Here is a 133,068-nt window from a genome sequence, read left to right as displayed (position 1 = left end):
AGACACAAGTGAAACAGACCCTACCCTCAAGGAGCTTACATTCCATTGGGAAAGATAATATGTACAAATATAAAAATGTAAAAAAGGCAATGTTGGAAAGGAAGCCATTGTGGATGGTGGAGGGAGAGATAGACGGAGAATCAGGAAAGGCCTCATGTATAAATTGTCATATGGGCTGAACACGGACATTAGGGATTCAAAGAGAGTGATATGAGGAGGGATTGCTGTCCAGGCATGGGGGGAAGCCACTGCAATGGGGAGGAAATGAGAGGTGGAGTATCATATGTGAGGAATAGCCAAGAAAGCCAGTTTGGCTAGATTGTAAATTGCATAAAGAGGAACAATATTAGTTTAAATTAAATTAGCTTAAAAAGGTAGGTTAGAAGGAGGTTATGAAAGGTTTTAATGTCAGAGGAGTTTGTATTTGATCCCAGAGGTAATTGGGAACCATTGGGGTAATATTAGAAAGAAGAGACAACCTTCTCTAAGTTATAAACTAAATCTTTGGAAAAGCCAAAAATATACCTCAGGATCCTCAAATTTTTTTTTAGTTTTATTTATTTTATTTTGAATTTACAAAATAAAACAAGCATTTTTATAACACAGTAGAATAATAAAAGATGATTGCATATGAAACTCTAAATCTATTATGTACAAATTGCTATTCCTTTTAAATATATAATGTAAATTTTTTTCTTTTTTCTTTCTTCCATTCCCCCTTCCTCTTACCACCTTAGAAATGGCTACCATTCAGCATTTCTATATAGTACAAACAAAACAATGTAAGAAGAGATAATACCATTTAAAATAACTCTAGGCAGTATAAAATACCTGGGAGTACATCTGCTGAAACAAACCCGGGAACTATATAAATAAAATTATAAAAAGAAAAACTTTTTATACAAACAACATCAGATTTAAACAATTGAAAGAATAGTAATTGTTCATGGGTAGGCAGGGTTAATAAAATAAAAATGACAATTCCGCTTAGACTAATTTATATATTCAATGCAATCCCAATTAAATTGCCAGAAAAATATTTTACTGAATTGTAAAAAATAATAATAAAATTCATTTGGGAGAATCAAGAATATCAAAGGAAATAATGAAAAAGATGTAAAAAAAGAAGGTTTAAGGGCAGCTAGGTGGCACAGGCTCTGAAGTCAGGAGGACTTGAGTTCAAATCTGTCCTCAGACACTTGACACTTAACTAGCTGTGTGACCTTGGGCAAGTCACTTAATCCCAATTGCTTTGCCTTCCCCCCCCTCCAAAAACAAGCAAAAAGACAAAAAATGAAAAGAGGTTTAGCAATTCTATATCTTACAAGGCAGTAATTATTAAAACTATCTGGTACTGGCTAAGAAATAGAAAGGTAGAGGGGTGGCATAGTGGATAGAGCACTGACCCTGGATTCAGGAGGACCTGAGTTCAAATTCGACCTCAGACACTTAGCACAAAAAACTAGCTATGTGACCTTGGGTAAATCACCTAATGCCAATTGCCCTATCTTCCCTCCTCCAAAAAGCAAAAAAAAAAAAAGTTAGATCAATGGAACAGAGCAATTTATACATACAATTTATAGCAGCAAGTAAATATAGTAACCTTGTATTTGACAAATGTAATAAAGATTTAAGCTTTTGGAATAAGAATTCATTATTCAGCAAAAATTATTGAGGAAACTGGAAAGCAATATGGCAGAAATCGGGCAGAGACTGATATGTTACACCATTTGCCAAGATAAGGTCAAAATGGATACATGACCAAGATATAAAGAGAGAGATTACAAGAAAATTTGGAGAACATGGAACATATAATTTGACTTATGGATATGGACCAATTTATGAATAATCAAGAAATAGAGAGCAAAGTTAGGCATAAGAAGAATTCCCTGTTTTCTCCTCTATCAGAAATGGAATGTACAAGAGTAAGGAAATAATAAAATCTCCAGCAACCTAAAATAGCAAAATGTAATAAATTTTTTGACATGACAAATATTCATTATAATTACTGTGTACTAGGTACCATGTGTCAGGCACAACAGGATATACAAAGATTATAAGATCATAGTTTAGAGGTTTAAGGACCCTAAGAAATTAATTAATCCAACTCCCACCTTTTTTTTTGTAACAGATGAGCCAACTAGAGAGGTAAAGAGACTTGCCCAATGTCACACAGGTACTAAGTGACAGGATTTGTACCCTATTCCTTGTACTCTAAATTCAGAGCTCTTTTCATGGTATCACACAATCATATAATAAACACAAAATAAAACATAGTTCCTGCTCTCAAGAATCTTATAATCTAGTAAATTTTAAAATAGTTATCTCTAACTAGCTAAAAAAAGTTATCTCTATCTTTTACTACAATTGCATGTAGATATGTTCCTGCTACTAGGTCCATTGTTATTCATATCAAAGCCTTTGCAATTTATGATTTACATAAATTTATGCTTTATTCCAACCGATGATTTATCTATTATACTTGCATATTTAAATTGTTTTAATGTAACCCTAGGAAGAAAAGCTACTAGGGGAAGAAAAACATAGCATTTTAGCATTAGAAGGAACCTTAGGGATCAGGTAGTCCTGAACAGGAATCATCTTGGACAACTGATCATCCAGTCTCTCCCTGAAGATTCCCCAGTGAAAAGGAACCCATTACCTTACAAGACAGCTTATTTCACCTTTAGATAACTATAGTTGTTAAGGAGGTTCTCCTTATATCAAGCTGAAATCTGAATCTCTGCTATTCTCATTGCTTCTAGTCCTAGCATCTGAGGCTAATCAGGACAAGTTTTTTGGAGGGGAGAAGGGAGGGCAATTGGGGTTAAGTGACTTGCTCAAGGTCACATAGCTAGTAAGTGTTAAGTGTGCGAGGCCGGATTTGAACTTAGGTCCTCCTGACTCCAGGGCTGGTGCTCTATTCACTGTGCCACCTAGCTGCCCCAAAGCAGGACAAGTTTGATCTGTCTTTCAAATACTTGAAGACATCTATTCTCTAAGTCATCTCTTTTCAGTTCCTTTGACTAGTGTTCAGCCCTAGCTGGCTGGTTGAATAATTAACTGATTCCTTGACATTTGAATAAATTAAGGGGTTTGATGTACCTGCTAAACATCTTTTCTATGATTTAACATTTGCCAAAGTTTGATAGGGTGACTAATGCTCAAATCCCCCTAGGTCTAAGAATATTTCCAATTCCTTTGAATGATAAACTGCATGCTTTTGATTTCCACCCACACAAACATATATTTTTCCTACAAGAAGCTCAAAGAGTTTCCCCAAGTGGTACTTCTTAGTTAGCTGTCAGAGATATAGTTTCAATAAATCTTGGAAGATTTAGGTAGAATTTTCAATTACTCCAAGAGTAGAATTTAAAAAGGCCATGTGGAGAGTGTTGAAGGAAGGAAAAGAAAAAGAAAGGAAAGGGGATTAGTTTAAATATATATATATATATATTACATATACATATACAGTATATAGATAGATATATTGATATATACATATATTCAAAATAGGTTCTTGGTTTAACTTTCTTTGATATTTTATCTAATTTTCCATTATCTTTGCGGGTGATGGTTCAGTCCTTTAAATTTTATTTCCATTTTATGTGTGAGAATAGCAGTATTGTTTTTTTTTTTCATCCTCATTTATGAATGACTAAAAATTCTCTCCTTGGAAGAACTAAAGGGTTTGGGCATTAGCCACAGTGCATACCACCTTAGCAAACTTTGGCAAACAATAAATCACAGCAAAGGTGTTTGGCAGGCACACCAAACCCTTAATTTATTCAAATGTACAAGGAATAAGTTAATTACTCAACCAATCAGTAAGGACTGAGCACTGGGTGCTTTAGTGCTGTGGTCGACTCTGTGGGGATATGAAAGATAGGTGATCAAACAACTCAACCTATGAACATTTACTGAGCACCTGCCACATACAGGGGACTGGGTCAGGTGTAGAAAACACCAAAAAGTCTGTCTCTACTCCCAAGGATCTAGTTGGAGAGAAAAGACCAACATACATGAAATAATTAGCAAAAATATAACAAAACATAATCAAGTGCTAACATTTTTATAAGAATTATAGAAATTTTGCAAAACGCAAAGGAGGTAATGATTAATGTGGGCTAGAGTAGTCAGAAAAGTTTCTTGGCAGTGGAATAACTTGTGCTAGACCTTAACTGTTAAAGAGAATTGGAGAGAATAAAGGACACATTCCAAGTGACAGGTATTTTAAACCTGGGTTCGATATATTTTCAAAAATGTTTTGATAACTATATTTCAATATAATTGGTTTCCTTTGAAATTCTTATGTATTTTATGTTGTGAATTTAAGAACAGTATTCTGAGAGTAGGTTCATAGACTTCACCAGATTGCCAGTGGGGTCCATGACGCCAAAAAAAGTTTATAACCGCTGAAGTAGAAGGAATTGAGGGGTTTGGTAAAATGAATTGTCTGATTAACTGAAGATTAACCAGAAAACCTCAGAGGCAGCATGCTATAGTGGGTAGAGAACCAGTTTGAAGGTAGAAAGATGAATTGAAGTCAAACCTCTCAGCACTATGTCAGGTTCAAGGAAGCATCTGACAGATGGCAGGGTGATTCTGGAAAGTCACTAACCTCTCAGGGGCAGCAGAGAAAGTACCAGTCTGCATTAATTAAGGGAGGTCCCTATATCAATTAAGTCATAGGTTCCTAACTGGAAAACGATTTTTCTTTTGATTGTTCCCCTTCCCCCATGGGTAAAAATCTTAAAATTCATCAATGCATTCTCTTGCCTTAATAGAGTAGAATAACCCTAGTTGAATATGTCTCTGTTGACTAAGGATCTGGTAATTATGGAGGGCAGTGATTTTTCTCTATAGAATTATATACGCTGTTGCAGAAAGCATAGAAAATGGGTTTTACAAAAACAAAGAAACCCAAATAACTCCAGTAAATCGAGCACTTCAGTTCATCTAGTTTTTACTGCATTAGTGAAACCCCCAAGATAGAGTGGCAGCCTGAGGCAGCCACTCCTCCAACTACCACCCTCCCCCCAAATTAAAATAAAAATCTTCTCCTTTGCTGCATTTTCAGGAATAGCCTCCTCCTGGTTTGAATTACTAAACAGGGAATGGATGACGTGGAAACGATCAGGTTTCTGGAATTCAGATGGGTGACAGTGTTAAGAGATAGAGAGATCAGAAAGCAAGGAAATTTGTCCTGAATTCAAGTGGCTGGCTGTTAGAACTGGGGCTGTTATTGTGGAGAACTGCTATAAATACCAATCTTCCCAATACAAAAGGTTTCTGTAAACTTGTCCTTTATTCCAACCAGTGCTATATCCAACAATTTGCGTCCTCCTCTGCTTCACTTGGTTGCCTGACTGGTCAGATGGTAAAGCAAGGGAAAAAATGGAGATCTAGAACTAGTGTTTTCCAATGGAAAGAGAGGTGAACACTGATTTAGGAGACCTGGGAGGGAATGCTCTGATACTTTACTCATGGGACTATGGACAAGCCACTTATTCCCTCAAAGTTTTATGTTCCTCATCTTTAGAAATGGGGTAATAATTCTTGCCCTATCCCCCCCAAGGTTGTCATCAGAAAAGCACTTTGGAAACCTTGTGAAAGATAATAATTCATATCTATATAGTGCTTTAGGACAGCTAGGTAATGCCATAGTGTACAGAGTGCTGGACTTGGCGTCAGGAAGACTCCTCTTCCTGAGTTCAAATATGTTCTCAGACACTTACTAGCTGTGTGACCTTAGACAAGTCATTTAACCCTGTTTGCCTCAGTTTCCTCATCTGTAAAATGAGCTGCAGAAGGAAATGACAAACCACTCTAATGTCTTTGCCAAGAAAACCCCAAATGGGGTCATGAAGAGTCAGACAGGACTGAAAAATGACTGAACAAAAACATAAGCAAAGCACTTTGCAGGTACTGTTTCATTTGATCCTGAAAACAACCCTTTGGAGGAGGTGCTCATATTATCTCCATTTTACATCTGAGGAAACTAAGGCAGAGAAAGACTACTTGACCTGTGCCCAGAATGAGACAACTAGTCAGATTTGAATCAGGGTCTTCCTGATTCAAGTCCAGTCCTCTACCCTCTACACCAACAGTGGGAAACCTGTGGTTTCCTATCCCTGCTCCACACCATGCTGCCTCTAACAATGATATCCATATGGGTGTATGTATATATCATAGATAGGGCATCTAGGTGGCACAGTGGATAGAGTGCCATGTTTGGACTCAGGAAGACTTGAGTTCAAATCCAACCTCAGACCCTTACTACCTGTGTGACCCTGGGCAAGTCACTTCACTCTGCTTGCCTCAGTTTCCTCATCTGGAAATAAGTAAAATAAGCTGGAGAAGGAAATGGCAAGCCACTCCAGTATCTTTGCCAAGAAAACACCAAACAGGGTCACAAAGGGTAGAACACAACTGAAATGACTGAACAACAAAATATACAGATACACAGACTCAACTTCATAGGAATGAAAATTTACCTGTGTCTTAGAGGGTTGCCTGAGCACTCTAAGAGGTTAAAGGGCTTGTCCATAGTCACAGAGAAATTTTGCATCAGAGAAAGAAAGCACTAAGACCTAGGTTGTACTGACTCCAAGGCCAGGTCTTTAATCTTTATATTATACCGTGTCTCAAAGTGCCAAATGAGGCTACTTATTAAAGTGTTTTAGGGGAGATGAAACCCAAAAAATATGAGTTAAAGGAACAAATGGAAAAAAAGTGCTGATGAACTAAGATTTAAGACAGAACCTAAAATTAGTGGATTAAATAAATTGCTGCCAGAAGAATTTAAAAGCTAGTGGATTCTTGTAGAAAATAGAACCAAAGGCACTCTTTCCTTCCCCCCCCCCCAAGTACATTTCATTAAAGGTTTTGTCTTTTGATTTTCTTTTCCTTTTCCTCCTCCCCACCCTCTGCTCTTAGGGCAGTTGAAAATACTATTTGGGTTCCTAACCAAAAAAAATTTTTTGGAGCATTGTACCCGTAACTTTTCTCTCTAGTTCTTCCAAGGAAATTTTATAAATATAGCCAGTCACAATAGGAGTGATTCTGAGTCAGTGTTGAACAAAGGTGCAGCTCCCATCCAAGCAACCTATCCCAATGGGAGCTCCATGGCAAAAAAAAGAGACTCTAAAAGATTAATCAGGAAGTCACAATATTCAGGCCGCTGTATGGTAGCCCCTTGTGACTTCAGATTCTGATAATCTAATAAGATACATTTAGAAAGAGTAGCCAGAGAATTCCAGGAAGGCTTATGTAGGGTACCCACTTGAGTGAAGCCAACCTTCTGGTCATTTCATCTGTAAGAGGAAGAGGTTGGACCGGATGATTTCTGGGCTCTCTTCCAACTCAGAATTCTATGAATAATGATAGTTAACATTTGTTGTTGTTGTTGTTGTGTCATGTCTGACATTTTGTGACCCCATTTAGGATTTTCTTCTATTTTTTCATTCTTTTGATTTTGTTCAACTGACTCCTGATGTCTCATAATCATTAGCTTCCACTTGCCCAATTCTAATTTTTAACTATTGTTTTCTTCAGTTAGCTTTTGTATCTCCTTTTCCATTTGGCCAATTCCACTTTTTAAGGAGTTGTTTTCTTCAATATACTTTTTTCTCCATTTTTTCAATTGTATTTTTAAAAGAATTGTTCAATTTTCTTCCACCTCTCTTATTTGACTTTTAAAATCCTTCTTGAGCTCTTCCAAGAAGGTTTTTTGGTCATAAGACCAGTTCATGCTCCCCTTTGAGGTTTTGGATGTGGGTATATTGACCATGTTGTTCTTTCCTGAATTTGTGTTTTGTTCTTCCCTGTCACCAAGATATTTCTCTATGGTCATTGTGTTTCTTTGATTCTTCTTGCTCATGTTGTTTGCCTTTTTTCTGACTTTTAAATTTGATCTGTGCTTCTGGGGCCCAAGGGGCACTGTGCCAGACTTCTTGTGCTGGTGTTTAGGGGCCTGGTTACTGGTTTTCTGTGCCGGGGTCTCAGGTGCTGGCAGTTAGATGTTGTAGTGGTCTGGTAGAGTGTCTGGCGCTGGTAGTGGTGGCTGGTGTGTTTCTGGTGTTAGCACTTTCCTGCTCCTTCACCGTGAGGCTCAGGATCTTCCATTGGTCGGCTGAAGTAGGGCTTGCTGCTGGCTTGCTGGGATGCCTCACATACTGTACTGGTCTCCTTCAGCCACAGTGAGAGAGACCTTTCCCATTAATCTTCCTAGCCTTTGGAACTAAAAGGCTGCTGTACCCCCATCTTTCTGCTGCCTCCACTATTCCAGGATTTTTCCTGGGGCAATATTCTCTGGGGTTTTCCAAGTCTATAAGGGAGGGTAAGAGCTGCTTACTGCTTACTACGCCATCTTGGTTCCTGGAAATTTAAATAGGTGACTTTCAAACATTCAGTTTGTGGGCTGATAGCCCCAGGTACAGCCACTACTGCTGCCACAGGCCCTGTGCAGGACCATGCTTCTCTCTCACCCAATTCCAACAGACCTTCCCTTCTGCACTGAGAGGTCTGGGAATCACCACTTCTGTCAGTGATTCAGTTCCCTGGCATCTGCTCCAGTTTTCCTATGGTTGGGTCTGCGCTGGTGCAACCTGCGCATTAGACTGTGCTGGCGCTATTGTCCCAGCTGGTGCAATAGAACCTTCCTTTCAACCTCCCAGGTTGTCTTGGGCTGCAAATCTGCCACACTCTGTCTCTTTGTGAATGTTGCTGCTCTAGAATTTGTTCAGATTCACTTTTTAGAGGTATTTGAAGGGGTTTGAGGAAGATCTCAGGTGAGTTCCTGCTTTCACTTGTAAGGGTTATGGGATTTAAAGATCTTCCATGCCCCGTTGGACTTGCTGACGTAGCAGGGAGGGGCGGAGCAAGAGGAAGCGGAAGCCAAGCTAGCGTTCCTTCGGTGGCTGGCGGTGGTGGTGACGGCGGCAGCAGCAGAGGCAGTGGCAGCGCGAAGCCCTTTTTTGAGTTAGAACTGCTAAGGACTAACTGCTAAGGACTCCTGCTGAGGACTGCCAGGGGCCGGAGCTGCTGGGAGTGCGCTTCCAGGACGCTGGGTGGTTGCTGTGCGTGGGGAGAGGAGGACCTTTGCCTGAGGTAGCCTGTTCTGTTTTAAAGGCTTGAAAATGTGGGTGCTTTCTACTTTATCTACCTGTGCCAATGTCATAACTACTCTGATGGCTTTCACTTTCTGGTTTTGGGACTCAGTCTTTTGGTATCTTAATAAATTTTCTAGTTTATTTCCTCATATGGCAAACATGACGTATTTTCTAATGGATAATTATATCAGCATATTTGTAATCTCTATAGGCATTGTGAATATGGCATTGCTGATACATTTGGCGACAAGGATGGGATTCTTATGCATATCCCAGTGGAGATTTTTCTTATTTCTTTTCTGTCCAACCAAAAGTCCTCTAAACAATGTAAATCATACCCCATTGAACCAGGTGGTCCTGGGTACGGTGCTGGGACATCTGGCCTCAAGGTCCAATACTCAATAATTGGGATCTTGTGTGTTTGTTGTTTTCTAATTTGCAGATTGGGGGTCATCATTCTGGCTAGAGGTGTACTTCCTCCCAATGGTCTATTATTCAAATTACGCAAAGCCATGAACAAATTATCCTTCCAATGTTGATATGAATTATTGGAACTTAACTTCCTCAATTGTCCTTTCAGTAATCCATTCATTCTTTCAATCAACCCAGATGCTTCTGGATAATATGGAATATGATATATCCATTCTATATTGTTTAGTATACAATACTTCTTCATTTCATTGCCTTTGAAATGTGACCCGTTGTCACTTTGAATCTGCATTGGGGTTCCATAATATAGGCTTATGAGATCTAGAGTTTTACAAGTGTTTTTCTGGGTTGCATTCTTATAAGGACAAGCTACTAGTACACCTGAATAGGTATCAACACAAGTACATATTCCTTCCCTTCTCCACCATTCCCTTCAGCTTTCCTTCAGCTCCTGATCTGGAATCTATTCTACTGACCAAATTAGACCTACAAAAAAATCTATGCTTCAGTAAGATTTGGGATTGGGAGAGGTGAGTGGGGAGAAAAAGGTCTGGACAACACAAATATAGTCTTTTGGGAAATGTGGGGTGGTCTGGATGGCCACTGAGGTCCTTTCCGATTTTCAAATTTTGAGGTGTATACAACTGAGCTCTACAATACTCAAATCATTTATAAACTCTATTTTTTTTAAAAAATTACTTTTTTGGTGGTGGTTGATTTTTTAAAAAAAATCTCCTATATTTCCCAATGTTCCCTTCTTATTTCCCCTTTCTTATCACAGAGCCATTCCTCTTAACAAGGAACAAAATGGGAGAAGGAAAGAAGCAATTCAGCAAAATTCTGACATGTACAATAAAAGTACCACCCTCCCCAACCCCTATAAAGAAATGGAAAGGAAGAGAGAACTGTCTTCTCAGCTCTCTTTTAGGGTCCACCTGAGTCATTATAATTTCAAAACATTCAGTTTTGATTTTTCTTACCATTTACATTATTGAATTCATTGGATAGATCAAGGGTATACTGGTAAATATTTAACAATTGGCTCTCTGGGATATGTGTGTGTGTCTTTGAGTGTACACACACACATAATATATATACACATTTATACATATGAAGATATATACATATAAGGGCGGCTAGGTGGTGCAGTGAGTGAAGCGCCCACCCCAGAGTGAGGAGGACCCAAGTTCGGTTCCGGCCTCAGACACTTAACACTCCCACAAAAAAACTAGCCATGTAACCTTGGGCAAGTTACTTAACCCCAATTGCTCTCCAAAGAAAAAAAAAGATATATACATATATATTATTAATATAAATGTAATATATGTGGCATATTTTATAATGTTGCATTATGTTATTATATAATACATATTTGTATATAAAGATGTATACATATATACTTCTCTATAATACTTTAAAGTTTAATCTGCAATATTAATATTTTTCCCATAACTCTCAAGTTTAAATAACTAATAAAACAATAAATCAGCTCCTGATTTGTAGCATCTGCAGATGTCCAAAGTGAAAATTTCATAACTGGCTCTCACAGAGCCTCTTTGAGCTGGTTTCAGCACATCACTAGAGTGTATTTTCTTAGTTCTGCTTATATCATTACAAATCAATTCATATAAGTATTGTTATGATTCTCTATATTCATTATTTTTTATTTCTTTTTCCAACTTATTTTCTTTCTTTCTTTCTTTCTCTTTCTGTCTGTCTTTCTTTCTTTCTGTCTTTCTCTCTCTCCCTTCCTTCCTTCCTTGTTTCCAACATTCATTTCCACAAGATTTTGAGTTACAAATTTTTCTCCCCATCTCTCCCCTATCCCCACCCCAAAACAGCAAGCCTACTGAATACCCTTTCCCCCAGTCTGTTCTCTCTTATATCCTCCCCCATCACCCTCTAACTTTCTAGTAGGGCAAGATGGATTTCTATATGGCAGGGCCTGTATGTCTTATTTCCCAGTTGCTTGTAACATGCCTTAACATTTGTTTTTTTAAACTTTGAGTTCCAGAGTCTTTCCCTTATTCTCTCCTCACCAACCCCCACTGGGAAGACAAGCAATTCAACATAGGTTGTACATGTGTAATTATGCAAAATATTTCCATAGTAGCTATATTGTGAAAGACTAACTATATTTCCCTCCATCCTATCCTGTCCCCCATTTATTCTATTTTCTACTTTGACCTTGTCCCTTTTCAAAAGTGTTCGCTTCTAACTACCCTCTCCCCTAATCTGCCTCCATCCTATCACCCCCCCTTATTATCTATCTATCTATCCATATCTATCATCCCCCCTCTTTTCCCCTTCCCCCTGATTTCCTATAGGGTAAGATACCCAATTGAATGTGTATGTTATTCCCTCCTTAAGCCAAATTCAATGAGAGTATGGTTAACCCATTCCCTTTTACCTTCCTGCTCTTCCCTTCCATTTTAACAGTATTCTCTTGCCTCTCTTATATGAGATAATTTACCCTAATCTATCTCTCTCCCTTTCTCTTTCTCCCAATATATTCCTCTCTCACCTCTTAATTTTAAGATATAATTTAAGATATCATCCCTTCATATTCAACCCATCCTGTGCCCTTTGTCTATGTATACATGTACACACATATGCACACAGTCACATATATATTTATATGCCCTCCTATACATGCATATATGCATGTATACATATATACATATATATTCCCTTCAACTATCCTCATATTGAGAAAAGTCTCATGAGTTACAATTATCATTTTTCCAAGTAGGAATGTAAATAATTCAACTTTAATAAGTTCCTTATGATTTCTTTTTCCTATTTACCTTCTCATGCTTCTCTTGCTTCTTGTAATTGAAAGTCAAATTTTCTGTTCAGCTTTGGTTTTTTCATCAAGAATGCCTGAAATTCCTCTATTTCACTGAATGCCCATATTTTCCCCTGAAGCATTATATTCAGTTTTGCTGGGTAGGTGATTCTTGGTTTTAATCCTAGCTAAATTTTTCCTTCCTGGCTGCTTCTAATATTTTCTCCTTGACCTGGGAACTCTGGAATTTGGCTATGATATTCCTAGGAGTTTTCTTTTTGGGATCTTTTTCAAGAGATGATCAATGAATTCTTTCAATTTCTATTTTGCCCTCTGGTTCTAGAATATCAGGGCAATTTTGCTTGATAATTCTTGAAAGATGGTGTCTAGACTCTTTTTCTTTTATTATGGCTTTCAGGTAGTCCAATTATTTTTAAATTACCTCTCCGGGATCTATTTTCCAGGTCAGTGGTTTTTCCAAGGAAATATTTCTCTATTCTATCATTTGTTTGGATCTATTTTATAGTATTTTGATTTTTCAAAAAGTCATTAGGTTCCATTTGCTCTCATCTAATTTTGAAGGAATTATTCTCTTCAGTGAGTTTTTGAAATTCCTTTTCCATCTGGCAAATTTGGCTTTTTAAGGCATTCTTCTCCTCATTGGCTTTTTGGACCTCTTTTTCCATTTGAGTTAGTCTACTTTTTAAGGTGTTATTTTCATCAGAATTTTTCTGGGTCTCCTTTAGCAAGCTGTTGATTGTCTTTTCATTATTTTCTTGTATCATTCTCATTTCTCTTCCCAATTTTTCCTTCACTTCTCCTACTTGAGTTTCAAAATCCTTCTTGAGCTCCTCCATGCCCTGTGATTTGATGCAGGAGTTTTGCCTGTTGACTTCTTCTGGTTCCATGTTTTGATCCTTTCTGTCCCCAAAAAAGAATTGTATGGTTTGATTGCACTTCCTCATCTTGCCAATTACTTGACTTCTGAGCTCTTTGCCATGGTAGAACTCTGCTTACAGAATGGAGAGAGCTTTGTCCCAAATTGCTGGGGTTTTCGCAAATGCCTTAGCTATTAGTTGGGCACCCTCTCTACAGACCCCACAAGTTCTGGCTCACTGGCCACACACCCCAGGAACCACCACCCAAGACTGTGATCCAGATCCAGGCAGGGCAAAGCAAGAGCAACTACCCTCTGAATGGTCACTTGGTCCCCCTATGATCTGCAGGCCAGGAGCTCTGAAAGCAGCCACATGGTACCACCATGCCTCCTGCCACTTCTTGCCCCAGAGGCAGGGGCTGGACCACACTGTTCCTTCACCCTTACAACAGAGTTCCTGACTGATCTTTTATTTTCTCTTTGGTGTTTATGGGTAGAGGGGTCTGGAAACTGCCACAATTGCTGATGATTCACTCTCCTGAAATCTGCTTTGGCTGTTCTGGATGCTGGTTGGGGCCATTCTAGGGCTGGAACTGTGGCTCACTGGGGACTGCACTTGGCTCCCAGTGCTCTGCAATAGACCTTTCTTGTTGGCCTTCCAGGCTGCCTTCAGCAAGAGATTTGTTACTCTCTGTCTCTTTGTGGATTCTGTAGCTTTAAAATTTGTTTAGAGTAATTTTTTACAGGTATTGAAGATGGTTGAAGCCAGAGCCCATGCCAAGTTTGTGCTTTTACTCCATCATCTTGGCTACACCCCCCATATTCATTATTTCTTATAATATTGTAATATTCAGTTACCTTCATATGCCACAATTTATTTAGCCATGCCCTCTTTTCCCTAATTAAAAGGTATTTAATTTGTTTCCAATTCTTTATTATTACAAAAAATACTTCCATAAATATTTTGGGATAGTTGGAGTCTTTCCTTTGGCATAACAACTTAGAATTTATAAGCCATTTTTTGTTAGAGAGTTGTTAAACTCAAAGGTGGTCCTATACCTTGATGGCAGCTTAATTTTCCTTAAGGTTTCTGCTTAAGATATCTAAATGCTTGAGTGGTCTTTGTTCACTTACATTGGCAGAGGTTTTGCCAAACTAGAAGTGTCAGTCTGAAAGACAGTGATACTCTTGGAACATCTCAAACTGGCAGGAGATGAAAGTGGAGTTGTCTTGTAGCAGGACATACAAAATGCCTTGCTATTATTAAGGACTTGCAGAAATTCCTGGGGCTTAAACTATATCCAAAATTCTCCATAATAACCTGTCCACAGTCCTTGATGGAAGGGCCAAAATGCTCAGAGGAAAAGTTTTATTGGACACTAGAGGCTGAGGTTATCTGTGCATTTGTGCCAATCTGCAGCCTCAACAAAAATCTATTAGAACGCCAGAAACACTGCTTCATCTGAATTTTCTCACTTTTTTGGGGGGGGAGTTGCTATTTTTGCTATTTTGGTGTATGTTGTATATTGTATATTGTAAAGTGTATGTAATTTTTATTCATATTCTCTATATCCTGGTCATACCCATTACTAGACTTTGGTTTGTGTGTTTGTTTTGTTTTTAGAGCTGTTGCTCCTTGCACTACTTTTGAATTTTACTTCAATATTATTGGGTTCATATGATTGAATGATTTAATTTTGTATAGAACTTTTTAGCATAATGTTATTTGTCTCCTTAAATGCTATGTTAGGTATTATTAGAATAAAGCCTACCCTTTGTGAGTTGGCAGGAGTATGGCAAATTTTAACTTTTCACTTTGAATAGGCTCAAATCTTTATTAAATGTGTTTTAAGTAAATAAATTGGATTATTTTTAAACTTTCAAATTCAATCTGTGAATATTTCATTTAATTGGAGAGTTTAACCCATTTAAGATTAGCATTAAACTTTTTAAAGTTTGTCTTTAGTCCTACGACTAGGAAATATGCAGCCTAGTGCAGTGGAAAGAGAAAAAAAAAGTTGGGGGTCAGAAGACCTGGGTTCAGATTCTAGCTCTGCTACTTAATACGGATATGGCTTTGGGCAAGTTTTTTAACTTCTTTGGACCTCAGTTAAGAGGTTGGACTGGACTAGGAGTTCTTAACCTAGGGTTCACAGACCTGTGAATAGTTCTGAGAAAAGTTTCATAGGCTTTACGTGACTGCCAAAGGACTCCATGAGACAAATGTTGAAAGTCCCAGGACTAATCAAATCAGCAAGCATTTAAGTGTTCCAGACATGCTGGGGGTACAAAGAAAGGCAAAAAACAGTCCCTGTCATCATGGAACTCACAATCTGACTGGGGATACAACATGTAAAGAGCTATGTACAAACAAGATATATTCAGAATAAATTAGAGATAATCGCAGAGCAAAGTTGCTAACACTAGGGAGAAATGGAAAAGGTTTCTTGTTGAAGATAGAATTTTAACGGAGACTTGAAGGAAGACTTCAAGTGTGGCAAAGAGGAAGAGCATTCCAGGCACCGGCAGTGGGGCAGCTAGTGAAACAGCATGGAGTTGGGAGATGGAGTGTCTTGTGAAGGGAATAGCAAGGAGGCCACAGGATGGTAGACTATGGAGGGGAATTGGGTTTAAGAACAATGGAAAGACAGGAAGAAGCCAGGTGGTGAAGGAAACTAGCTGACCTCATAAGTTCCTTCCAATTTTTAACTCTCTAATCCTCTTTGTTAACACAAATTTCATCACTCAATAAGCATTGGGTAAGTACCTACTTCATGCCAGGCACTGTGCTAGGGGTTGGTGATCCAAAGGATAAAAAATGGAATAGGCCCTGTCCTCTAGGAGTTTACATTCTATTGACTGAGGTGTGTGTGTGTGTGTGTGTGTGTGTGTGTGTGTGTGTGTATGTGTTTGATAATGGGGGGTGGGAGTGCCCAGAGAACAAAATAATTCCATACAAAATTCTTGTCCTCTTTGACTCTTAGGTTGACTAGGCTAGGTAGACTCTAACTTGTGAACTATAAAACCTGTCCTTTAGCTTTTGCTGGAATTTGGAGGTAGATTTCATGCTTTTTTTATGAAGACATGCCTTCATGAAGGTGAGGCGTTGAACTCACACCTTCCCTTCCTCTTAACTCTGTGCTCATTCTGACAGTCATTGGAGGAGTTCTTTTTTTTCTTTTTTTGAGAGACAGATAAGTTTTGAATCTCGGAAGTTTTATCTTATTAGCAACATAAAGCTGTCACCTCACTCAAGTCACATGACCCATTGCTATTTCTTTTTCAAAGAGGCTCATGTTGAGGCCCCTGCCCTCTTAATCATAACCCTATTTAAAATAGATTGAAGGTAGTGATGTTTCAATTGATAATCAGTTATAAAATTGTCAAGGATGGTTAAGCTATTCAACAGGGGGAAGGAACAACTAAAACTAAGACTTCTGGGAAAAGGCCACATACTAATGTCTGAAAGGCTTACTTATTTTTGATTCAACAAAAATTTCTGGATGGTACTATGTTACTCCCAAACAATTGGCATCAAGGACTCTTGGCAATGCTTTGGTCTATTTAGAATTCTCTTTGATCTGAAGACTGGTGAATATTTGCCTTTTCCTAGCATATTTCCAATATTGTACTTCAAATCAATTTAATCACCAGTTTGTTTCAACCGAAATAATGGTTTGACAGGCACACAGGAATTCAACCTCTCTTCCTTTCCTCTGCTCCCTCCTACAACCTCTCCTACCCCCACCGACCCTGTTCAGAAAATCCCTGACATCTGACGTAGAGGGATTTATAGGTTTAGTGGAAATTGCTTTCTCCCGCTATCCAGATTACATACTCTGGGAGGATTTTTTTTTTTTTTGGCATGAGTAAACACCCTTCTAATAATGAACAGACCAATAACGTCTTGAGAGAAAAAGAATCTACTTTTTCTTTTGCCTATTTTTTCCGGAGAAAAGCTCTGGTAGGCTCCGGAACCCCCGAACACTATCCTCAAAATGAAATCTGGCCTCTTCCTTTTGTGGTGGGGATGGGTGTTGGCCACTGAAGGCAGAGTCCACTGGCAAGGAAGAGAAATACAGGAAGTGGCCAAGAAGGGCAGGTGAGTACACATTTTGAGAGACAGAATTCAAGAAAATATAGCACTTATTTCTTGGCACCCTTTACCATTACAAGGTGTATAGTATCGAAAGCTTTGTAGGAGGATAGGTGGAAGGATTCCCTTTCCTTGCTCTTTTGTGCTTTGGTTCATCTCTTTATATGATGGTTAAAGTTAGGTTTGATTTTCAGTTCTTTGTGACAGTGCTGTGACAGTTCATTCTTAAATGTCTTAGCAATACACCTTGGGTGAAGGGGACTGGCATGTTGCTTTTTTCTTCTTCTTTAAACCAAGGATATTTCTTTTGTTGTTTGTAAACCCGAGCCGGAACAGATTTGCTAATCCCAAAATGACTAGTTGAACTCCTTAGTAACTAGGAGAGGATTCTCCTATCTAATAGAATCACAGAGTGTTAGAGCCAGAAGGGACCTTGGAGATGGACTTCTAGTCCTCATAGGACCTGGGAGGAAAGATGACTTATTTGGAATAGGGACATAGGAGGCACTTATATGTTTATTGAGTTGAGGTCATTTAGGGAGCTGGTGGCAGAGTCAGGACTGGATTTATACTTTTTGTCCTGGGTCTCATTTGGGGGACTTTGGAAATGGAAGCAAAAGCATCTCTCTGAAGTTAGATGGAGAGCCAGGGGGATCAATGACATCAGCCCTAGTGCTTGCTAATGGGAAAGGAAAAATAATTGAATTGGCTGCAGATGAGCTCTGAAGGCGATTGCCAGAAAGAGTACGTGCTAGCTTGTACGTCCCACCCTACCAGACCCTGCAGGCTGGCTAGGTCTGGCTGAAAAAGGGGGCCAGATTCATTCTTTCCTGACGACACAACCTCTTCCATCTCACCTTGGATACTTACTAGGGACGTGATATATCTGCAAAGAGAATGATGTCACCTGATATATCTGCAAGGAGAATGATGTCACCTTAATTTTTTTTTATTAAAATGCTTTTACCTGAGTTCTTTTCCCAATCAGCAAAATGTAACCAGGGCAAAAAACAAGGAACAGATTGGGGACACGGGAGCTGGGAAGAACCTTAGAAATAGAATATTAGAACTATACAGGATCTTAGGGAATCATCCTGTCCATCCTTCCCTGTCCCCAACTAATTTAAAACCTGGGGATACTGAGACCAGGAGAAATGACATGACTTATTTAGGGTCACACAACTAGTTTGTGGCAGAGCTGGGTCCAGCAGACACTGAGTTGTTGATTTAGAACTGCAAGGGAGCTTGGAAGTCATCTTAAGGAGGTCACCCCCATGATTTTACTGTGGGGAAGGGAAACCAAAACCTAGGGAGACTTAAATGACTTGTTCAAAGTTAAGCATACCTAGCAAGTAACACAAGATTTGAACCCAGATCCCTTTGACTCCAGCTCTAGTTCTCTGTCCTCTACATTTGACTCTCTATCAATCAACAAGAATTTATTAAGCACCTACTATATGCCAAAAACTGTGCTAAGCATTGGGGACATAAAGAAAGTAAAAACAAATAAACCAAAGTATCTAAGGGAGATCAATTCCATAACTGATGGGGAGGTAAGAGAGGTGGGGTCTTGGAGGAGAATGGAAAAAATATCTTGAAGAAAGTGAAATTTAAGCTGAGTCTTGAAGGAAACTTGGAGGCAAAAGTGAGGAGGAAGAACATTATGGGCATGGGAGATATCCGGTGAATAGGCAAGGATCAGGAGATGGAGGAACAGAGCCATTATTGCTGCATTGCAGAATAAAAAGAAAGGACTAAAGCATAAGAGGACCAGAAAGGCACAAAAGGGCCAGGTTGTGAAGGTGCTTTAAAGTCAAAAAGAGGGTTTTATATTTCATCCCAGAGGTAATAGGAACTATTGAAGTTTATAGCATAGGGCAGTGACATGATCAGACCTGAGCTTTAAGGAAGATCATTTTGTCCTCTGAGTGGGGAACAATGACACAGAGACACCATCCAAAAAGCCTATAGCAGTAGAACAGGCATGAGGTAATGAAAGCCTGCAGTAGGGTGATGACTGTGTGAGTGGAGCAAAGGGAATGTATAACAGAGATAATGGGAAGGTAGAATTTTTAAGACTTGGTGACAGACTAGATTTGTAAAGTGAAGGCAACAGGGGAGTTGAAGATGACACCTAGATCGTAAACTTCTGTGACTGAGAAGTTCATTGAGTGCTCTGGACAGTAATTGGAAAGTTAGGACGAAGGGAGATAGTAAGAAAGCTAATAGGGTTTAGTTTTGAATATGCTGAACTTGAGGTGTGTATAGGACATTCAGTTTGAGATGTCTAGTATGTGACTGGTTATTTGGAGCTCAGTGTGAATTGATCCAACTATTCTGGAAAGCAATTTGGAACTATGCCCGAAGGGCTAGAAAATTGTACATATCTTTGATCCAGCAATACCAATACTAGGGGGGCGGCCAGGTAGCACAGCAAGTAAGAGCACCGGCTCCAGTGTTGAGAAGACCACCTGGAGATCGAACCCCGGGCTCAGACACTTAGCACCCACCCAGAAACACCCAGCCGTGTAACCTTGAGCAAGTTACTTAACCCCGATTGCTTAAAATAAAAAAAAAAAAACAATACTAGGTCTATATCCCAGAGATCCAAAAAAAGGAGGGAAGGGGAAGGACCTATTTATACAAAAATATTTACAGCAGTTCTTTTTATAATGGCAAAGAATTAGAAATTGAGAGGGTGCCCATAAATTGGGGAATGGCTTAACAAGCTGTGGTATATGATTGTAATGGATTATTATTGTGTTATAAGAAATGATGAGCAGGCTGATTTCAGAAAAACCCAGAAAGACTTACATGAGCTGATGTAAAGTGAAGTGTACAGAAACGGGAGAACATTGTACATGGTAACAGCAATACTGCATGCTGATAAACTGTGAAAGAAAGCAATAGAGTGATCCAATACAATTGCAAAGGACTCACAATGAAAAATGCTATCTGCATCCAGAGAAAAAAATTGATGGATTCTGAATGCATATGGAAGCATACTATTTTACACCCTTTTCATGTTTTTTTTTTCCTTTAGGTTTATGTCTTCTTTCATAACATGACTAATATGGAAATATGTTTTGCATGATTGCACATGTATAACCTATATAAAATTGCTTACCATCTCAGGGATGGGTGGGTAAGAGACAGAGGGTGAAAACTTGGAAATGAAAATTTTTTTTAAATGAATGCTAAAAATTGTCTTTACATATAATTGGGGAAAATAAAATATTTTAAAAAATAAACTGGAATTTAGGAATGAGATTAGGGATGAATATATAAATCTAGTGATCATCTGTATAGAAATGATCATTGGGAACTTATAAGATTACCAAGTGAGATAGTATAGAGAGATAAGAGGGCCCAGAAGTCTTTGGCTAGTGAGAGTGACCTGGATAAAATATTAGCAAAAAAGATTGAGTAGGAGTGGTCTGACAGGTAGGAGGAAAAGCAGGAGAGAATAGTGTCATGAAAACAGAGAGAGGAAAGAGCATCCAGGAAAAATAGGTAATGGACAGTGCCAGGGACTGCAGAGAAGTCAAGGATTAGGATTGAGACAAGGCTGTGAGATTTGGTAATTAGGAGATCATTGATGACTTTGGAGAGAAGCCTCCATTGAATTATTGGCACCAATTTCTCAAGGAGTTGAACCAAGAAGGGGAAGTGAAGTTTAGTCATAGCTTCCCCTCCCCCCCCCCATTGTTAGATGGGGTCTGTCTAGATATCCTTGAGATCATAGGCTCCCAGAGTTAATTGGATGAAACCTTACAATCCATCCTGGTCTAATACCTTCATTTTAAAGATGGGGAAATTGAGACCCATAGGGGTTAAGTGATTTGCCCAAAGTTACACAATCAGTGGAAAAGCCAGGTTTCAAGCTCAGATTCTCTACTTCCCAATTCAGCACTCTTTCTACTATACTAGACTACTAGATTATCTAACACATTTTTGTTGTTGTTAAGTCATTTCAGTCATGTCTGACTCTTTGTGATCTAATTTGGGTTTTTCGTGGTAAAGATGCTGGAGTGGTTTGCCATTTCCTTCTCCAGATCATTTTGCAGAAGAGGACCTGAGGCAAACAGGGCTAAGTAACTTTCCCAGGGCCACACAGCTAGTAAGTGTCTGAGGCGGGATTTGAACTTAGGAAGAACATGCCCTTTCCTTAAGGCTAAAATGATCTCCATAGGCTCCCTTCATTTTTTTCTCAACCTTTCTCATACACTAATGTATACTCCAGTATTAGAATGAGACTATACTTTACACCTGCAAGTATCATAATCTAAAGAAATACAAGAGATGTGAGTCATGCTTCCTGTTTTCTTTGGAAACCCCAACATATCTTTTCTAAAGATTTAAATCCTTTAAAGTCCAGCCTAATTTTTTCCAAGTTCTGGCTCTTTAATACCTATGGTCATAGGATGAGTAGGAGTGTTCAGACAGGGAGGAGAAGCAGGGAAGAATAGTGTCATGAAAACAAGAGAGAAGAAAGAGTATCCAGGGGAAGTATGTAATGAGAAGTAGGGGGAAGGGGACAAGAGGGGGGGATCATCGAAGGAAGGGAAGATTGGGGGAGAGGGTAGTCAGAAGCAAAGGAGAAAATAGAATAAATGGGGGGTGGGATAGGATGGAGGGAAATATAGTTAGTCTTTCATGCTATGACTACTGTAGAAATGTTTTGCATAACTACACATGTGTAACCTATATTGAATTGCTTGTCTTCCCAGTTGGGGGTGGGTGAGGTGGGAAGAAGGGAGAGAATCTGGAACTCAAAGTTTTTAAAACAAATGCTAAAAACTTGTTTTTACATGTAACTGGGAAATAAGACATAAAGGCAATGGGCTGTAGAAATTCATCTTGCTCTACAATAAAGTGAGGGGGAGAAAGGGCAAGGGGGAAAAGTGGGACATGAGAGAGGGCAGACTGGGGGAAGGGGTATTCAGTATGCTTGTCATCTTGGGGGGTAGGGGAGAGATGGGGAGAAAATTTGTAACTTAAAATCTTGTGGAAATGAATGTTGAAAACTAAAAATAAATAAATAAATTCTGGAAAAGGAAGTAGGTAATGAACAGCGTCGGGGCAACAGAGAGGTCAAGAATAAGATTTGAGAAAAAACCATGAGATTCAGTCACAGGCAATTAGTGGCAGAGGTGGAAATGGATGCTGGACTATAGTCATCTGTTACAACTTACTAGGAAAGCAGATAGTAATTGGTACACATCATACCATCTCTCTTGCTAAACATCAGAGACTGTCAAAATACTCACTTAAGGTAATTCGAGGTAAGTCCAACTACCATAAATCCCAGGCCAACTGGTGGGATATAAATTAGTTCTGTTTTATATCTCTATGAATAAAAATCTAGTAGAATATGCCTTAAAGCTAACTCTACAGGGTTTAATATGCAAATCCCTAGACATATACACAAAAAGGGTGCAAAGATGTGAGTCATTCAGCTCCCGCTATCCACCCAATTCTTCATTCTCTATTATGACCTGAATGTTTATGATTAGTTCTTTTAATAACGAATTATTTTACTGGGTTGCTATAGCCAAAGGATTCATCACTTAGTGGCTAGCCTATGGGCAATATCAGTCTCTCTATACTTAGCAAGACTGATCTTCAGAAAGCAGACAAAGACTGCTATTCCAGCACTGCAAAAACTACCAGAGCTTTTCCTTCACTTTACTAAGGGCAACTTTTATATTACACAAAGAATTAAAAAAAATACAATTGAGTAGAAAAGGGCATAATGTGTTATTTGCCTCCTGTAACCATGCCTAAAAGCTAACTTAGAATCATAAAACATTAACACTAGAGAAGTCAAGTAAGATATTCACATAGTGAGATAGCATTAGTCAAGACTAGAACCTAGGTTCCCTATTGTTGTTATTGAGTTATTTTGGTTGTATCTTACTCTTGGTGACCTCTTTTGGGGTTTTCTTGGCAAAGATACTGGAGTGGTTTGCTATTTTCTTCCCTAACTCATTTTACAGAGGAGGAAACATCAGCAAACAGGATTAAGTGACTTGCCCAGGGTCACACAGCTAATAAGTGCCTGAGGCTAAATTTGAACTCAGGAAAAGGAGTTTTCCTGACTCCAGGCCTGGAACTGTCCACTGTGCCACCTAGATGCCCCTTCCTGACTTACAAATACTTTTTTCATTACTGATCACCTGTATGGCCTTGGCAAACTTATTTCATACCTCTAGGTTTCAGTTTCCTCATCTATAAAATGGGGATTGAACTAGGTGATTAATTTAAAGTCTAAGGTCAACTCTAACTAATTATGATCCCATAAGTCTTCCAATTGGACCATGATGCTACTATAGCCAAGCTACCCCTGTCTGCTTTTTGGCAGATTACCTAAATTTCTTATGAATCAATTAATTCCATTTGTTAAAAATAGGATTGATAATGCTTTAGGCACCATCCTTCCTTAACTAGAAGATCACTTGAAAACCTTCTTTTATCTTCAACAGTAATACCCTCAAAGAAGCTCTTACTTCAACTGATCCATGTTCTTTCATCAGTGTGGTGCAAATCATGTATGTTGAAGTACTAAATGCAGAGACTTAAATTAGCTACTCAAAAATGGCAGCGTATATTGCCTGAGACTGGATCTCAAATTCTTAGGTATCTCTACTTCTACTGTAGGAGAGGAGGAGGAATACAATAAGGGAAATTTTTCCCCCAATCTCTTGCTAGTCCAAGGGAGAGCCCCCAAATCCTAAGACCCTCAAAAAAGGAAGAAAATGAATGAGAGTTGGGGTGGGGACAATATCCTACCCCAAGCCTCGGTGCTAGTTACATTAATTTTCCCTTAAAAGATACTGATCATCATCCTGAGCAAACCTGATTGGCTCAAGGGACTAAAAGCTCAGGCTGTTGACATCATTTCCTGGTTGCCTAAATACAAAAAAGCCACAAGAAGTTTCAGGATCTCTCAAATACTTGACTGGTGAACCATAATGGGCAGCTAAAGTAAGGGAACTTTGCTCAGTTGAATCAACTCAAGGAGTTCTCATTATCTATCCTTATTGTTTTCATTCTCCTGCCATGGCTAAGTAAATCTCCGTTTGTTAATTATTTAATGACCTATAGGTCTAACTGGGTTCAACTTAGCTTAGAATAAGAACAGAAATTATTTCTCTTTTTAAATCTCCTCAATAGAATTCTCCTGACTCAATAATCAGTCTTCTTTGGAACAGCCCCTGCTTTTACTGGAACCAAGAGACCAGCCAGTAGCTCCTAATCTTTTGTAGCATTTAATTAGAGGCCTGAAAGCATGTTTAGCCCAATTAGACTTTGTCTTTACCACCAACTAAGAATCTCTGATCCTGCCTGCCCCTTTGGAAAGAAGCCAGAGCAGAGCATGTGTCTCCATAACCAAAGTTCCACCATTACTATGAAACCAGAGCACAGGTTCCATAGACTTGCCCCTCTTTCATTCCGTAGTCCTCAAAAGTTACTGGAACAGAAAACAAACAATTTACCATCTGGGGTCCCCCTTTCATCAGATGAGCTTAAAGTCACAACTCACACATACAGCATTTTTCAAAAGCGTTCTTTCTTATTATTATGAACTTGGCAAGCAATTATTTCCTTGTAGGACTGTAGCTGGGCTTCTACCTAAGCTCTGGGGCATTTTGAGCATTGCTGGTTTACAGGAGGAGATGTGACTTTGGATTGACAGAGAAAAAGCTGAGTAAAGCTATGTGTGCTGCAGTAAGGGACTTACTGACCTGATGGCAGAATAGAAGACACTCCAGAGAGATAGCAGACATGAATGAGAAGCTGGTCCCATCATATCTCTGAACTTGCTCAACATTTTAGACTCTAGATTGCTAGAAAGGATCTCTTCTGGGAAAAAGTGTTCTTTGTCTTTGGGGTTAAGCTGAGATTCATCTTACTCTCAGCCAAAGAATGAATTCAATTTTGTGTGTTCTAGTTTGTGTAGAATATACAAGATTCTTTCATATTTTAATTTGTATAACTTCTCTGATTCTTGTTTACTTTCTATTTGTTATCTGCAGACTCCTGGTTTATCATTGGGTTGATCAGAGTTCTAAAGTCTTTCAAAGTTGTTTTTCTCCATAGCATTATTATGTAAATTATTCAAGTTCTCACTTCTACACTTGTCCACCTACAATCCCTAACAACAGTCATTTTTCTTTTTTCTCATCTTTGTTAACCTGATAGACATGAGATGAGACCTCAGAGTTGTTTTATTTGCATTTTTTTTTAATTGCTAGTGACTTGGAACATTTTTTTCATTTGGTTGTCAATGGCTTGGATTTCTTTCCTTGAGAGCCATATCTTTTCACCATTTATCTGTTGGAGAATGGCTCTTGTCTTATATATTTGTATCTATTCCCTGTATCTCTTGGACTTTTACTAGAGAAATTTGTTTCAAATATTTTTTCTCCATTAACTATATCCCTTCTGATTCTAATTGCATTATTTCTATGCAAAACCTTTTCAAGTAAAGAAAGTCGTTCATTTTTTCACCCATGATCCTTTCTATCTTTTTTTGGTCAGAAACTCTTTTGCTATATATAGCACATAATTTTGTTTTCTCTCTGCCTTTGCTTATTTCCTTGAATTCTTTCTCTTGTCTTATTGCTAAGGCTAACATTTTTAGAGCTCTATGGAATTAGAGTGGTAACAATGAACATCCTTGCTTTACATCTGATCTTATTGGAAAGACCTACAGCATTTCTCCATTATAGATAATGCACACTCGGCTTTAAGTCAACAAGCTTTTATCAAGCACCTACCAGGCATTATGCTAAGAGGGAGTTGGGAATACAAAGAAAGTTTAATAAATCCTTGCTCTCAAGGAGTTCACAGTTTAATGGGGAGAATTTATAGTATTTACCAAAAGGATCACAGTCTAATAATGATGACATATACTCTTTATTATCCCTCTGCTTTTAAACTTTCTGAACAGAAATGGATATTATATTGTGTTGAAAACATATTGATATATCATATGATTTTTATTTTTCGTTATTAATATGGTCTATTAAGTTTGTAGTTTTCCACACATCAAAACGTATGCACTTGAATATTCATAAAGCTCTTAGGTTACAATAGGCCTATGAGATAGAGTCAGTATTATATTTCATATATGAGACACTGAAGTTCAAAATGACTAGCTCAGTGTCATACAGATAGGAAGTATCTGAGGTGGAATGTGAACACAGGTCTCACAATTTTCTCTCCACTATAATACACTGCCCATGATAGTCCTAGATAAAAGACATACAGATTATCACTAGGCCCATACCTAAGTTTTTCCAAATTTTTGGGCCTTATCAGAGCAAGCTTTCCACTGTCATAACCTTTGAGACTTCAGGGTTACCTCTATGCCACAATGAGACAGCAGAGTAGCATGTGGGTGGAGAAAATATTTAATATGTTATGAATTTATAAAAAAAATTATGTAGACCCGATCTGAGCATGACTGGTAGTACTATGGTTAAAAGACCCACGTAAGGAACTGCAATTCTTGATGCCCATTCTCTCCCTTCACTCTTCAATCTAGTCAATTCATTGACTTCAGGCTTGCTGCGTTAAAGAGATCCTTCCCATCTGATCTGAAGTTCATAAAAGTTGAGGCAAAGGGTTGAGTTGGCTTTCAAATTTTGTAACTCTCACTTTGCATCTGTTTTGATGGCCCTGCCCTCCCTCACTTCTAATGTGAGGATGATCTGGATGTTCCACCACCAACCTTGCTCTGCCATTTAGTATTTGGATTCCTGGCAACTAACTATGTGTCTGACTTATTTCTGACCTGAAACTTGTGCTGACAGATACTATTCATCACACTCTGAGTCCAGCCTGCCTGCCTGGTTCTGATTCATTGCCTACTCTGACTTCCCAAATCTTCTTGGCCCTCTCAGCTTCCCTGGGCCCAGCCCTCACTCTGTACCCACAAATCACTGGTGCCCATGATCACGGCACTTACTACCTAAAACCTTGACTCCCTTGCTAGCCTTGTTTCTAAGGAATCTCCTTAACCACTAAGCGCTCAGCTTTCACATCATAAGACAGTTACAACTCATATTTAGGGATTTCTCTCAGGCCTACAGGCCTACAGAGCGCTTTCCTCTCAACGACTCTAGGAGACAGGTAGAACAGGTATCATTTTTCTCATTTTACAGATACTGAAGTTGATGCGCACAGAGGTTGTGCCTTGCTCAGGGTAACACAGGTCAATATTTTCTTTCTACTATGTTATTGCTAAAAATGAAGATGGAGTTAGACTTAAAATATTTTCAACCTGAAAATAAAATAAAGCATTACTTTAGTACTTTTCTTCTTTAAAAGATTCAAGCCCTTTGCCAATAGCACAAGGAACCTTAAGTCTTATCAACTACACAACTAAAATCCCACTTTTTATAAGGAAGCCTTATCCAACCCCTCTTAATTGCAGGGTCTTCTCTCTATTAATTATTTCCTATTTATTCTCTATATATCTTTGTATATATTTGCTTGCATGCTCTCTCCCATTAGATGTTCCTTGAAAGCAAGGACTATCTTTGTCTTTTATTTGTGTCCTCAGAGCTTAGCACAGTGCCTGGCAGATACCCACTTAATAAATGTCTATTGATCAATAAGGTAAACTAGAACCACTAAGGATGTAGGGTTTTTTGTTTTGTTTTTTTCAAATCACCCATCTAGCTAGTCATTTGCAGGATTGTGAATCCAGTATAGCAGGACTCCTAAAAAACTGTCCAGTTTAAACCTGTGTGGTCTCTCTAAGCTCAAAGAGGTTCTAACAAGTTAGATAACATCATATCATTCTAAAAAGTTACTTCTATTTGTTTCAAAGGGATTCTTAACTTCTGGGAACTGAGAATTGAAACTTATTAGTGGAAGTGAAATGCTATATCTAGGCATATGATATTAAAAGGCATGAAAAACATTAATTAAAAAAATAGCACAGCAGGTTATCAGTTGTAGATTTATCAGAATGCTGGCACAGCAGCCATCCTATCCCTAACTACATCTGAAACTGAGTACAAAGCTAGGCGCTTGCAGCCATAATGGAGGCAAAGCACTTTAGAGATGGGAGACCTTTAAGAGCTTGTCTAGTTGAATCTATTTACAGATGATACTGAGGCTGAGAATGAATGAGTGGGAAAGGTCATCCAGAAAAGTTAGGGTCAGAGCCAGGATTAGAAGTGAACCTTGCTCATTTGCTCATTTACGTGGTCATGAACATGGAGTGACTGCATTTTGGCTTGCCCATTTCTTTAACTTAGCACTAAATAGGGTGACACACATTCAGGGACATTAAGAAAGAAGTCTTCAATGTAAAGCTTGCAAAAACAGTTTTTGGACCTAGTGATGCTCTAAAAACCTCTCACCATTCTTTTTGGGGGCAGGGGCTTTCTAATGCCTCTTGTACAAGAATCAATTAAAACTGGAAGAGATCATTAAATTTTCAGTATGAGTATTGACCTCTCAGTGTTGATTATCTAGACTCAATTTAATATAATACATAATTTAACATTTAGCAATGTAGATTATTAGAGTATTATTCTATATTATAATATTAATTATATGTGTTATTTAAAAGTATGCATGTATATTTGTTGGTGGTTGGTAAACATTTAACAGCATATCCCTGCTCTTGTGGTAGACTGTCCCCTGCCCCCATCTCAGTTAACACTATTTCCTTTTCTGGAATCTTCCATGACCAGAAACTTTATATATTCCATGCTTACACAGTGGCAACTTCACTCGATAATCCTTGGTGTCTTTCTGACTAAGACACCAGAGATTGGAAACCAATCAGATACACCTGGGAACCTCCTCTCCCCCCTTATAATAAAACTGATGATTCCTGCATCATCAAGCTGCCCATGTCTGGAAATGACAAAGACAAAAAACTAATTTAATCTTAGGCTATAGTAACGAACCAATGAAAAAGCATCTTTTTAAGATTTTACTGTGTGCTATGCAATGAAGATAGAAATTAAAAAATAAGAGTCACTATGCTCAAGAAATTCACATTCTAATTTTGTTGTTTAGTTAGTTCAGTGATGTCTATTTTGTGACCCCATTGGGGTTTTTCTTGGCAAAGATACTGGAGTGCTTTGCCATTTCCTTTTCCAGTTCATTTTACAGAGGAGGAAACTGAGGCAAACAGGGTTAAGTGACTTGCCCAGGGTCATATAGCTAATAAGTGTCTGAAGCCAGATTTGAAGCCATGAAGATAAGTCTTTCTGATTCTAAGCCTAGGGTTCTTTCTGTTGTAACACTTAGCATTTAGGAGGTTTCAGTCACAAATCAGAAGGAAAAGGCCCAGTGGTCTTTAAAAAAACAGACAGTAATGCATCGTCTTTAATATCATTTCTAATGATAAATCAATATCTATCCATTAATGATGTTGAACCATTTGACGATGCCAAGGTCTTTGATAGCAAGAACTTTCTTTTTCTATTTATTAGTAGCAGTGGCTAAAGGGGCCACAGCACCAAAATCATCAGGTTTCATTTCCACAAGGGTTATTCCCCTGAATGGTGGTTCCAGGAGGCCAGGCTAGAAGGCAAGCAGGTGGATAACATTGCTATTCTTGGGCCTCTTTGGGTTATCTGGCTATTACTGGCATTTGGTCAGAGGTAGGTGGTGGTGGTGGCCAAGATGATGGGTCCCTTCTCTGCTAAAAGAACTGTAGTCTAGGGGCAGCTAGGTGGTGCAGTGAGTAGAGCACCGACCCTGGAGTCAGGAGGACCTGAGTTCAAATCCGGCCTCAGACACTTGACATAATTACTAGCTGTGTGACTTTGGGCAAGTCACTTAACCCCAATTGCCCTCCAAAAAGAAAAAAAAAAGATGTTTGCATGGGCGGCCAGGTAGCACAGTGAGTAAGAGCACCGGCTCCAGTGTCGGGATGACCTGGGGATCGAATTCTGGGCTCAGACACTTAGCACCCACCCAGAAACACCTGGCCGTGTAACCTTGAGCAAATTATTTAACCCCAATTGCTTAGGGGTGGCCAGGTGGCTCAGCGAGTAAGATCACCAGCCCTAGTGTCGGGATGACCTGGGGATCAAATTTGGGCTCAGATACTCAGCACCACACCCAGAAATAACTGGCCGTGTAACCTTGAGCAAGTTACTTAACCCCGATTGCTTACAAAAATAATTAAATAAATAAATGAAAGAACTGTAGTCTCCAGAATGAGGGAGTTACGGTTTAATGCTTTGTCCTCATCATGGCACTAGAGCATCATATCTCTTCGGTGTTGAAAGCTTCTTTTAAGCCCCAGCTAAAATTCCATCTTGTACAGGAAGCCTTCCCCAAGGATTCCCCTTAATTATAGTGCCTTCTCTATGTGCATTATTTTCAATTTATCCTATCTCTAGCTTGTTTCTACATAGTTGTGTCATCTCCCTCATTAGACTCTTTGTCTTTTGCCTTTCACTAGACCTTAGCACAGTGTCTGGCATACAGTAGGCACTTAATAAATATCTATTGGCTGATTGAATGATTGTTAGAAGGACTGAAGAACAAATTTTAGCAGTGATATTAAGAAACAAGCATGTCTAGAAGACAGTAATTAGGGTGATGGAAGACTTGACCATCGTGCTGGAAGACTGATTGAAAGAACTGTGGTACTTCTTGAAGAGGACCAGTGACATCATGAGGGTAGCATCTTGACTTGTATGTGAATTGGATTTAAGTGAGGCAGAACTGTGCAAAGTCATCAGACTCACCTTCTCCTCTAGAGTCCCTCAAGTTCAGGGGCAAGACAAAAGTCAAGATGACTGGCATGGATGAAGTGGGGAAAAGAAAATGGGGAAGAGTTGGAACATGATAGGGTATCTTTGAGCACACAAAGGGGTGAAAATGCTATTGTACCTTATTCTTCTTGGTTCCAGAGGGAAGAATTAAGTATAGTAGATGGGCATAGCAGCATGAAATTGTGGAGAGTCCTGGATTTGGAATCAGAGGACTTGGGCTCAAAGCCTGGTTTGGATGGTTACTACCTGTGTGACCTTGTACAGAATACTTAACTTCTCTGGGCCTTGAGTTCATTGAAAATAAGAGGGTTGGATTACATGAGCCCCCAAATCCTCTGCAGCTTTAAATCTTATGAACCCCAAATGATGTCTCTTCGATTTGAATTCTTAGTCTTTTGTACTTGTCTTACAGGCTTAGATTTTATTTTTAATACACTAATTTGTATGTGGTTCCAGCCCAGTGGAAATATACAATATGAAACTGAATAATGCAGCTACTTCAGTGAGTTCATTATTCACACTAACTGGATCTAGCTGTATATGTCTTATCTCCTCTGTTAGACTGCAAGCTCCTTGAGGACAGGGGCTTTTCCCTATTGATCTTTGTATTTTCTTCAGTGCCTAGCATAGTACCAAGCATATAATAAGTGGTTAATATATATATTTATTGAATAATGAATGAGGGAACAAATGAATGAATGTAAGGAAAATATACCTAGATTTGATAATTTCTCTTAAAAAAATCAACGTTTTATTTTCCTTCTATTGACAAATACAGGTGCCCATATATTTTAACAAGAACATAGGAAAAGAAAATATCAAGTAACTATGAGGAAACAAAATGCCCCCAAGAGATACAAATGATTATATATTTGATTGAAAATTTCTAGTTGCCAATTATTCCCCATCCCCAAAGATGGTCATATTGTCATGTCACTTTGTCCTTGTTTTCTTGATTCTTTTTTACTTTCTTTATTGAATATAAACTCATGGTGGTGAATACAATGTTTTACCATGTATGTATGTAACACTTATGTGAACAGTTGTGTTGCTATCTGCAATTATATAATTATATTCAAAAATGATATAGCTAAGTGCCACAGTGAAGAGAGTGCCAGCCTGGAGTCGGGAAGACCTGAGTTCAAATCTGGCCTTAGACACTCACTAGCTGTGTGACCCTGGGAAAGTCATATAATCCTGTTTGCCTCAGTTTCCTCTTCTGTAAAATGTTCTGGAGAAGGAAATAGTAAACCACTCTAGTATCTCTACCAAGAAAATCCCAAAAAGGGGTCATAAAGAAATTGGACAGGACTGAAATGACTAAACAACTAAAAATAGTACAAAGCTTTTTCAAACCCAAAATGTTTGCTTCATCAATCCATCCTGATGAATGGATTTTTGATGCAAATAATAGAGCAGTGTAGAGGATGGAACAAATAGAGAATTACTTTGGTTGCCATGTGTCTTTTCTAATAGCAAGGTCCTCTGGATATTAAAGCAACAAGCTACACATACATTCTGGATTTGGGGGTAATGATATTATAATCATCTTTGTCCTCATATTCCACTTTTCATATGAAATGTTAAAAGGGTCTTGCAAAATAGGATTGGATTGTTGTATGAGGTTGCTGTAATGTCAGCCAGCATAATTATCAACCACTATAAAATGCAAAAACAGAAAGATAAAGAAATTAAGTGATTGGGTCAGTCCTACCAGGATTCAACATTATGGCAAGCCAAGCATTAACAACAAGTATAAAGGTTGGTTGAGAAGCACAAGTGGGGACCAGAGATGATCAGAGATTTCACTCTCATACAGTTTAGAAAAAAGAATAGGTATTTGGGCCAGTTTTGCAATTTTTTCCGTGCTGGTATACCTTGGTCAAAAAAGACCATCTTTTGACAATGTGAAAGAATCGAGAAATGACCAGTCACATAAGGCTCTGGGAAATGTAGATAAGTTTGAGTGCGGTGATCCGAATTTTTCCCTCCCCTCTATTTCGGATTTGTGCGTAGCCCTAGCTATTGTGCCTCTGAAGAAGATATATGGATAGAGACAGAGATAGTCATGAGCTCAATTAGTGCATTTGCCTTCCATAAAGTGTTTTGTGTGGTCTGCCACTGGTTTCTGCTGCTCTGGAGCCAGTAAATAGATTGTATGTTTTCAAGTAATGTAAAGAATGTTGGGTTTGCAGTCAAGGGTCTTGAGCTTAAATTCTGCCTTTGGTGCTTAGAGCTGTCACTGTGGCTCAGTGAACCCCAGTTTCATCATGTGCAAAATGAAGATAATGGTATTTTCATTATATACCTTGAAGAGTTGTTGTAGTGAAAATGCTGCATAAACCTTAAAGCACTATTTGAAAAAATAGGCCTAAGAGGTGATCTGATGAGTGATAATGTGTCTTGGAGCTATAGATCTGACTCTTCACAACTTAATACAATCTTCCATCACTAGCGAAGACTTTCTCCAATTCTCAACAAAAACCATATCTTAGGACCTAAAGCTGGAAACTATTTTTCCTCTCATTTCTCAGGTGAGGTTAATTGACCTTCCCAAAATTATCTCCCCAAGACTAAGTGACAGAACTGGGATTTGAACCTTCCTCCTTTGATTCTAAATCCATCATATTTCCCTCTACAATATCCAGTGGTGGGCATCATTGTCACTTTAGGCTTCCCCAATCATAGGATTGTAGATTAAAATATCATAGATTTAGAGCTGGAAGGGACCTTAGAAGTCATTTTACAGATAAGGACACTGAGGCCCAGGGAGGTTAAGTAACTTGCCTAGAGTCATACAATTAGTAAACGCCTAAGGGTGGAATTTGAACCCAAATCCCCTCGATTCCAAGTCAGTCACCTAAGATTTATGAGCACCTACTATGTGCCAGGCATGGTGCTATGTGCTGGACACAAAGAAAGGCAAAAGACAGCCTCTGCCCTCAAGGAGCTTACCGTCTAAAGGAGTCCAGTGCTATCTTGCTACCCCATGCTGCTTCTCCCTCATTAAGCCACATCTAACACACGTTGCTATTGTTGGCCTGGAAGGCTTCTTGGAAATTGTTTTTCTAATATTTCTGGGCTTCGTAACTGCTTCAGTCTTTCATTTTCTCTGAACAGATTTACCTGTTGTTAAGCCATTTCAGTCATGTCCAAATCTTCATGACCCCATTTAAGGTTTTCTTGGCAAAGTCACTGGAGTGGCTTGCCATTTCCTTCTCCAGCTCATTTTATAGATGAGGAAACTGAGGCAAACAGGGTTAAATGACTTGCCCAGAGTCATACAACTAGTAAGTGTCTGAGGCCAGATTTGAACTCACGAAGATGAGTCTTCCTTATTCCAAGCTCAAGATTGCAGCCACTGCTTCTCCTAGCTGCAGATTTGCCTGTAACTCAGCATTATTTCATATATGACATAGCATCCTATCCAGGCCATTGGACATCTTAGTCACCAGAAAGCTAAATTAGTCAACACAAAGTGGCTCCTTTGGAAGAAGGCCTTATGGCATAATAATATTTTTCGTGACAATGATAACCAAATGTTAGCCACATAAGATGCAGAAGTAAATGTCATCAGGCAACTATGGAAAGCAGTTGCTATCCAGGAGCTTTCTGAGATGTGGAGTACTGAATTAGGGCCACTCACTTCAGCAATTGAAATGAGGGCTCCCTGATTCCAGAGTTAAAAATAAGGAGAGTTGATTACTCTTACCCATTGAATTTCTTCACTTCTTGACAAGTGCTGAACCAAGCAAGCTATTATTTGGCAACTCCCAAACCAAGTATTGAGATGTCTTGAAAGTATATGGAGAAACTAAGAAAAGATATTCATTTAAAATTCAAATTTGAATTTCAAAATTTGAAGTTCAGAACAATCTGTTCCACTTTTTTTTTCTCCTTCTCTACCCACTAGCCTGAAGGAGAAGGCTGAAAGTATTTACAATGAGAAAGGGCTTCCTTTTCTGTATTTTCAACCTAATGACAGAGAAAACACCAGGACTTGCAAAACCAGAGGTACCTTAAATTACTCTCAAAAAATAAGTCAAGGGGATATATGACTGTTATCATGAGTACTGATGGAAACCATCAATTTTTGCCACTTTCCTTCATTGTTTTTAGTGACTTCTTCAGGCTCATCATGGCTTCAAGAAAATTTTCATAGCCAGGTGCTAGCTAGCTACAAGGGGAGATGATGGGAATTGAAAATACACAAAGCACTGTCCAGGTTAGTTTTTTTGTATGTGGTGAGAACTGAAGTCAGTCCCATTGAAGGGGAAGGAAAGGAATAAGCATTTATATATAACACCTACTATGTGCCAGGCATTGTACAACTATTATCTCAGTTGATCCTCACAAAACCCTGGAAGACAGGTGCTAACTACTACCACTACTTTCCATTAGAGGGAACTGAGGAAGGCAGATGTTAAGTGACTTGCCCAGGGTCACACAGCTAATAAATGTCTCAGGCAGGATTTGAATTCAGATCTTCCTGATTGCACACCGATGTACCATGCATCTGCCTTGATCCTTTGATCCCCTAGTACTAAAAGTAGCATATAGTTATCCCTTCCACATCATGACTTTTCTCATCAAGGTTTCAATATATCACGGGTCAGCATAAGAAATTAAATGGGAATTTTGGGGGAGTTTTGTGACAGCTGCAGATGATACTCGAAGGCCAGCAGACAAACATAGAGCCTATGACCAAATACTTAACCCAAATATTACAATAAAGTACTGTAAATACTCCATAAAAGAAAAAGAAAAAAATTCAGACTTCTCTCGTATGAAGGGAGGGCCAAAAACTTTATGTGGATTTTCCAAATTACAGTGGCCTGTAGCACCCCTAACCCCTGCAATGTGGAAGGGATAACTATATTTGTTTTCATTTCAACTGCTCAGGGTTAGTAGTGATGATAATGGAAGCTATTCAGATATTAAAACAGGCATGTGCATGTGTGTTCGCATGCATTACCCAGCTTCTGAAAGACTCAACAGAAGGGATTCACCTAGCCTGCATCCTGACTCAAAATGATTTTATTCTCCTTGACTCATAGAGGAATAAGGGCTTGGGCCCTTGTGTTGAGAGAGATGAAGAAAAAAAAAAAACTCCTGTTTCTTGAGCAATCCTTTTGTGGGTCAGCTAAGGACTGTCAACCTGAAAGTTTGGTTAAAGGAGGCAAAAAAGCTAGGTGAATATGTAAATTAATATTGTTTATTCCCTTAAAGCTAGCTGAATACATACAAGTATGGAGCCAGATAAAATCTGACTGCCTGAACAAAAGAATGATAAGGCTTAAATACATTTTAGAACCATCCCAATTCAGGGTGGCTGTGTCACTCAAATTTGTGATCTCCATATATCATGGTATGAGAAAGGAATTTTTTAAATTGAATAAGTGGTAAATACAATTAAATAAGAGAGTTGACAAAATGTCAATTAAAATTATGACCCAGGATATCTGTGTTTTCTTTATCATTAACATGCCTTAACATAGTATATGTTAAAAAAAAAGATAATATATGTCCAAAGATATAAGATATAGTATATGTCCAAAAATAAATCTTAAGAAAAAGTCCCATTACTCAAGATAGTGCCTTGGGTTCAGGGTCTCATCCTTAATGGCCATAAAGTCAGTCCCATCTGGCTTTGTTGACATAGGAAGAGGTATTCTCTGAGTTTATTCAAAGAGCAAAGAAGCTGTTAGGCCCAGGCTCTTCTTCTGGCTGATTAGTTCAGGCTCTGGCCCTTATTGAGGTTATTAAATTGATATTAAATTATCATATAGAAATATATAAATATTTTTATATAAATAATTGATATTAAATATTAAATTGATAAATGATTATCAGGAGACAGACAAGGTGTATTAAATACAGAACTGAAAATGGGTTGACTAGCCCCGAGTCATGGAGCCAGGATGGTCCCACTCTCTGGCAGCAATGACACTTCCTGGAAGCTGAAGCAAAAAGAGAAGAATTTTATCAGATGACCGATAAGAGGTCAGAGAGCAGCAGCACAAGGAACTGGTGGTCAGTGGCTCCAGAAGCAGAGGGTAGGGGCACAGGTAGACATTCAGTGAATGACAACTATGGAAGCAGAATGGTGATGGCCCAGAAATTTCTGGATAGTGTCACACACATAAGGATAGGGATGGAACTCAAGCAGAAATTTTCCATTGATGACAGAAAAAAAGATGCCACTGAGACCCTCCCTCAACTTAGATCCAAAAGCTTTCCATGTCTTTGTTCCCTTGGTTCACCAGTGTGTGATTCTTTTTTTCCTCAGATGACTGAGTTTCGCTATTTCACCCAGGCTGGGAGTGTAGAGGCTGCTCAGAGCCCAGCCCCACTTTGATCAAATAAGTACAGGAGCTGTAACCAGTTTGGTTTCCAACTTGGGTTGGTTCGCTGTTCCTTAGGCAACCTGGTAGATTCCAGGCATGGGTGGATTACAAAAGTGAGCCACAATGCCCAGCTAGCTGTTTGTCTGTGGGAATTTGTACTCATCTGTGTATGGGGACTGAGAATTATTCTACTGTGTGATTCCTCCCTCCCCATTATGCATTGTGCTATTTTGTCTCACTTAAATGCTTTGCTATTTGATTTATGGTTTCTGCCTGATCCATGACTAGTATAGGCACTGAAGGAAAGCTGGAGACAGATTTCTCCCAGACAATGAACTGAAGTAATGCTTGATTCAATAGTGGAGGGGTATTTGTTGTTGTTCAGTCAGTTTTTTGTTGTTGTTGTTGTTGTTGTTTTTTGATCATGCCTGACTCTTCATGACCCCATTTGGGGTTTTCTTGGCAAAGATACTTGAGTGGTTTGGCATTTCCTTGTCCAACTCATTTTACAGATGAAGAAACTGAGGCAGACAGGGCTAAGTGAATTGCCCTGGCTCACACAGCTAGTAAGTGTCTAAGGCCAGATTTGAACTCAGGAAGATGAGACTTCCTGACTCCAGGCCCCATCTAACTGCTCAGAGGAGGGGGATACCTATTACATACTGAAAGGTTCTACTGGCATCTCATTACTTTAATCCAAAAGGTTTGTATAGCTGGGGGAAAGTGGCTGTCTTCTTTCAAAGCTCACATTGCTTTAACATTTTCATTTCCCTGCTTTCAGGCTTTCCTTAGATCAGGTGAAACCTAATAGCCTCTTAGAGCTGGCATTTTCTTAAGTGCTATAGACAAAGTCTAGAGTGGAAGCATTTAATTGGCAAAAAAGGGAAGGGAGACATAGTAGCTTTTAACAAAACAGTAGACTGGGCTCAATTTGACAGCACATATACTAAAACTGTAATGATACAGAGTTTAGCACAGTCCCCACATAAGGGTGATATCCAAATTCTTGGAGCATTCCATATTTTTGGTAAAATTATAACAAAATGTTTAAAAAACAACAGTAGACCTATGTAAATCTTATCTTGACTATTATAGAGTTTCTTCTTTGCCCCAGTAAGAGTAAGTTTCTCTTGGGAGTTAATTTTCAAAGAATTAGGTGAATGTCTTATTGTATCTAAGAGTTACTATTTAAAAACAAGAATTATATTTCAATGTAGGTCTGGTCTGAAAGCTTATATCACAGTCTTAAGTACTGTGGAAGCTTTTATTCAAGTCTGAGTGGAACATCACATTCCTTGTTTACATCTGCTCTGGGCCAGAACTAGGCTTTCAAATCCTTTTTCAACTTCAGAACCTTTCATCCTACCTTGCCCTCAATCTAGAGAACCTACTTTCCTGATATTTTCCTTTAGTTAACTTGTAACTTGAGCTTACTTATATAAGACGGTAGCTGCCCTCCCTAGAAATGAAACAAGATAGATTAGGAGAGGATGTTGGGGAGTTCATTAAAGCAGTATTTTGCGCTAGTAGGTCTGGTTACTTGCTAATTCAGCAAATGAACTAATTCAGAAAATCCATTTTGGGGGAAGGTTATTGAATAATTTCTGAAAACCAAGCAAACAAACTCTGATTCCCCTTGATTGGAAAGTTCTACAGTTTAAACCTCTTTCCAGCAGAGTTTATCAACCTTACCTGAATGAAAAGAGAAAAGAGAAGAACCTACAATTAGTGTTCATGTGATGATGAATCATCAAAGGAAACTGAGATTGAGAAGTCATACAGGGGGGAGGAGAGTGAGGAAGGAGCTGCATCCCAAAAACACAGAGGGGAGCGATTATCCTGAGGGAGAAGGAATTTAAGATGTCAAATATAATAGGTCAGACAGGATGAGGATTGAGAAGCCATTAGATTTGGTTCTAAGGAGAGAGTTGGTAACTTTGGGGAGAGCAGTTTCAGTTGAGTGAGGATATTAAAAACCAGATTTCAGGGGCTTAAGAAGATCATATGAAGAGAGGAAGGGGAGCCACTGAAATCCACATGGGTGGGTTTTTAAGGAGTTTGGCTGAAAAAAATGAAAAAATATATATATTACCATAGTTAGCAGAGATGGTAGAATCTTGTAAGAATTTTTGGAGGATGGAAGGAACTTACTTGGGGTGTGTTTGTAGGTAGCAGGGAGAGATTAAATATTAGAGAAAAAGAGTGGATGATAATGGGGACAGTCAACTATAGATAGAAGGGATGGAATCAGGGGTACACATAGGAGTTGGTCTTGGTGAGGAGAGATACTGCCTCTTCAGAGACTGAAGTAAGAGAGGAAAAGGTGGTGGACAATGTCAGGGGATGGAGACATGAGGAGAGGAGAAAAGAGTGTTGTCCATTGGACAACCTCAAGTTTTTGGATAAAGTATGAAGGTAAAGATGAAAGTTCGGGGAAGGGTGTCATTGGAGGCTTGAGCAAAAAAGAAAAACTTTCAAATAGCCACCATGAATAGTGGAATGGAAGGGCGAATGGACAGACAGAAGGAAGGAAGGAGGGAGCGAGGTTAGAAAAGGTTAGGGGGGCAGGAAGGGAGGAATAAGCACGTATTAAGTGCCCACTATGTGCCAGTCATTGATCTAAGCACTTTAAAAATTTATCTCATTTGATCTTCACAACAAACCTGGGAGGCAGGTGTTATACACACACACACACACACACACACACACGTTTATTGTTTCTCTGATAGAATATCAGATTCCTGAAGGCAAAGACTGTTTCTTTTTTTTCTTTGTATCCCATTACCTAGTATATCACCTGGCACATAGTAGGCATTTAATAAATGCCTTCACCTTGGGTAATGGTGGGAAATAAGCACAATTTTGATTCATCACTTCCTAACAAGATGCAATATGTTGTTCCAGATGATGACAGCAATCAATCAGCAAACATTAAGTACTAATTGATTGAATGTTTCATCTCATTTGATGAGTCAAATTGTGCTCATTTCCCACCTTCACATGAATGTCTGAAACTAGACTCTAGAGATCACTCCTCTGTCTTGACCTTATAACTACAAATTGTGTTTATTTCGCATAATGGTGTCTATAATGAGGAAGAATTACAAACTATCACATTTTCTGAGATAATATTCTTAGAGACAGAGTGAATGGAGAGATGGCCTTGGAATTGCAAAGATTTGGGTTAAAGTTTCACCTGTGACACATGATTAATCTATCTGGAACAAGACACTCAGAGCCTCAAGCAACTCTCTAAGACTTAAAGTGAGAATTAATTGCTTTAGCAGAGGAAATTTCTTCATTAGAAATCCCCTACACCCATGTAATCACTGGTATGACAAAAATATACTTCTCTTCTGGAAAAGAAGGAATTGAAGAAGGAATGAGATCATTGGGTTAAAAAAAGAGTTTCCATGGACATTGCTGTAAGGTTTCTGTCTTTTCCATCAGTAAGTCCTAACTGCTTTCCCAAAGGTCACCTTCTATATTCACTATTTTCACCATTTTATTCCTTTTAAAAGTTTTAAGGTTATAATTGCTGCTCTCCTGGAATAAGCTACATATTTTCCAACAGAGTCTAGGTTTCAACATATGAACAACAGGGCTCCCCAGCTCCATACAAGCATTCAAGGTAACAAATACCTATCAGGTAGAAGACAGCCTTTATTTTATCCCGTAGATAATGAAGTCGATACAGAGAACTCACAGGTGGGCAGAAAATTTACAGAAGCACATACTGTTGTGAAACAGAACAAGTTTGCCCTCAGTGTTCCCTCAGCCCTCCTCCCAATATTTCCAACCCTCTTCTGAGCCTCCCTACGTCTGTCAAAGGTCCTTGGAGTCACCTTAGACTTTTCAGTCTTATTCACTCCACATAGCAGATAACTTGTCTATCTATATAATATCTCTTCCAATTGTCCCCTTCTCTCTACTCACATAGCCTCACTCCTAGTTCAGGGCCTCTTCAACTCTTCTCTGAACTACTGCAGGTAGCCTACTAATTAATATTTCTAACTAAGGTCTCTCTTCGCTCCAACTCATTCCTTACCCTACTGCCAAGGTGGTTTTTCCCTAAAATGTAGGTCTGGCAATGTCAACTTTTTATTTTTATTTTATTTAATAAAATGCAGTGACTCCCTATTACCTCTAGGATTAAATGTAAACTCTGTTATTTAAAGCCCTTCACAACCTTAACCTACCTTTCCAGTTTTTTACATATCACTTCCTCTCACAAAAGCCACACTGGTCTTCTTACTGTTGCTCACACTTGGCAGCACCACATCTCCCATCTCCATACCTTTGCCTTGGTTGTCCCTTATACCTAATGCGCACAACCTCCTCACCTCCAACTCTTAGGATCTCAAGTTTACTCCAAGACTCACCTCAAGTGCCACCTTCTACATGATCCCCTCAAATGCTAGTGCTTCCCTTCCAAGTCCTTGTATCTTTTTGTATGTATTTATTTATATATCTACCTATATTTGTATGAATATCTATATGTATATCTGTCTATATCTATATAATATTCTATCTATCTGTCTGTCTGTCTGTCTATCTATCTATCTATCTATCTATCTATCTATCTATCTGTTTATGTCTGTCCGGGATAGATTGTAAGCTCCTTGAGGGCAAGGATTGGATCACTTTTGTATTTGTATTCCCAATGCCTTGCAAAGTACTTTACACATAGTGGCTGCTTAATGAATTCTGACTGATTGGTTGAGTCATATTTCTTCCTTTTAAAACTTTATTTTTGTTTTTACAGCAGACCTCAAAGGCAGAGGCGAGAAGTGCACGAGGAGACACACAAACAAGGAAGGTATGAGTATTCATCCAATACTGATTAATCAGTCAAGCATTTATTGAGTGCCTACCATGTGCCAGGAATTGTGCTAGGTGCTGGGACCCAAGTACAAAGGATGAAATTATCTCAACTTGCATTCTAATGGGGGAGACAAGTACATATAATATAAATACTATTGATAAATAAATATATGTGTATATATGCATACATATATACACACATATATCTTGTTGACAGGATTATTAAACTAGTGGATGAAGGGGGTGCTGTGGATATAGTTTACTTCTATTTTAGAAAAACTTGACAAAAAGTCTTATACTATTCTTGTGGAGGAGATAGATTGTTGTGTTTGTCCTTTGTTTTTGAAGAGGACTGTAGCATCGGGGAAATGATGACAGGACTTGCAGTTGACTTTGATTTGAGTGAAGAAGGGCTGTACAAGGTCACCAGCCTCACTTTCTCCTCCAGAACCATCTGGGTCCAGTGACAGATATTCATCAGGATAAATGGAGATGACCCAGGATGCAATGGGAGACCCTGGCCCTTTTAGGCTAAGGCCTTTTCAGGTTCTCACTTAGAATGAGGTAACGCCCATTCAGTGAATAGGCCTCTTTAAGAAATGAGTCAAGGGGGGCAGCTAGGTGCTGCAGTGAATAGAACACCACCCTGGAGTCAGGAGGACCTGAGTTCAAATTTGACCTCAGACACTTATCTAGCTGTGTGACCTTGGGCAAGTCACTTAACCCCAACTTCATTGCCTTCCCCCCTCAAAAAAAAAAAGAGTCAAGATATGGACTGAATTAGATAATGACACAGTCAGATTTAGAGATGGTTACTGGATTCAAAGAATAGTTTTGAATTGTTCAGTGTCAACATGGCAGGAGGTTTCCAGTGGAATTTCCCAGGGATCTGCTGTAAAAACACTTTTTGTTATCCATGACTTGGGTATAGACATGGATAGTATACTCATCAAATTTGTAGATGACACAAGGCTAGCGGTGATTGCTAATATAGTAAAGGACAGAGTCAGGATCCAAAAGTATCTTAATAAGCTAGAGATTGGGATGAATCTAATATGATGAAATTCAATAGGAATAAATGTAAATTCCTTCGACTGAGTACAAAAACATCAACTTCACAAGTATAATAAGGTGGAAGTATGAGTAGACAACAGTTCTGAAAGGGATCTGGGGGTTTTGTTGTTGAGCCGTGTCTAACTCTTCACTAGAGATTGGGCTGCATCTTGATGAAATTCAGTAAGAATAAATGTTAAAGTCTTTCACTTAGGTACAAGTGGAGAAACAGAGGAATCTTGGTCCTATCGCAATATGTTATAGTTGGGATTCTTTGAGTATGATATTCTTTGAGATGATTTGGAGTAGGTAGACAATAACATCCCTTAGGACTTTGAAATATTGTGATTGTGACCTGAAGTTGGTAGCTCTGATTATTCATGAGGGCATAGTTCACATGAAGAATAAACAGTTAGATAAAGGAGATACATTGGAGCAGAACTGAAATTAGAAAGCAATAGAAGCCTGAAGTGAAGATGGGTCAGGTGACTAATAATTTCTGAGAACATTATTATGTGAACTGAATTTTAGGGGGAAAAACAATGAAATGAAGTTATCTCCTATGGTGCATATCAGTTAGGATTTTGACTCTTGTAAATAGGGTCAGACAACTTCCATGAAGCTGACCAGACAAACTCCCCTAATGTTGATATCTCTAGAAGCAGTAAATGACTTTTGTGTCTTTACTCTCTAACCCTTTCCAAAGTGCAAGAAGAAGCAGGTTATACCACAGTCTAAAGAATTGGGGAAGGTGGATTTTAATGTTATAAAAATTATGATTTGATTCAAGGGGGATCTCCCAGACTCTCTGAATCAGAGCTATCTTGTGGAGGAAGTATTTTCCTTATGTTGACATGAGGAAAGGAGGAGGGAAAGGAAGGCAGAAAGGAAGGAAAGACAATGGGGAGGAGAGAAAGGGGAAAAGAGAGAGAGCAGAAGAGAAGTAGGGAGAAAGAAATGTAGAGGGAAGGAAGGCAAGTTATCGGGGAAAGGAAAAGAAGGGAAAGCATATGAGGAGGCAAAGGAAAGAAGAAAGGGAAGTTAGGAAACAGCAAGAGAAAAGAGGGCAGATGGAAAGGACAAAGGTAGTGGAAGAAGGAAGCAGAGAAGGAAGGAAGGACTGGTCTTTAAAAAAAAAAAAGTGTAGCCTCAGCTCACCTCCCTAGCTCCAGCCCTTCCTCCCCCTCTCCACCCAGGATTTGGAGTAGCTGAAATGGAATCGGCTGGATGGGAAGGAAATGTTCATTTTGTTTTTGATCCACTAACAAAAGAGGGACTATTGCTTGAAGAAACAGAGTTACCTTCCTCTTGTACTAGAGAAATCTCAGGAAAAGTGAGACAATTTTGGAGGTAGGCAGGTGAGCCAGGAAGGGGGTGGTGGTTTGAGCTTGGATGCTATGTCCCAAAGGTGGGTGATACTGCTGTCATTTCAGCAGTCACTGGAGTAAGCCTGCCTCTACCTTCTCCTGCCTCATCCACCTTAGAAGAGAGTGCCCAAGGTCAATGATTAGAGGGGCATCTGCACATACAGGCCATTGTTGAACTTTCCATTTGGGAGAACTGATACCATATGGTGATTTTGCTTGTCTCTCATCCTCCCGACCCTGTCCAAGAGAGCTTATGTTAAATCCAAAGCTCACTAATTCTTAGCAGTTCATTTAAATTTCTGTTCAATTAGTCTTGAAAGCAGGCATAATATAAGTGTGATCAAACATAGGACTTTCTGTATGTCATTACTGAAAAAGGAATTCAAAGGAAGAAGCAATGGCTAGCAGGTTTTATACACACAGAATAAGACGGAGAAAGTAGACTCTTGTCAGAAATTATCAGGATCTTCCCATCTGGGGGCTCTGGAACTAAATGAAAGAGAATCTTGTTGGTTTATATTCTATAACTTCCTCAAATCAGGAGAGAGAGTAAATTAATCCAGACGCCCTAGACAAAAGACTGAGCCATAAGTAAATAGTTTTAAGGGGTGGGAGGTTTGGTGAATAATAGAAGCAAGAGGAACCCCCCTCAGGTATATTTCTCCTCTCTTGTTCTCTGTACATGAGACACTTTGCTCCGTGGACAAGAGAGAAAGCTGAAGGAGAGAGCATGGCTAGAAAAGTGTGACTCTACCCACCTGAAGGTAGGAGCCAGAGAGAGAGAGAGTGAATGGTTTTCCTCTTCAATCAAACACCTCTATAACCCATACATCACTATAAAAAATAACCCAAACCTTCATTAAGCATCACTACTGAAAACAAACATGTCTTATTTGTTCAGAATAAGGGTCTGAATGACTTTATGTTTTCTGTACAGCTCAATATTGAAACGAAGTCCTGACATCACCAAGTCTCCACTGACAAAATCTGAGCAACTTCTAAGAATAGATGACCATGACTTCAGCATGAGGCCTGGTTTTGGAGGTATGAAGCATGTACCTTTGTTGCTTCTCTTTTATCTACCATTGGTGAAAAGCTAAGTAAATCTATGTCTTGGGGCAGTAATTAGGGGGTGGTAGGGCACTGGTCCTGAGCCAAGAGGACATGAGTTCAAATCTGGCCTCAGACACTAGCTGTATGACCCTAGGCTTAACACCTACTTAACCCCAATTGCTTCCAAAAAACAAACAAAAACTATGTCATGAAGTTTTGTCTTCTCAAATTATGGTTTTCTGCTGTTGGACTTGGTGGACTAGCCAACTAAGCAAGAATCCAGTGAGCATCTGCTGAGTGCCATCCCTGTGTAAAACATCCTGATTTTAGTTACATAAGCCATGTGCTATCAGGTGGGGATATCATGGGGTTCAGTGCTCACTCCACCACTCTTTGGATTAGCAATTTTCTTTTTTAAAAATTAGCCTTATTTATTTTGTTAAATATTTGCAAATGATATGTAAAATTTTTTTAATCTTTTTTTAAATTTTGAGTTCCAAATTTTCCCTCCCTCCTCCTTGAGAAGGCAAGCAATTTGATTTTGATTTACATGTGAGGTCATGCAAAGCATATTTCTACATTAGCCATGTTGCAAAAGAAAACACAAAATAAAACAATAAAGATAAATGAAATTTTTAAAAAGAATATGCTTCAATCTGTATTCAGAGTTCATAAGTTCTCTCTCTGGAGGTGAATTGCCATCCTGAGTTCTTTGGAGTTGTCTTAGCTCATTGTACTGATCAGAACAGCTGAGTCTTTCACAGTTGATCATCCTTTCAATATTGCTGTGACCTTGTACCATGTTCTCCTGGTTCCACTCACTTCACTTTGCATGAGTTCACATAAATCTCCCCAAATTTTTCTGAAACCACCTTGCTTGCTCATCATTTCTTATATGCATAGTAGTATTCCTTCACAATTGTGTATCATAATTTGTTCAGTAATTCCCCACTTGATGGGCAATCTCTCAATTTCCAATTGTTTTGGATTATTGTCTTGATCAGAGTAGCTAAGTCTTTCACAATTGATCATCCTTATAACATTGCTGTTATTGTGTACGATGTTCTTCTGGTTCTGCTCACTTCACTTTGCATCAGTTCATGTTTTTCTATGTTCTTCTGAAACTTCCCCTCTCATCTTATAGTACAATAATATTCCATCATAATCATAGACCACAACTTGTTCAGTCATTCCCCAGGTGATGGGCATTCAGTCAATTTCCAATATTCTGCCACCACAAAAAGGGCTACTCTAAACATTTTTGTATGAATAGGTCCTTTTCCATTTTCTTGGATCTCTTTGGGATACAGACCTAGCAGTGGCATTACTGGATCAAAGAGTACAAACAGTTTTATGGCCCTTTAGGCATAGTTGATTTGCAGAGTTTTCCATCCATCCTAACTCTTGATAATGACTTCTAAATATGGTAAAGCATCACAGTCCACTATGTGATCAGGAAAGAATGACGGGACAACTGTAATCCAAAATATCCCAATGGAAGTGAGAAGAAAAAGACCTTCCCATAATGCCTCCGGACCACTGGGCAGGTAGTATAGTACCGTGGAAAGAGCACTAACTGGACTCAGAAAACCTGGGTTCAAATCTCTCCCCCCTCTCCCCTTCTCACTACCTGTGTAACTTTCCACAAATCACCTAACTTCCCTGGGCGGCAATTTCCTTATCTATAAAATAAAGAGGTTGAATTAGATGACCTCTGAGCTCCTTTCCAGCTCTAAATCTGAGATCCTATAATTAAATCCTTCTTCATCTGGGAGCCTGAAGCAAGATCTGTGTGTGCATGATTAAGGACAGAGTTTGATCTGCTTGGTTTAATTAAATGGGGGGGAGGGGCGGGGAAGAGGAGGTGGTAAAATCCTACAGCAAATAATTGGCTAGAGCCCAGTGTTGGTGAAGCTCTCTCAGGTCAGGCTGTAGTCAGCTGTGTTGCAGCTCACATACACCTTTTCCGTGTCACCAGATGATTTCACCCAACAAACAATTGTCTTACTTTGTCTGCCACTCTTGTTCAGATCAGGAACAACTAGGTGGTGAAGTAGATAGTGTGCTGGGCCTGGAGTCAGGAAGACCTGAGTTCAATTCCAAAGTCAGATACTTATTAGCTGGGTGACCCTGGGTTTAAGCCTGTCCGCCTCAGTTTCCTCATCTGTAAAAATGAGCTGGAGAAGGAAATAACAAACCACTTCAGGATCTTTGTAAAGAAAATCCCAAATGGGGTCACAAAGAGTCACACACAACTGACTGACTAAACAACAACTGGTTCAGGTCTCTCTGCTTCTTCAAAGGAGGAGAATTTAAAGTCCTATCCTTGTCCTTTGAGAGTTCTAATTATCAGCTTTCTCAGAGCTTTTATATTTTGTTGCTACCCTTTAAGGGTTGAGTAAGTTTCCTCCTTCAATTCATTCTTACTGGCTATATAGGTTAGAAATTCTAGGTGGCACAGTGAATAGAGCACCGGCCCTGGAGTCAGGAGGACCTGAGTTCAAATCCGGCCTCAGACACTTAACACAAAAACTAGCCATGTGACCTTAGGCAAGTCACTTAACCCCAATTGCCCTCCCCCAAAAAAAGCAAAAAAAAAGAAAGAAAGAAATTCTATAGTCCAAGAAGCAAAGAAAAATGAAATGGCTCCAAACTTCACCAGCTGGCTGCTGAGCGGATTACCTCTTGCTTCAATTCCATCCTATATTCCTTGGTAATAAAGGAAAACACATTAAATTTTTTATTTTATTTTTAATTTTTTTTTGCTTTTTGGAGGGCAATTGGGGTTAAGTGACTTGCCTAAGGTCACATGGCTAGTATTTGTGTTAAGTGTCTGAGGCCGGATTTGGTTCTCCTGACTCCAGGGCCGGTGCTCTATTCACTGTGCCACCTAGAGGCCCCCCAAAACACCCTAAATTTAAGAGAAGGATTTGCCTATTAAATGGTCCAAACGTTCATAAGGCCCTACCCACACAGTCTCCAATGGGCTTGCCCAATGGATTCTTGGTCATTTACTATAAAGCTCTATCCTCTCATGGCTAGGCTGGACCACTGGTTCCTGATATGTAAGAATTGGCTTTGAGATCATAAATTTAGAGAGGAAAGTCAAATTTAGAGATGGAAGATAGAGATCATCTAGCTAAACTCCCTCAGTTTAAAGATGAAGAAATTGAGACCCAAAGCAGTAATTATAATAATAATAATAATAAATAGGATAATAGATTTAGAACTTGAAGTGACATCTAGTCCAGGGGTTCTTAACTTGTTATCTGTGATAATTATATTTGATAATTATATTCCAGTTTTCTTTTGGAGTCCTATGTATATTATTTGATGAATTTAAAAACATTATTCTAGGGGAGGCTAGGTGGCATGGTGAATAGCATTCTGGCCCTGGAGTCAGGAGGACCTGAGTTCAAATCCAACCTCAGATACTTAACACTTACCAGCTGTGTGACCTTAGGCAAGTCACTTAACCCCAGCTGCCCTGCCCTCCCCCCTCCAAAAAAGCAAAAAAAAAAAAACAAAAACAAAACATTATTCTGAAAAGGCTTATTGGTTTCACCAGAATATCAAAGGGGTCTGAGACACAAGAAAGATTAAGAATCCCTGATGAAGTCCAACCCCCACCATCTTTTACAGATGAGGAAACTGAGAATCAAGTAAGTTAAATGAATTACCACAAAGGGAGAGTATGTGTAAGAGGTAGAATTTGAACACAAGTTTTCTAACTCTAGACTCATAGAGAACATAACACTATGTCCGTTATACCAAGAAGAGGCCCAGAGATGTTCAGTGCTTGACTAAGTTCACACAGATATAAAGTGGCAAAGCCAAGATTAGAAAACAGGTCTTCTGACTCCAAATGGCATCCATTTTCTATTGCAATAAGTGGCCTCAAAGAAGTAAATTGAATAAAAGAACAAAATGAATTCTCAAACAAGGGGGAAATAGCACATGGTAACATACCCTGGAAAGCAGCTCACTTCAATAATTTCTCAGCCAAGACTTTGGAATGATGAGGCTCTTCTTGAAGCAATTTGGGTCACCTTGAGGTTGCTTTCTCTAATTACAAACTTGGCACTCTATCGCTGTGATCAGTCTTACATGGTTTTATGCAAGCTGGAAATTCAGGATCATGTGAATAAATAAAATAATTTGGGCAAAAGAAATAACCTTCACTTGAATTTGCTAGATTCTCACCTTAACTGTTCTTACCTGTCAAACACTAATTTCATTTTGACCCATCAAGGCAATGCAGTAGGAATAAAGATATAACACCCTGGTTCTAAGGAAATTGCTCACATTCCTTTTTTTTTTTTGGGAGGGGGAGGAGGATGAGTGGATATTTGCTAACAAAAGAATATCTGATATCAACAGCATCATCATCATCACCATCATCATCTACATTTCAGGTCCCGCCATTCCTGTTGGTGTAGATGTTCAAGTTGAAAGTCTGGATAGCATCTCAGAAGTTGATATGGTAAGTATCACTCTGACAACAAAGAGAAAAAGGGGTTCGAGCTAAGAATCAAGTCACAAGGTTATAAACTGGCAATTCCTTATTCAGGTATTAATGTGATATCAGAAAACTTTATAAGTTAGTTGGCTTCTCATAGGTTCTGTGATTGGCCCTGGAAATGCTCTAATTTTACAGGGCTTTTTGTCCTGGGTCCTGTTCTCTTCTCCTTCTAAACCATTTCATTTGGAGATCTCCTCAGCTCCCATGGATTCAGTTATCATTTTTGTGCTGAAGATTCTCATATCTGATTATCAGGCCCTAACCACTCTGCTGACCTTCAGTCTCACATTTCCAACTGCTTATTGGACATCTTGAACTGGATGACCCATAGACATCTTAAGCTCAATATGTACAAAAATGAACTCATTATCTTTCCCCCCAACCTCTCCCCTCTTCCTAACTTCCTTATTACTTTTGAGAGTACCGCCATTTTCCCGGCCATCCATATTCAGCCTAGGTGCCAGCCAATGACAGTGGCCTTTTTGCTGTTCCTTGAATACAATATTCCATTTCCAACTCTGGACATTTTCACTGGATGTCCCCTATGACTAGATTTCTCTGCCTCCCATCTTCCCTGGCTTCTTTCAAGTCACTAAAATACCACTTTCTACAAGAAACCTTTCTCTATCCCCCTTAATGCTAGTGCCTTCCCTCCACTGATCATTTCAAATTTATCCTGTATATTGCTTGTTTCTATATTGTTATTTGCGTAGTTTTCCACCATTAGAGTGTGAATTCCTTGAGAATAGGAACTATCTTTTGCCTTTGTTTATATCCCCAATGCACAGTGCCTGGATAGTAGGTGCTTAGTAAATGTTTACTGACTGGATGATAAAATACAACAGTTGCCCCATCCACCTGGCTATGCTCAGGAGCAGAATATGCTGAGTTGGAACTACTTTCCACAGTTAGGTTAACCCTATGGGGTACAGAGGAAGGGCTAAGTCCCTGTAGATAGTACTAGAGGAGGAGAGGCAAAGAACTTGTCAGCAGAGTCATAACTAGGGTATGGCAATAAGTGCTTTGCCCCAAAGAAGCAAAATTTAGAGGGCATTGACTTGTCCCTCAGTAAGTACTCTTAAAACCTCCTGACTGCTGAATTTTCCTATTCTTTAAAGCGTGTCTGCCATTATTCCAGTATCCTCAGTCTGTAACCTTGGTATTATCCCCAACTCCTTACTCTCCCTTACCTCATACATCCATTCAGTTTCCTAATCTTGCTTTCTCTTCCTCAACATCTCTTGCATCCAACCCCATCTCCTTATTCACAGCCATCATATTAGTTCAGACCCTCATCACCTGTTTCCTAAATAGTCTCCTAATTTGTCTTCCTGCCTCCAGTTTCTCCCTATTCCAATCACCCTCCATATTGTTTCCAAAATGATTCTCTGTAAGTGCATATTGACCGTGTCTTTTTCCTATTTTGTAAACTCTAGGATCAAATATAAAGTCCTTTGTTTGGCTTTGAAAGCCCTTCACAACTTGGCCCCAATCTATTTTTCCAGTCTCATTATGCATCATTCAAACTTCCACATTCTACTCTATAGCCAAATGGGCCGTCTCTGAATTCCTCACACATAGCATTCTACATCCTGTCTCAGTGACTGTTCACTGGTGTTCCCCCACACCTGGAATTCACTCTCTCCTCACTTCTGGCCAGGACTCCCTTCAGGAGCCAGCTGGAAACAGCTGCATGAGCTGATTAAGTTTCCAGTGTGAATATTAGCATCACACCTCAGAAATAAACTACATACCCAGTCCTGATTTATTGTTTTGTCTATCGTGTAGTACAAGTTTGTTTGTTTTCTGGAGAACTGGCTGTTAAAACATTGATGAGTACAATCCTACCTCTTCCCCAATTGCCACCTTCTACACAAAGCCTTTCCTGATACCGCCCCCCCAGTTTCTTTCCCTCCCTAAATACCGTTTTTATTTTATGTATATTCACACGAGACATGTCTCCCCTAATAGAATGTCATCCCTCAAGAGTAAGATTATTTCAGTCTGTCTCTGTATTCTCAGTACCTAACTAGAATGTCTGTTGATTTATTGATTGAGGGTGGAACACCTGGAGTTAGGACCTAGTTCCAAAAACGATTAGTTAAAATGGATGGTGCCCAATGCTGTGCCAGAGGGTGCATCCCAGGGGAATTTTTCTCTAGCATATCACTTCCTTACCCTCCCTTACCCTTAAAAATTTCCCAACAGCATTGGAAAGTACATTTTAGTCCTGTTTGCCTGAGGTAAAAAAATTATTTATGCCTTTGCTTGTCGATACATAGAGAAGCAGGGCAAAGTCATCATAGTTGGGTAAACAGACTGAGATATAGGCAACAGGAGATATGAGATTTCCTTCCAGACAGCAAACAAAAGGCAGAGAAGGGCTAAACTTGGATTGAGGTGTGAAATGCCAGTTCGATGAACACAGAGACAAAAAAGAACACAGGAACAAAGGGCAGGAATGGCTGAATTCTGTAACCTCAGGATACTGTGATTTACTCTTTCGTGTGTCTGTTGGTAGTATAATTTTTTAATTATTAAAATTATAAAAGGGTGATAATAATAACAGTACATACAAGTACATTCCTTTTGCTATATAGCCCCAAAGAGCTATATAAAGGCTAGGTATTGCTATTAGAGGTGATCTAGTCATAGAATCAGGCAAATAGTTGGCACAGTAGATAGAGTACCACATCTGAAGTCAGGAAGATTCAAATCTGGCCTCAGAAACTTACTAGCTGTGTGACCTTGGGCAGGTCACTTCACTCTGTCTCAATTTCCTCATCTGTGAAATGAGCTAGAGAAGGAAATGGCAAACCACTCTAGTATCATTGTTAGGAAAACCCTAAATGTGGTCATGAAGAGTCAGACATGACTGAAATGACTAAACAACAGCAGTAGCAGAAACAGCAGCAACAGCAACCATAGCAGCAGCAACAGTAACAACAACAATGACCGCCCCCCCATCCTCCACATGGAGTTTGACCACAGAGTCCCTGATAAGGTAGCTTCCAGCTTCTTCAAAGAATTGAAGTATGCCTACTCTTAACCTAGTGGCTTTCTTATGTGCTGCATAGCATAAGTATCTGCTTCAAGGGACATTTTAACAAACATTATGCCATAGTTATTACCCCAGAACTCTCAAGGGACTGTGTGTAGGGTTAAAAAATTATTTGAAATTTTCATTGATTTCTTTAGTTTTTACATCACCTTCATTTCCAGATATATTCTTTTCCTTTCCACCACCCTGAAAACCATCCTTTGTAACAACAAAAAAAGGGGAAAAGGCAGTTCGGGTAAATTTAAATGATGAATCAAATCAAGTGTTGCACAGTTTCACAAACATTGCCCTCCATCCCTACAAAGAAGGTAGGAAGATGCATTTTCTTATCTCTTCTGGAAATTTGGTCACTATAGTTACTTTTGTTGTTGTTCAGTCCTTTTAGTCATGTCTGACTCTTAGTACCCCTTCTGGGTTTTCTTGGCAAAGATATTGGGGTGGGTTGCCATTTCCTTCCCCGGCTCATTTTACAGATGAAGAAACTGAGGCAAATAGGGTTAAGAGACTTGCCCAGGTACACACAGCTAGTAATTGTCTAAGGCCAGGTCTTCCTGACTCCAGGTCCAGTAGTCTATCTACTGTACCACCTAACTGCCCTCGTTATAATGTTCCATTTCCAAACTGTAGATGCTTGTAGAGAGAGAAAGGGATTTGTTCAAAGTTTCATGATGAATTAATTGCAGAAACACAAGTTGATTACTTTTATTTTTTTTTCAAACTTTCTTTTCTAAAAACTATGAACTCAACAAATATCAACATTTCCATATATGAAACAAATTGGGCTTTGACTCTGACCTATGTAAGACTATTTTATCATAGGCCCAGACCTTCCTTCAGAGCTGTTTTACAGGGAATATAGACAGTATCAAAAACAGAATAGTCTTTCATTCATTCAACAAGTATTTATTAGTGCCTACTATGTGCAAGGTGTAGTAAACTAGGCATCAAAGATATAAAGACAAGAATAAAATGGTCCCTTGCTTCAAGAAATTTACATTCAACCAGAGTGAAAATATGTAGCCTTGAATCTCAGTTTCCATATGTGCAAAATGAGAGAGTTGAATTAGGTTGTCTTTTGAAGTTCCTTCAGGCTCTAAGCCTATGAAGCTATGACCCCATAAAACAAATCAATACAAATCCTATGGGATAAATCAATACAGATAAATCAATGCAAAACTATACCAAGTAAATAAAAACTCCTTGTGGGGTGCTATGGATTTCTGGACTTAGGTCTTATTTTCAGAGTTTGAAAAGGTGATAAATCTCTCCTACCTGTTCCCCATCATTCAGTAGTAAATGTTCTCTAAATAGGAGGTGCTGAGGTTACATTATCTGTGAGCTCACCAGAGAAATGATTAATAATCTATGCAAAACACTATTGTATCCTAGGAAAGTTTGTTGAAGCATGTTGGTTAGAGCATCTGGCTCTTGAATCAGTAAATGAAGACAGAAAGACAATTTTCTTCCAAGTGCTTCTAGGGCGGGGGTTCTTAAACTGTTTTTGTTTTGTGGATCCTTTTGGAAGTCTGTTGAAGTCTAGGAGTCCCTTTGCAGGATAATGTTTTTAAATACGTAAAATACATAGGATTAGAAGGCAACCTATTATTTTGAAATATAACTATCCAAATACATAAGTTGACACCGATCTCAGGTTTAGAACCTGTTTTGGAGAAGAGAAGTGTCTTTGGTCAAGTCTATTAGAGTTGAATTAAAAAATGTTTCTAAAGTGCCAGGAATTGCTTTGCTCACAGTCTGGTTGGTACAATCACAGACAGTAATAAGGTGGATAATATAAGTAACAAGATATTAATGAGTTAAACAAAAGTGTAAAGGCATGTCTTTACCCTGTTATCCCTTCACAAAGTATGAAGAAATTTCCCAGATGGAATTAGAAGAACATTTTGCTATTCGGTGACTGAAAACAGACCACATCTCTGGTGGTCTTTCCAAAGCTAAATTTGCCAGCCCTGGAGACTGGAGCAGCGGAAGAAAGGAGCAGTTTTGTAGAGTGATGTCTTTGCCTTATCAGAGGGCAGCAGGGAGGAGAGGGAATATTTACTCTCCTTCCCTACCACTGGATATGGCATCTCACCCAGCAAAGAGAGCTAGAGGAGGTACCTCTATAGAGCATAACCCTTGAGCGGCAGAAAGCAACCCACGGATTCAAGGGAGAATTATAACTGTCGTCCAGGAGCTAATCTACAGAGTGAGAAGGCCCAGGGAGCCTAGCCACACAAATGTCCCAGGAAGCAGTAGCATGGGTACACAATGAGAAGAGAAAGGAGACTGGGGCCCTACAATAGCAGGCGTTTAATTGTTTGGCCATATGTGTTCCCTACACATGTGCCTCCCTACCAAGGGTCTCTGCTTATCCCCCTCTTCCCCCTGACACCATGTGCATCTGTGGGAGCATTGCCCCAAGTTTGTGTGTGTGTGGGGGATGTTTTGTAACTATTGCTCTTGTTCTACCTTTGCTTTGAGCTAATTGTGTCTAATGGATGATTATTACAGGTGGGATTCAGTGATGGGGATTCATGTTATAGTTTTAAGACTACAGACCCAAAAAGTAGTAAGTGCTTTTTGGGTGGCCTAACTTACTAATGCAAGTTCTTTTGGTCAGGGCAGCAGGGGAGGTGGAAGGGAGGGGAATGCCTGGAGGGAGCGCTACACTTCTACAGAGGGGAGAGCACTGATGTTTGGGCAGGGTCTGGAGAAGCCACAAAGAGTAGGCTTGAATTGTGCCTTGAAGGAAGCTAAGAATTCCATGAAGCATAGGTGATGAAGGAGTGAATTCCAAGCGTGGGGAACAGCATGGGCACTAGCACGAATGCCAGAAATGGACTACCTTATACAGAGAAAACCAAAACACCAGTTTGTCTTAAACACAGAGTGTGTGAAGAGGAGTAATCTTTGACAAGTCTGGAAAGGCAGGTTGGAGCCAGATGTGAAGGACTTTAAATGACAGAGGAGTTTATATTTTTTCCTAGAGGCAATAGAGAACATCAGAGTTGATTTGAATCTTGAAGGAGACCAGGGAAACTGAGAAGTGGAGGTGAGAAGGAGAACATTCTACACATGGAAGACAGCCTGTACAAAGGCCCAGAGATGGAAGATGGAGTGTTGTGTTTTAGGAACAGCAAATAGGTCTGTATGCTTGGATATAAGGAAGGCTGTAAAGACTTGAAAGGTAGGAAAAGGCCAAGCTGTGAGGAGCTTTTAAATGCCAAACATTTTGTATCTGAGCTTTGAGGTATTAGGGAGCCAGCCACTGGAATGTATTGAGTAGGGGAGTGACATGGTCAGATTTATGCTTTAGAAAAATCACCCTGCCACTGAGCGGAGTCTATATTGGAGTATAGGGAGACATGGGCCAGGGAGGCCAACCAGAAGGCTATTGCAATAGTTTGGGCCAGAAGTGGAGGGCCTGAACCCAAATACTTGTTGTGTGAGTGAACAGAAGGGGACATATTCAAGAGATGTTATGAAGGAAGAAGTGACAAGATTTGGTAACATATTGGAGCTGTGGAAGGAGTGAGAGTAAAGAGTCAAGGATGACTGGAAGGGATTATAGTGTACCCAACAGTAACAGAGAATCTGGAAGGAGGGGAGGGCTTGGTAGTTCTGTTTTGGACATGTTGAGTTGAGATGCCTGTAAGACATCCAGTTTGAGATGCCCAAAAGGCAATTGCTGATACATGACAGGATTCCCAAGAGAAAATTTATCTAGGGCTAGATAAATAGACGAGATAATTATCTGCATAAAGGGATTCATTGAACCCATGGAGCTGATGAGTTCAAGTGAGTTAGGATAGAGAGAAAGGAGAAAAGGATTCATAAGAGAGCCTAGAGTGACCCCCATGCTTATTAGATATGGCAAATCACAGAACTCTAGAAGACATTCTCATGAAAAGCTAGAGAGATAAGTGTATCCAAAAGGAAAAGGTGATCATCAGTGTCAAAAGCTGCAGAGAGGTCAAGCAAGATGAGGATTGAGACCATTAAATATGGCAATTAAAAGAACTCTGGGTGGCTGCTAGGTGGTGCAGTGGATAGATCATTGGCCCTGGAGTCTGGAGGATCTGAGTTCAAATCCAGCCTCAGACACTTACTAGTTGTTTGACTCCAAAGTCATTTAATCCCAATTGCTAAACAAACAAACAAAAAAAGATCTTTGGTATCTTTGGAAAGGTCAGGTTTGATTGAATGATGACATTGGAAGCCATATTACAGAGCATAAGGAAGAGAATGACAGAAGTAGTAGAGGCACCTAATATAGGTAGTTTTCTGGAGTTTAGCCTAGAAAGGGAAGAGAGCTATAGCTAGCCAGGATGGTCAGATTAATTGAAACTGGTTTTTTTTTTTTAAAGGAAATAACTCACAAACGTAAGAATAAGATTTTCAAAGTACTTTCTTCATGCAACCCTGTGAGAAGATAATATAAGTATATTTACAAATGATAAAACTGCCAGAATTCAAACTCAGGTCTCTCCTGACTACAAATCCAGACTCTTTCCATTACACTGCTTTGCTTCTCAGAAAGGAGTTTGCCTTTTCATTTTCATTCTTCTGGAGGTGTGTTCTATGGGGTTAAAGAATCCAATATTAGGGGTAGCTAGGTGGCACAGTGAATAGAGCACCAACCCTGGAGTCAGGAGGACCTGAGTTCAAATGTGACCTCAGATACTTGACACACTAGCTGTGTGACCTTGGGCAAGTCACTTAACCCGAAATGCTTTGCCTTCCCCTCTCAAAAAAAAAGAAATAAAAAAAAGAATCCAGTATTAACACCTGCCATTGTTTTTGGTTTTTCCCCTTTAGGACTTTACCATGACCCTGTACCTGAGGCACTATTGGAAGGATGAAAGGCTGTCTTTCCCTAGCACAAACAACCTCAGTATGACATTTGATGGCCGACTAGTAAAAAAGATCTGGGTTCCTGACATGTTTTTTGTACATTCCAAGAGGTCCTTCATCCATGACACCACCACGGACAATGTTATGCTTCGGGTCCAGCCTGATGGGAAGGTACTATACAGCCTCAGGTAAAAACCTGTTCCTGTTACTGCTTTTTTGGGTCAGCTCAAGCTGGGAGGAACCTGAATCTAGAATGTCCTCTGGCTCATTCTTGCCTTTTCTTTCTGGAAAAATACTCTTCTCCTTAGGTTATTTAAATATATGTCACATATTTAAATATATTATATTAATCTATATTATCACATATACAATTATTTAATTAGTAATAAAATTATTTTAATAAAATAAATTAAAATTAATTAAAAATTAATAAAATACATTAAATAAATATTTAAATCACCTAAGGAGAAGAGTAAATTGACAATTGTGGCAACATAAAGTATGAGTTTCTCAATAGCAATTCTACCTTTCAATTTTGATTACTAATGAACCCCTCAACTAATTTCATTTCTTGACATCAAGGGAAAGCAAGGCAGTATTAAATAAAGATTTTTTAAAAGAATTTTACAACCTAAAAAATATAATTGAGGGAATAGAGAAATATGGATGGCATTATAATCTAATACTTTGACTTATATACCCAAATTTAATTTTTTATTATATTTATTTCTTCAGTCAAGAAAAATTAACAAATCCCTTACTCCTTTTGAGCAACCACTCTCCCCACTTTCTGCAGGAAGGTAGCATAGTATAGTGGAAAGAATACTAAGATGAGAAAAATGAGGGTAGACTCTTTCCAGGGTACAATGGAAGGAAGGCTGAATTTGGAGTGAGAGGACCTTGGTTCAGTTGTCAACTCTGTTGAAAAGTACATGTGTGACCTTGTTCAAGTAATACAACCTTTTTGGGTCTCAGTTTCCTCATCTATAAAAATGAAGTGCTTGGACTAGAAGGGGAAAGGGAGAGGACAAACATTTATACAATGCCTATGATATGCCAGACACTTGTGCTAAGCACATTTTACAAATATTATCTCATTTGATCTTCCCAGCAATCCTGCAAGGAAGGTGTTTTAAGATCTCTTTTGTTCCCATCCTATGAAATTTCTCACATTGGTCCTATAATCTGTGAGATCTGGGTTCAAGAACTAGTTTTATCACCTACTGACTGTATGATCTGGAGTGAGTTATTTAAACAATCACCCCAAGGATTTAAATAATCAACAGGTGTTTACTATGAGCCAGGCCCTGTATCCTCTGCTGGTGAAAGAAAGACAAAAAATGAAATCATGCACTTCCAGGCCCAGTGATCCTATCATATATTATCCTCTTAGTTTAACTCTACTTTGTCTTTGGGTAAGGACTGGGACTTCCTATTTTTGTTGTTCATTTTTTCAATCATGTCTGACTCTTTGTGACCCCATTTGGGATTTTCTTGGCAAAGATACTAGAGTGGTTTGCCATTTCCTTCTCCAGCTCATTTCACAGATGAGGAAACTGAGGTAAATAGAGTTAAGTGACTTGCTCAGAGTCACACAGCTAGTAAGTGTCTGAGGTCTGATTTGAACTCAGATCTTCCTGACTCCAGTGGGCTCAGCACTGTATCCAATGTGCCACCTAGTTGCCTCTCTTAGAGGAGCTTCTTGCAGTCCTCATTCAAATGAGCAAGAGACTCTTGGCCGTGGGATTTCCTTGGTGTCCAAGCAGGAGAATCTTAAAAATAAGCTTCATTTTCAACCTGCACCATGGGACACTCATTCTCATCCCACAGGGTTCTTTGCTTACTCTCTTCGCATTCTAGGCAGTTCCAAGAACAGTATGACTACTGGGTTGAGAAGTTTCAGTGAGATGATATCTATTGAACATTACTGCTCTGTACTGTACATAAAGGGGTGTGTACCTACTCACAGGAGCACTTGCTTTACATAAAGAAGCAGCTTGGTGCAGCAGTGTATAGAGCACTGGACTTGGAAGCAAGAAAACTTGGGTTCGAGTCCTACTTTAAACACCTACTAGCTTTGAGATCACTGGCAAGCCTTTTAACTTCTCTGGTTCTTGGTTTTAGCAACTGTAAAATGGGTGGCTAGGGAGCAGAGCCAAGACGGGGGAGTAGAAGCAGGAAATTCTGTGAGCTCTGGCCACAACCACCTCCAATACCTGTAAAATATGACATTAAACAAATTTTAGAGCTAAAGAAGCCACGAAGTGACAGAGAGAAACAAATCTCCTGCTGAAGAGAGCCTGTAGGCTGACAGAAAGAGTCTATCCCACCAGACTGGGAGCCAAACATAGTCCTGCATGAGCCAAGCTAAAGCCTGGGTGGCCCCAACCTATGGCCCAGACTGGTCAGAGCAGACTTCAGGACAGTGAGTCACCAGTAGCTGTGGTGGTTTCCAGAACTTTAAACCCATAAACACCAGATGCAGCTACTACCACATGGCTGCCTCTGGAGCTCCTGGCTTGCAGATCATAGGGGGACCAAGTGACCATTAAGAGGATAATCACTCTTGCTTTGTCCTGCTTGGATCTGGATCGTGGTCTTGGGTGGTGGTCCTGGGGTGTGTGGCCAGTGTGCCAGAGGTGGCTGCATAGAAGGCTCCCTCCTCAGACCTCTGACAACATTTTTGAAAACCCCAGTGATTTGGAACAAAGCTCTTTGCTCTGGAAGTAGAGTTCTACCATGGCAAAGAACTCAAAAGTCAAGTAATTGGCTGGCAAGATGAGCAAGCAGAGGCAGCACAATCAGACCATAGAATCCTTTTTTGGGGACAGAAAGGATCAAAACATGAAACCAGAAGAAGTCAACAAAGGCAAAAGTCCTACATCAAAAGCTTCCAAGAAAAATATGAATTGGTTACAGGCCATAGAGGAGCTCAAGAAGGACTTTGAAAATCAAGTAAAAGAAGTGGAGGAAAAATTGGGAAGAGAAATGAGAATGATGCAAGAAAATAATGAAAAGAGAGTCAACAGCCTGCTAAAGGAGACCCTAAAAATACTGAAGAAAATAACACCTTAAAAATAGACTAACTCAGATGGCAAAAGAGGCCCAAAAAGCCAATGAGGAGAAGAATGCCTTAAAAAGCTGAATTGCCCAGATGGAAAAAGGAATTTCAAAAACTCACTGAAGAGAATGATTCCTTCAAAATTAGATTGTAGCAAATGGAACCTAATGACTTGATGAGAAATCAAGATACTATAAAACAGATTCAAACAAATAAAAAAATAGGAGGCAATTTGAAATATCTCATTGGAAAAACCACTGACCTGGAAAAGAGATCCTGGAGAGATAATTTAAAAAATTTTTTGACTACCTGAAAGCCATGATCAAAAAAAGAACCTAGAAATCATCCTTCAAGAAATTCTCAAGGAAAATTGCCTTGATATTCTAGAACCAGAGGGAAAAATAGAAATTGAAAGAATTCACTGATCACCTCTTGAAAAAGATCCCCAAAAGAAAACTCTTAGGAATATCATAGCCAAATTCCAGAGTTCCCAGGTCAAGGAGAAAATATTACAAGCAACCAGGAAGAAACAATTTGAGTACTGTGGAAACACAATCAGGATAATGTAAGATCTAATAGTTTCTATATTAAGGGTTCAAAGAGCTTGGACTATGACATTTCAGAGGTCAAAGCAGCTAGGATTAAAACCAAAAATCACCTACCCAGCAAAACTGAGTATAATGTTTCAGGAGAAAGTATGGTCATTCAATGAAATAGAGGACTTTCAAGTATTTGATGAAAAAAAAACAGAGCTGAACAGAAAATTTGACTTTCAAATACAAGAAGCAAGAGAAGCATGAGAAGGTAAACAGGAAAAAGAAATCATAAGGAACTTATTAAAGTTGAACTATTTACATTTATACATGGAAAAACGATCACTAACTCATGAGACTTTTCTCAATATGAGGATAGTTGAAGGGAATATATATGTATACATACATATGTATGTATGTATAGGAGGTATATATGTATATAAATACATATGTGAGTATGTGTATATATGCATGTACATGCATACATAGACAGAGGGCACAGGATCAGTTGAATAGGAAGGGATGATATCTAAAAAATAAAATTAAGAGGTGAGAGAGGAATATAATGAGAGAAGGAGAAAGGGAGAGACATTATAGGGTAAATTACCTCATATAAAAGAGGCAAGAGAAACTGTTACAATGGAGGGGAAGAACCGGAAGGTGAAAGGGAATGGGGCAACCTTATTCTCATTGAATTTGCCTTAAGGAGGGAATAACATACAGACTCCTTTGGGTATATAACCCTACAGGAAAGTAGGGGGGAAGGGAATAAGAGGAGGGGATGATAGAAGGGAGGGCAGATTGGGGGAGAGGGTAATTAGAAGCATACACTTTTGGGGCGGCTAGGTGGTGCAGTAAGTAGAACACCGGCCCTGGAGTCAGGAGGACCTGGGTTCGGATCCGGCCTCAGACACTTGACACAAAAATAAACTAGTCGTGTGACCTTGGGCAAGTCACTTAACCCCAATTGCCCTACACTCCCCCCTCCAAAAAGCAAAAAATAAAAAAATATTTAAAAAAAAGCACACATTTTTGAAAAGGGACCAGGTCAAAGTATAAAATAGAATGGGGGGGGTGGGGTGGGATAGGATGGAGGGAAATATAGTTAGTCTTTCACAATATATCTACTATGGAAACATTTTGTGTAACTACACAGTTTTAAAAACAAATGTTAAAAAATTGTTTTTTTTTTACATGCAACTGGGAAATAAGATATACAGGCACTGGGGTATAGAAATCCATCTTGCCCTACTAAAAAGTTAGAGAAGGGATTGGGGAGTATATAAGAGAGAGCAGATTGGGCAAAGAGGTATTCAGTATGCTTGCTATTTTGGGTGGGGTATGGGAAAGATGAGGAGAAAATGTATAACTCAAAATCTTGTGGAAATGAATGTTGAAAACTAAAAATAAACAAAAAAACATTTAAAAATGTAAAATGGGCAGCTAGGTGGCACAGTGGATAGAGTGCTGGGTTTAGAGACAGAAGATGAATTCAAATCCAGCCTCAGACACTTACTGGCTATGTGACCTTGGGCAAGTCACATAACCTGGTACGTTTCAGTTTCCTTATCTACAAAATGAGCTAGAAAAATAAATGGCAAACCACTCCATTCTCTTTGCCAAGAAAACCACAAATGGTGTCATAAAGAGTTGAACATGCCTTAAAAAAAAGAACAATAACAAAAAAAAAGGAGAATAACAGCATCCTGAGAATGCTGTGAAAATCAAATTAGGTCATTTATGTAAAAGCATTTTGCAAACCTTAAAGTACTATACAAATTATAACTATCATAAGAAGGAGGAGAGGGAGAAGAATAAACATTTATATACTTTATAAAATACTTTACAAATATTATCTTACTTGATACTCTCACCACCCTGGGAGGTAGGTACTGATATTATCCCTGTTTCACAGTTGAAGAAACTGAGGCAAGTGGAGGTTAAGTGACTTGCTAAGGGTCACACAGCTAGTTAAGTGTCTGGAGCCAAATTTGAACTAGGTCTTCCTGACTCCAGGCTCAGTAGTCTATCCATTGTGCCACCTAGCTGCCTTTATGATCATCATTATATTAGCATCAAAGGAAGGTGACTAAGAGCTAAGTGATCAAAATGCTATCTCTGTTCAAGCTCACAGGTGTTGCTCCAAAGGCAAATTGCTCCAGCTTAATTTTGTTAGGCCAGTGTAGGTAGGGACTTGCAACTCCAGGTTCTAAGTCTCATTTTAATCCCTCTGCATGGCTTTTTTCTTTCCAGCACTTCAACCAGGGCTCCTTTCCAGTCAAAGTAGGTAGGATTTAATCACATTAAAATTCATAATTTGATTGGCTTGTGCCCCCATTCCCAAAAGGATTCTCTCTCCCAACTTCATGAGACCTGAGAGGATTATTCACATATGGATTAAAATACATTTACTAAGCAAAATTAAAATGTAAGAGGTTCAGCGTTAAAGCTGTTTTTGGCTCGAGTAAGCCACAATCATACTGAGTAAGCCACAATTCCTAGGCTATTGCAGACTGAACTTTGCAACTATATGCCCATCTAGGTTTCTTGAACTCTGCCTCTCACTGCATGAACTGAGACAAGTATAATTGGTTTTGCTCTGGCTCCTGTTCTCTGAGGTTACATTTTACTCCTCCCAAAGGGTCTTCCAATATTCTAAGAGGGTTGAGAAGTCTCTTCTCTACTACTGACTCAAGCTCCCACTGACTGTATTTTCCCCATTTTCAAGGGCCAAGTAACTAGCACCCCAGTTCCATTTAACCAGTTAACATTGGATTAGCAATCAAAGAGATATTTACTTCAAAAATATAGCAAGAAGAAATGCACAAACATTTATCCCAACACTTTAGGGGTATGTAATCCCCTTTGCATTACCTAGGTCTCTGGGCATAGGGGGTAGAGACTAAGTTCACAGTTTATCTCAGTTCCTCTACAGCATTAGTCCCACCAAGTTCAATTTGAAAGCCCCAGTGGGTTAGCATCCTGGACCCTTGGCTCCTCAGAGATTCCTTGATGTGGCTATAGCAATATCCAATCCTGAGTCCTGGACTCCTAGATCACCATAGCTTGAGACTCCACTCAGTCAGAAACTCCATTCTTTGCACTCAGAACAGTAAAGGACAAAAGAAAAGGACAAAGTCCCAGGACCATTTCTCTGGGCAATATGGCCTAAGCAGGGGTGGAAAGGGGGAGGGGAGGGAAGAGGGGAACCTTAGGCTGTACCCCCTTATCACATGGTGAGAGTGAAGGACTCCACTCTCAGACAGGTAAAAACCCTGACCTTGCTCAGTCAGGCAGTTTTAAAGTCACAGACAATGCTACCAACACTGTCACTGGAAAAAAATAAAACTATTCCCATCCCTGTAATTAAGGCCATTGCAGAATGACCAACAGTTCTCCAGTCTCCCAGTAAAAGGTCCCAATCATCTTCCACTTTCACACCAGCTAGGTGACACTATCTTAGGTGAAACCCCCATTATACAAACATATCCCCAAAGACCTTTATACCAGTGATTGGTCTCAACTCACAAAGGGGTTGGTTCTCACTGAGTAACTAGGGGCCAACATCTGTCCTGACCCTGACAGTCTTGCTCCCAGCCAAGTGCCTGGTAAAACTTGGTGGTCTAATCCTTTAGTAGGCAGATTCTCCCTATCATGTTCTATTTTTGAATTCTGTCTCAGGGGGACACTGCCTTAGGGATCCTCCCCCTAACCCCAAGTCCTCAGGAGTTTCCACCAAACTCCTATAAATAAATAAATAATCAAACAAGGTGACAAACCTAGGTTAAGGACCCCTGATCTAAAAGAAAACATAGACTTCTCTGTTTGGCATTTAAAGTCCTTTAATAGGGGCGGCCAGGTAGCACAGAGAGTAAGAGCACCAGCTCCAGTGTCAGGATGACCTGGGGATCAAATCTGGGCTTAGATACTCAGCACCGTACCCAGAAATAACTGGCCATGTAACCTTGAGCAAGTTACTTAACCCCGATTGCTTTAAAAAAAATAATAACAATAAAGTCCTTTAATACTGAAGGAGCTCAACCACTAAGAAAAGGGTGATCATCATGGTGGAGAAATGTTCTGGGGTAAGGACCCAGGAGCTCAGGGAAATTCCAGGGTTAGAAGGAAGATGAATCATGATGGTAAAGTCCAAAGAGTCAAAAGCTTAGCACTCCACATTTTGTCACAGACCCTCCAGGATATCACTAGTACCATACCACATCATCACCAGCAGCAAGAGTACATTCTAATATTCTTTTATACCCGAGAGAGTAATTGTCCAAACTAAAGTCTCACCTTCTAGAAGAAGCCTTCCCCAGTTTCTCTTCATTCTAATTCCTCCTCCCTGTTAATCATTTCCTACTTATCCTCTATATAGCTTGCTCTCTATATTCTTTTGTATGTTGTCTACCACATTAGATTGTAAACTCCTTGAGGGCAGGGGCTGTTTTTGTTTCTTTTTGTATCCCCAGGACTTAGCACAGTGCTGGGCACACAGTGAATGCTTGATAAATACTGACTGATAATTATGGACAGCTGTGTGAAGGCTGCCACTTTTATACATATCTGCTTTCCTAATTGTATTCCCAAACTTTATGTGTTAGTATCCTTGTAGATGTTCAGTGATTTTTCAGTTATGTATGACTATTTGTGATCGCATTTGGGATTTTCTTGGCAAAGATATACTGAGTGGTTTGCCATTTCCTTCTCTAGTTCATTTTACAGATGAGGAAACTGAGGCAATCAGGGTTAAGTGATTTCCTCAGGGTCACACAGCTAGTAAGTGTCTAAGGTGGAATTTGAGCTCAGGTCTTCCTAACTCCAGGTCCAGCACTCTATTCACCGCACCACCTAACTGCCCCTTAGTATCCTTGTAATTCCCCCAAACACTGCCACTTTAAACTCAAAGATATAACTGCTTCTTCTGATGGGAATGGGAATGAATGGATAAAATGTTAATATTAAAAATTATTAAGATGCTTTTGCTTTAGTTCTCCAAAGTTGATAGCTCACTTCAACTTTATAGACTTGGTTTTAGTTTAAGCATTTATAAGTCATAAAGATTAAAATGCCATACTTGGCAAAGTGGAATAGATAGTGGTATATAAAATCTTGTATATTGCATTGTTATTGTAATGATTGTAATGTAACTCCATATAAAATCCAAGCAATTTTGAAACTGGCTTTATGCCCAGAGGGGAACACTGTATCAATCAATCAATAGTCACTTCAGTCCTCATCCCAGCCTGAAACCTAAGAAATCTGACATCAGGTTGACCTGGCAGTGTTGCATGCATGAAGTCATTGGAATCTCATCTCCAAGTTTTGAAATGTGTCCCATAGGAAAGGCTTTTCAAAGAGCTGTGAAATATTACAGTCTTTGAAGTTCTGAGGCTTAGTTCTCTACCCAAGTGCATCATGTGAGTTTTCCCAGGGCTCATTGCATTGCCAGAAGGATGTTTTAGTTATGGCAGATTTTGGGACTTCTATACCTATTTCCAGAACTGTGCCCCATTTTCCTGTGTGCTTAATCCAAATACTCAGAAAATATAAAACCCTGACAGCAATCCCTTGCCACATCCTCCAGAGAAGCAGAGATTAAAACAATTATAACACTGAGGATAAATTAATAAAATGAGGAACTAAGGACAGAGCTAAGTTTAAAAGGGAGTGGGGGTGGAATCTGCTTTCTTTGAATGACAAATCAGCAATGAATACATCTTACTCCACAGAATGGAAGTAGTTTAAATATATACTTATATATATATATATACATATAGAAACAAATTATTTAGTGTTTTAATTTAATTAAATATTTAACTGAATTAAATTTAAGGTTTGAATTAAAAAATGTTTAATAGAAATTAAATCACAACATACATATTAGCACTATATGTTATTTCAAATAAAAATATGAGCTAGGTGGTAAAAGTGAGTAGTAAGCAGGTAGATTTATCATCTCCATCATCCTTTGACCTGCCAATGTACCCTAAAGCCCCCTAGATCTTGTTGCCTGCTCTACCATTTATCTCTCAGGACCACCAGGTCTGCCCATCTCCTGTGTAGCTGAACCCACTTCTTTATGCTGTTTCCTTTAATTAGAGTGTGAGCTCCTTGATAATGGTGTGTTCACTTTTCTGTTTGTATCTCCAACATTTATCACAGTGTTTGATAAATAGTAAGTAATTAATAAATGCTTTTTTATTCATTCAACAAACATTTAAGCACTTCCTGTGATCCAAGTAGGCATTTTGCACCATTATTCACAAAATAATCACAAAAATTCACACTATTCACAAAGTATGGAACCACAGGAAAACCTTTAAGGTGTTACTCTGGTCCCCTACAGAGGATTTATTACCAGGCAGGATCATGAATGAGAGGTGTATATGTTAAGATCTGCATGGACTAAGAAGTACCCATGCCTATGAAATTACAGATCCATTGAAGTACTTGGAGAAGTGGATAGAGTACTAAGGTTTGGAATTGGGAAGAATAATCTTCCTGGGTTCAAATCTAGCTTCAGATACTTACTGACTGTGTGACCCTGGGTAAGTCACTTAATCCTGTTTGCCTCAGTTCTTCATCTATAAATAAACTGGAGAAAGAAATAGCAAACCACTCCAGTATCTCTGCCAAGAAAATCCCAAATGGGTTTACAAAGAGTCAGATAAGACTGAAAAAACAAAGTATTAAAAAGTCATAAACTACTGGGTGAAACCACTCTGAATCATATGGGAAAGAGAAAAATACAAAGAAGTTGACATCTACTAGCAGTTACCTAATCACTAATTTTTGTAATTTGTCATCAACATATCCATCTTCTCTTGCATGATGATCTAATCTACAATTCTTCTACTTCCTCTCAACTTCATAGCAGGATATCCACAAGAACATTCAAAGACAAGAAAACCCACAAAAGGATAGAAAATCAGTGTCAAATTCACTTCCATATGAAACTTGGGCCAAATGTAAGGTCTCAGATTCAATGCTTCATCTCATTTTAGTTCCTTGCCTCAAGTTTCTTTAATTATCCATGATACAGAAATAGCCTTAAGAATTTCCTATTCTTTGAGTATTGTTCTTATTTTTGGTATTTCCACTGCATGTTAAAATTTACTTGTCATGTTAATAACATGGGACACATGGATATAATATCACTTTCCTTCATTTGTTGATTTCATTTCCTTATCTCTTTGCCATCCACAACACGAAAAAAACAGAAATTAATTCCAGAATTCTATAATATAAAATAATTTTTTTGGGGGGGGGAGTTGTAGAATGAATAGAGAAGTCATACCTGTGCTCCTTGCCATGATGACTAACAATATATCTAGAAACAAGAGGCTTTGGGGTGGTTTTTTTTTTGCATTCAATTCAACAGGCATTTTATTAAAGTCTATTTCCTGCCAAGTACTATGATGGAAGGACAGGGGAATATACAAAGACAAAATGAAAAGTACATCACTGCCCTCTAGGAGCTTACATTCTATGGAAAACCTTCTGCTTGTATAAATTGAATACTTAGAAGGCATTGATTCTAGAAACCATTGAGTCAAGATGATGAAATTGTTTGGTGACCTCTGAGCAGGTTCATACCTATGCTAAAGTAAGACTTTCTCTCTATTTCAAGGGATAAACAGGAAGGAATTTTCTGAAATTGATACTCTCCTAAGTTTAGTCCCATGGAAATTCCCATGTGGATGATATACAAAACTGGTCCCAGCACTGTTGCTCTAAAGTCTTTTTTTAGCTACTTCCTTACTAACAATGCTACAATTAGTTCAATTCAGAATCTACCAGTAGATATTGAAGCTTCACCTGGTATATCTCAAAGTCAGTAAACAGTCTGCATTTCTATGGAGTCTTTTTCTCTCTGTGGTGGCCCTTTTCCATCATAATCCACTCTTTTGCTACTCCATTGGCCTGGTTTCCCGATTGAAAGAGAAATACAAACAACAGAGTTTAGAGATCTCTGAATTGGACTGAGTCTACACCTTAGTGGAATGATCTGGAAAATTCATCCCAAAATACCATATCTGCTCAAAATTTACAAATGATTGACCCTGAAGTGGTCTTTTGATTTACATTAATTACCCAGGTAATTTCCTTAATTTTTCCACATAATACAGACTAGTATATTGGAGGCAAAAAGAGCAAAGCAGGAATAGAAAACAAAGTAAAAAGAGAAAAACCTCTGAAAGTCTTTATGTTCAGAAATAAGAAATTCTCACTGTGTGTACTTTAAAATAAATTTTATTCAGTTTATGTTGAAGTGGTAGTTCTTAGTTCCTTCACAGGTAAAATGTAAATAATAAAAGTGCCTGCCTCCTCAGGGTTGTTGTGAGGATTGAATAAGATAATATACATAAAGCACTTTGTAAAATTTAAAGTGTTCAATAAATATTGGCTATTATTATTGCCATTCTTGTTATTCTATATTATTTTCTTAATAAGGAACACTTCAAAATCTGCCCTCAGACACTTAACACTTACTAGCTGCGTGATCTTGAACAAGTCACTTAACCCAATTGCCCTGCCTTCCCCCTCCAAAGAAACAAAAACAAACAAAAAGAAAAAAAGGAACAATTCATTTGTTGTTTTTATTTTCTTATCTCTTTGCCATCCTCAATGCTCTGAAAGCAGAGTTTCCTTCCTTTGTAAGATGGGATTGTTCTAAATTAAAACTATTTAAAATTTTTTAAAAATTCATACATATTTTTAAAGGGAATATTTGTGGTTGTTTTCAGTCCTGGCAGACTCCATGAAACTCTGGTGGTAAAAATATTATTTATGCCCCCTAGTGGAAATTATTATAACTAAAAAAGTATCATCGTCCTGTCCAAAAAAAAAATGTAGCACCCTCTGGACCAAAATTTTAAATTAGCATTGGGAGTTCATTAATTTCATTTCTAAAACATTACATATAAATTTTGAATACCTATAAAAGAACTTTAAAACTGGGTAATCTAAAATGAGTAGTACAATATAGAATCTCAAAGTGTCTTAATTTCAATTCAACAATCAATCACTGAGCAATTATTAAGAACTACCAAGTACCAACTGGCTCTGCGTTATGCACTGGGGATTCAAAGCCGAAAATTAAATAGTCCTTTCCCTCAAGGAGTTTCCATTCTATAGAAGGATACAGCATTTTCATAGATAAATAAACATCAATTATATAATTAGTCAAATAGTATTTGTTAAGTTCCTACTATGTGCCAGACATAGTTCTAAGGACTGGGGATACAAAAGGGGAAAAAAATCCTTGGGGTCAAGAATCTCATAGTTTAATGTCTAATGTGTACAAAATAAATACAAAGTGATTTTGAGAGGGAGAATCTCTAATAACTGAAAGAATCAAGAAACACCTCTTCAAGAAGATGGAAGTAGAGCTGAGACTGGAAGGGATCTGTGGGTTCCAAGAAGTTGGGGAGAGGGGGAAAAATATTCCAAACATGGTAGGCAGCCTGCACAAAGGCATGGAGGTGGGAGATGAAATGTCATATACAGGGAACAGCAAATAGGGCAGTTTGGCTAGAACATAGAAAGTATAAGTGCCCAGAACATAGAAAGTATAAGTGGGAGTAATTTGTAATCAGCATAGAAAGATAGATTGGATAAAATTAGAAAGGACTTTAAATGCCAAACAGAGCCATTTATATTTTATCTTGAAGCAGGGGTCCTTAACCTGGGTCTGTGGCCTTGTTTTATTTTTATTTTAGTATTTTGATAACTATATTTCATTTTCCTTTGTAATACTGAGCATTTTGTTTTTATGCACTTGAAAACATTGTTCTGAGAAGGTATGCATAGGTTTCACCAGACTGCCATAGGGTTCTACAACATAACAAAAAAAGGTTAAGAACCCCTATTCTATAGGTAATAGGGAGCCACTAAAACCTCTTGAGCATGGGAGTAACTTGGTACAAACTATGTTCCAAGAATATCAACTTGGTATGGTATATGAATGTAATATAATACTATTGTGCTATAAGAAATGGTGAGGAGGCAGACTTCAGAAAAATCTGGAAAGATTTACATGACCTGATGCTGAGTGAAATGAGCAGAACCGGGAGAACATTGACACAGTAACAGCAATATTGTACAATGATCAACTATGATTAACTTAGATCTTCTCAGCAAAACAATGATCTAAGACAACTCCAAAAAAACTCATAATGGAAAATGCTACCCAGCCCCAAGAAAGAACTATAGAGTCTGAATGCAGATCAAAGCATGCTATATTCACTTTTTAAAAGTTTTTTGGTGGTTTTTCCCTTTTGTTCTATTTCTTCTTTCACAACATGACTAACTTGAAAATATGTTTACATGATTGCACATCTATAACCTATATGAGTGGAGGGGAGGAGACTGGATGCAAAAGATGTCAGAGATAGAGTCGACAAAACTTGGCAACTCATTGTACATCGATGAATTCATAAGAATGAAGAAGGGGGGGAGGGTGGCTACATGGTGCAGTGAATAGAGCACCAGCCCTGAAGTCAGGAGGACCTGAGTTCAAATCCAGATTTAGACACGTAACACTTACAAGCCATTGATCTTGGACAAGTCACTTAACCCCAATTGGCCTGCTTCCCCACCTCCAAAAAGCAAAAAAAAATAAATAAAAATGAAGAATGACTTCAAGTTTATAAACCTGTATGATTGGAATAATGGCAGAGCTTTCAACAGAAATGGGAATTCAGGAGGAAAAGTGATTTTGGAGATAATGAGCTCTGTTTTATCCATGTTGAGTTTAAGATGCTGACAGGATATCCAGGTGGAGATGGCAAGCAGGCAGCTGGAACTGGGACTTCAAAGAGGAATGAGGGTGGAATATGATTTGAAGTCATCTGAATAGAGAGAATAATTGAAACCATAGGAACTTATGAGATTGCCAAAAACGAGAATATAGAAAAGAGAGCATAAGCACTTATTAAGACAGTTCTTTTAGAAGCCAGATCTGCTTTTATCTTTTTTATTTTATTGACATGTGTTGAGATCTTTGTAATGGCATAATGTTTGCACATGAAACAAATTAGTGGGAGCATATGGTTTCAACCCCGACATCAGTGTGGTACAGGGGGGAAAAAGCCATGGATTCCACATCCAAGGACCTGGGTTTGAGTTCTGGCTCTTCCGCTTGATAGCTGTCTGTGCCTCAGTTTCCTCATGTGTAAACATGAGGCAGTGGAACCGGATGATCTCTCTAGTCCCTCCCACCTCTAAATCTTCTAGCCCTGAAACATTTTGTTTTCTAACTTCACCTAAGTCCCAACGTATTTAATTACACTGCAGGAGATTAGATGTTTCACCCCGCTGGAAAACAGCAGGTGCCTTCTTTTTTTTACTGATTATTTCATATTCATTGTGTATTTTACAGGCTCTGAGAGCTTCAATTGTGTCACTTTATTTCTAGGGTCACTGTGACTGCAATGTGCAATATGGATTTCAGCCGTTTCCCCCTGGACACACAAACATGTTCACTAGAAATTGAAAGTTGTAAGTATGGTTGGGTCCAGAAATTAAAAACATATCTCTTAAAACTGATCCATCTGATTCAATGCCACAAACATTAAATGACTGTGGTACACATTGTAACAGATGCTTTCATTCCAATCCCTCACCCCCTTTCAACTTTTCTTACTTAGAATTATAAGCACTATTCGTATATTCTCTGTTGCCACAGAGGCAGCAGGTGGTGAAATGGATGGAGCACTAGGCCCAGAGTTGGGAAGTTCTGAATTTAAACTGGGCCTCAAACATTTACTAGCTGTGATGCTTTTGTGTGCCTCGGTTTCTTCAACAATAAAATGAGGATACTAGCAGCACCCACCTTACAGGATTGTTGTGAGGGCTGAGATTTGGGGAGGGCCTTATGTAGGATGTGGCATTAGAGTGAACCTTGAAGGAAGCCAGGGATTCTGAGGGGTAAAGGTGAAGGGAGGCATGGGTGGGTATTCCTGGCATGGCATGGTGCTTGGCACTTAAATGCTCTATCTCTCTGTCATCTACCTATTTACCTATAGTGGTCAGCCAATGCACAAGCATAGATTGGGAAGATGAAATGTTATTCATGAGAGTAAGCAAGGTTTTTATCCTGACTGTAGTTTGGACCAGAATCTAAAGGCAATGAGTCTGGGGCCCAACCAAGAATGTTCCTTTTTTTTCAGAGACCAAAACTATAAATCTTGGGGTAAGGGTCTGGAGAAGAGAATCTGAACTAAAAAGAAGAGGAAATTCTTCCTCTTCCTTCCAAGAAAAGGAAAGGATTGTTTTAGTGCTTCAAACCTGGGTAACTTAAACCGAGAGCAGAAGAACTTAAACTGTGTGCGCCAAATTGTAGTGAACAGGGTAGGCAAAATGGGCAGAGTTAAAGAAGCCAGAGAAAACAGAAATGGAGCAGGACTTACGGTTGAGGTTTTTAAAAATTAAATGAAAACTTTTTAATTCATCAAATTTTATTTTCTCTTCTCCCCCACTTCTCCTTTCCCCGCCTGACTGAAAAAAAAAAAGAAAAACAAAACCCTTGTAACAAATAGGCATAGTCAAACCAAACAAATTACCACATTGGAGTAACGTTTTTGGTTTTTTGTTTTTTGCTTTTTGGAGGGAGGAAGGCAGGGCAATTGGGGTTAAGTGACTTGTCCAAGGTCACATGGCTAGTTTTTTGTTGAGTGTCTTGAGGCTGGATTTGACCTCAGGTCCTCCTGACTCCAGGGACAGTGCCCTATTCACTGCGCCACCTAGCTACCCCCTGGAGTAAGTGTTTTGATGATGAAATTCATCAATAATTTATTTTTTTTACCCTTGGATGAGAGAGAAATAAAAGCTAATACTTATATAATCCTTTAAAGTTCTCAAAATCCTTGACATATCCCTCATTTGATCCTCACAAAGTGAGGGAAATTTCTACTATTAGTACTTGCTAATTATTTGTACCCAATTAGTAAGGTACTATTATTAATGCCTTACTTTGTCTACTCTACAGGGCTTTACCCTACTAAAGTCCTGTAAAGCAAGTACTGTCACTTTACCCAGTAAGATAAAGTCCTCCAAAGCAGGTACTATTATCTCCATTTTACAGATGAAAAAACTGAGGCTTAGAAAGTCCAGATGTTTTGCTGAAGGTAACTCAGTTAAGTAAGTGTCTGAGAGAGGATTCAAACTCAGTTCTCTCTGAGATCTGTTAGGGAAAGGGAAAATTCAGATGTCTCCCTTGCCTCCAATCTCTCATTTTTAAGTCTTCTTTGACTATATTTGGGGACCCTGTTAATACACAGATCTTTTGCTCAGTTCTTTATACATTCTTCCTCAAGGTTTGCTGTCTCTAATGATTTTCTTCTGTCTTTTTAGATGCCTACACAGAAGATGACCTTATGCTCTACTGGAAAAAAGGGAACGATTCCTTAAAGACAGATGAGAGGATCTCCCTGTCCCAGTTCCTGATACAAGAATTCCATACCACCACCAAGCTTGCCTTTTACAGCAGCACAGGCAAGCCTGTTGGAGGGAGGCCTGAGGATGTGGGCTAAATTTTGCTTTGCTTTTTATTATAATTAATGCTTTTGACTCACACAGCTAACCAGCCTTTCTATAATTCCCGAATTCCCAGAAGTGTCTAATGGTTCTCAGAGAGGCAACATCATACAGTGGACAGAATATTTATTACCTAGGGATCCAGTAAATCTGCATCCAATATCTGTCTCTGTCAAGTCAACAGGGTGACCCTGGACAAATCATTTTACTTCCTGGACCTTAGTTTCTACATATGCAAAATGAAGGGGCTGTATGTGATGCTCCCTAAGGTCTCTTTCCAATGCAAAAAGGCTATGAGCCCGAGTTCTCAGAGCTATAGGGTTTTGAAGCCAAAAGTGAGAATCCTAAAGAGATGGGCAATTAAGTTGAGGGGATTTGGACATCCCCTTTGCTTAGCAGGTAGACTGTCATGACCTTTATCTACTGCAGCCTCAGTTTGGCCTTTGGCACCATATATACCCTACTAACTTAGATGGCAGAACTCAGAGAAACTACAAAAAGTACTGGTTAACATTGATAGTGCTGGCTACCTGGAAGGCTAAGGCCAGTGGATTCCTCGAGCTCACATGAGTTGAAAGGTATCTACACTAAGTCTGGTACCAATATGATGAACCCCCAGGAGCAGCAGGAGGACCCCCAAGCCGTCTAAGGAGGGGCAAACTGGCCAGAGTCAGAAATGGAACAGATCAAACTTTCCATGTTGATCAGCAGTGGGATAAGATCTATAAGTGGCTGATGCACTTAGAGCCTAAGATAGGGAAACCTAGTTTCTTTGAGAGAGAGAAAGGGAGAGAGATTTAAGGTTTGTAAAGTGGTATGTGTATATGTACGTATATACACATATATTATATATATACACACATATTATCTTTCTACATATACAGGCATACATATATAACATTTTATTTGATCCTCACAACTCTGTGAGGCAGGCCATTATATTACTACATATTATATTGTTTCATTTTTCAGATGAGGAAGCTGAGGCAGGCAGAGGTTAAATGAGTTGCCCAGGGTTATACAGCTACAAATTATCTGAGGTAGGATTTAAATTTCAGTCTGCTCAGACAGAGGCTCTTCCACCTTGCACAGTAATATTCACTCTATCATTTCCCCACTTTATTTCATCACTCTTATTTTCTTCATTCATAATTCTTTAATATTATAAATACAAGATGAATTTATGAACAGGTGTCTACTTTGCAATTAAATGCAGCTCAACAATTTAAAAACATATTTTTTCTCAAAAAGTGAGATGGATCATATGGGGTTCAGTGACCAAAAAAGATACACTTGATCTTAAGCATTATTCTGGGGATTCATCTGTGTGGTATGGCTAATTAGAAAACTTCTTTCTTTACCTGAGTCATTTTCACTCCTACTTCCAGAAGCATGATAAAGTGCCAGTTGCATTTATGTGGGGCACCTGGGGGGAAAGTGTTTGAGATATTGTATGCTCTCTTTTTTTCCCCTCTGTCATGTAGGGTGGTACAACCGCTTGTACATTAACTTCACTTTACGTCGTCACATCTTCTTTTTCTTGCTCCAAACCTATTTCCCTGCTACTTTGATGGTCATGCTGTCCTGGGTGTCCTTCTGGATTGATCGTAGGGCTGTGCCTGCCAGAGTTCCTTTAGGTAAGGATATCTCAACTACAATCCAGGCATTAAACAATATAAATAATTGTTTTAGGATCTATCTACCCTCAAAAAATTTCCCCAAGTATGTGTAGGAGCTCTCTTTGTGTTGGCAAAGAACTGGAAATTGTGGGGATGCCCATCAATTGGGGAATGGCAGAACAAGTTGCAGTACATGATTGTAATGGAATACTACTGTGAAATGATAAGCTCTATGATCTTAGAAAAACATGGATGGACTTGTATGAAATAACAAAGAGAAATGAGCAGAACCAAGAGAACATTGTATACGGTAACTGTAATACTGTTTTAAGAACAACTTTGAGCATCTAAGTCATTTTTGACTATTATAAATACTCCAATTAACTACAGAGGACCTATGAAGGAAGACATTATCTGCATCCAGAGAAAGTACTGATAAATAGACATATGTATAGAATGGTTTTTACATATAACACACTTATTTATGTCTAATGGTAGCAATTTCTAGGGCAGGAGGAAAGAAAAAAAGTATAAAAAAAGAGAGAAAGTTTTTCCTAATGGGTGGGCTGGGAAGGAGAGAAAATAGATTTGGTATTTTTTAATGGGTGGGGTGAAACAGTTGTGTAATATTATATGCACTTTTAGATGGGGTCACTATATTATTGATATTGTTTCAGTTGTGCCCTACTCTATATTATAAATTTTACTTAATTGTTTTACTTCGTAAAAGAGAAATCTCAGGGAGTGAGAACAATCTGTTAATATTTGTAATGCAAAAACAAAAATACATTCTTTAAAACTTTGCAGGGAAAAGAAGAATGAGGAGGCATGATGATTTTTGATAACTGTGTTTCAGTAATATTGGTTTCCTTTATAATTCTATAGATTTTACTTTATACATCACATGATTGTAGAAAAATCATTAACCCTCTCTGTGCCTGCATTTCATATCCTCTTAAGTAAGGGACAATGTTATTTTATTGATTACATTCATGCAATAACCACTCATTATAAGAAAGACCCTGCCTTAGTACTATTTGCATGAAAGGTGGGGAGATGACCTTTGGCCTGTTATCAACTAACAATTATACTTCAAGACACCTTGTAGCTAAACCACTCTAAAAGAAACCAAACCCCACCTGCTGTTTATATAGGCATAGGTGCATTGGTGGTGGTGGGCACACCACCAAGAGAGATAACAACCCTGATGAAGAGACCCCTAAAGATTACCCCATTTCCTTCTGATTCCATATTTGTCAAGCATATGTTCTCATCTTAATTTAATGAATTTTAAAATTAATTTCATTTCCAGATGAAATTTCACTGGGGACCTGCCGCCTGTTGAGCAGCAGTTGCACTGTAGCTTGAACTGATAAAATACAAATAAATCAGCATTTCTGGTTTACAAATCAGTTTCCTTTATGTATGGCTCCCCTGATTCCCTTGGTAGAAGTGAGGAGTGAATTTCTAGATCCACATCGCTGCAGAAGGCATCTCTGGAGCAGAGAAGACAGCTTCAAGTTAAAGGGTCAGGCAGTAACAGCAGCAACAGCAACAACAACAGAGTCAAGCAATATACATTCAAGAGAACAATATTTTTGGTGTTAAAGGAGAGAACAGAAAAATTTTAAAGTCAAGTATTGTTCTCGTCTGTGTACCAAAGCTGTGAGCTGACAGGAACATAGGGTCAGGGAACATTGCTTATAGAGTCATTTGCCTTGATAGAGGCATATTTATGGAAATACATATTTATGAAGTCCAGCAGTTGGAATAATAAGCACTTTTCTTTCCATACTTTCTGTTTTCCTGGTGGTGCAATGGATAGAGCACTGGGCCTGGAGGCAGGAAGACCTGAATTCAAGTTCACTCTTAGGCACTACCTGCGTGACCCTAGGCAAGTCACTTCACCCTGCTTGCCTCAGTTTCCTCATCTGTAAAATGAACTGGAGAAGGAAATGGCAAACCCCTTCAGTATCTTTGCCAAGAAAACCCCAAAGGGAGTCATGAAGAGTCAGAGATGACTGAAACTACTGAACAAACAAGGCTGGCATCCCAGGCCTTGCAGGAATGGATAGGATTATATTAATAAAGTACCTTAAACTCTAGAACCATAGATTTAGAGCTGGAATGAACCTTAGAGGTCACCCAATCCAACCTCTTAATTTTACAAATAAAACCCAGACAGTTTGGGTACCAGAGTGACTAGAGTGCGACCTTTAGAATCAGGAAGACCTCATTTCAAATGTGACCTCAGATACTAGCTGTGTAACCCTAGGAAAATCACAATCTCTCACAGCCTCAGTTTCCTCATCTATAAAATGGAGAAAATAATTGTACCTACTTCTGGGGGATGTTATGAGATCAAATGGGGTCACATTTGTAAAGCATTTTGCAAACCTTAAAGTGCTATATAAATGCTAGCTATTATTGAGTGACTTCCTGAAGGTCATCCCATGATATATCATAACTACTGTGGAAAAAGCCGTGATGTAAAAGGGATAACTGTACTATGACAACCTAGATGGTCACTGCAAGGCCTGTGTCACTGCCCATATTGGTGCTACCTTGTATTTTTCCCTCCTGAAGGTAGGTAATTGCAAAGTCAGATTTAAACCCAGGTCTCCTGACTCCAAATCCAGAGCTCTTTCCACCATGAAACCTCTACTTAGCATCTGTATCTTCTTTCTCACAAATAAATTCACTGGTTTCATAATTCCTGGGACACTTTACTGAGGGCTCAAGCACATAACACAAAGGGGGATTTTATTTTTAAGTAGAAACTTAAAGACAGATGAGAGGCAGTGAAAAACTAATGGAAACTCTAACAAAGAAAATGGAGCTTTCCTTGGTATGTTTCCAGGGATCACAACTGTCCTCACCATGTCTACAATCATCACTGGGGTAAATGCCTCCATGCCCCGAGTCTCCTACATCAAGGCCGTGGACATCTACCTGTGGGTCAGCTTTGTGTTTGTGTTCCTCTCTGTGCTGGAGTACGCAGCAGTGAACTACCTGACCACCGTACAGGAGCGGAAGGAGAGGGAGCTTCGAGACAAGGTGATGTCATTGTGTAATTTAAGCTTTAGGCTTGTGATTGGCAATCAGAACTCACATTTTCTCTCATACTTTGACCCAGTGGTTTTCAAAGTGTGATCTAAGGACCCCAGAGGTCCCCAAAGACCCTTTCAAGGTAAAAACTATTTTCTTTATAATGCTAAGATGCTATTTACCTACTAAAATACTCTCCTTTTTTTTTTTTTTTTTTTTTGCCTTTTTGGAGGGCAATTGGGGCTAAGTAACTTGCCCAAGATTACATGGATAGTTTTTGTGTGTGTGTGGGTGTTAAGTGTCTGAGGCCGGAAACGAACTCAGGACCTCCTGACTCCAGGGCCAGCACTTTACTCACTGTGCCACCTAGCTGCCCCAATACTCTCCTTTTTCCTACATATCTGCATGAGGCTGAATTTTGCCATATACTTCAACCAAAACAACCTATCACAAAAAAGATTGAATATAGAAGTAGATATGAGAATCTAGCTGTTTACTGAGCCAGACATTAAAGACATTTGCAAAAATATATTTAAAATGTCACCCTTCTCACTGATTTTTTTTTGGAAAATAATTTCATAAAAAAAGTTATTTACATTCATGTGTAATGGGTTTGTTATTGTTATTTTAAAATTAATAAATGGGGGGCAGGTAGGTAGCGCAGTGAATAGAGCACCAGCCCTGGAGTCAGGAGGACCCGAGTTCAAATCCAGCCTCAGACACTTAACACTTAGTAGCCACGTGACCTTGGGCAAGTCACTTAACCCCAAAAGCCCTTACAAAAAGCAAAAAAAAATAAAAATAAAAAATTAATAAATAAAATTAATAAATGATTATTCTTTAAAATATCAGTTTTAGTGTCTAATATGGTAAATATATATGTATATATCCCACATAAGCATAAGTTCTTTGGGATGCTTAAGAATTTTTTGGAATGTAAAGGGGGCCTGAGCCCAAAAAGTTTGAGAACTGCTGCTTTGGCCTGTTTAGTACAGTGAGGCAATATGGTATAGTGCAAAAAACATTGGATCAAGAAAGAATGAAAGAATGTATCTGAATCCTGGCTTTGTGTCTTATTGTCTGTGAGTCTTTGGACAAGTTTCTTAACTTAGGCCTCTGTTTCCTAATCTAAAAAATGTTGGGGGTGGGGCAGGGCACAGTGTTGAATAACATGATCTCTATGGCCCCCTACATATTTATGATTTTCTGATCCTTTCTGGCTAAGCTGAAATTTGTAAAAACACTAACAGTTAATATTTATAGAGGGTGTTCCAAAGGTCTTAATAGCTTAAAACGTTAATAGTATAAAATTCCACTAAGACTTTTGGGACACGTTGTGTAGCCCTCTGAGGTCTGCAAAGTGCTTTGCATGCATTCTTCCCATTTGATCTACACATACATTTCCTGTATTTTTTCCCCTAATTTCCCAATCTGTCAATTTATATCCCTTGTGTTACTATAAACTGCATTTCAAAGTCTGTCTCCTACAGAAAACTTTCTCTAATGCAGGCGTGGGGAACCCACAGCCTCAAGGCCACATGTAGTGTTCTTAAGTCCTTAAGTACAGCCCTTTGACTGAATGCAAACTTCACAGAACAAGGGAATTCACAGGGATTTGTTGGGGCATGGCATCAGTATTTCAAAGGAAGTACTGTTATCCCTTCCACATTGGACCCATGATATATCAAAACTAACATGGAAAAGTCGTTATGTAAAAGGGATAACTGTACTAGGGCAATGTAGATGGTCACTGCAAGGCCTGTGTCACTGCCAATATTGGTGCTAGTGTGGTGGTATCCACTACCACCTTGTGTTTTTCCCTCCTGAATCAGTTGCTAAGGGAATGATAAGGGCTGGGAAACATCACCATGGCTGTAGTAGGCACCATGTTTGGGATCACTTCCTGTGCCAACTGCTCAGCTCTAAAAGCAGTTTTTATTTTTTAGATAAAATAAAAACTGGTTTATTTATTTTATCTGGTTTATTCAGAGTGCCACCCTGATAAAAATGAGAAAACCAAACATTTGGCAGATGGTTAATGGGTCCTAACTCTAACCAACAATGTCTTTCCTTATCCTAATCTGATGCTAAGTAATGTAACAAATTCTTTAAGGTGTGTGTGTGTGTGTGTGCAGAGGGAATTTAAACATTATGGAAGTGCTAGTTTTGGACCGTTTCTAAGGCTAGCCACACTGAATTAGTTTTTCCTGTTGGTCTCTTTGCCGTGTTCACAGCTTCCCTGTTCTTGTGGGATACCTCAGCCCAGGGCCATGATGATGGATAGCAGCTACAGTGATGGAGAGGTGAACGATCTAGGAAATTATGTGTCAGACCACGGAGATAAGCAAGACCGGATGATGGTGCAGCTGGCTCTGGGTTCTGAGAGGAATGCCATAAGAAGGAAAAGTCAACGGAGTTATGTGAGCATGCGAATCGACACCCATGCCATCGATAAGTACTCCCGGATAATATTCCCAGCTGCATACATCTTATTTAATTTAATATACTGGTCTATTTTCTCATAAATGTTAGTCATTCTCAAAGTTTCCCTGCTCTACACAGTAGGCACTCCAAAAACAATGACATAAAATAATTAACCTAAGAAGAAAATGGGAAAATATTTCATTCAGTGCTAAGGATAGGATAAAAAGAACCCAGACCTCACTTCTATTTTGACACACTTCCCATGTGTGGCACTAATGTCATATTAAGCAGTCATTAGGTCAAATCACATGTATCAGGCATTGACTGTATATACACTATACTATTATAATAATAAATTGGGTATATACCCAATGGCATCTGATGATAGTAACATAATTAGTCTGAAAAAAAAATTATGGTACTGTGATGTGGGTTTATTTCTTGCTTCTGGTTCTGCTAAAATTCTTGTTTTTCTGCAGTCCATTTTTACTTGGGCCCTAGAACTCAATGTCTTTGCTTATTTTTACAATACTGCTTAATTCAAATAAATGTTTTTATATTCTTTAAAATGAGTAGTGATATCTAAGATGCATTAATATGGGTCCTAAATACCCCTAAAGCTCAATTTTGAACCAAGGTGGGATCATAATGGAATGGTTTGCCATTTCCTTCTCCAGCTGATTTTACAGATGAGGAAACTGAGGCAAACAGGGTTAAGTGACTTGCCCAGGGTCACCCAGCTAGTAAGCGTCTGAGGCTGGTTTTGAACTCAGAAAGATGTCTTCCTGACTCCAGGCCCAGAACTCTAACCACTCTATCTCTAGCTGCCACTCTATAATCTAGTTGTCAATAGGTTTACCCAGTGGAATTTTCAGGAAGCACCTGAAATTAATTTATGTAACCAAAAGTTCAGAAACTTCAAATTTTCTTTGGGGTGGAGGGAGTTACAAATTTAATAGAATCAGATCCTCTAAAGGATCTAAACAGTTCTTGATTATAAAGCAATTTCCCTAAATGACAGTGATTATTTAACTTTTACAAGGCAGTAACTATTTTAAATAGTAGCTTTCAGTCATGAGCATAGGTAACGACTATATGGTTTCAGAGTCCTGTTTTTTTTTTTTTTTACAACTGGAGTAAAATACTTTCAGAAGAGTCACAGCAGAGACTAATACAGTAAACCCATAATTTGGCATGGCTAGAATATACTCCCTGTTTTGGTTAATCAAATATCCTAATTAACAGACATATACCAATAACTACAATATAAGGATATAACCTCTTTGCCAATAGGGATTGTTTCATTCGTTGTACTGTATTTGTATTCTTCTACCCCACTCCCCCAAACTAACAGACACTTAATTGCTGAGTGATTAAAGAATGACCAAAACTTAAAGACATTATGATAAAATATAATTTGTCACAAGCTATTCTGAACATGATTTAATCTCTCCCTAAGAGTTCAGAAAGTACTTGAGAATTAGCATGTAAGTAGCTTAGTAGATAGAGCTGGAGACAGAAAGACCTAAGTTTGAATCTGGTCTCAGATATGTGTGATCCTGGGCAAGTCATTTAACCTCTATTTGTCTCAGTTTCCTCATCCATAAAATGGGGATAATAATAGCACCCATCTCCCAGCATTGTTCAGATAATATTTGTAAAGTGCTTAGCACAGTGCCTGGCATATTTCATAGTTGTTATTCAGTTTATTTGGGATTTCCTTGGCAAAGATACTGGAGTGGTTTGCTATTTCCTTCTCCAGCTCATTTTGCAGATGAAGTAAGCTAGCCACTGCGCCACCTAGTGCCCACCTGGCACATAGTAAGCACTATATAAACATTCACTACTATCAACATCACATCATTGGACCTGGAGATACATGGACAGATGCCAATTATCAGAATGTTTAGGTTAACTGAATATTAGATGAACCAGCTTTTGCTCTATTTACCCTTGGTCTCTCCAGGAGTAATAGAATGTTCCGTTCACAGAATGTTCAAGTTGTATCTACCTCTACCTGTAGACTGTGGCATTATGGCCAGGCAACTGGTCCTTTTTCATACAGAAAGACATTTCTTGATGTGGCACTGCACTTAGCTTTCCAAAGTGGTGTCGTTCACTATTATCATTCCGTCTTACAATGGTGTTCCTGAACTTAAATTTCACTTTCTGTTCATGCTCTCTGATTTTATTTAGGATAAACACATCCAGGTTCCACCAATCCCACAGGCTGAAGTATCATTAAAGGCCGAGTAAACTGGAATCAAACTTAAGAATCAGTATTTTTAGTTAAGTACAGCTGAAGTCAAGGAAGAGGTAGGTAGGGTACTGATAAAATGCTAAATCCTCTTCCAGGATCATACACACACACACACACATATATAATCACATAAAATGGACTAAATGTAGACCATTTGTATACTTGGGCCCATAAAACAAAGAGCCTGGACAACAGTAACTGCTGTGTTTTATTTGGCAGCTAAATAATGCTGCAATAGTCTCTCTTGGCTGAGTCCTGAAAAGGATTCCAAATCTCCATAAAATACAATTCATTCTTCATCCAAAAAGAAAATGCTTCTGTTTTCGTAACCCACAAGAATAACAGTAGCTGCTGTTGATTAACTGAACTGTCAAAGGATAAGCTTAGCTGTTGTCCGTAGGTCAAGAAAGGGAACAGAATAAGAATACAAGCTTTTAACAGAGGAATGTGGACACAGTTTCATCTCTCTTATGAAGCATTTATTGAGCTATTCATATTCCCGAGGGATAGAAACCTAGTTATCTACTAAGAATTGTCAACCTATACCTTTATTTTTATACCTCACCTCCATTTAAAAATTCAGCATCGTGTGTCTGTATTACCATGACTTCCATCTAACCTCAAACTGGGACGACATCTTTTTACTTTAAAAATGTATTGTCATTGGGGTAGCCAGGTAGCACAGCGAGTAAGAACACCAGCCCCAGTGTTGGGATGACCTGGTAATTGAATCCGGGCTCAGACACTTAGCACCCACCCAGAAATACCTGGCCGTGTAACCTTGAGCAAGTTACTTAACCCCAATTGCTTAGGGGCGGCCAGGTGGCTCAGTGAGTAAGAGCACCGGCCCCAGTGTCAGGATGACATCGAATCCGGGCTCAGATACTTAGCAGCACACCCAAAAATAACTGGCCATGTAACCTTGAGCAAATTACTTAACCCCAATTGCTTTAAAAAAAAATGTATTGCCATTAAAAGGAATAATACTCATTTTTAAAATGAAAGAATTTGGTCAAGCATTATTGGATTCTTTCTCCCCAAATTTTCTGAAAGCGTGATATTCAATGTTCTCTGAATGATGGTTTAGAAACAAGTCATCAGATTCCATAACAGTGGAATCTAAAATTGACAAACTGTATTTTCTATTACAATACATACATGCACTTAGCTTTTGTATTCATTTGTTTGGAGTACGATTAAAATGAACAATACCCTAATGAAAAGAAAGACATCTGCTATGATAACTATATGTGTTCTTAAGAAAATGGTCGAAAATACTCCTTTGTAAAAGCTGTTATCATACATTCTTAAAAGTTACACATATAATATGATGATTAAGGTTACATCTTAATTTATCTGAAGAGTAATACATTTCTGAATATACCTCTCTCACTGTTAACTACCAACGTCAGAGCGCTGTGTTCCCCTCAAAAGGTAGGACAACCTTTAATGATTTTTATTCTACTTTGTTAGCCTTGAAGACTTGACTAGCTAGTAGGGGGGGCAATGGATTCACTTTTTTGCAAGAATTCCCTTCCACATGGTCCTATGCAAAAATGTCATCACTAAAAGTTTACACATTGGGACTGGATGATAATTCTAAAAATACAAAATTTTCCCATAAAGCATATTAAAACAACTCACACACTTTAACATGCTTTTATTTCATTAGAATTTCATTTAAAATTTCCAAAATTGGTGGAACTACACAATAAGAATTTACCATTGTTAGAATACAAAAAAGGATTGTCAATAATTAACATTCTTTTTGTGGATTGTAAATAAATACCATGGCTTGAATTCATTGTTACATTCCAAGGAACGTGGAAATACCATAATGATTAGTGATTCGTATCCATCTTGGTGTTTTACAAATTAATACTACAGAAATAAGAAGGGGGTGACAAGAGAAGCAGTCAAGCTGTTGAAGTGACACAGACACACTTTGTCATTACAGGTTCTATACAGAGCCATAGGACTTGTTTTCAAATCAATAATCCCACCACATACCTTAGTTAGTTGTTTTTTTGTTTTTCTCCAAAAAGAACTTGTCTGCAATTACATTAGGTTTAAATAATTCAAGTTAACTCAAAATTTGTGCTAAACCAAAGTTTACATATGTAATTTCTAAAAAAGTATATTAAACAAATAATAAAGAAAATATTGTACAAAGTCATGCTTAACTTAAATTACTGTGGAAAATGTCTCAGCCTGTCATATGGTATATAAATATGTGTGCTTTGCACATAGACTTAAAATTTTACTGAACTGAGTTAAGTGTAGCTAATTAAAGTAATTATATTCACTGAAATGGAATTATCCAGTATCTAAAACTGGGGGAGAGGGAGAGTTAATAAAACTGAATTTCTTTTCAAATTATGTAATTCAAAATTCATCACTAACTCATCTAACTTTCCCCCCAAAATTTTGACTATTATTCACATAGGATGAAAAGTAATTATTAAGAATCTTTTCTTCACCCACTCATTTTAGAGATAACACTCCATAAATAATTTACTATTTCTCTTTTCCAAGAAGTATATGTTGCTATAGCCAAAAAATTTGTCATCAGAGCCTAACAATCTACCTTGTAGTCTCCAAGGTTACTTCATTCCTTTGGTTTAAAAAGAAGGAAATTACCAAAGGTGGAATTGCACAGAGCCAAATTAGGCTTGATGTCAGGAAAAACCACCTAACAGGGCGGTCCAAAAGTGGAATGGGCTGCCTCCCTTTGGAAGTCTCTAAGAAAAGGCTACACAACCACTTCTTGGGAATGTTATAGCAAGGATTCTTTTCGTGTGTATGTTGCACTAGATGACCACTTGCAGTTCTTTTAAAATCAAATTCTGAGATTCTATATTTTTTCGGCAAGTATTTATCAAACACAGAAACAAAATTGAGTTAAGTAACAGTCCTGGCTTCAAAGAGCTTACAGTCTAACAGGAGAGAGAATATATTTGCAACATTCTTTTATGTACATTATTTTTCAATCCCCTGGCACAACAGGGATTTTTATCTACCATTTTACAGATGAAGAAGCTAAGTGACTTATGACTTTGGTGACAAAGCTGTTGTTAAGAGGGCGTACATGAATGCATATAATGACTTGAAGTCATTACAGCATATAAAATAGGGCACATAACAAATGTCCTCAAAATTAGGAATTACATTCTTTTACAAGTCATTTCACTGTTCAAACTAATTTTAAAAAGGCACTTAATATTTTCCCTTCAAAAAAAAATGTATATACAATATACCCAAAAAGCCAAAGGAAAAAAAAAAGATCAGCACACCAAAAATAAACAGATGCTTTATACCCCACCTACTCACTCTTGCCTAAAAATAATATTCACAGACTATTTAATTTTTACTTTCCTCTGTCTTCCAAAGTGGCAAACCATGAAAATAAAGACTACCTATCAGCCAGGGAGAATAAGACTGGTTTGAAAAAATCCGAAGATTCTGGCCTCAGTCCCTTAGGATGAAGGTCACTAAGGAACTGTGACACAGGAACCAAATTCCAAAGAGATTAGTTTTCAGCATGGGGGATCCTGACTGTTAATTTCAATTTAGGAGACAGAGATGAGTTACAGTCATGCCTATAAACTAGGACATGAAGTTCATGGTAGTACTTGTTTCCATGTGAAAGGACAGCATATTTCAGTTCCATATGGGGTTTGGCTCAAGTAATTCATTTGTCATAAGAGAAACTTTCTTGGCAAGGAAGGTGGCGGGAACAAAGTCAGAAAGGGAATGAGGTTTTCTGGAATATCATTAGTGCCTGAAGAATACAGTAAAATAATGTATTTTTTCCTTTGGGTGAAGGCTTCCCTCTAAGTACATTGTACTTATAGTACTAAGTACTATATACTACTGTATGTTGTCTATGCCCATTTTATATACTATCATATATAGTATAGATCACCAAGGCTTAACAATTCACAAAATTCCAGCACATACAAGCTTGCCTGGCTCCTTTCCCTCTCACTTCTTAAAATATTCACACAGAATTAATGTACATCAGATATTTCTAATAAATAAGCCCACAAAAAGCTATTCACATGTTTAAAAATGTGTTCACAGTGTATCTTTACTACCTTGTACCGATAGCTTCCAAAAGCATGTTAGTTCTATCGAACATTAGATGTTTAAACTTTATTCTTTTCAACATTAACCTTTGCAGTACCACATATATAGACCTGGAGCTGTGTATACCTGTGTACACCTGTGTCTTAATTGTGTTAGAGGACTGAGTACTGAGACAACTAAGTTCCAACTACGTCAATTTCCAGTACATTTAAACTCTTATGAAATATAGATCCATGAAAATTTATTTTAGAGTACATGAGGTAATGTAATTTCCTCTCTTATTGTGTCACACAATTTCAAAGTACCAGAAACTTGCTCCTAGAGAAAAAAAAAGCAATCCTGTCCTACCTCATTAATGGGAGAACTGATTCTTAACGTGATTCACAAGTTGTGCTAAGGTCTTGGTTTTGTTCTGTAGCATTCAAAAATTCCTCTTCTTGAAGGCTAAGTCTAAAGTCCTCTCTGACTCTTTCCAGCAAACCTGGCTTGAAAATCACATCTAGGGCCGTCATTGCCAGAGCCTTAGCTGTACGCAAAGTGTAGAATTGTGCTTCTTGGGATCCTAGAGGGCAGAAGGAAAAAAACTCAACCAACAAACATTGAAGTTGCAACTGTGTGCCAGGCACTGGGGACATAAAGACAAAAATGGGACAGTCTACCTTCAAGGAACTTACACTCTACTGGGGAGACAACATGTACATATCTAAATATATGCAGAATAAATGAGGAAAATGAAAACTTTCCAACCTCATTGAAAATTAAACTAAAACCAACTTGACATTGAAGAAATACTTCATTAATCTGACAGTTAATGCTCAATCACTCTCGCTTTCCACCACCCACCCCCATGCATGCATGCACAGCATACATAGCTAATTCTGGGTAATTTTAATTATAATTATATCACAAAGGTAAATTTGCCTCTTTCAGACATGTATGTAGTCCAATGGACAGAGAGCTGGACCTGGAGTCAGGAAGAACTAATTCAAATCTGGCCTCACATACTTTACCAGCTGGGTGATCCTGGATAAGTCACTCTTCCTGCCTCAGTTTCCTCATCTGTAAAATGGAGTAATGATAGCAGCTACCTCCCAGGATTGCGGTGAGGAGCAAATTAAATAATATCCATAAAAGACTGTGCAAACCATCAAGTGCTATAGAAATGCTAGCTGTCAGATGTCAGTAATTCTCTCCTGTCACCCCAGCCCCCAAGGTGGTGTATTCCAAGTCTATTCACATCAGAAACCCTTACCTGCAGCTGCAGTATATTGCTCAGTATGATTCAGTGCATCAGAACCAATATAAAAATACGGGTGAATTCCAGGAACCACAAAAGTAACATTTCCAAAGTCAGTGGAACCTTGGAGCATACAAAATAAGAGATGTATTTAGTTAAGTGTTTGAATTATTAAACTATAATAAAAAAATTCATTTTCCAATTCAGACATGACAATATATTCAGGGTGAAAGCAAGGTGGCACAATTTTCAAAAAGACAAAAGTCAGACTCTGTCCAAGAATTAGTGGTGGGAAGAATGAAGTATACTGAAATATGAGATGAAAATGTATTATCACTCAACCCCACTTCTGTAATACAATGCAAACTATAGTTATTAGGCAAAACACAGTGAGGCACATGAGTGCATGACTACCAGATGTTTCTTATATTTCTGGTCAGTCATTTTTATTAAAAATTAATACTAGCTATCTTCAACTCACAAGATCAGATGCTCAAAATCTACTTGTAAATAAATTTGGTATTTAGGAACTCAAGATACATTTTTCCCATGAAAATTGTGTTTTGATATAAGGAAAAGTTTTGTTAACAATTAGCACCACCCAGAAGTGGAATGGGTTGCTTCTGGAAGTAAAAACTCCCCCTGAAAAGAGATCAAGTAAAGACTGAAGAGACATTTCTTGGGGACATAGAAGGAGAATGCTACTTCAGTATGGGTTGGCCAAGACGACCTCTGAGAAGGCTGTCTAAATTCCATAAGCAGTGGTTAGCTCAGGTGAGGTTCAACCTCCATTTTCTCAACTTCCCACTCTATTCTCAATCCTTTGCAATGCAGCTTCTACCCTCCTTCCTCTTCACTCCCCCCTCTCCTGGAAGGTTACCAGTGCTTTCACACTTCCAAACCCAATGACCTCTTTTCAGTGCTTTTCTGTACAGTTTTTGACCGTTGGCCACTCCCAGTCCTTAAAAGATAATTTCTCCTCCCTTGGCTTTTGGACAGTTCTCTCTTGGTTCTCCTCCATGCCTGTTCCTTCTCAGTCTTCTTTAAAGGATCATCATACTGTATGAATATATACCTCTTCTCTTTCTCCACATAATATGCATATTTTCTCCATTGATATTAACTTTAGTTCTATGTGTTTAATCATCTTCATGCAGATGACCCCTGAATTTAGAGCTTTAGTCCTTTAACTCCATTCCCACATTACCATCAATCTGCTAGACACTGCCATCTAGATATCCCATAGGCATCTCATGATCAACATAATCAAAACAGAAGCCATGCTTGCCCTACCCCAAACCCATTAATCCTCTAAATGTCTCTATTTCTGTTGAAAGCACCAACATCCTTCTAGTCAGCCATGTTTACAAACTTGACTCTTGTCTCACCTCTTATACCCTATGACCTGCCAGGTCTGGTCCATTCCACCCACAATGCCTCTTATCCATGTGGCGTAGTGGCTAGTGTGCTTCAGCATCAGGAAGACCTGGGGTTCAAATGTCATCTCTTCCACTTACTGGTGTGTGACCCAGGACAAGTTGTTTAACCTCTCTATGCCCATCTCCTCATTTGTAAAATGAGGTGTGTATACATTGACCTCTAAATTCTGCCAGGTCTAAATCTATGATCTGTGACCTTCTATCTGCCACCTTTGGTTCACTGGCCTGGACTGCTGCAATAGCCCCACTGCCGCTCCCAAGTTGTCTTCTAAGTTGTTTCCAGTCTTTCTTCTCCAATCCTGCCTCTATAGAGATGTCAATGTGACATTCATGAAACACAGATCTGACTGGGTCAGTCTTCCGTTACTGATTCTAATAAAAATAAAAAGCTTTACATAGTCTGGCTTTCCAGTCTTACTCCATATTTATTCCCCTTTACATACTCTGTCTTCCAGTAAAAATGGTCAAATAGCTGTTCCTCATACATGACATTCCATCGCCTGGATCCAATGCTGCTATACAGTTCATTCCCTGTGCTTGAAATGGAATCTTCTTTCACCACTACCTCTAAGGGCCCAAGCTTCCTTTAAAGTACAGTTCAGGTGACACCTACTACATGAAGCTTCTTCTAAAGTCCCCTAGCTGCTAGTGCTGGATTCCTATGGCAATTGCTTTGTGTGTATGTATATATGTATACAGTATTTCTATGGGTACATGTTACATCCCTGCAATAGAATACAAGTTCCTTGAGGTTTCCTTTCATCCTTGTACCCTGAGTACCTAATACAGTACCTTGTACTAAAATAAACATCAACTGAATAACAAAGCACAGTTTCAATGTTCTATGGGAAAATTCATGGAGAATTCTAATTTGCAATGCCAAGAACATCATGCTCCAAAGACCTAGAATGTAGACTCCCCCAAGTATAAATATCTATCCCTGGCTTTCGGGGTGGGGATTCCAATAGGAATCCAATAGGAAAACTAGGGCAGGAGAAAGGGTGAGGGGCAGTGACATGGCTTCCAGGGTATGTATAGGGGAGGAAAGGACAAATTTGTGGAAGAGACAGCTCAGATGTTTAAAATAAACATGGATGAGGGCTAAGGAAAACACAAGGCTTATAGTGAGAAGTTTCAGTGAGATAAAGTTTGAATATGGCAGAGAGGAAGGATATCAAGTACTTGGAATAAAGACAAGAGGTTCCAGTTCAACTTTTCTTATTAACTAGACCACAAACCAGTTATATACGGAGAAAATGGAAGATTGATTGAGACAGGCATCTAAAAAACCCCATCCGAACTACTAAAAGCCTAAGGTCTTTCTCCATTAGCCAAATAACTCATAATCAAAATGTATTATACAGATTGACCATTACAGGTTAGGAACCAGTAAAAATTGTTTATTGTATATAACATAGAACTTCACTGACGACATTCTGTTACTAGAAATCAAACATCTAGACACAGAAACAGATTTATTGCAGAATCTTTGTTTGAAGTAGAATAAAGGATGTAAAAGGGCTTTTGTTTTTACTGGATTGTTAAGCCATAAAGCACCATAAAAATGTCAGGTTCCAATGATATCTACTGCAGCTGTTTTTTCTCCCCAGAATGAAAAACTGGGGAGAAGTGAGGAAGACAACTAGATGTTTTTTGCATTGTTTATTTTTTTTTGCTAGTGTTACCACCTTTCCATGAGTTACCCTGAGAATTTTTGGCAATTTAATCATTTTGAAGTCTAATTGTGCAGAAAGAAAAGAGAGAAGATGAGATAAAAAAAAATTACTTCTGGAAAAATTAAAAATTCTAAAAAATATTCACCTTCATAGTTATTAAAAATAAAGTTGCTGTATGAATGTAAAGTGGTACTAAGTAATATGGTTTAAGAAGTGAGCCTCAGGGCAGCTAGGTGGCACAGTGAATGAAGCGCCCCTGGAGTCAAGAGGACCTGAGTTCAAATCTGGTCTCAGACACTTAACACAAAAAACTAGCCGTGTGACCTTGGGCAAGTCACTTAACCCCAAATGCCCTACGTTCCCCCTCCAAAAAAGCAAAAAACAAAAACAAAAAGGAAGTTATCATCAGAAAGAATAATTAAAAAACAACCTAGCAAATCAAAAATACTCAAATAACTTCTATACAAAGATAACAGCTAAGGTCATTTTGCTGCTTAGGTTTCAAGGTATTTCCTAACACTGTATCTTTAACTAAACACTAAAAATTAAATTTAGTTTTATGTTGCACTATGTTTTAAGATACTTTTTCCTCTTAATAATCGTATATAGATTATAGTAGAAAAATTTAAAAGCAACCTCAAGGTATCGCTATATTTTTGAAAGCCTGTTCTAAGTGTTCTTTATTCCCCAGCAACAAACCAATACAAACATCACCAACTCCCTATACAACTAAGTAAGCATTGCCCTGGCAATAACCCTGCTTGTTTATAAAGAGGATTAAGAACAATTTATTAAGAGTTTTCCTTTTCTTTTTTAAGTAGTTCACAATCATAGGAATTAGAGAGAGATTTAGAGATCATCTAGTTCAGTCCTGTCACTCGAAAATTAGCTAAATCAAATGCCACCAATGTAAATATCTGGAATTTTTTTAAAAGTCAAGTATACAGTTAGTTCTAAAAATAAAATGAACTCATATGGCATTCTGTATTTGCAAAAGGGTCCATTTGCTTCCCTCTGTCCTTAACTTCAATTTCTCAAATTAAAGTTAACTTTAACTTAAGGTTAACCTTAACCTCAATTTCTCAAATATCTGAGAGGAAACATTTCCTTCCATTAAAAATCCATGCCCTTCTATTCCCCAATATACAGGAGGTAGCTCTGGTGAAGTGGATAGAAGGCTGGCCTTAAGAGTCAGGAACACCTGGGCTCAGGTTCCACCTCTGACACAGAGGTATCCTTTAACTCAGAGTCCAGAACCTGAACTAGTCACTTAGAAACATTTTAAAAAGTTAATCAGTGATCTGAGCTGTTAAGATGGGTTGCAGAATAGTTGTCCAGCTGCATTTGTAGAAAAGTTTCCTCAAAGGTAGCACAGTACAGAGATCAAAAGACAGGCCCAGACCAAAAGAGGGGGAGAAGAGGTAAAGACCTTTGTCAATAGCTAAAGAAATTATATAAACACCCTTAGAATTACCTGATGGACAATTTGACACAGAATCTTCTGAAATAAATTCTATTCCCAGCTTTTTTCCATTTTCTATGTAAGTTTTCCAGAGGCTCTTATTAGGAAGAACATTATAGTAGTCATGTACTCCATCTTTTAATTCCACCTAATAAAAAGATGGTTATTAAGCACAATTTAAAAAAAAAAAAGAAAAATATAATTGGAGTAATTTTTTTTCGAATCAATGAAATTATAAGCACCTCCACTTCCACTAAACTGTAGGCCTTTGAGGGAAGAAAGTATTAGCTTAACTCCACCATATAACCTGCACCTAGGATTTTGTCTTCTACCTTGAGAATATTCAACTATATACACATCTTAGTATATATATATATACACACATATATATATATATGTATATATATATCACCTTATTATAAGGATGTCTCTTAGGGTTCAGATCATGTGTGCATCTTTATAGGTGGGACCACTTAATTCTCTCCTTCTTCTTACCAGTTTCCAAGAAAGGGGTAATTTAATCTACCTGCCCCTCCCTAGCTAACCCAGTCACTTAATTTATTTCCTGTTGTCTATCTACCAGAAAGAACACTTTCTAGCTTCTGCTTTATGTTCCCTTCTTAGAATTCCCTCACCACTCCACTCGGCCCAGCTGATTCCTATCCTTCCTTCAAAGACCACTTGAAGTCTAACATCCCCCAAGAAACATTAAATAACAATTGTGCCTCTTCCTCAGCATTTAGTGGATCTATTATTTCTTATCACTTAATATATAATTCAGATAATTGTTCAAGGAAGTCTATCTTGTCCCTCTCCCAATTAGGCTGCAAATTCAGGGTAGCACCTGGCATAGTACCTCATACATGCATACAACAGGTGCTCAATAAATATTGGTTGATCTGATTGAAGTCAGAAATAAAATTGCCTTCAGTAGAATAAAAAGGCAGTCCCCCTATCTTATTCCAAGGACCTGATGTTTACTATAATGTACCATATACATAATTTTTATCCTAAATGCTTTTTTAAAAAATCAGCTTTTGCCAATAACTCGTTTCCTTTAATAGGGATTGTACTACATAACAAGTCAAAAAGGTAAATTACATGTTTTCCAAGGATAATAAAAACCAATAAATAGCATTAGTTTTTGTAGCTATCAAAGATGTAGTATATAACTGCCCCCAAAGCACCTCCCACAACTGAAGTCCTCCTTGCCACTTATTATACTTTTTTTTAAGCATGGCAAATGAGAGGGCCAGAGTCAATTAGTATGAGAGACTTTAGGCCTTTCAAAATATAAACTATTCAGTTAACTGAGAAAATATTCCCCTTTTTCAGTTATAATATATTTGAAATTAAAAGGGGGAAATTCATAAGAATAAATCAAGAGGAAAACAATTACACAATTATGTTAATGGAATCAGATAACCTGATTCTTCTATTTGTCTCTCAAATTTTTTTTTGTTTAAAATGTAGGAAAAACACCAAATCAAGGTCCTTCCCCCTCCAAATCCCCACCCCTTCCAAGCATTTCTGATTAACAAATGGATTAACTCTTAATACTTCTTACTGTACATCCTGTAGCCAAAGCAGCAGCTTTAAAGCAATCTTCTGCTTTTTTTGTCAGAATTGGAAGCTCTTTCACTGTGGGTGTACGAAGATAATAGACTAATTCAGAGTATGAGGGAATGATATTAGGTTTCACACCGCCATGTTTAATTATACCTAAAAAGAAAGTCAAGTTATTGGAGTAAAGCTAAATAAAAAGCTGCTAAAAGAAATGACTTAAATTGTAACAAGAGTATAAAGTTTTTCTACCAATGTTCATATAAAAAGAAAAATTTAAGGTTATTAGTGACAAAGAAACCCCAATTGCAAAGGATTTTAAAAGTTATATGTACTGCTGCTTTAACTGTTATTTTCCAACCAAGCAGAAAGGAACTTTTTAATAGTTGAGTATAAGTCCAAGTATTCCTATAAATATAGGAAGGAGTTTATATAACACAGGGTCAACTTTAAAAATCATTTCCTCTCTAATTCTAAATGAACCCTGGAGATATAATTAATTAAATGTAATTTATTACAAGTCTATGTGTGAAGTTGGTGAAAACAACTTGACACAGAAAATTTTGTACTATTTACTCTGTATTTAGCAAAATTTTACTGCAGTTGAAATGCTTCAATCAATATTTTTGGCAGCAAAACCAAACACATCAATGGGACTAGGTCTACAATCAGAATGTTGGAAATGGAAAGTAATTTAGGTCAGCTAATCTAAGCCCTTCAGTGTATCATTTAAGAAACGAAAACTCAGAGAAACAGGGACTTGTCCAAGGTCATGGATGTCTCCACCACAGAGCTGGGGCATGAACCCAATTTTTCTCGTCCCAAGTTCTGTGCTCTAAGGTCTCTAAAAGCAATAACATTCTAATGAGTATGTGAAGAGATGCTAATTATTTTAACACCTTGTAGTATTGTGACATGAAACAGTAACCGAAACTGATCACTTAAAAAACTTTTCACAACAAATAAAAAGTTATTATAATGGAAGATCACTAAAACACTGACAGCTATCGAAACAAAGAAATATCATGTATTAACCATAATTAGTCAGACGACATGTAATTATTAAGCTCATACTGTGTGCCAGCCACTATGCTAAGGGCTGAGGATACAAAGATTTCTGTTTGATGTACATGAAAGAACAACAAACTTGCAACCGAATGTTGTGTAATCATGAAAATCAAGCTTGGTCAGAAGAAAAGAAGGGAAAATGGACCACCCTCCATTGAAGAAGTAGGGGACTATGGGTGCAGAACATCATCACCCAGACTGTTAGACAAAACTGATGCTGGTTATTTTTGCTGAATTGCTCCTGACCCCCACTCCTTTTTTTGTTTTTTGTTCTGCTTTTTTTTTTTGGAGGGCAATTGGGGTTAAGTGACTTGCCCAAGGTCACACGGCTAGTTTTTTGTATTAAGTGTCTGAGGTCGCATTTGAACTCAGGTCCTCCTGACTCCAGGGCCGGTGCTCAATTCACTGCGCCACCTAGCTGCCCCTGTTTTGTTTTTTTTTTAATTCCTGGCGATGCTCTCTGAGGAGAGAAAGGATATATTTGGAAATGAAGGTAATAGAAAAAAAGATATCAATAAAAATTAAACAAAAACATTTTTATTATAGTCAATTCCCAGCTAAATATCTTGCCTACCTAAAAAAGGCAACATTCCTTAGTCAGGAATTTAAGACCCTTAACAATCTTGCCCCTGGCTACACTGCCAGTATTTGGCCCATCACTCAAACCCTCTGCTCCAGCCACATTGGTGTACTTGGTGTTTCCTGTTTAATAGGAATACTCCAGTTGAATCTAATGATAGCTGAAATGTAAAGTTTGCAAAGCACCTTAAATAAACTCTCACAAGCCACTAATGGGGATTATCCCATTTTATAGATGAGGGAACCGAGGCTCATAAAGGTTAAGTGACTTGACTATGGCCACATACAACTACTAATTGTCACAGCTGGAATTTAAATGTAAATTTCTTCTGACTCCAAGTGTGGTGGTTATTCTACTCTTCTCACAATATCCCACACTAGCAGGTTTCAGTGAGACTTTTATAAAGCCAAATTTACCTGTTAAATTTTCTAGCTCATTTTATTTATTACACATATTTTGGCCACTTGTATAGACATTTGAGGCCAGACTTTCTTGCTGTTTGTCTTGTTTCCTTTGAATTTCTGACCCTCTTTGTGGATCTTTCTTATATTCTATTATTCTCTATGATACATGGCTTGTTGGATACAGGTAGGAAATTTTCCCCTCTAATAATGGTAATAAAGCCCCTGACAAACTGGCTCCAACCCACCCTTTCCAGCACATTACATATGATTGCCCTTCACATACTCTATGATCTAGCAATGCCGGCCTTCTTGCAGCTCCTCACACATGCCCTCCCATCAATTATACAAGTGCCTGTGCACAGATTGTGTCCTGGCGTTGGATATATTCCTTTCTCAGCTCAAATGCTAAAAATCTCTAGTTACCCTCAAATCTCAGTCCAAGTGCCATTTCCTCCATAAGGCCTTTCCTCAGGCTCCCAGTCACTAATGCCTTGATGTGTGCATGCATTTATATATTGCTTCCCTTGCATACATTTACCTATATTTATCTCGTGCCTCCCCTTCACCAATTTGTATGTATTTACATATTGTCTCCCCTGATACTAAGCTCTTTGAGGGCAGAGCCTGTTTCATTTTTGTCTTTGTATCCCTAGCAAGAGCCTGGCAAGAATCAGGAGCTTAAAAATGATTATAATTCTTTTCCTCTATTTTCAGCTTAAACTTCTGTAAGACTACAAACACATTTTCTTACTGCTTCTTATGAAGTTCACTCTGTCTTTGACCATTCTGTCTACCTGGTTCAGGAATCCAAATTCTAATCTTAGAAACTATCTTCCTTTTTTTTTTTTTTGCAGGGCAATTGGGGTTAAGTGACTTGCCCAAGGTTACACGGCTAGTTTTTGTGTTAAGTATCTGAGGCTGGATTTGAACTCAGGTCCCCCTGACCCCAGGGCCGGTGCTCTATTCACTGAGCCACCTAACCGCCCCTAAAAACTATCTTCTAAACCAGCTGTTCACCCACTCCTCTCCTTCCCCAAATGGCCTCAGCCTTCTTCTGAGGTACCTTATATCATTCAGTAATAATGATTTAAAGAAAAAAAACACCTAAAAAAACTAACTCCATCTTTGAAGTCTTTAATTTATTGCTCAAACTTTTAAAAACCTTAATAGTTCTTCCTCAAAGGATCTAGCTCTATCCTCTATGGGAAAATTCCTTAGCCTAGTATAAGCTTTCTTCCCTGTCCTCCTTGTCACATTTGGATATGCTCCAACTTCCTCTTTTGGCTCACCTTAATTACTATCCATATTTCATGTATTTGTATATAGACATCTACAGCCATGTGTTAGTTTTTTTATTTCATTTTTTTCCCAAGAAAAATCTGATTCCCTCTACTAAGTGGGAGATTGGAAAAATGTTCGTTTTACTTCTAACAAGGAGGCCAACTGCAATTTTGTGTAGCCTTAACTTGGCTTTGGCACTGGCAGAAACACAAACAAAAAAGCAGAGTCTCTTCAGCTCACTACAAAATTTCTTATACTGGAGCAAAACAGTTGATCTTTAGGCTTTCTAGTGTCAGCATGTTTGCCCCAGCTCTGCCAGAGATTCCAAGATGAAGTTTTATTCTAGTCTTTCAGTTTTCTCTAGGTGGCTAAGTGGATAAAGCACTGGGTCTAGACTCAAAAAGACCTGAGTTCAAATCCGGCCTCAGACACTTAACAAGATACATGACCCTGGGCAAGTCATTTAACCCTGAATGCCTCAGTTTCCTCATCTGTAAAATGAACTGGAGAAAGAAACGGTACACCACTCTAGTATCTTTGCCAAGAAGACCCCAAATGGGGTCACAGAGTGGGGCACAACTGAAAATTACCAAACAACAATAAAGCTTTCTCTAGTGACAGACAGGACTCTCTAGTGACCAGTTCTAAGATTTCATCAGGGTAGGGGTTCCCAAGGAACTTCTTTAACAGTGCAGATTTAGAGAATTTTCTGGGACACTGAGTTTCTTTGGCTTTTGAACCACAATTAGCAGATTACAGCCAAAACTCTAAGGCAAAGAAAAGCTATAGCTCTGCCAAGAGAAGGTATTTAAGAAGAAATTTAATTTTCTACTACTACATACCTATTATCTCCTCTCTTTGCTCATCTGTTCCACTGACTTAGGTCTCTACAACTCAGATTAGAGGACTTCATGGGCCAACCTATAGCTCATATAATTTAACCTCATTTTAAAGATGTGGAAATGGGTCAATGGAGGTTGTGACTTGCCTGAAATCACAGAGGGAGCAAGAGTCAGAGGTGGAATTTAAAACCAGGCCCAGAATTAATATTCAATCTGATCCCTTTCTCTTCCCCCTCACCCCCAGCCATCATGCAATACTTCTGTGATACATAGGAAGCAACTACTATCTATTTTTAATACTGGAAAAACTAAGACAGGGAATCTCATAATTGGCAAACAAAAAATTGTGATGGCAACTTATACATCAAGTTTTGACTTACAAATATACTTTTTTTTAAACATTACTGCATAAAAATAAGAACTGAGCCACTGAATAGGTAAATAATATGAAAAAATAATAATATCCAACTACTACTAATAATAACTATAACACTTTACACCTTGCAAAGTACCTTACAAATATTGAATTTTATCCTCACAACGACCTTGGGACATAGGTGCTGTTATTATACCCCATTTTACAGCTGAGGAACCTGACGCAGAGGTTAAGTGACTTGCTAAGAGTTAGACAGCTAGTAAGCGTCGGGCTGTAGATGAACTCAGAAGCAATGATCTTTAAAAAAATACTTAAAGCCAAACCACATCAATTCTCTCATTGCATGCATTTCTGAAAAGCAATTTGTTTCGCCAATACTTAAATTAATAAACATTTGTTCTTATTAAAATTATATTAAATTCCAACTGAGTACAAGTGCTACTCCCTGAAAAAAAGAAGTATTGACATGCTCACCATGAACTCTCCAAGAGGGTTTCATTTGTTGTCTTAAAACTGACAGATTGTTGTAAGCAAGAACAGCAGCATCTAATGCATTCAGACCTTCCCAAGGATAAGCAGCAGCATGAGAAGCTTTTCCATAGTATTTCACAGTCACACTAGGAAATAAGTATCACTTGTTATTTATTTTCTCTATTTGTAATGAAGTTAAAAAAAAAAAAGTCCAAAGCAGTTATTTGGGGAAACACCCAAGTATTATTATTTAATAAATTCATAAATGCTGTGACCCTCTATGAGTATAAATTGCAGAGAAAATACCAACCTACACTGGTACAGGGAATTTCCATACCTGAGATTTCCTTATCTCAAGGAAGTCACAAGTCCTGGCCCTATCCTGGTAAACATCTAGAATATTACACATGAATTGTATACCTTTTGTAGTGGAGGGTTGGGAACAGGTTAAGGGAGGGGACCATAAATATGTTAAGTGGGGGTGAAAATGTGTGATGGATAACTTTATATAATCAAGAAGTAGGCACATTCTGTGACAAGAATCTGTGAAAATGGAGGAACAGACATCAGATAAACCTCATTCATATCTAAAACTGAAGGGAGATCAAAAGTCGGGGTGGGAAGGAGAAAAGAATTAGAATCTAATGTGGGTGCCTTAGATTGCTTCTGGGATGACTGGATGGCTGAACAAATTGTGGTATATAAATGCAAGGGAATATTTTTTTTTTACTTTAAGAAATGATAAAACAGATGATTTCAGATAATCTTGAGTCATAAGAATTGAGGCAGTTAAGTAAACATGAAAACAATTTACGTACGCACAACAGCAACCTCATAAAGAAAAACAACTAAGAAACACATGAGAACTCTGATCAAAGAAATGACCAAAGAACCCATGATGAAGCATGTCACTGAGCTCTGACAAAGTTGCCAGAGAGAGGGTCCAGGCAAGGGTTCTTACACAAGGTCAAGTCTATGGGTTTGTTTTGCTTGGTTGCCTTCATCTGTTAGGAGGATTTTCCCCCTCTTTCTCTCAGTTAATTAGGGGAAGGGGAGAAGTAGCAATAGAGATAACAAAAAATAAAAAGGGCCATTGAAACATTTTTTAATGCACAAAGAGAACAAAAGGAAGTTCAGGTGGAAGCAGAGACAAACAGAATAGTTTTTGTTTTTTGCTTTTTGGAGGGCAATTGGGATTAAGTGACTTGCCCAAAGTCACACAGTGAGTATGCGTGTCAAGTGTCTGAGGACCAGGACTGGTGCTGTATTCACTGCACCACCTAGCTGCCCCCCAAACAGAATAGTTTTAAAAGTAATATGTGAAATTTATATTATACTTTTTATAATGTAAGTCATGTCAAGTGGAGACTCATGGTTTCATATGGAATTCTCTTTTTGGTGTTCAAGTTCAGAATAAAAAATTAAATTTAAAAAAGGAACACATCACCTATGCATTCTAATGTTGAGAAGATGAGTTGTTAAAAACATTTTTTCCATTTTTCATGATAAAATGGTTGTCAATCAACAGCTGATGTTTAAGAGCTGTACTTTCTAAATCTAATCAATTAAAATTACTCCTAAAATTCATAATTCTATTAATCCTTGCCATGAACTTCAAACCCTTTTTCTGTTTGTAACACTAACATAATTATGAAAAAAAAACTAGTTTAGCTCATATTTTGATGAGATTTCTTTCACCTATCCATATTGAAACAAATTCTTTTTTTAGTAATAATACCTTGAGAAACATTATAAGTTACTTATACCACTTCCAAAAGGTTCTCTTACCAAGACTGGTTGCTTAGTTACTATCAGAATAAAAAGATTTTGGCAAAGAATTGCAATTGAGCTGCCTGCCTGTTCAGCAGATACTTTAAAAGTACTTAAGGTCCCTTTTTTTTTACAAATTTGTAGAGGAAACTTTACAAATGCTTGACCAAATATGTCCTATTATATATCTAACATCTACATGGATCATTATTTTCCTCCAAAATGCCTAAAGATGACATAGCTGAAAATCCCTTCAGCATCTACATAAATAATCTATTTAAGAATACTTCAAGAGTGGTATCAAGTTGTTAGGAAAGCATTAGATTCAATAAATGAAACAGACTAAAGCTTTGAGTCCTTAGAAATTTCATGTCATTTCACGATTGTTTCTAAACATTCTCTTAGCAAAAAAAGTCTCTAGATGCCTAATTTTACTATGGTAGCATGAAGCAGAGACTAGTAAGGCTGTGTATTCTTGAATCTTTCTATCTCCTCCAATGCTAGCACAATGTTTACACAGTAGGCCTCTGATATATGTTGGCTGAATAACAGAATAGCTCTATTCTCTCACCCTCCCCCTGAAACTGAAAGGAACTTATCAAGACATTTGGAAGGGTGTTTAAACACACAGACACAGACATAGAAACACACAGACACACACACACTCACACCCATGGAAAACATTCTAATATCAGGTCTATAGATTAATTCTCAAAACCATTAATAAAAACACCGCAAATATAAACTGAGAGAAAACTATATTAATGGTTATTTTATTTTAGCAGTAATATTTAAAATTAAAAAGCATTTAATCACCTTTAAGCTTGTGAAGGGCTCATTCCAGAGATAGACCAGGAAGCAGCTCTCCTTTATAAATATATCATGTGCCAAAGCTCAGCATTTTACTAATATATCAATGCCAATTTTATTACAAAGGACATAAGAAAACGACATTAATAAATAAAAGCGAATCATTCATTATACCCTTTCAAAGTTAATCCCTACTAATGATAGAAATTAGAGCATCTTCATGGATAGAAACTATTATACATATTTTTCATTTATATAGGTAACTGAAGATTTTCCCAGAATAATCTTTTTCAATTTTACTTTTTTACTTCTGAACACTCCAATGTAAATGGCTCAGAACCAGTCTGGTTCATTGAAAAATGCACTGATTTGGGGTCAAGGGACCTGCTTTTTAATCTAGCTCTCCAATTCACTTCCTGTGTGACCCCTGCCTAGTGCTTTCTCTGTAGAATAACAGAGTTGGATTAAATGACCTTTGACCTCCCTACCTATATGCAATACTACACTATGTAAAGAGTTCATATTTTCTACAATGTTACATGGAGAAATTCAGGTGAATGATTTTTAAGACATTTGTACAAGGTTGGATGGTTTTCCAAAAAACCAATGTTACTCATTATCTACTTTAAAATACACTATCAATGGAAAAATTTTCTGTCTCAAGGTTTACACTCTAGCATTTTAATGCTTATGAAAGCCTGTTTATGAAAGAAGTTTAGTTTAAAATGAAAGGCAAACCAAATTACTTTGATGTCAAAACACACAATGAAAAGTATTAAATGTAGATTCAGAAAATTTCCTATTGCTAAACACATGTTGAACTATTTCTTTGATGTTAAGTGCCTACCATTTGTAAATCCTCCCCACAAAGCCCTCTCCTCTGATGTCTCTTTGTGCCATGGAGGTGATCCTGGCTTCCTAAATGCTCTACCAGAAAAATAAAAGCTCTGATCATTGCACTTAAATATGGCCCCAACAAAGACAATCTGCTTTCAGAGGCCCAACCTAGCTGAATACAGAGGCTTACCACCAATAGGCTGGCTTCTTGATGGACTCTTTTGCCATAACAACCCATAAAATAAAGATAAAATACAAAATGTAGCTCAATACTGCCGTGATGGTTGCAGGAAATAGTACATGAGATGCTCTGAACCCAAGTTGTTAGACTGACCATACACTTTAATTTAATTGCTGGTATTTGAAAAATGAGATTCTTGTCAAATAACCATCAAGTGGACATGCTGCTAGAGTAACTGAATTGTATGAATAAGTGAAATTATAAAAGAAGTTGGAGTTAAATGGAAAGATGGGTCACTTGGAGAGGAAAATAAGGGGGCTGGCCAAAAGGAGACAAAAAGAGGCTAAAAACTTTTTGCACCTTTGTTAAATACTTGACCTACTTAATTCCACAGCAGGCTGTGCTGAGAGGTGTATGGTGGGCGTAAGTAGGCTCATACAAATAACATGATGCCTCAAAAAAAAAGTTGGAGTAAGAAATTATATCAGAGAAATGTGTGCTCAAAAGAGAAGGGCTGGGCAAGTAGCACATGTGAGGAACAGCTTGGTAACCAGCCTGTATGCTTTACTGTATGCCACAAACCAGAAAGGCTCCAAGCGCAACGGGTGGACCTCTTTCAGCAAACTTATGGGAAGGCAAGAATAAAAGCTGCACAAGGTAAGGAAGACCTGATCATAGGAGGGAAATGTCCATAACCAATAAGATAATTGATCTGTTAGAGTATGTGTAAGGAGATGAGGATATAAAAAATGAAATTATTTCTGCAGAGTATATGGTAAATACACACACACACACACACACACACACACAACACACACCCCTCTCCAGGAGAGACCAAGATAAAATAAAGGTAACAAATATTTTGAAATTCACGCACTGTATCAAAAACATTCTAAATTCTAGTTCCAAGGAAGAAACATCTCTTTTCCTCAGCTTCCTTACTTACTCATGCTCAGCCACATCAGGTAGGTAAGCAGCATTTTCTTGTGATGGATGAGCCATAAAAACAGCATGAAGATTTTTAAAAGCTCCAGCTTCAATTAAATCAATTTTGCCACCTCCATCTTCTTCTGCGGGAGTGCCCAGGACAGTGATCTAGAAAAGACACAGGGGTCAGAAAAGCCCTAATATCTATCCGCCAAATATCATACAGGATTCTCATATGCATTCATTCAGAATCTATTTAATTGTTTATGTCTTCAAACTACAGAAAAGACTTTAGCTTCTAACATAAAACTAATGTGAGTGACCTTTGATACTTAGAAATTCACTTTAATTTACATTGCAATACAAAAGAGCTCAAATGAATACCAATTTGATGAGAGATATCAGAAATTTTCTGTCTGAAATACTTATGATGAAAAGAAAACTAAAACTATTTGGTTGTGCAAGGTACTCTGTAATTCAGGTGGCCTTTAAAATCTTTATTGCAACTTTTCTTGACTAAATGTTAGAAATGTAGGGACAAGAACTGGACCCGTGGATTTCATGGGTATAGAAAATTTCTGCATGAGGAAAACTTCCTGAATGCAAGTCAGTGCCTTCTGAGCAACTCAATAGTCTTGACAAGTTGCCTAGAGCAGAGGTATCAAACTCAAATAGAAAAGATCCCTGAGGGTTACAGGTTGCTTTAGAAAACTGCAGATTAACATTATTTATGTTGTGTTGTATTTTTATTTATTTTGTTAAAACATTTCCTAATTACATTTTAATCTGACTGGGCACACTGGTTTTGCAGCCTTTGAGTTTGCCACCTCTGGCCTAGAGTAATAATAGGTTAACTGACTTGTCCAGGGTCACACAGGTAGAATATGTCAGAGACATTTTTGTAGTTTAGTATTAATAAGCAAATTATCTGAAAAGAGCTTTATAATTATTAGTTAATCCTCACAACAACCCTGTGAGGTAGGTGACAAGTACCATTTTACAGGGAAAGAAAAAGAGGCCCAGGAAGTAGCGTGACTTGCCTAAAAGGACAAAGAAAGCCTAAGGCAATGTTGGGACTAAAATTCAAATATCAAGACTTCTACTCTTATGCTGCTACCTCATTAAGAAATTTCAAGATAGATTATTTTTAGAAGTGCATTAAACAATCTTAAATACCACAGTTAGAAATGACCAATTACACAAACTTACTAATTCGTTTCCACCAGTTCAACCAGGCAGATTTATTGGTCACCAAACACCTAATTAAACAAAAAAGAACTTTACAGAATAAACATTTTACTTTAATATTTAATACTTTCTTCAAAACATACAATTTTAAACAATCAGAAAAAAATGCCATTGAAAAATGGGGCTCCTTAAGTTCTAAAATCATTCAATTCAACAAACATTTATTAGGTACCTGGGGATACAAAGATAAAAAAATGACAAGATTTCTACCCTCAAAAAGCAAATGCAATGAATTAAGTTGAAATATATGTATAAGCCCTACCCTGTAAGAGAAATGACATTAATTGTTCTAAAGGTGACAATTGACAATTCTGTTTGAGAACTATATGGTTCCTATAAATTATTCAAATAGGATTGTGTACCTCCTCTTTAAAATGATCATTATTACCTCTTAGCCCTCTAAGGACCATAAGCTCCCTTGGGTTCAACTCTCCTACTTAGCAGACCTATATGTCCTACTCTCTTCTCCTGAGCTCCAATCCCACCTTACCAACTGTCCTTTGAACATCTGGGTTGAGGTCCCACTGCTCAACCATGTCCAATTGATAATCTTCCTGAACTCCTACCTCCTTCTCTTTTCCTAATGCATTTGTATTGGCTATCCCCCATGCCTGGGATGCTCTCCCTTCTCACTTCCTCCTCTTCCAAATCCTTGGCTTCCTTTAAGACTTCAAATCTCATCTTCAGCAGGATACCTTTTCTAGTAAACTAGGACCCTTTCCACCCCACCCCCCTCCCAGTTTTCCCTTAGAAATTACCTTCCATTTACATCTTGTACAGATTATTTGTATAATGTCTTCCCTATAAAATGAAATCTCTTTCAGAGGAAGGACAATGTTTTTGCCATTCTTTGTATCCCCAACTCTTAGCACCTGGCATATAGTAAAAGCTTAATAAATGTTTGTTATGTTCCCCCTGCTAATCTCAGAACTTCTAATATACCTAATTGACAGACTAGTTTTTTGTTCCTTGTATTAATAAAGGGAGAAAAGAAAGAGGTTGTCCACATTCAGGAACAGCCAACCGTTCCCTAAATGGACAAAGAATTTTTTTAAAGGGAGCTGAAAGGAAAAAGACAAGGGAGAATGGCTTTTAAAAATAAAATAAAATGCTTTCACATTCTCTTTAAGCAAAGCAAGGCTGGATTCAATTTTTAGCCCCAAAGTGGAGAATAACATATACTAAGTAAAATAGACTCTTTTAATGAAATTTTCTCAAACCCAACTAAAATTTTTCAGTTTAAAATGTCAAGGTTTTTTCAATCCACGAAGGCAAATATTTTTTTTAAAACTTAAACCTTGAAGTGAACTACATTTAAAATGATTCCCTATTATTACAGAAACAATAGTTCTATGAGGATTATAAAGTATAAAGGGAAAAAAAATCTCTCCAGTATTTAAATATAAAAGATGTCCAGAAAGATCAACAGCAGCCACAAAGGGTTACCCCTAGAGGTTTTGTAGCCACTGTAGATCTCTTTTCAAAATACAGCATCCCTGTTTGTCCATTTATTCTCCTTTACTTTCCTCCCTTCTACAGTCCTTATTATCAATTATTTCTCCCCACCCCTACACCAAAGCAAACAAGTACATATAAAAAACAATGTCTTTAGAGCTCCCACCCCACCATCCTCAGTTATTCAAAATATTAGGTGATACAAAGTTTTTGGGTCCCAAGATAAACCATAACTAAGAATTCATACCTGGTGGAAAGAGTCCCACACACCAAGCCTAAGTCAAAGGACATGAAGTGAGCCTTCAGTTGAGGGGATCAGGAAGGATACCACCCACCTGAACCATTAACGGCAGAAGCACTCACTAGCAGCTAACCCCAGCCCACCATCTTGTAGTTTCCCATTTAAACTTACTATTCTGGCTAACTAGGCGTTAAGCTTTGTTGTTTCTATGTTACTAAAAGGCTGCAGGTGCTGCCAGCACCCTCTAAATTCTCCACCCTGGGTCAAAGCTCTGAGCACCCTGCCCTAGTTACAGCCCCGCTCAAAGCCCTGCTATTATATAGGGAGTATTTAGGTGCAATCTATCCAAAACAGTTATCTGACTGAGTCTTAATTAACTATTTATATCGACATTATCTGGTATGGGATCTGCCTTCTAAGATTTAGAAAAATAACAGGTGACGGAGACAGGTCTAAGTGGAACAATGCACTGTTAGGCCTGGAATGCAGTGACCGTCAGTCCGCCATCTCCGGGTTAGGAGAGAGACTGGAGACCCGCTCTCCCCCTACTCTCACCAGGGAGATCACGGTGGTGAGAGGTGCGGAGGGGGGCGGGAGGAGGAGGGAGGCCTGTGTACGGGGACTGGAGTGGGATAATATCCGCAGAGCTTGCCGCCCTCAGCCCAGACCCGGTCTCACCTTCACCGGCGGACAGCTCGGGTGGCTCTCCAGCGCCCCCTTCAGACCCAGGGCAGCCGCTGCGCCCACCTCGGCGATCAGGTTGTGGCCGCAGGCGTGCCCGATGCCCGGCAGCGCGTCATACTCGCAGAGAAAGCCCAGCTGCAGCGGCGCGGGGCGGCCAGACCCCTGGTCCGGGGACTGCCATTCTGCCCTGAAGGCCGTGTCCAGCTTGTAGTGCGGCTGCACGGTCCACAAGGTGGCTGACGGCTCCTGCTCGAAGAAGCGGGTCAGGGCGCCGTGGGCCCGGTACTCCTGGTAGGCGAGCTCTGGCTCACTCCAGATCTCTCGGCTCAGGGCCCCCAGCCGCTCGGCGGCCTTGTCGATGCACTCAGCGGCACGGCGCTTCAGCAGCTCCAGCTCCGGGACGGCCCCGGTACCCTCTCCAGGCAGCTCCTCGCCGGGTCTCATGACTGTCAACACCTCGTCCCAACCGGGTGGAGGAAAGGATTCGGAGAGAAGTGAAAATGAAGCCTCTCCTACACAGCCAGCAGATCTCCCTGAGAGATCGCGCCAGCTTCTTCTTGAAGAGCTAGTGAGCCCCGCCCCTGCTCCTCCCCCAGGCTACCTCACGCCCAATCACAGCCCTTCATTTCCCCCTCCCTCTTTCTTACGTCCGCCCTCCCGATGGGCCTGCTGGGAAATGTAGTCAGCTGCTTTCTCTTTCCTAGGGCTTGAAACTGAGCTATGTTTATAAAGTTCACCTCTTTTCTTTGTTTTAGTCTCCCCACAGCACTGTGGACTCTGAGTGCAGAAAGACCCTCCAGTATTCAAATGCAAAGTATCCAGGCTTGTTGGGAGCAGGCATAAAAGGAGGTTAGGGTATCCGCCATTAAACAGGGCACCCAAGCATCCATGGGTAGATTTCAAAGGTCTGTGAACTTGGATAGGGGAAAAATTACATCTTTTTTTTTTAACACCAACCTATAACTGAAATTTAGCGTTCCCTTCAATTGTTTAAAGACATGATTCTGAAAAGAATCATTCTCAAAGACTCATAATAAAATTGGCTACTGGCCTCCTGAGAGAAAGGTGATAGAGTCAATATCAATAAACAATTATTACACACCTACTATGTGCCGGGCACTCTACTAAGCATTGAGGAGACCTCCCCCCCCCCAAAAAAAAGAGGCAAAAGGCAGAGTCCCTCCCCCCAAGGATGAATAACAGTGTGAATTGAGAGATTTTGGGGGTATGGTCAAAGCAGGTATTTGTTTTATTTAACAATATAGGTTGTTTCATATTGTTTTTCTTGCTTTTTTAATGGGGGAAGGAGGGTTGAAAGGAAAAGAAGAAAGGTCTTGGTGAAAATAAAATAAAATGTAATATTTTCTAAAAGAGGATCCATATACTTCACCAGACTGACAAAGGGGAGGGGGGGGAGGTCCACGACACACAGAAAGGTTAAGGACTCGATTTAGAGGCTCCTCCTGACTTTTGCTCAAAAAGTAGGCCCCGTAATATTGGAACCTGTTAAGTTCTCTAGTTTCTATCAGTTTTTCAGCCCAGAAAACAGCATGATAGGACTCATTTCTCTGCAGTTTTTGCCCCCATCCCAAACATTCAGAAACCAGTGCTCATTTCTACAGCTCTTTGATTGTGCGTGGCTGCCTTTTCTTAAGATGCTGAATCCACCCTACTTATGAATGTCTCCTGGTTTGCCATTTCTGAGTCAGAGATCATTTCTCCCAGAGACTCCCCTCCCCTTTTATATCCCAGTGTTGTCTTTAAGGTCAATCCTCTTTCATTTGGAAAAAATGGATGAATAGATTGGAATGTGATTGTCAGCCTCTCCCTGGGCTCTGAGGATCCTGAATGAATCTCTCCAGGTTGTCACATGCCAGGATCCCCTTTATCTGATTCCCTCAGCTTAGTGCCTGTCCCTTGAGCATATTTACCTGTATCTGGAAGATCTCTTGGTCTTACATGCCATTCATTAGTGGTTGAGAAAAACGGTCCCATAACAACTGGGTTGTTAAGCAGGGTCACCAGTTCAAGCTGACCATGGATTGGGGTGGGGGTAAGGTGGGGGGCGCGCTTCTCTTCTTTTTTCTTTTCTTTTTGGAGGGGGGAAGGCAGGGCAATTGAGGTTAAGTGACTTGCCCAAGGTCACACAGCTAGTAAGCATTAGGTGTCTGATTTTAACTCAGATCTTCCTGACTCCAGGGTCAGTGCTCTATTCACTGCTCCGCCTAGCCGCCCCATAAGAATAACTCTCTCTCTTTTTTTTTAAGCAATTGGGGTTAAGTTTAGCTCAAGGTTACATGGCCAGTTATTTCTGGGTGTGGTGCTGAGTATCTGAGCCCAGATTTGATCCCCAGGTCATCCCAACACCGGAGCTGGTGCTCTTATTCACTGAGCCACCTGGCTGCCCCAGAATAACTCTCTTCTAAAGAAATATGTTGCTTACCTGAGTTTTTCTTCAGCATCTACCTCCAAAGCTTCAGTAAAGGGAAATATCTGACTCAAGGCAATTGTCCTTGCTGCTTTTTAGGCCAATTTAATAAATATTTATTGAATATTTATTAGATGCAAATACTGGTGACAAAGAAAACAATATAGTTCAGGACAGCAAAGAGCCATATGATATAATATATACCATCATAGAGTCAAAAGAGAAGTCCAGAAAAAAAAAAGCTATGAGAAATTTGAGGCAGAAGATGTAATTTCACTTTGGGGGGAATGGAGAGGTAGAAGAGAGGGTGATTACATGGAGAGAGTAACATTTGAATTTGACTTCTAATGGATAATTCAACACATGGCAATGGAAGAAGTCTATTTCAAGCTTTGGGGGATGGCATATATGAATCATAGTATAGTTGACTAGAACAAGTCAGGGCTTCTTAAACTTTTTCCACTAGAGACCCCTTTTGGGGTTTTGGCAGGGGATTCATTACGCAGTTGATTTTGAATTAATTTTTTATCATTGTGCATTCCGAAACCTACTGTTGCCAAATTTTTTGTGAGCCTATATGGGGTCATGACCCATAGTTTAAGAAGCACTGGGCTACAGCATAGAGTATCTAAAGGGGGATAGTATGTGATAAAGCTAGACAAGTATGCTGGAGCCAGAGTATTGTGGTTGTTCACCTGTCTCAGTTGTTTCTGACTCTTCCTCACCTCATTTAAAGTTTTCTTAGCAATGATACTGGAGTGCTTTGCCATTTCCTTCTCCAGCTCATTTTATAGATAAGGAAACTCAGGAAAACAGGGTTAAATGACTTACTTGTTCAGAGTCACAAAGTAAGTATCTGAGGTCAGATATGAACTCAGGAAGAGGAGTCTTTGGGAAAGATCCCTGGTTATACAATTAGAGGATGTAGGCTCAAATCTTACTTTTGATGTGTATTACTTATATGACCTTGGTCAGGTTATTTAACCCCCTTTGACCTCAGTTTCCTCATCTGTAAAATGAGAAGATTGGATTAGATGGTTTCTTGAAGTCCCTTCTAGCTCTTTGATCCTGTGATCCACTGGATTAAGTACAACTGTGAATGTAGGAAACACTGAATCATATTCCAAGTCCCACCCACTGTAATAGTAAGGGCATTTAAAGATTCCCCTGTATTGGCTTGTTTTTTTTGGTGTTAAAACCCAGAGCTTGTTAATCCCACTTGTGGGATGGACTTGTTGACGTAAAAAGAGAGTGCTGAACTGGGAGGAGCTGGTGAAGTAGATTTGGAGAGACACGAGAGAGGCAGAAGAACTTTTTTGGAAACAGCACCCTTTTGGAGGCAGAGAGAGACTGGGAGGATTGCTGAGGGCCACTTTGAATTGCCCAGGACTTTTGAGAGCTGCCACCCAGAGTTGCCAAGAACTGAGGAGACATGGCTGTTATGCTAGTACTTTGTCTGTTTTGATGTCGTTTTGCCAGATTTGTCCACTGGCGAAGGACAGTGCTGTTGTTGCAGAAGTCTGGGAACCTTTCTGTTGGTTCAGAGCTCTTGAGACTGTTCTGCAGACAGAGAGTGAATACTGTCCACTGGTGAAGGACAGTGCTGTTGTTGCACAAGTCTTGAAACCTTGCTGTTGGTTCCGAAGCCCTGAAGAAGGATTTTCTTGTTGTATGTTTACAGAAATCCTGGAAGAGGGTTTTGCTAGTGTTTTCAGGGGTCCTAAGACTGTTCTGTAGACAGAGGATGAATTAATGAAGAGACTGGCAATGTATCTTGTGGCCTTTATCTCCCCAGGAACAAAGATTGCTGAGAACTTGCCTCATGTCAAGATGAAGAAAAGACCTCCATTTGTGTATTAAGTGCTGTGCTTAGACTTGTTGTAACTCTGGGGTAGATTCAATTGTGATCCAGGGGTGGGGAACTTTTGACCTATTTGTGTTCTATGTTTGAACAAATGAATGTACTTTACTTATGATTGGAAACTAATCTCCATTTGAGAAGAGGGGCTTTGTGATGGACTAAATGAAGGTACAGCCTAGGGGTGGAGTAGTATTTAGAACAGGGACTTTGTAATTGATTGAATGAATGTAAGGTCCTGAGGTGGCGTAGTACTTGGAGATTATTTAATCATACTTAGTAAATGCTGTATTTTGAATGATGTCATGTTTTAATCTTCTCTGTTCTTGGTTGGTCACTGAATAAAATGGAGAGCACTTATGCTGGTATTCTGAACCTTGGGAAGTTGCCTTTGCTTGGCATTACATTACATCACACCCACCTACTAAGTTATAAGATCAAGATGTGGATATATGTGAAAGAACTTTGAAAACTGTAAAATGCCAGAAACTGTGCTTTAGTTTTACAGACTTGTTGCACTTACCAAAGCTTTTTGCTTCTTTTTGTGCTTCTTCCCCATTAGATTGTAAGCTCCTTGAGGGTAGGTACTATCTTTTCTTAATTGTATCCCTAGTGCTTAGCACAGTGCCTGCCTATATGTGGATAGAGTGCCTGGCTTGGAATCAGGAAAATCTGAGTTCAAATGTGACATATACTAGCTATATGATCCTGGACAAGTCACTTAATCCTGTTTGCCTCAGTTTCCTCATCTGTAAAATGAACTGGAGAAAGAAATGGCAAAGCACTCCAGAATCTCTGCCAAGAAAATCCCAAATGGGGTCATGAAGAGTCACATGTGATTAATCAACTAAACAACATAGTATTTTGTTGTATAGTATTATACTGTATTGTATTTTATTTTTATCCCAAGTTATGAAGAATGTTTTTGAGAATTGTCCAAATGACACTAAGACAGATAGTGTATCCAGCCAGCATTTGGAGACAAAAACAATTTCTGGGTGAGAGGTCAACTCTGACCTGGTGAGACTCTAGCCTTGGGGGACCTGGGATAATCCTCACTGTGGGGAGAAAAGAGTGAGACAGAGAGGACTCTGCTGACAACTGTTATGAATTCTAATCTGGCATCATGTAGTATTGCCCTGGCATCATGTAGAGTATCTTGTTTTTGTTGGATCATTTATTCACATCATCTTTTACCTGACATCAGGGCTATAGACTACTCATTCCCTCCCCCCACCCAATTAATTTGATAAAGCAAAAATCCATTCAAACTTTTAATTTTTTAGAATAGATGTAAATATTGTCTAAGATCTATCTCATTACAAATGTTTTCTCTCAGTGCCACGTCTTTCTCTCTTTAAGGACATGAATAGGTTTTGTAAAGCTACATAATATCATTTTGATGTCCAAAGTTACATTTCTCATCAGACACAAGACTTAAATCATGTCTGTATAACTTAAGAGTAAAGCATACAGTGAATTTAGTATAAGGTAAAAATATAAAAACTTAAAGATTTCAATTTAAAAGTTTTTCAGGTGATTTTCACTGGAAAATGATTAAAAATTCGGATGACAAAATATCTCTCACTTGGGCATAATTTGTTTTTAGATGGAAGCATATGACTACTATCCATTTTAGATTTAACTGATGCTGAACCACAGTAATATGATACACGCAGCTGGTGCCCACATTATAAAGTAGGCATAAAATTATCCAATGATATAGTCAAGATCTTAGGCACCCTTGTTTTCCACATAGAGAAGCAGAGTGCTTGTTGCTAGTGCAATACCTATGAATGACATAACTTTTATATATCAAAGGACTCCATCAAACAACATTAACTACAAATTACTTCCTCGACTAAAAATCCAACCTGAAATGGTGTTTGTTCAGTTGTGTCCAACTTTTATGACCTCTTTTGGGAGCTTTCTGGGTAAAGATACTGAAGTAGTTTGCCTTTTCCTTCTCCAGCTAATTTTACTGATGAGAAAACTGAAACAAATATGGTTAAGTGACTTGCCCAGGGTCACAGGTCTAGTAAATGTCAGAGACCAAATGCAAATTCAGGAAGAGGAGTCTTTCTGACTCCAGACCCAGAACTATCCACTGTGCCACCTAGCTGCTTATTTAAAAGCAACAGAACCTAATAAAACGCTCTTAGATCTGCTAAGAGTAACTAGGATCTTTATCTGTGGCATGACAAGGTCAAGATCCCCTCTTCTCCCCCCCCAAGATCTCAACAGGCTCAATAGGGGTGGGAACCTTTGGCCTGGAGGTCACATGTGGCCTTCTAGGTCCTTGGGTGTGACCTTTTGACTAAGTCCAACTTTTTACAAAACAAATTCTTTTAGTAAGGGGATTTGTTCTGTGAAGTTTGGATTCAGTGAAAGGTCTGCATGTGGGGGCTTAGAAGGCCACATGTGGCCTGGAGGAAACAGGTTCCCCACCCTTGGCTGCTAGAATAATAGAATAACAATGGGTTGAATATAATAAAGATGAAATTCAATAGGAATAAATGTAAAGTCATATACATGAATTTTGTTTTTTAATTCATGAGGCATGGCTAGACAATGGTTAATTTGATAAAGATATGAGGTTCTGGGGAGCCAAAAGCTCAGTATCAAGTCAACATGTGTGACATGGTAGCCAAAGAAATGAATGAAGATCATTAAGAAAAGCTTTGAGTTCCATCTTATCTCTCCAAAGCCTCCTAGTAGTAAAAAAGTAACTAAGTCCTAAAAACTCTGCCAGAACTAGCATACCCTATGTTATCTAAAATCAAACCAAGTTGTTTGTTAAAGCTAATTGAGGTTAACAGACTAAGTGAGGTGCCATAACTGGTACCAAAGATACTGAAGAAATAACTGGTGATTGATATTGGAAAGAATACATTGGAATGGAGCTATAATGGACTGCTCTCAGTGGAAGAAACTGGAGAATCTATAGCCATATTAAAAAAAAAAAAAATGCTTGAGGCAGCTAGGTGGCGCAGTGAATACAGCACCGGCTCTGGAGTCAGGAGGACCTGAGTTCAAATTCGGCCTCAGACACTTAACACTTATTAGCCATGTGACCTTGGGCAAGTCACTTAACCCCAATTGCCCTATCTTCCCCCCTACAAAAAAAAAAAAGAAAAAAAAATGCTCCAAATCACTACTAATGAGAGTAATGTAAAAGCAATTTTGGGATTCTACTTCATACATATCAGAGGGCAAAGACAACAAAAAGGGACAATGATAAATGCTGGAGGAGTTATATGGAAACAGTCACCTTGATTCACTGTTGGTAGACCTGTGAATAGGTACAACCATTCTGGAAAGCAATTTGGAATCATACACAAAAAGTTACTAAATGGTTCATGCTTTTTGATCCAGCTAAACACTATTATGTCTTTACTCAAAAGAGGTTTTTAAAAAGAAGAAAATATCTTTTATGTGTAAAAAGTTTATAGGAGGTTTCATAGCTGTGTAGTGTCCAACAAAAACAACCCAACCCAACTGAAAGGTGTTGCCCATCATTTGAGAATAACTGAATAAGTTGTGAAATATAAATGTGAGGAATTACTGTTTTGCTATTAGAAATGAAGAATTCAAAAAGACATGGAATGACATATGAATTGATGCAAAGGGAAGCAGAACCAGAAGAACAATTTATACTATAATATCATATTTGAAAAATTAATAGTTTTGAGGACTATATAAATGGATGAAGAATGAAAGTAGAAGAGCCAGGAAAATAATTTATACAATGACAACAATAACACTATAAAAAATAAAAACTTCGAAAGCTGTAAGGACTATGATCATTACAATTACTACTCATGATTCCTAGGGAACAATGATAAAACATGCTATCCATGACAGAGAGGGCAGGATACAGGGTGCAGCATGACACATGCATATATACACATAGTATATATATATATATATATATATATATATATATATAATATACACATACTTGTATGCAGTCATTGAGGGAATTTGTTTTGCTTGATTATGAATATTTGTTGTTCTCTCCTTTTTGTCTAATGGGGTGGGGTTGAAAGGGAAAGAAAATAGATTTATGTTAATTTTATATAGAAGTAAGCATATGCTACAGATGTGGAATATTGGATGCACTTTCTGATGAGGTCACTGTATTATTAGTTTTATTTAACTGTTTTTACTTTGTTATAAAAGAACTCACAGAAGGGGAGTAATCTGTAATGTATGTAATATGAAAATAAAATACATCAATAAAACTTTTTTTAAAGGAGAAAAAAAGTAAATTAGTTTGGGAAATTGTATTTATACATTGAACTAATTACATGTCCCTTTCCTCCCTTCCCCCATTCCCCAAAACAGTTATTTGAGACTCACTCTTTTGACTTTGGCTTAAGTCACTGGACAATTAAGATCAGCTGTTCTGCTCTCGGTATCAGTTTCTGGAAATCAAGTTTCCAGGAAAAAAATTCAAGGTTTACTCTGAGGGGGAGGCTCTGGTTCTGACTCATCATCTTGGTGAGGGAGGCTGCTACAAAATCCCAGGTTTGAATGAATTCCAAAGTTTAACGTAAGGCCTGGCTTCTTGATTTCCTTAAGGGGTTTATTTCCACAGTCATGATCAACTCAGGTCAATTCAGTGCAACAAACGTCTACTATGTAGCAGATACTGTGCTGGGAATTCAAAGACAAAAATGAAACTGTTGCTACTCTCAAGTTCTCTCTTATCACTGCTAAGGGGAAACAACACACATGGAGATCAAATTATAAAAAGTGATTCTGATGGAGGGAGCTAGGGCAAAGAGGAGTAATAAATACATTGGGAAGGGGGGATTGAAGGAAAAGCTTAATGTAGGAAGTGGTACTTGGGCTATGCCTTGAAGGGAGCAGGGCATTTCAATAAGTGCAAGTGAGAAGGAAGAGTTCTCCAGGATTAAGGGACAATTTGTACCTTGGTCTATATATACTAAGTATGGTATAGAGGCAGCGTGGTGGTGCACTGGTTAGAATGTTCCATCTGGAATGGGGAAGGTTTGGACCCTGCCTCAGAAACTAACTGTGTGATCCTAAGCAAATCTCTTGGCAACGATTTATTCATCAGTAGAAAAGAGATAATAAAGTTCCTGCTACGTGCCAGGCACCGGGTTAAGCACCAGAGATACAAAGAAAGGTAAAAGATAGTCCCTGCTCCCAAGGAACTCATGATCTAACGTGGGAGATAAGAAGCAAACAGATATGTACAACCAAGCTATGTACATTATAAATAGGAAATAATTAACAGAAGGAAGGTGCTAGAATTAATAGGGAGTAGGGAAAACTTCCTTCAGAAGGTGGGATTTTAGTTGAGACTTGAGAGAAGCCTAATAACAGCACCTACTTAATAATAGCACCTACCTACCACCCAGGGTGGTTGTGAGGAATAAATGAGATAACAAATATAAGGCACTTTGCAAACCTTAAATCTCTAAATAAATGCTAGCTATTATTATTATTATTATTATAGTATTATGCCATTTGTATATTTTTCTTTTTTCTCTTTTTTATTTTTTAGTTTACATCATTCATTTCCACAAGATTTTGAGTTACAAATTTTCTCCCCAATTTTCCCTACCCACCACCCCAAAATAGTGTTTCCACTGAATATCCCCTCCCCCAATCTGCTCTCTCCCATATCTCTCTCCCCATTCCCCCTTCGACTTTCCAGTAGGGCACAGTGGATCTCTATGCCCCAATGCCTGTATATCTCATTTACCAGTTACATGTAAAACAATAATAATATATATATATATATACATATATATTTAAACATTTGATTTTAAAACTTTGGATTCCAGATTCTTTCCCTTCCTCCCTCATCACCCACCCTCGCTGGGAAGATAAGCAATTCAATATAAGTTGTACATGTGTAGCTATGTAAAATATTTCCATGGTGGGTATATTATATTATAGACTGCCTATATTTCTCTCCATCCTATCCCACACCCCACTTGTTCTATTCTCTACTTTGATCCTGTCTCTTTTCAAAAGTGGGTGCTTCCAATTTCCCTCCCCTGCAACCTTCCCTCCCCTCCATCATCCCCCCTCTCATCCCCTTCCCCCCTACTCTCCTGTAGGGTAAGATACCCTATTTAGTGTGTATGTCATTCCCTCCCTAAGCCAAATTCAATGAGAATAAGGTTGACCCATTCCTTTTTGCCTTCCTGTTCTTCCCCTCCATTGTAACAATTTTCCATTGCCTCTTCTATATGAGATAGTTTACCCCATTCTGTCTCTCCCCATCTCCTCTCATTATATTCCTCTCTCACCTCTTAATTTCACTTTTTAAGCATCATCCCTTCCTATTCAATTGGTCCTGTGCCCTCTATGTATACTTGTAGATATATATATATATATATATATATACATATATATATACACACACTCACATATATATTCATATGCCCATATACCCTCCTATATAGACATATATGTGTATGTATACATATACATACACACACATATATATGTATATACATTTCTATTCCCTTCAATTATTCTTGTACTGAGAAAAGTTGCATTAAGTTACAATTATCATTTTTCCATGTAGGAATATAAGTAGTTCAACTTTGATAAGTTCCTTATGATTTCTTTTCCCTGTTTACCTTCCCAAGCTTCTCTTGCTTCATATATCTAAATGTCAAAATTTCTATTCAACTCTGTTTTTTTTTTTATCAAGAATGCTTGAAAGTCCTCTATTCCTGAATGACCTTATTTTCCCCTGGAACATAATACTCAGTTAATCCCAGCTCCTTTGACTTCCAGAATATCATATTCCAAGCCCTTCAATCCCTCAATGTAGAAGCTGCAAATTCCTGAGTTATCCTGATTGTGTTTCCACAATGTTCAAATTGTTTCTTCCTGGCTGCTTGTAATATTTTCTCCTTGATCTGGAAACACTGGAACCTGGCTATAACATTCCTAGGAGATTTCTTTTTGGAATCTTTTTCAGGAGAGAATCAGTGGACTCTTTCAACCTCTATTTTGCCCTCTGGTTCTAAAACATCAGGGCAATTTTCCTTGAGAATTTCTTGAAGGATTATTTCTAGGTTCTTTTTTTGATCATGGCTTTCAGGTAGTCCAATAATTTTTAAATTATCTTTCCTGGATCTATTTTCCAGGTCAGTGGTTTTTCCAATGAGATATTTCACATTGCTTTCTATTTTTTCATTTGTTTGGATCTGTTTAATAGTATCTTGATTTCTCATAAAGTCACTTGCTTCCATTTGCTCCAATCTAATTCTGAAGAAATGATTCTCTTCAGTGAGCTTTTGATATTCTTTTTCCATCTGGCAAATTCAGCTTTTTAAGGCATTCTTCTCCTCATTGCCTTTTTGAGCCTCTTTTGCCATTTGAGTTAGTCTATTTTTTAAGGTGTACTTTCTTCAGTCAGGTTGTCGACTCTCATTTCATAATTTTCTTGCATCATTCTCATTTCTCTTCCCAATTTTTCCTCCACTTCTCTTATTTGATTTTCAAAATCCTTTTTAAGCTCCTCTATGGCCTGTAACCAACTCATATTTTTCTTGGAAGCTTTTGGTGCAGGAGTTCTGACTTCACTGTCTTCCTCCTGTTCCATGCTTTGATCCTTTTTGTTCCCAAAATAGGAGTGTAAAGTTGGATTGCTCTGTTTGCTTTGCTTGCTCATGTTGCTAACTCAATTATTTGACTTTTGGGCTTTTTGCCACAGTAGAACTCTGCTACCAGAGAGGGGAGCTTTGTCCCAAATTGCTGGGGTTTTCACAGCTGCCACAGATATTGGTTGGGTACCCTCTCTGAAGCCTCCACATGATCTGGCAAGCTGGTCACGCACCCCAGGACCTGCACCCTAGACAGCAATCCAGATCCAAGCAGGTTAAAGCAAGAGTGATTACCCCTCAGACTGGTTGCTTGGTCCCCCTACAAACTGCAGACCAGGAGCTGAAGCAGCCAAGAGACAGTGGCTGCACTGCCGAGGTGCCTCAGCCACTTCTCACTGCAGGGGCAAAGGCTGGACCACACTCCTGAATTCCCAGGTCCCAGAGTTCATACTGCACTGACCTCTCACTTTGTCCTTGGCATCTTTGGGTTGATAATTCTGGAAACCACCCCAGCTGCTGGTGATCTGAAGTCCCTCCAGCCAGAGGCTGGTCAGGCGCTCCCTGAGGCTAAAACCTCTAACTTGAGTGGGGCTGGGGTCGGCTCCCAGAGCACTGGGCTGGCCACTTCCTGCCAGCCTGCCGGGCTGTCTTCAGTGGGAAGTTAGCTTCTCTGTGTCATTTTGTGGGTTCTGCAGCTCCAAAGTTTGTTCAGAGTCACCTTTTACATGAATTGGAGGAGGTGGAAGCTGGAACCCAGAGGAAGTCCTGTTTCTACTCCACCATCTTGACTCTGCCCTCCCTGCTCCCCCCACCCCATGCATAGATATGCACAGATGACGTGTAGTTCAACATACTCTATATTGGAAATTAATATGAGGGTGGCCAGAGGCAGGGGCCTCCTCCTCATCCCCTCCAGGCCCCAGGCCCATGATTAAATAATCGATTTCCCCCTAATTAATGTAACAATATCATCATGAAATGCTAAAGTAGGAAACATTTAGAACAATAGTACTTAATATGTGATTTTTGAGGATCCTCAAATGGATTCTTATCTGCCTCTCCAGATCTCCATATTAACATTTATAATATAACAATATACATAATATTGTTAATATTTTATTTATGATATCCCTCACTAATTTATCATAAGAACCCCATACAGCCCAATAATTCCAGTAATGTTTATTGGAGTTGAAAGCAGAAGTAGGATAGATAATACATAGGTGCTTGTGCACCAAAAGGTTTGCATTGGTTTGCTGCTTTCTTGAATTAAGCACTAGGTTTAGAATAATAATTTTCCATGCCAAATTTTACTTTAAAAAGTAAAGAAGAGTACAGGACTATTATTACATAGGGACAGAACAGATATTCTCAAACTGTCTGTACTCTGATTTATATTTCCAGGTGACGATCACACAGTAGGCATTTAATAAAAGCATGCTAAATTGAAATTAAGTTAAAGTTGAATATGAAAGTGGAGATCCAAATAGTCACTTCTGATTTGACTATATCTCAAGGATATATGTCTTATAATCTCAGAATAATCTTAAAGAAAAGATATGTTATATTACATAGTTCAGGGGTTCTTAATCTATTTTCGTATCTTGGACCCCAATGACAACCTAGTAAAGCTAATAGACTCATCAGAATAATATTTTCAAATGCATAAAACAAATATGTAAGAAACCAATTATATTAAAATTCAATTATCAAAATAACTAGACTAGAAATATTTCAGGTATGGGCCTAGTAATGATTCAATGGAATGTCTTAAACTTCTAGAATCATTGGAGTATTATAGGACTTCTAGAATTTGTCAGGTTTATCTGACCTCAATTAGGGACTGTAATGTTAATGGGATATAAGATCTTCCCCACCCATTAATAGGCCTCAAGTGGAGCCCATTTAGGGAAGCTTGCTTAGGCGAGGTTTGCTTGTAGGAAGGCCTTTGCTAATTTCTTATTAGGCACTGAGTCAGGAGGGTTGTGATACCTTCTGTCTCTGAGAACCGTATATATACTCTGAGTTGTTTTGCTTTGGGGGCTCGGTTATGAGAAGGGACTTGTGATTCCCTGGTCGAGATTCTGAGTGGCCATATGTTCAGAGCTCTCTGACTGTTCAATTGTAAAGGCTCTCTCAATGTAGGGATATGTGTAAAGTGTATAGTTGATTCAGACAGAGTTCTGTCTCTTGGTCTGTATTTCTCTGCTTATATTTTCTCTGTATTTTTCTCTCTGAAGTTCAAGGTGCTGACTTTTCCCTGAGCTAGTGAATATAACCTAAAAAGATCGTTGACTCTTTAAAGAGCTTTCTTTCCTAGAAAGCAGATCTAAGAACCTGGGCTAGCAGCCATCCTGGGTATGCCAGTGTGGTTGCTAATATAGGGACCCATTTTAAATTGCTGGATTCAGAAAGAAATTCTCTTAACCTTAAAGATTTCTAAAGAAAACACCTCCACAGTCTCTCCTAGCAATTCTTTTCTACACAATCAACTGGAGGCAATATGTGATGTCACTGTAAAAGTGGCAGAAAAGGAAAGAATAAGTGCATCTCTGAAGCTGTTGGCAAAAGGAAGATAAAACCAAGAGGAGAGAATGTAGCAGTGAAGAAGATACAAGTGAGGAAGAAGAGATTAGAGGTAAAAAGAAAGAAAGGGAGATTAGAAATGAGGAAGAAGGGAAGTATAGAACTGATAGAAGAAAGTTGTCAAATGGTAGTAAAGTTCATTCCATTCTATCCAGGGGCTTGTTGGTATCTGTCATCTATGGATCTCTGACTCATTCTCCTTTCTTCTGATATATTCACTAGCTAGCTTACAGATTTCTCCTCTGAAGCAACCCTTACCCACTTTGAACTCCTTGGCCTTCTAGTTCTTCACTGTCCTCAATTTCTATATGTTCATCCCACCTCAATCCTAAATAGTGGTCAAGCCTTAGATTTTCCCCATCTTCAGTTGAATTTTCCAGAATTTCTATGGTAGGTGTGCTTCATTCTGGGGCTATGACTAGGAGGTTGGGATAAAAGGAATAGCTGATAACAGAATGAACTTTGGCAGGAGAAGTTATAGAGAATGGGTACAAGGCAGAAAATGTTATTTGGTGGTGAGAGAGTAAGCATTAGTGCAAGAGGAAGTAGAGAAGACAAAGATGTAACCTTTTTAGTTCAACAGGTTATGAAGAAGTCACTTTATTCCCCACTCTAAAAGTTTTTTTTAAAAAACCTTGGATTAATCAAAACAGGTTATATCTGACTAACATTTCCCTTCTTAACAGAATTGTTAGCCTTAGTATACTTGGACTTCACCAAAATATTTGACAACATGTTGTGTGCTATATTTCTGTATACAAGATAGTGAAATGTGGGACAGATGAATGAGCAAACTCAAAGAGGAGTCATTTAAGGATTAATGACAGCATGAAAGGGGTCCTTTAGTGGAATGCTTCTGGGAAGTATCCTTGGATGGCCCTGTGCTGTTCAATATTTTGATTAGTCAAGCAGTGTGGTGTAGCAGAAAGATAGGTATTAGAAAGACAGACTGATAGATAAATATATAGAATGAAGAAGCATAAGTACTTACACATGCCAGGCACTGTGCTAAGCTTTGGGGATACAAACATAAGCAAGCAAGACAGCCTGTCCTCACAAAGCTTACATTTTAAAGAGGCTCTACAGCACATAAAGGAAAGCTCCAAAGTGGAGGGAGGATGATGAGGATGATGATTGAAGGGAAGATGAAATGGTTTATAGCTGCTGACTGGGATATTCAGTGAACTTGGAGTTGGGAAGACCTAGGTTCAAATTATTTATTCTGCTTTGACACTTATCATATGAGTGGAGATGGACAAGTAAATTAATCTATCTAAGCCTCAGCTTCCTCATCTTAACAAGGCAAAAAATAATCCGTAGTATATTGAATGGTTATCTGCAGGGATAAGCTGAAATAATTCATATTAAGTGCTTTGCAGACCTCAAAACATTATATAAATATTAGCTCATATCATTTGACTTAGATGAAGCCATCAATAAACATTTATTAAACACCTTCTAAATGCCAGTTTACTGTACTAAGCACTGAGGATAAAAAGACAAAAATGAAAAGTCACTACCCTCAAAGATCTGCATTCTATCAGAGAAAAAAAAACACACACATATATGTATGTATGTTGTTTAGTAATTTTCAATCATGTCTGATTCTTCATGATTCCATTTGGGGTTTTCTTGGCAAAGATACTGGAGTGGTTTGTCATTTCCCTCTTTAGCTCATTTTACAGATAGATGAGGAAACTGAGGCAAATAGGGTCAAGTGACTTGTGGTCACACAGCTTGAAAGTGTCTGAGGTCAGATTTAAACTTATGAAGATGAGTCTTTCTAATTCCAAACCCAGTGCTCTGTCCACTATACCACCTAGATGCTATATCTATATTCATATCCATACCCATATGGTGGGGGGGGAGAGAAAGAGAGAGAACACACTATAGACTGGTGCCACTCGCTAATAAAAAAAAGATCACCCAGAGCAAGCAATCTCTATTTACTGCTCCTATTCTTAACCATTTACTCACTGTAAGCTTTTTCAATATGGTTTCTGGCCCCACTAGTCTCTAGTTCTCCAAAACATTACCACTGTTCTCTTAGTTACTAAGTCTTATGACCTTTTCTCTGTTCATTTATTCCCTTGACCTTTCTAAAGTTTTCAACCTTACTGATCTCCCTCTCTTCCATGTCCCTCATTTAGACTGCCTTGAGTAAATCTGGTCAAACATTTCCATTTTTATACTCTCATCTCCCTTAATCAGTTATTGCACTCAAAGTTTCCATATTTTATGTCTGCAAGTGGAGGTAACCTAACATCTTGCTCCTCAATAAGTACCATCCTAAAATCCCCACAAATGAAGGAGCTTTTCTAACGCATTTTAGAGATTGGACTTTTCTTATATGAAAATAGAAATCTGGGAGGCCATCTTTGGAGCAGCCATATTAACCAAATCTGGGGAATTATCATACCACCATCCAAATCTGCATATTTGGAATCCTGCAGTATCTCACTCTCATCTCAGCTGACTATAAAGAATATTTTGCATAATAAAATCTCATTTGCATGTGTAAATATTTTGCCTGGGTTTTCTTTTCCTTTACCCAATGGAAACATTTAAGCCATCACATAATCACTCATTTGAAGAAGATCAAGGCTTCTGAAATAGAGTTCGGCTAATTTCAAACCAAAGATGCTATCTTGGTTTTTAAAAATTACAACAGCTAAAGTTTACTGGAAAAGTAAAAAGGATAACTGCTTATCTGTGAAAAATATCCCATACCCTGTATTGTTTGATGAAATATTTCTTTCTGATCAGAAAATTATATATATAGATATTGCCTGCACTATATAGCATTGATATCCAGCTTTAATTGTTCATACTACAGATCACCTGTATCTTGTTAAAGTAGGTTTCTTAATGAAGTTAGCTCATTTTTCTGTATGCCCCTGTATTACTGTATCTCCTTGGTGAAGCCAATAAGAATAAGGTAAGCATTTTCTTTTATTATTTCTTTCTGTATAGAAAAGTCAAGGTGAATTGTACTCAGAGATATCTCTCCCTGAACGCCTCCTTGCTCCAAAAATGGCCTCCCACAAATGTGGATTTAAGCTTTTAGGACAAGAATTCACTATCTGTTAGAAATTGTGGGGAAAACTGAAAAGTAGTATGGCAGAAACTAGGTATAGAGAATATCTTACACCATTTAACAAGATAAGGTTAAAATAGATATCAAAAAAATAGAAGAACATGGAATGTATTACCTATAAGACTTATGGGTAGAAGACTTTATGAATAATATGAACAATAAGGAGCATTGTGAGACACAAATTGGATAATTTTGATTACATTTTAAAAGTTTTGTACAAATAAAACCAATGTAGACAAGATTAGAAAAAAAAGCATAAAATTGGGGGAGGAGAGGGAATCATTATATTTTTTCAGAGAAAGCTCTCATCTCAAGCATATAGAGAACTCTGTCAAATTTACAAGAATATTAGTCATTCCCCAAATGATAAATGGTCAAAGGATATTAACAGGTATTTTTTTAGTGAAGAAATCAAAACTATATATAGTCATATAAAAATGCTCTAATTCATTATTGATTAGAGAAATACAAATTAAAACAACTTTGAGATATTTTATACCCATCACATTGGTTAAAATTATAGAAGGGGAAAATAACAAATGTTGGAGGGGATGTGGAAAATTTGGACTGTCAATGGACCTGTGAACTGATTCAATCATTTCAGAGAACAATCTGGAATTATGACCAAAGAGTTATAAAACTGAATACCCTTTGACCCAGAAATACCATTATTAGGTCTGTTTCCCAAGGTGATCAGGGAAAAAGGAAAAGGACCTACATATTCTAAAATATTTATAGTAGCTATCTTTGTGGTAGGAAAGAACTGGAAATTGAGGTGATGTCCATCAGTTGGGGAATCAAGTTGTGGTATATTATTGTGATGGAATATTACTGTGCTGTTAGAAATGATGAGTTGGCTGATTTTAGAAAAACACAGAAAGACTTGCATGAAATAATGAAGAGTGAAATGAGCAGAACCAAGACAATGTTGTATACAGTAACAGCAATATTGTTTGAAGAACAACTGTGAATGACCAAGTTATTCTGAATATTATACTCCAAGCAACTACAAAGGACCTATGAAGGAAAATGTTATCTACCTCTAGAGAAAGAAGTGATACATAGAAGTATGCATAATATGGTTTTATATATATTTATTTATCTTTGTCAAATGATGACCTTCTCTAGTGTGGGGTGAGGAAAGAGGGAAGGAAACAGTTTAGAACTTAAAATTTCACCCAAAAATGAATTTTTTTTTATTTAAAAAGAAGCCACTAATGTCCTCTGTCAGTTCTATCGGATTTCTCTGATTTTGCCATCTAGTGTCATCAGATGTAGCAGGCAAAAGATGAAATGACTGCAAAAACAAAGGTTTGAGCTTCCTAGCATATATCGAAAAATGTTAATAAAGTTTTATTTCTGTTTTATAAAGTGGTTTCCAAGAATGACCTCCACAGGGACTTACTAGATATAGGAACTAGGGATTTGAAGTGTGTGTGTGTCTGTACTAGAGAGATCTTGATCAGATTGCATTACAGCTTGCTTGCCTGACCTGTCTGCTTCATCTCTTTCTCTTTTCTCTAATTCTTTCCTTCATTCTCTCTCTAAACTAGTTACAATAAGGAATAGAGCTACTGTTTCCGACATTTATTTACTTATTATTCAGTGAATGCTGTCTTTAAGTTTAGAAAGCAGTTAAAATGAACCAGTTAGCATTTTTCTCCCTTAAAACAACTAAACTTAGTTTGCTTAAGTTTTAGGATTTTTAAAAATATATTTATCAGTAGCCCTCAATTTTTACCATTGGTGCTCAATAGAAGAGGCTTCTCCACCTCTAGCTTACAGAGAGAAAATAAACAAGCACCATACTTTGGGAAGTGAGTAACAACCCAACACATGCGTTTCTGTGAAATGGGGGTTTGTAAAGGCAGTGGGGAGAGTAGAGAGTACTGTCCCATTTGTAAAGTCAGGAGAGAGAGTAGAGAGTATACCCCACTCCATAGATAAAGGACTGATCCTGTGGTTGCAGGTAATTTAGAATGGAGTCCTACCTCCAAAAAATATTTCCCTCTACGCTCCCAGGATCCTCTAGACTCAGCTAGGTTTTTAACATAAAAGGAATCATTTATATAACATTGCACAAATTTATCACAGATATGGTTTGTTATTTTGCTTCCACTTGGAATTTACACTACAAAATCCTCTAAATACAGCTTAAGTATAGTTCAGTGGTTCTCAATGTTTTTTGTTCAATGAACTCCCTTCAACAATGTGTTGTGAACCCTCGGGCTAATTTAATACACTACTCATAATATTTTTTTAGGTGCAAACATGAATGTGCTTGTAGTCACAGAGGAAAATTATATTTGTAACATAACTGGGCAATTATTTATTGTTTAAGGTGCCATTATAGAATTTTTAGTGTGAACCCCTTGGGCCAATGTTGTGAGGCACGAAATGGGAACAACTGGTATAGCTCATGTCTCATTTCCCATTAAGATTTTTATCACTTTCCAACTCTGTAGTTTAGCATAGATTTAACACAAGAAAATGTAACTAAAAGGAACCAGCAATAAAACTCCACTGGTGCCTTGTGGTCTTGTGGCTCAGAGAAAGGATCAGGCATCTCCATGCCCAGTAGTAGTCTCATTAAAAGGCTGTGTTCACAAGTTGACCTTTTCCAAAGGAAGGTACACTCCCCATAGGTGGTAGAGGAGGTGAGGTACCACTCATTCCAGCCCTCCCCCCCCTCCAGCCCCTATCACAGAGAGTGATGGAATTTACTGTTTCACCATACCCAGTACATTTCATACGTTGTTTATCAGAAACACTGAAGTCAGAAGTCATATCTTTCTTTTCCCCAGTTGGCTTGGCAACTAGTTATTGTTTCTCTGGCCCAATTCCAGCAGTATTCTTTCAGGACTCCACCCTACTAATAAGTTTTGAACTCCGAATCCCAGACATCCTTAAAGGTCTAGATGTACAGTGTGTGGCAAGATGATAGGTCTCTAAGTATGTATTGTGGTGTGGCCCTGTGTGGTGGTCAGGTATAGCTCTGACACCCCCTCCCCCCAGCAGTCCTGTCCATGTTTTCTTCATCCAGGGCAATGGATAATGGCATTCCCATTGCTTTCACTTGTGAGTGTTTTCTCTCATCCCTCTCTTTCCATTCATCAGTGTTCAGTTCCAGGAGAAAACCAGCGAAATGGGAAGGAAAGATCCAGCCACATAAACATAAAGGTTACATCTGTTTAAAGAGGGTTATCATTTATCTAAAAGAAGAAATCTTTTGAGGAATTTTTAGGTATTATAAAAGAATGTAGATCCATGAAAGCCTCCCAAAATTTGAGCCCAACATTTGCCTTGTCAGCCACTGAATTGCCAACTGGGATTTAAAATGAAGGGTTAGGGGGGCAGCTAGGAGGCGCATTGAATAGAGCACCGGCCCTGGAGTCAGGAGGACCTGAGTTCCAATCCGGCCTAAGACACTTAATGCTTACTAGACATGTGACCTTGGCCAAGTCACTTAACCCCAATTGCCCTAAAAAATAAAATAAAATGAAGGGTTATATCTGAAACATTCTTGATTTCATCAGTATGAAAATCCAACATATGCTTCCAATACTGCCAATTCTATTCCATGGGTTCCCTAAATCCAATTCAATAGGCTGGAGGCCTTCATCTTCTTTTGTTATCTTTAGAATAGCAATATAAACAATTAATCCACAAAGATTTATTAAGTACCTAATATATTCTGAAGTACCTAAAATATTCCAAGTTCTGTCAGACACTGAGCATATTAAGAAAAATGGAACTCTTCTAAAAGCTTCCATTTTATGGAGGAGACAATACATATACATATAAGCTCCATGAGGAAAGGGACTATTCCAGTGCCCAGAATATACACCATTTGGCATCATTTCTTGTTATTGTTACATGAACTTTTCTGGTTATACATATCCTTAATAACGTCTTTTATGTGCCCTTTTTGCCAGCAAATTGTAGCAGGTAATATGCTGCACCCTATTTTCACCCACTATGAATCTTTTCGTTGACTTTTGTGCTATTTGTAAAATTAGTCAATTTTTTCAGTAATTACTTTGTGTTTTTATTTAAAATGCATGTCTTTGAGAAAGTTTCAAATTATATTTCAAAATGTAATTTAAGGATTTGTTCATTTGGAGATGAAAAGAAATAAAAACAATCTTAGTATTCTAATTTTAAAATTTGTGTTCCTATGATTACACACACACACACACACACACACACACACACACACACACACACACACACACACCCCTAGAATTTCCCCTTTGGGGCAAGAAGAAAAAAGCTATAGCCATTGATAATGTCCCTGAACCAGTGGGTCCCTGAGAACTACACTAGGCTACTAACAACTCAGCAGAAGGGGCCCTTGGGGAGGACAAGAAGAAAGGTACTGATGAGTTAGTTCCAGCCTGACTTTAACGATTAGTCTCTTCAATGTGCTCCTTAGATTCCTGTACTTCTGTTCTTAGATTTTCTATCCTTTCAAAAGACTCCAAAAATCTAGAGATGGGAGTTATCTCAGAAGAAAAAGTTCAGGAACAGCCTACACCTGCTCCCTAGAAAATCGAGATTATTGGCACTAACTACCTCATACCCAGCTACCAAATAAATGGGAACAACAGATAATTTGAGGTTAATAACGATAATAGCTAGCACTTGTATAGTGCTTTATATGTTATCTCATTTGACTGCACAACAACCCTGCGAGGTTGGTGCTGTCACTAATAACAACAAGGATAATAACAGCAACAATCACAATCACATTTATATAGCACTTTAAGGTTTTCAAAGAATTTTACAAAACATATTTCATTCTACCTCATGAGAACCCTGGGAGATAGGTGCTATTATTATCATCCCCTTTTTACAGATGAGGAAACTGAGTCAGAGAGAGATTAAAGGACTTGCACAAGATCACAGAACTAGTAAATGACTGAAGTCAAATTTGAACTCAGATCTTCCTGACTCCAGGGCCAGTGCTTTATCCACCATTCCACTCAGCTGTCTTATTATTACATTTTGGCTGGAAACCTACTCTTTTAATATGGCAAAAAAGACCAATTCAAGGCAACATTTTCATAAAATCTGTTCTCTGATCAATCTAACTCCACAATGACGTATACCAATTTAGATCTGGCAATTAGGAAAAAACAGCCTGAGAATACCAGTCACTTTTGCAATATGTATTATTCATATTTCTGACTCTAAAGTGATGAGCAGGAAACCATCTATTATCAATAGAACACGAACATATCAACAAAGTGAAGATTTGTTCTGTGACTATAAATTATATCATAAACAATACCTAAATAATAATGAAAGACATCTAATGTATACTCAGTGCCCTCATAACTTTATATAAGCTTCTTAAATATTAATACTTTTCTCAAGCATGTGGATATGCTTAATAAACACTTATTAACATAAAATAGGAAATATTTGCTATTTGCTCCAAGTAATTTTTGCATTTTAGATGTCTACCTCGGGGCAAGGATAAGCAAGAGTAAGGGGCTCCTGAATAGCCATTGTACTTCAGTCCATTTCTCTATTTTTGTAGAGAACACCACATCATTTTCCAAATCATTGAGGTTTACAACCTCAGAATCATTGTCAGCTCTTCCCTCTCCTCCACCCTTCATATCTAATCAGTTGCCAAGTCTTTTTATTTCCACATCTCTTACATCCACCCCCTTCAGGACCACCAGTCTAGTGCAGGCTTTTATCACTTCCCTGGACTATTGCAATAACCTTCTAATTGCTTTTTCGGTTTTTTCTTTTTCCTCTCTGATCTATCCTCCTCAGAGCTCCCAAAATGGTATTACTTTAGCATATTTATGACCATTTTATTCCTCTGCTCAAAAAGCTTCAATGGCTCCCTAATGCCAATAGGATGAAATAAAGACTCTTCATCTTGACACTTAAAACCCTCTACAATCTAGTCTCAACCTACCTTTCTGGCATATTTCACATTCAAGCCTTCTATGTTCTAGCCAAATTGGTCAATTTTCTTTTCTCCAAACTTGACATTCTATCTCCTAACTCCATGTCTTTGCTTTAGATGTCCCCAACACCTAGAATTCACTCTTTCCTCACCTCTACCAATTAAGAATTCCTTAACTAGGGGCAGCTAGGTGGTGCAGTGAATAGAGCACCAGCCCTGGAGTAAGGAAGACCTGAGTTCAAATCCAGCCTCAGACACCTAACACAAAAACTAGCTGTGTGATCTTGGGAAAGT

At 38.4% G+C, this 133,068-nt stretch overlaps 2 protein-coding genes and 1 non-coding gene across 4 annotated transcripts; 2 read left to right on the top strand and 1 right to left on the bottom strand.

Moving 5' to 3' along the window:
* The first annotated feature begins 16,521 nt into the window (after positions 1-16,521).
* On the top strand, positions 16,522-82,943 carry GABRR1 (gamma-aminobutyric acid type A receptor subunit rho1). Of its 2 annotated transcripts, none has more exons than XM_069065126.1 (10): positions 16,522-17,309; positions 42,182-42,232; positions 45,595-45,701; positions 50,126-50,193; positions 58,112-58,335; positions 73,164-73,246; positions 75,101-75,241; positions 76,768-76,920; positions 79,763-79,959; positions 82,185-82,943. In XM_069065126.1, exons 1-10 carry the CDS (start codon positions 17,206-17,208, stop codon positions 82,473-82,475), a joined length of 1,419 nt encoding a protein of 472 aa, XP_068921227.1. In that variant the 5' UTR covers positions 16,522-17,205; the 3' UTR covers positions 82,476-82,943. The 2 variants fall into 2 exon arrangements, with proteins under 2 accessions (XP_068921227.1, XP_068921226.1); XM_069065125.1 differs by having other exon boundaries at positions 42,179-42,232.
* On the top strand, positions 38,336-38,439 carry LOC138143878 (U6 spliceosomal RNA). Its single transcript, XR_011163814.1, has one exon. It is a non-coding gene; the product is annotated as a U6 spliceosomal RNA (small nuclear RNA).
* Positions 82,944-86,279: 3,336 nt separating the features above from the next.
* On the bottom strand, positions 86,280-109,870 carry PM20D2 (peptidase M20 domain containing 2). The gene is made up of 7 exons (XM_069065127.1): positions 109,270-109,870; positions 105,667-105,815; positions 101,126-101,268; positions 96,105-96,259; positions 94,550-94,685; positions 89,976-90,083; positions 86,280-89,285 (listed from the first exon to the last, which is right to left on the bottom strand). The coding sequence occupies exons 1-7, from the start codon at positions 109,717-109,719 to the stop codon at positions 89,095-89,097; spliced, it is 1,332 nt and encodes a 443-aa protein (XP_068921228.1). The 5' UTR covers positions 109,720-109,870; the 3' UTR covers positions 86,280-89,094.
* Positions 109,871-133,068: the final 23,198 nt, after the last annotated feature.

The sequence above is a fragment of the Petaurus breviceps genome, unplaced genomic scaffold, assembly GCF_028583685.1.
Source record: "Petaurus breviceps papuanus isolate PSGF00001 unplaced genomic scaffold, PetGlider_PUasm1.0 90667, whole genome shotgun sequence".
Taxonomy (NCBI): domain Eukaryota; kingdom Metazoa; phylum Chordata; class Mammalia; order Diprotodontia; family Petauridae; genus Petaurus; species Petaurus breviceps.
Note: the sequence above shows the minus strand (reverse complement) of the source record. Positions and strands in the feature narration are given on the sequence as shown.

Coding starts and splice junctions, on each gene's coding strand:
- PM20D2 (XM_069065127.1), bottom strand. CDS start 109,719: ATGAGACCCGGCGAGGAGCTGCCTGGAGAGGGTACCGGGGCCGTCCCG. Junction 96,260..101,125: donor ACCCTCTTGGAGAGTTCATG/GTGAGCATGTCA, acceptor CTTTCTTTTTAG/GTATAATTAAACATGGCGGT. Junction 90,084..94,549: donor TGTGTCAAATTGTCCATCAG/GTAATTCTAAGG, acceptor GTATGCTCCAAG/GTTCCACTGACTTTGGAAAT.
- GABRR1 (XM_069065125.1), top strand. CDS start 17,206: ATGAAATCTGGCCTCTTCCTTTTGTGGTGGGGATGGGTGTTGGCCACT. Junction 45,702..50,125: donor CATGAGGCCTGGTTTTGGAG/GTATGAAGCATG, acceptor TCTACATTTCAG/GTCCCGCCATTCCTGTTGGT. Junction 76,921..79,762: donor GCCTGCCAGAGTTCCTTTAG/GTAAGGATATCT, acceptor GTATGTTTCCAG/GGATCACAACTGTCCTCACC.